This window comes from Mya arenaria, chromosome 7, assembly GCF_026914265.1.
Source record: "Mya arenaria isolate MELC-2E11 chromosome 7, ASM2691426v1".
NCBI classification, from domain to species: domain Eukaryota; kingdom Metazoa; phylum Mollusca; class Bivalvia; order Myida; family Myidae; genus Mya; species Mya arenaria.
In genome coordinates, this window is record NC_069128.1 from 16,543,412 (window position 1) to 16,687,590 (window position 144,179).

A 144,179-nucleotide genomic window follows, 5' to 3' on the forward strand; every position below is an offset into this window, starting at 1 on the left:
AAATGTGTGTACACCAGTGAAAATAACTATATATGAATAAAGCATGATCGGTTATCAATCTCAAACAATGTTTACTAACATAAATCTGATTACCAACACTACCTATCACAAATCAAGTCAGAAACATACTGTTTTCTCTCAATACACGAAACAGGCAAGGTTATCAGATTATCATTATTATGAGATGTAAAAAATGGTCAAATATGGCTTGCTCATTTCTGCTTTTCTGGTTATTTATTCTTTCACCACATGCACCTTCAAATTTAGGAACCTTTAGATAAGTACAGAATCTTGGCATTACACCTAAATCTGTTATACACTTATACAATTTTTGACCTTAATAGATATGCACTATTCTGCATTTGGGCTGATCTTGTATATTTGATCACAGAAATCAAGCTACATTGTATATTAAAAATGTTAAGAATCTTTGACGATACATGAACACTTTTTGCATGGTGAAACAGCCATTTCAATGCATTTAGAAAACAACAACACTGAATTATGTTCAGTTTAACATTCTTTACCCCTTTGCTTAGAGTTCTTCCTCATTTCATCAACAGTTCTGTGTGTACCAGTTCCTAGCTGAAATACTTACCGTAGCACCTTAAATTCATGTATTAACAGTAGTCGTCACAAAAATATTGAATAGTTCAAACAAAATATGCGTAAATATTTGCACTACTTTTGAATATGAGTATTTGCAAACCTTTTAAGGAAAAGAACAGCATATACAGTGTAACATAAAATATTTCAGATGCATTAGAAGGTATTAAACAATTGGATCACATACTTGGTCTGGATTGGTGTCCCTGCCCCACCCTTCTCATCCCCACACCCCTCCATAAAAAGAGCAAGACTCATTTGCAAAAACAAATATAATAGAGAAAAATGTTAGCAGTATAAAGCATAAATTTGCCAGCACCTGTTTAAGCGTCAGGTGAAAAAACAGTCACACTTGCACTTGTTGAAGGTTTAGACATATTGCAATACTGTTGATAAATGAATTTCTCATATTGCTATGTAAATCTTTGAACCACCATACAATCTATATATATATAAATATATGGGAAGTCAAACATACATTTTAATGATTGAATGGGATATTCCAAGATATATATATATATATATATATATATATATATATATATATATTTATATATATAAATATATATATATATATATATATATATATATATATATATATATATATATATATATATATATATATATAGCATTGTTATTCCATCCCAAGCGCGTAAGTAATGCCTTAGTTATACTTTTACCGATTGTCTATAAATCGTGTAATTTACTATACCGTGCACAAGTACTTTCACCTGCAAAATTATTCATTGATCAGACATTGACCTTGTCTCGTCATTCAGAATGGTTTTGAATGAAATTTTGATCGTATTGTGAGCATAAATACACATTCTTTTGAACTGTAGTCCAATATTGCGCTTTAGAAACAATGCCTATTCATATAAGTCCTTCATAAACCGTCTTAAACCTGAACTGTAAATTGATATTTCTTCGACAAAAAGAGCTTACGGTAGAGGTGAGATTGTTTCACGCCGCAATGATTAAACTGAAAATAATGCACCTATTATCATTTGTAAAATCTGGATGCGATCAAAAGTCAGAGTTTACAACTAGGTCATCGCCAGCCATAACCGAATGGCATGCTCAAAAATATGACACTCTCTTATACCATGGTTTATTGTTTATTTTCACATGTAATGATCTGTATAACCTATCGTGTCACACAAACTTATAAAAATGATTTCAAAGAATGGATGTGAATGTTTTTAAACCATACGTGGTTGAATCAACAATGTACATATGTTCGTATGTAAAATGCGGAACATTTACTCATTTTTAACCGATGTGACAGCATGAATGTTTAAGCAATTCCATTTATATTTTAGAGATCAAACGACATTAACTTGAAAAATCTGTATGACCTTATTTCAAATTGAATTCATTTTCCATTCAATTCTGCACAAAAAGCTGCGCAATACGTCGTTTTTACGATCTATTTGCCAGTGCGCATGCGCGTACGGGTTCAATGCTGAACAACAAGCCGTTTTGCATTTTGTGGTTTCTGCTGTAGAGAGGAAGTAGCTTTTATGAGAACAGATCCTGAATCCAGAAAGGTATTGTGAATTTGAGTTACACGATATAATCACATTGGAGTGAAAGTAATAGCAATTTTGTTTTGAGTATTAGAATGTCATTTTTGGGTAGCATATTAACTTGTATCGTATTCATTTAAGTTCCGAAAGTTTGAGATGCCGCGATTGCTAAAATTTACATTGACTTTATATGTGTAAAATGCATTACCCTTGTAAGTTTGAAAGGAAAATGTTAATAAGACATTGTTTTTTTTATAAAATGTAAAAATACAGGTTCAAATAGAGTTGGCACTTTTGATACCGCCCCCCCCCCCCCCATTAGAAAGGTAGGTTGGTCGAAAGTGCTTTCATTAGCCATTTATTATATTTTTATGTTACCAAAAACTAAAGGATTAATGCTTTAAAACTACGGACACTCCAAATAGTATCGCTGAAATTGGTAGAAGCCGGAAAAAAAACTTTAAACAGATTGAATTCAAACAAATAAAAACTAAAATTCAAAGCAATAATAACGTGTAGAGATGCAAAAAAGGTAGCTCCGGAAATGGGAAACAAACATATTTTAACGCCTAATGACAAAACTAACTGCTACAAAAAGTTACCGGTTTGAGGGGTCTAATGATGCAGTGAGTTAGTTAACATCGCCAAGTTGTGCGCAATAGTTGGAATCCCATTGCCATTTATTCTACATTTCAATACAAGTCAATATTATATTTAAATAATGTGTGACTGATCAAATTATACAAACGAAGATATGCTATTAAATATAATAGGCTCACATGTATCCATCCCGTCATCTAATATACCTATTGCCTAGAATGTGTCTAGATCATGGCCAAAATGGCCGATCAATGTAATGATTTAATACAAATCTAATACCAGACAATGATAAAATCTAAATCTAACATAACTCAACAGTTTATCCGCAATAAAATGTGTTTACACCAGAATTAATGCATCAAAAACAAACATTAATTACTAGTATGTTCACTTTCTTATCTACATCCGTCATATATAAACACTTAATGATTAATATTTCAATTAAACTGTTAAGGTTACTATTAGATAAAGATTAGCAATAATCTGTATTGTATTTTTTCAATAATCACACACATGTCATATCTCCATTTACAAAAGTCGTTTTCAACATCCAAACACACACAGAAAAAAGTTTTATTAAGTCACAACAGGGCTTCAAATCATAAATGGATTAATCCAGCCAACACATTACTCACAATAAGTCACACCCGATTAGGTTACTCCAATTTCTTTCAATACGTGTGGGTATACAGGGCGCTTTGGCATTATAAGTCACTGATACAATATTTCGCTATTTATGAAGTGCAACGGAGTTGTCGGCAATGCATTAACTATAATCGTTTATTGAATGTGTTGACAGGAGTCATTGGTTTTACGACATAACGCAATGGCGATATTTTGAACGGAATCGTGACACACTTTATTTGAATGCGGTTATTATTTTCATTGTCGATAAGAATACCTCGCTTAGAAGAAATTATATTAGTTGAAGCTCTATTAATGATCAATGCTTGCGTAATTGCGTGATGGTAATGAAAATGATACATTTATGCAACACGTATCAAGTCAAGATACACATGGTATATACAATAATGAGGCGATAATTCTTGTATTCTTAGGTGTTTTGAATCAGCAGAACCATAAATCGTAAGTGCTTTGCATTGAAAGACAACACTCGCTTTGATTAAACTTAACGCTTGGCGATACTTGACTTTGTAGTTCTGTATTCATAGTCTGCCATCTCTTGTAAAATCTTCTACCCTGTTTTAATTCGTTTTATGCCGCATAATTATTGTATCGTGTGCCTGTGGGTATTTTTAAGCAATGACGCTTTTGACGATCCTGAATAACCGTGTCAAGACAAAGATTGGAGCATCAAAACGGCGGCTACGGAAAGATTCGAATACAACTTATCAAAATCAAAAGCTCGGTAACTACGATGTGTTAAAGCATTACTACGATAATAAGAGACTTTGTGAAATGAAGATTGTTCAAAACAACGAAACCATATTATAAATAATCCTTAAATGACTAAGATGCCACAGGACTACCAAAAATATATAAACATTTTTTCACTCAATAGACGTCAATACGATGAATGAAATAGCCTCGAACGAGTAAGTTCGCTTCTCTCACGACAATCCGGAGATGAGTGTTCCTAGTTAGTTACCGTATATACGAAGATCAGCAGTAACTAAAAATTGAACAAGTTCTGCCAATATATGAACAGTTTGTTTTGTAAAAACCATAAGGCATGCATTGGTAAATATGCGTTAGCCATAGGGCAGTCGATTCAAACGAATACATATTGCGCTTGAGCCGTTTTCACAGCAATAACGCGTCTAGAAAGGGAACATGAGTAGGAGAATATTTGTCATTGAATATGATAGCAACACGGACATACACGTTTGTGGTTTTGTGGGTGAGGCATTTATGAAATCAAAAGGGTTCAAGTGATATTACAAATTTATCAAATCCCTAAACTTGTGTTACAAGTTTTATTGCAAACTTAAGAATATTTAAACGTTATTATTACCGAAGGACCAAAGGAGAACTACCCATTAATTTGAACAGTCATGGCGGCGATTTTGATTCATAAAACACAATCATCGCTTTTTTCAAAATCTCATTTTGCTCTACACAAAAAAGTTTATTGGCTATTCGACCTGTGGGATTCATCTTGATTTCAAAGACTGTGACCTAACCATCAATACCAGCAAGCACAAAAAAACGTACATCAGTGTGGCTAAAATACTTTAAACTTGCAATACATGCATTATATGAACGAGAGTATATACAATCTGTTTAGACTGACGACATCCATCCAACGAAATAGCTATATACTTTTCCAAATAATCTCTGAGAATTTACAAAAAAGCAAATGCGGTAATTGCAAACGGCAAGGTTGATATTATGAAACTGATGGTATATAGTTTGCCTCAAATATCACGAGTGTTTTGGCATGGGTAAAACTCTCTGAAATTTGAAAGAATATAAAGCTTAAAATGCAAAGTCATACTATCAAGCAAGCTCTGCATACCAGTGCTGCCCATACTATGTTTAGGCATTTGCTCTATCTTATTGACACCGAAAACACTCACCAAACACCTTGAACTCTCAAGGATAAACAGCAAACTATTATCGGCACATGAGTAACATATGAAACATAATATGGCTTTTACTGTTCCTGATTTGCTCATATTTTCATTTTTGATGATAAACTTAGTTCTTTGCATTGGATGGAGTTTTTGTTTTCTGTTGTAGCATCTTTAGTTTAAATATCTTTTCCCAAGCTCGGTAAAAGAATCTCTATCGAGTCTGTTTCTGGGGTAGAATTATTTCGAGAGGCCATTGGAAAGAACCCCGGGGGGTGGGGGTCGAACCAACATCCTCTTGGCCGATGAGAGACGGACACCTATATGGCCACTCAAATCCTCTTTTGTGCAGTCTAATGTGCAAACGGTGTTTACATTGACATTTACTTCATCTTTTTTCAGATTTCACCATGGGTGTTGATATACAAACATACAGAGCTCGAATAGGAACGAACAAGTTTGCATTTGGCTCCGATGTGGTAACTTCAAACATATCAGTCAACTTGAGCCTTTTCTTGAAAAGCACAACGGTTTCTTTCTTCTTGGTTGTTATGTGCCTGGTGCTGTGGTCAGGAGCCTTCGAGTTCAGTCTTATAGATGCCGGTGAGTTTATGCATCTATTGTATGTATGCATATTCTTTGTGCTACGCACATTGTTTAAAACTAATTATTCACGTGTTCTGATGGACCAGTAAATAAATCTTAATACTATCAAGCAGTGTTGCTAAGCTTTTGGAGTGGACACCGATAGTAAAATAAAAGTAAACACACAAAAATATGTAAATATTGCCCCGATAAGGAAGTTTGCAGAGGGTTGTTAATTGCACCAGGTGTATTTCATTTAATACGGTTTTTTTAAAATTGTATTTGCATTTTCAACCTGTATATTTAAGTGTAAGGAATACAAAATTAAAATGTTATGAAAGATATAGAAGAGACAGAGCACATATAATATATATGTAACATAACCAACATGCTACAATGTCTTTATAGTTCATGTAGTTAATGAGACGGAGGCAGAACGGAGTTTAAAGTTGCAATTGCCAAGTATAGATGCTGTCCGATATATATCTGCCATTTTGGGTCCTATGTGGAACTGTATGGTATTAAAACAGAGAGTTGCAGGATTGACGGGAGCACTTCTATTTATTGGTTTACTCTTACTCATAGCGGGAATAGAACCAAATCCAGGCCCTAGACCAGGTATACTTATAATTGTTACATTGGCTTGCTAGGTTGGACGATTAGAATTTACATAATTCATTTATTTGTTATGGAATCATTTGGTCAAAGTCAAAGTATCTTTCAGACGTCATCTGCCAGAAAGCGTCACAAGAAACATAACAATTGATTAAAACTTAATTGTCATTGGTACTTAAATAATTGCATTCATTTTATACTTTCCAATGGTTTATAAGGATTTATAAGCCAAAAATAGTTGATATATAATTGAAATATAATTAATTATATGTCAAATGATATCCTTTATAGGCATAAGATAAAAAGGAAAAATGTTTGTCTAGCATAACAACACATAGTTATCCTCTAACTACTTTAAATAATGATATATATTTTGACGCTCTAAAGAAAACAGAAGGCCTCGTTCGGAAAGCGCCGACAAGTAATTTATGATCTAATTGAATTGGTCTAGACAAATAGTAGATATTTAATGAATTTCATTGTCAACTTCATAATCTGTGGATGTTTAAAAACAAGGTATTGTGAACGCCACATTTAAACTAATTCAATGCTGTCTTTGGTTGTTGGTTACTGTTGTTTTTAAAATGGCAGTGAAATTCTAGATTAGCGCTCAACTTCATGTTTTATTGCTTTTTATCGGAACTGTATTGATAGTTTTATGAAGGTAGATTTTGTATATAGTAGGTGTTTTCTAATGTGATTTATCTCGGGCGTGGAGACTGATATTAGTTCATAAAAATCAAAACTGTCCGTAAGCAGACTGTCAAGTTTTCATCTCTGTTGCTTCACCGCGAATATACTGCAAGCTTGGTACTTGTCTTTTTCAGAGACAATGACGTGACAGACACAAAAACCACTTAACCGGTTAATTCAGGTCTTGGAATTTTTATGTCATGTTAAGATGATAGTGTGTCAATATATGTTTTTGATAAAAAAAAGCTTCAATGAATGCGTTTATAAAACATTCCAGAATTTCCTATGGTTATTGGACTTACAGACAAGCTAAAACTGACAGTAAAGTGTGGCAAATTGCATGAAGTTCAAAACGCGTGCTTGTTGGTGGATGATGCATTTCAAACGCACAATCAAGAGGTTTTAAGGGTCCCTTTCCCGGTTTGGGATGATTATAAACCATATACGGCGGTGAGTATAGCCTCTAGAGATACATTGTAAGAAATAAGGGATAACTATTTATTTCAATGTAAAACACAACAATACATATCACCGAGTGACAACAAACAGATTTCAACGACAATTATGCCATGACTTATGACAATGTATATTTGTTTGTTTGTCTGATGCTTGTCAGTCTTAATTTATTTTAGAAAAAAATCGGTGGCTATGACATCATTTTCTGGTGGCATATTGAATGACAGATTAAATAAATGTATTGTATGAAGCGTCAATGGGATATGCATAGCGTATTGTTAAAGCTTAAAAAATATTGCATTTTTTATGTTGACCATTATGGTATGGCGTTTAATTGTCCGTCCGATCATTCGTTCCTTGTCAACGAAATACGACCTTCTTATCTTATGAATGTGATGAAGTGTTGCTGAGCGAATTCAACGTAATCCTTTTTCGATGAGTTTTTACGTAGATAAAAAACTAACATAAAATTCAATGTTATGACTGAAACACCTCTTTGAGCAAATTCACTAATATAGGTACATACCTCTTGCGCAAATGTTAAGAAACGTTCAGAAAAAGGATGATGCGAACTAATTTCCGTTCGTTGTCATTATACGGAGTTGCAACCCTCTAGTCGGTTTGTGTAATATATAATTTTAGCGAAACTTACTCTTTAACCATAATCGCAATGCCCTTTTACTACCCCTTCAGTGGCTTAAAACAGTCAGCTTCAAAGACTTTCGTTCGTCACCGCGTCCTTCTTTTGAGCGTTATTTTAAATAATGATTAAACTGAAAACAATACAAATAGTTAATGTATGAATGCTTTGCATGAGAGATACTCAAACTTATACAACCAAAGTCGGTTTCCGTTATGTGTAAAACCAATCGACAGGCTTTGAAAGATATTGCACTTTATCCATTTGATCGTTGTGCGCGCTGTTAAGATCACGATCATTCAATACTTCAAAAACTTATTATATAAGTAAAATATATTTAAAGCGATGCCTCCTATACCTTTGAAGGAACTTTGACAAATACCGCTTAAAATTTCAAAAGCTATTTCGCAAGGTTTTCAGAAAAGTTTTATACAAAATAAAAATATTCAGTTTGTCGCAGTTCATGGAGTAAACATTTTGAGTTGTAATCTCAAAAACGCGATTCATACTACTTAAAACAGATAAAAATAAATAAGTCTGAAACTCCTTCATTTATTAAGAGATGTTTACCTAATTCTTCGATTTCCTTTTGTCGCTTTTTATAAGAAGTCAAGCCCTTTTGTGTATTTAGTACGCTATTCTAACGCTGACGAGAGCACTACTGTACCATGATGAGTGTTTTCCCAAAGTAAAATATACACATAATAGGAAGATGCGCCCATCATCATTTTATTTTCATGTGTAGCTTTCAATAAAAGTTTTACGCTGCAGTCATATCTGATTGTTTATAAAATGCATGTAAGTAAATGTATAAAAGATGTACAAAATTTATGGCATGTATTGTTTTTCTTGAGTTTTGCATATCGACAAAATGTACTGTTTGTGTTAACAGAAAAATGTCGAAACGTTTGGAAATGATTTGAAGAATGCCGTTGATAAAGGTCTCACGCAGTGCGAAGAAAGCCCTTGTTCCATAGCAGCATTTTCAGCTATCGCAGCAGGTACTATAACTTTGTAACGCTGATTGTATTCATGTTTTAAGCGATTTCTAGGGGACCCGCTTTTACAGATTAAACTCGGGAGATCTGGACAACTGTCATACAAGCCACCTTCAAATTTGTATATATTTATTAAGTATACGAGTATACTTCATGATCAAGTTTTCTCTTTTATGTGTATTTATCACTCAGTTTCTTTCACTCTTATTCACCGTGAATAGAAAAAAGCATATCAATAGAAGAACACGTATATTGCCCAACTGCTAATATAAAAAGATAAAAATGGTTTATAAAAAGTTATTCCTTCTTTTCTCCTGTAGGAGGGATAATAATACTGATCAAAATATTTCTAGAGACAAACACATGACTTCAATTGAGATATATATGTATGAAAAAATATACAAGAATCAGCAAAAATAGTTCATAATTACATATCATAATATAATGATATATATAATGCGCTTCCAGTCGGATAAATTATCTTTATGATGTGTTGACAGTTCTCCGTCCCGAGAGCTCGGATGTTTCGATCCGGACCGGAAACACATGTTTTTTTTTATTTAATGCCTTCCAAACGTGGAAAAGACGTTAAACTTGTACATTTTGAATTTCACGAAAAAAACCTGAGTGATGGCTTCTACTGAAGTCATGACGCGAAGTAATTTCAGTTCAATGTTGACGTCAAATAGTTCCTCTAAAAATCGTGTTTTTAAACATTATTTCTTTTTGTTAATATCAAAGTTCTGTATAATTTAAACTCAATCGCACTCTATCGAAATGTTATTTAATTTTCGTAAACTTTATAGTAAAATACTTTTTTGCGTTGTTGCGCTTGACTCATCTGGCATATGGGGTGCGAGACGGAATGTTCTAAAACGGAAAGTTCAACGGAAATGCTTGTCCGCTGAGCAATAACTTAAAGGATTAAAACATATATATGCTTAAACTGAACCAACGTTGTTCATCGCTATTAATTAATGAACTGGTATTACGCATTTAATTATAAAAAAAAATAATTTCATTTTAGTCGTTAGGAAATAGCTCTTTTATTGGACCATCTTTAAATTGAAGAGTATACTAAACATCGACGCCCGTAATTTTCTTGTGCCGTTGGTTGTCTCGTTAAATGTCTGTTAAACTTCGATCTTTGTGGCGTTAATGTTTGATCCATTGTAATATAACTACCTTAAAAATACTACTAAATATATGTTATGTTCCAAATAGGCATCGGATGTCAAGAATTGTCAGAAGTTTATATTGGATATGGAATCCTGGAATTTCTCAAAGAGACAAAAGGCATATTACAAGAGATTCAAATTGTCGGAGAGGATGAGAAGATTTTATTTGATATACACCATTGTTTGTCATACATGGTGCAATCAAATACACAGCCACCTTGGTTTGACATCTCCATTTTCATGACAACGGATGTTGCAACTGCTGGAGATGCCAACGTTAAATTGACTGGGAGAGCAAGACACAGTTCCGTTAGTGCAGGTTAGATGCTTTTAATTATGTTGGATTGATTCTACTAACGAAAATATAATATATTGGTACCAACAAAAACTAAAATCACCCAAGTAAACAAGAAACAAAGTAGCAATTCCGCAATGCGAAGAAACCAGGTTTTTGATTTTTTAAGAACAATGTCACAATTAAGTTTTGAAAATTAAGATACATATTGATCCCGAACTGATCACAATTTTTTTTGGCAAATTTCAAAGTCCAACTCAAGGTAAGTTTCACACGAGCCTGCTATATGTATTTTTCATTTATCCTAATGTATGGTGGAATATTACTGCCGTACGATAACCAGATAACGTTCGCGAATTATTTCGTGTTTGACACTTAATTGTCGCGATAATTATCTAGATATCTGGTTGATATTCGCAAACAAATTCAACACTTACCTTTAAATGCATTCAAGATCCCTGCACTAAGACGTTATCTAGTTATGGTTTGTGAATTCGTAAACCTAAGGGAAAAGATAAGGAAACACGCGGGCAGCATGCACATTGAATACCGGAAAATGGGTATCGCACACTTTTTGCGAAATATCTTCAATGTTAACAAGCGAGTTGTGTCCATGAACGAACAATAAGAATTACATATATTATTTTTCTTTCACGGCAGAAGTTAAAGCAGTTTTCGAGGAGCTCAGTCTGACTGAAAGACTTCGTCAAAAAATTACGCTGAACGAAGCACTGGCTATAGACATGTCGAAGTCCGAAAATCCGAAATCTAACAGGGAACTATCAGATACGCCATGGGCACTCCTCCACGAACTTCTTCACGGCAATTGGGAAGGCAGAGATAACGTACCTGACACACAGCAGGATGAAACAGATAATTGGCTTGAAGAGAATAACGAACATGACTCACAAGCGGTGACTGAAATGTGTGCCATGGACATATTTATGGCCACATTTCATTCATGTGATGGACTTTTGAAACAAGCACTTTTTAAGAAGATGTATCTGTGCAAACTTGCCATGCCTTTTTTATACCATTCAGTTGAAACAAATGCGCTTCAAGTTGCATTATGGCCTTTACAACAGTTTCCGATTTCAAATGATAATTTGGAGCATTGCGCTTTAAACATGGACACCAAATTGATAACATTTGTTCGCCTTGGTAGGCCAAAATTTTCAAAATCAACGTTTCTCAATCGCTTGATCCAAAATAGAAATGACGCATTCTCAATTTTTTTTAACAGAGAATGCAAGTCAGGTCTGTTAAGACGTGATCTTTTTAAAAGAGTTGTCGAGATATTTTGGGATACATCTGCAAATGAAAACACACTGGTAAAAACATATATGAATGTCAGAGGCGACTTTACTGAAGAATTCAAATCAAAATCAACTATTTGGAAATGTTTAATCCAAGCAACAGACTTATTTGTTGTTATCATTGACCTTAACGAAATGGTAAGCAATTTTGAGAATTATAGCGAACTGCTCATTCAAATACCAAAATGCGTAATATTGTTCTCTGAGCACAATGATATCGGGAAAGAAACTAAAAACAGTATTAAAAACAAAATAAAAAAGTTAGGTTATAATCATAAAGATAAATTTAAAGTAACTTCAACACATGAAAACGGAACAGAAAGGGAAACTGAAAAACTATTGAAAAAAATGTGGACTAACATAGCAGAACATTTGAAAACATGCCATGCTGTGCTGCCGTTAGAAGTGAGAATCAACACTTTTAACAAAAACAATGGTCACGTATTAGACGAGGAAGAAAACCAAGACTTATTTTTTGGAAAGGAATTAGCAAAATGCCTGATGTCTGACATGACTGCGGAAGTTTGTAAGCAAATACATGGACAAACAAATGATAAAAACAGGTTTCAAAATTGTATTAGTGTTTTAACGCCATTGTCGTATTTAGATTCTCCGGAATTGATGCAAACATTGAGATTAAAAAACCATGCAAACGATCGGCATGAAATAGAAAAGCATAAAAACGCAATATATAACAAACGGAAAGAAAACATTTCGAAAATTTCAAACAGCGTCCGACTTTTTGCAAAATATCTGGTGAGTACACGGCATCAAAGCATTCGACAAAAGTACTTCATTGGTTGGCTAAGAATTCTTATTGAACAAGAATTATCTCAACTATTATGCGAAAAGACAAAGGAGAAAACAAACTTATTAGACTTAATTGCTGAAAGGAAGGGAAGTCATACAAGACACGGATCAAATACAGAAACTTCTGAAAGGAAGAGAGATCATTCAAAACACGAATCGGATACGGAAATTGAAAATCTCTGCTCAAACTTAGATACAATTATAAAACTTTCTTCTCTTTCAGTTGAGAATCTTTTTCGCGAAATCAGTCACGTCTATGATTCTATCAGTGAATTAGAAGAAGACCCTAGGAAATATTGTTTGCCAAGTATACAAGATTGTGTGGACACATTTTCAAACTTAATCATAGAGGGCGAAACAGTCGAACTGATGACGGAGTCCTTTTTCATGCCACGTAGATGGTTGCAATATGTTTTTAGATCATTAGACAAAAGGCTGCATGTTCATAACATAAAAATTATTTCCGTCTTAGGGCTACAAAGCTCTGGTAAGTCTACTGTTTTAAATACAATGTTTGGAGTGCAGTTTGCTGTACGATCAGGTCGTTGCACTACAGGAATTCAAGCTAAGTTGCTTCCTGTGAGGCAACGCAACACAGAAAATCAAGCGTCAGATTACGTTATGATTTTAGACTCAGAAGGCCTTAGGGCACCGTTGTTATCAGGTGTTTGGCGGCCTACTCATCTAGATAATGAACTTGCTACATTTGTCATTGGATTAGGAAACTTATCGTTAATCAACGTTATGGGTGAAAAACTTTCAGATATGACAGACATCATGCAAGTTGTTATACACGCTCTTCTTAAAATAAAATCGTCACAAAGTCGCGTCGCTCTAGGCAAAGAATGTTTATTTATTCATCATAACGTAACTGGCAGTTTTGCCGATGTTTACACGAAAGAAGTATACAAGGATTTTGACACAACATTAGATTTAGTTGCCCAAAAGGCTGCCAAATCAGAAGAGATTTCAAATATTTATAATGCTAAAGATGTTCTTAGTTTTGATGCAGGAAAAGATATACACACAGTTCAAAATCTATGGGTTGGTGTTGATTCTTTAATGAGAATTAGCCCTGACTACAGTAAGCAAATTTCGAAAATAAAAGATACAGCTATGGCACGTTTACACTGTTATGGCTTTAAATCCTTGTCAGAGTTGTCTCAGCTTGCGTCCGATCTTTGGGATGGTATAAATTCAGAAAGCTTTGCGTTAACCTTTCGAAGTAGCCTAGCAATTAAAGCCTATTTTCAAACTGAAGACCATTTCAAACTCTTAATCAGAAACATAGGCTTCCAGATTAGAGACGAACATGTAAATCAATGTTTAAAATATATGTCTGAATGTCATGATGAAGAAGAATTAAAAAAGAACAGCCAAGAAGTAGCTTCTTTGATGAACGCATTCATCTCGGAGAAAACAGATAGAATAAAGAAGGAGTTCATGGACGTTTTCAAAGAAGAACGGCAGATGGACAATGTGTATAACTGGAGTTCATTTTATTCACCAAGATTCGAAAACGAATTTAAGGAATTGAAAAGACGTACAGAAAACGAAACACATAGGTATTTTGATGAACAGTTGGTGAAAATGAGAACATGTGCAATAAGTTCATCTGGCAGAGATAAACTAAGAGAAAAATCTGCTGAGATATTTTTATCCTCAAAAAGTTCTAGCGAAAAAAGGTCTGAATTCGATAAGATATGGCGAGAATTTGAGAATGAAATTAAAGCACATACCCATTCTATTCAAGTGGATAATTTGTACAACGATTTCGTTTACCAGTATAAACAAACATGTTTGAAGCATGCATCCGCTACCAATGAGATTCACCAGCAGCGACTAACATGGTCATATGGAGAAACAACTTTTTATGGACGTCTGTCCGGTAAAGTTGGAATAACTACAAACGATTTTAACCTCTCAAAGAAATACGTTTTTACAAGTTTAGTTTTTAAAAAGGATTTTGTTCATGACATAGTTTTTCCTGGGCTAAAAATATTAGACGGAGAAATTGAAAAGCTGATTATTGATTTCAAAAATAAAGGACGGCTACTTTCATCAAGCGATGTAGTTGACTTTTCCGAGAAATTTGAAAAGTGTTATGACAATTATGCAGAAAAGTTAAAGGAAGTTGGAATATATGCTAAACCGAGTTTTTCGTCAATAATGTTCGCCGATGGGTTTAACTTTGCTTTAGAGAAGTTTAAAGAGCATAATGTTCTGTACGATTTAACTAATGGTGTAACATATCAACTTAAGAAATGTGAACTTGAAATGTATGCAATCTTTGAAGAAGAACTTAAGGATAGATCGGACGAAAGCGCAGCGTCCGTTTTATTTTTTCTTGAACTCGGAAATTATCTGAAAGAAGTTATAGAATCAAAATTTCCAACGTCGTTATGCAAACATTTTCAAATCATACTACCAAACTCGAAGCGAAAGCTAATTGCTAGTATTTGTCAATTCATTGCTACAACTGTTGACCTCAATGAAGTTTTTGATTACGCCAGGGATCCGAAACAATTCGCTTTCGAATGGTTCAGACGTGAATGCTCAGGCTTATTTGACAAGACACTAGGAGACGAATTAAATTGTTATTTTACAGATATGGAAAAGGATATTAATAATTCTCTTATTTATTGCCAAAACCAATGCAAGAAAAGGAAGGAACTTCAGACTTACGAGTGGTTAGAACATTTTGAAAAGGAATTCAAGCATGTACCAATCGATCATAGACGATTCCAAGGATTTCTAAACAAAAATTATTTCAAGAGCGCAGAGCATTTTACCACAGCAGTATTGGAGGTAGAACAATTACATAAAATGTTCAACTCCATCGAGGATAATCTGCGAATGAAAATTACAAAAAAAAAATTCATTGAAACTATTGATTTCCGTAACATGTTCGATGATGTTTGGGGTTGTCCTGAATTGTGTCCGTTTTGCCGCGAGCCATGTGTTAAAGGAAAGGACCACACACCTGAATCAAAACATGAATGTCTGCAACACAAACCTCCAAGTTTAAATGGCGTTCATGACAAATACAAGCGAAATTGTTTTGATGTTTGTAATTACGAAGTAGCTTTAGGAACAAGTACTTTTCGTTGTTCTGATATTAATGGGGCATGTGGCTGCACAAAAAGTATATTGCCAGATATCTTTGCGGTTATGTTTTCATTCTTAGGAATTCAGTCCGGTGAGTTCCACTTTTATAAGAAATACACCGAGCTCTTCAAACGTTGGGACATAAAGCCTTCTAACGATACTGAAGAATGCTCAACATTCTGGGCGTGGTTATCTGCTACTTATTACGACAAGATTTGTGGCAAACTCGTTGGCCAATGTGAAAATATTCCAGAACGATGGAAGAGAATATCAAAGGAAAAGGCAATAGCAAGTTTATATGAACCTTTCTTGTAAATCTTGACACAATCAAACGATTACTGTCTTTCTACATGCATAGACCAGTAAGTTAAGAAAGGAAGGAAAATATGACGAGCAAATAATCAAATGATGTAAAAAAGTAACGGAAATATATTAAGTATGGTATCATTTATGAAAGAGAACAATTTAATTATGAAGTGTGGCTGACGTATATATATATATACAGGACTGTTCAATTTAAGTCAATATGCACCTTTAACAAAAAGAAATAATACTAAATGAATTCAAACAAAAAGAGAGATAGTGCTATTTTTCGCCTTATACTGTTTACATTTGAAATAATTACTTTTCACTAACATAAATTGAACTGTTTTGTTATCATTGCAGAGCTTATGTCACTGCAAGGCTATATGTAAATGCACATATCAAACAAATGTTGCGAGGTTTTGTTGTAATTATGACGGCTTTCACTGTAATTATAGATTCTGTCGATATACTATTTTTAAGACTTTATACTGGAAAGCTTCGTATTCGAACCCTATGGTGTGTCATGACTTTTAGTAAACTAGTACTTTCGTTACCATTTTTTGATGTTGTATAGTTCTAATTTATAGATTTTTTAAATTTTGAATGTTTTTATTTTGATGACTTTAAAATCGTTGTTAATAGGTAGTATTATGATTGGGTGACATGTAAATTACATATTGAATATATCATTAAAATGTTCGGTTTCTCCGATAATGATTTTTAACATTTTATGTAATTAGTGTGACCGAGTGTATTTCGCTGAGTGTATGTTGGGCGTTGATGATTTTGTCTATTGTTTTGATTGTAATGTTCGGAATTATTGTGATAAGAATATTGAATTAAATGTATCAAATAATTCTGAACATAATTGGTAACAAATTAAATAAAGGTTAATGCTAAAAATATAGTTTAAATGCATTATTGTGTTTGTGATAAAAATGCATATGATTTAGACAAAAACATATCAATTAAAAATATATTTATATAGGCTAATATTGTTTGTTATCTTTTCATATATATGATGTTTAATTTATCAAGAAGTCAAATAAGTTTAACACGATAATGCATTAAATTTAAAAGACATATTATATATTTGCATCAAACTATAGTGTGGGCATTAACATTAATAAACTTCAGCCGTTTTTTATTTGTGGTAAATGCTCGTTTCAGCCAACCATCTTTTTAAGTTGAAAATTTGACAAACAGTCGAAAAAGAGCTGTTTAATATATGTTTATTTTTAATTGTTTAGTAGTTTTGCATGCAATCGTTAAATATATGCTTGTATTTGAATTAGGTTTTTTCTCTCTTCCTTTTTTAAAAAAACAAACTGTTTTATTGCTAAATAAGGGAATAATTATTGTGGTAAATTAATAATCAAAATTTAATCATATTCGTGTTTTCTTCTGCTTTTTGTTGGAAACATATGTGCCCGATTATTTGACTGAGCACATCGCACGTCTGCACCTCTTTGAATATATATATATATATATATATATATATATATATATATATATATATATATATATATATATATATATATATATATATATATATATATATGCATTAAGGGAAAATGTCCATTTCATTATACATGTATTTGAAAATATGTATGATCGTGGGATTATTCCAAGTTGTTAAGTATGACAAAGCTTGAAAAAATAGATTAATTGCAAAAGTAAACATCATTGTGACTGTCATTATATTGCCAGGAGGACAGAATGCCTTGAGATTTTGGCTGCAGTGCCGACCTCTTTTTATGCATTGCTACATGCTGTGTTATTATTCCGAGAGTTCAAAACTGAGAAAGAATAAAGTCCTTACGATCATAAACTGCGGTTTCAGGTTCTTACTTCGCGTTTCAATACTGAAAATTCAAAGCTGAGGCAGGAATGTACTGTCCACTTCCACAAACTATGGTTTCATATTTAAACTGCGTGTAACAAAAGGATGGCCATTGAACGCATCCATACTCTTTACGTCAAATCTGTGCTATGTGTGAAAACAACAACCCAAAACGACTTTGTTTACACCGAGACTGGTAGACTTGATATTAATTCATATAGTAAAATCAATATGGTGCGGTTTTGGTTTAAAGTATTAAATTCGCAAGCACACAAATATCTGTACATGGTTTATAAAATAATGTTGCAAGATATAGAAACACGTCCACGATCTATAAATTGGGCAATGAGTATTAGAAAGATTCTTACAGATTTAGGTTTTTATCATGTTTGGCTCAACCAGGGTGTAAATGATATCCTGCTATTCATGTCTCTTTTAAAACAACGTGTCAGTGATATTTTTATTCAAAACCTTAAAAGTACGATCCATGACTCTTCAAGAGCAATATTCTACAGTACTTTCGTTCATTTTAATTTCCAACCCTACTTGAATTGCGTTAATGTTTCAAAATATAGAATTGCACTTAGAAATTAAGAATGAGCGCACATAGATTGAATGTAGAAGTGAGTATTATGGAATAGAACTCCTTTAAATGAAAGGCTGCGACCTATATGTAATTTACTTGAAGACGAGTTCCATTTCATTTTTGAATGCCTGATGTATGTTGAGATAAGAAATAATTACATACCTAGATATTATCGTCAACGACCCTCTATGTTAAAAGCTATCGGACTTTTACAATCAGAAAATAAATATATACTACGTAACTTGTCCATCTTTGTGTACAAGGCGTTTGAATTGAGAAATAGAAATGCTCAACTGTTACACTAAGTGTTGTTTCCTAACCTGTCATATTGTAAATTGCACTTTTTTCATGATGTATAGTTTCAAAGAATTGCATATATAAATGTACTTCGTTGATTATAATATGTTATTGTATGTAAATGACATTAGCACCATCACGTAGAGATATCTACATAAGACAACTTATAGGAATATAGCTTAAAAGGTATTTTTTTTATTTCTTTCTTTTTCAGGCTTTCATTCAATTTATAACTGATCGCCATGTACATATGCAGACTATTCAATTTATCAATGATCAAGGGTCATCTTTGACTTATATCATTGTCATTATTATGTGAACTGTTTTGTACGAAATAAACTTTGTTCTGTTCTGTTCTGTTCAATACTGACAATTCAAAACTGAGGAAGGAATGTATTATCCACTTCCACAAACTATGGTTTCAGGTTCTAACTGCGTGTAAAAGTACTGACAATTCAGAGCTGAGGAAGGTATTCAGTGTCCACTATCACAAGCTATGGTTTCAGGTCCTAACTCCGTGTAAAAGTACAGGCAATTCAAAGCTGAGGGGTCCTAACTGCGTGTAAAAGTACTGACAATTCAGAGCTGAGGCAGTAATGCAGTGTCCACTCTCACAAACTATGGTTTCAGGTCCTAACTGCGTGTAAAAGTACTGACAATTCATAGCTGAGGAAGGAATTCAGTGTCCACTATCACAAACAATGGTTTCAGGTCCTAACTCCGTGTAAAAGTACAGACAACTCAAAGCTGAGGGGTCCTAACTGCGTGTAAAAGTACTGACAATTCAGAGCTGAGGCAGTAATGCAGTGTCCACTATCACAAACTATGGTTTCAGGTCCTAACTGCGTGTAAAAGTACTGACAATTCATAGCTGAGGAAGGAATTCAGTGTCCACTATCACAAACTATGGTTACAGGTTCTAACTGCGTGTAACAATATTGACAATTCAGAGCTGAGGAAGGAATTCAGTGTCCACTATCACAAACTATGGTTTCAGGTCCTAACTGCGTGTAAAAGTACTGGCAATTCAGAGCTGAGGCAGGAATGTATTGTCCATTTCCACAAACTATGGTTTCAGGTCCTAACTGCGTGTAACAGTATTGACAATTCAGAGCTGAGGCAGGAATTCAGTGTCCAATATCACAAACTATGGTTTCAGGTTCTAACTGCGTGTAAAAGTACTGAAAATTCAGAGCTGAGGCAAGAATTCAGTGTTCACTACCACAAACTATGGTTTCAGGTCCTAACTGCGTGTAACAATATTGACAATTCAGAGCTGAGACAGGAATTCATTGTCCACTATCACAAACTATGGTTTCAGGTCCTAACTGCGTGTAACAATACTGGCAATTCAGAGCTGAGGCAGGAATGTATTGTCCACTTCCACAAACTATGGTTTCAGGTCCTAACTGCGTGTAACAATATTGACAATTCAGAGCTGAGGCAGGAATTCAGTGTCCACTATCACAAACTATGGTTTCAGGTTCTAACTGCGTGTAAAAGTACTGAAAATTCAGAGCTGAGGCAGGAATTCAGTGTTCACTACCACAAACTATGGTTTCAGGTCCTAACTGCATGCTACAATACTGGCAAATCAGAGCTGAGGCAGGAATTCAGTGTTCACTATCACAAACTATGGTTGCAGGTCCTAACTGCGTGTAACAATACTGGCAATTCAAATCTGAGGCAGGAATGTATTGTCCACTTCCACAAACTATGGTTGCAGGTCCTAACTGCGTGTAACAATACTCGCAATTCAGAGCTGAGGCAGGAATGTATTGTCCACTTCCACAAACTATGGTTTCAGGTCCTAACTGCGTGTAACAATATTGACAATTCAGGGCTGATAAAGGAATTCAGTGTCCACTATCACAAACTATGGTTTCAGGTCCTAACTGCGTGTAACAATATTGACAATTCAGAGCTGAGGAAGGAATTCAGTGTCCACTATCACAAACTATGGTTTCAGGTCCTAACTGCGTGTAACAATATTGACAATTCAGAGCTGAGGAAGGAATTCAGTGTCCACTATCACAAACTATGGTTTCATGTCCTAACTGCGTGTAACAATAGTGACAATTCAAAGCTGAGGCAGGAATTCAGTGTCCACTATCACAAACTATGGTTTCAGGTCCTAATTGCGTGTAACAATATTGACAATTCAGAGCTGAGGCAGGAATTCAGTGTTCACTATCACAAACTATAGTTTCAGGTCCTAACTGCGTGTTACAATACTGGCAAATCAAAGCTGAGGCAGGAATTCAGTGTCCACTACCACAAACTATGGTTTCAGGTCCTTACTGCGTGTTACAATACTGGCAATTCAGAGCTGAGGCAGGAATGTATAGTCCACTTTCACAAACTATGGTTTCAGGTTCTTACTGCGTGTAACAATATTGACAATTCAGAGCTGAGGCAGGAATTCAGTGTCCACTAACACAAACTATTATTTCAGGTCCTTACTACGTGTAAAAGTACTGACAATTCAGAGCTGAGGAAGGAATTCAGTGTTCACTATCATAAACTATGGTTTCAGGTCTTAACTGCGTGTAAAAGTACTGACAATTCGTAGCTGAGGCAGGAATTCACACTATCACAAACTATGGTTTCTTGTTCTAACTGCGTGTAACAATATTGACAATTCAGAGCTGAGGAAGGAATTCAGTGTTCACTATCACAAACTATGGTTTCAGGTTCTAACTGCGTGTCACAATATTGACAATCCAGAGCTGAGGCAGGAATTCAGTGTTCACTATCACAAACTATGGTTTCAGGTCCTAGCTGCGTGTAACAATATTGACAAATCAGTGCTGAGGCAGGAATTCAATGTTCACTATCATAAACTATGGTTTCAGGTCCTAACTGCGTGTAACAATATTGACAATTCAGAGCTGAGGCAGGAATTCAGTGTCCACTATCACAAACTATGATTTCAGGTCCTAACTGCGTGTTACAATATGGACAATTCAATAGCTGAGTTGGTAATTGACAAAAAGGTATGCTCATAGCTTGTGTTAAATTAACATTTCACTCTGCGTTGAATCTTAAAGCCTAAAATATGATAGAACTTTTCTTATATATTTATAGAGTGCGTGCGTGCGTGCGTGTGTGCGTGTGTGTGTGTGTTGAAACAAACATACACGTACACTATCTTACTTAAGTATGTTAACATTATAATACAGTGTATCTAGTTACATAGAAGTTGCCCCGGACTTCATCAATTCAAGAGCATTTACTCTGTTTAGCGACTTGATCTATAAGAATTAATTATATAAGTTGCATAGCAATGACTACAAACGGACAGACTAAAGGACGGACGGACGGACGGACGGTAGGATAAATGAACAACGCCAAATCTTTATTCCTTTTGAGGGCGGTTAGATAATAAGAGCAACCTGAGTAAATTTCGCTAATTTTGGTCGACATGTTCGTTTCACGACTTAAAACCTCGATTAACCCTTCTACGACTCCTATTACATGAAGCATAAGCATGACAAAACATAAACAAATAAATTGGAGACTTAAGCACACAATATTCACATAATGTTCCGTGTTCGTCGCGGATGACCTTGCTGCGCCCTCCGGCAATACATTTTTAACGAATACCCTTTCAAATCGCTTTGTTATTAACGTCGTCTGAAGTTTCCATTCATTGGTGCTTAAATCTCTTGATTATGTATGGATATTTCTCTCGATTTTCAGATCGCAAAATAAAAGCTTGTTCCCTTGTGTGTACATTAGTACATGTGGCGTCATTCAAATCACAGGTTCTATACGACTATCATTTTGCAATTCTGGATGGATCAGAATTCCACCACGGAAGACCAATTCAACCCCACAATTTCGAACAAAATAATATCTGTTTAGGGCTTTAAATGGTTTTATACCCAAATATAAGCATTTAACAACGGAAAAATGATCACCATTAATTCTTCTTCAATAATTAGATCCATAAGCCTTATAATTATAAGGTGAACAAAACTGGTTATTTTCTTCAAATCTCAAACCTTTCATATTTGTGTATGTTAATTGTTTTAGATTCAAAGATAACAAGCATGCTTCTTATTTAATCATGTCAACAATGCCATCTGTGTATGGACCGAATAAAACATTATGATACGCAATTAGCATTTAAAGCCATCTGTCAATGTACTGGAGTACATTAAGGTCACAATGAGTATGTTGACATATACAATGGCTTCAAGATAAACACAAAACAATAGCACCGCTGAGCGAACACAAACGCTCGTCTATTGTTATAGCTGAACAAGGGGCATCACTCGGCCATTATTGTATTCTGAGCTACGAGCCATGCTAAACATGTGTGAATTGTCTCTGGCACCATGTGTACCAAGTTTCATGTAAATATCTTCCGAGTTATTACAGTTAATTGCACATCGACGCCGAATCCCAAGCAGACGACGACCATGCCAATATCGACACCCAGGCGATGACAATACCCCCACTTTCCTTCTTCGAAAAACACGTAATATGAATACATCAATTAACATTTCAAGAACAGGCAATTCCACGAAATATATGTAGTATGCTATATATTGCTCGCGATTACGAAAACTGATAACCATCACGTGATCCTTTACTTTTCTCTAAGATAAAAGAAACATAAGACATTTAAAATGATTGTATATTTCATCATTTTATGACATAACGGTATAAGTGAAATGGTTCTCAGTTTAAAAAAGTAATATGGGCAACTCATATATATAAACGAACCCAACATCTTAACTTTAACAATGGCCTCGTTCAAAGGTACACTATTTACTCACCCTGCGTTGCCTTAAATAAACAAATATTTATGACTTGTCTAGAATTGAGGTTTCTTTGTGTATGAAAGCATTTGGTCAGTGCACGAATATAAGCATGCTGTCCTCCCGACGGCACTATTCGTGCACTACCATGACGTTTCATTCGCCGATAAACCGCAACTCATTCTCTATATAAATGAACATGGCAAACCATTATAAGTCTTACGCCCCTCGCGAGAACCACGACGTCACACCAGAATAAACACGGATAGCATAAACATTGAAACATCGAAATATGGGCATCAGTAAATGTTTAGGGTGCCATCTTAGAACGGTGACTGTAAACAAGTGATCATTTGGGTATAAAACCAGTTTTCCAACTGTTGACCTCACAATTCACAAAATAATACAAACAAAATATCTTGAGTATTGTCTACATTTTAAATCACATAAAAATACATGCAGTGTCAAAAATATGTGATTTGTGTTTTTCATAGTTGTTTCATGTGTTTCATTCGAATGTGTGTAACAGATTAGAAATAATAACATGGATCAATTAATTTCAATTTATACCAGCGAGAAAAGTGACTTGAGTCGTTGGAAAAGAAAACAAACTGCTCCTCGCCTATTCTCGACATAGCTCTTGCCACGTCTGCTTCGTAAACGTCATATGTCGGAGGACGATACAGAAGAACACTAAAGCTGCCGTCCATAGGAATCGTAATGGTTTCTTCGATTATTCTTCTTTGGCATAAAACGAAATGCCAAGCGTAATGTGCGATTTTGCAGCCGATTCCAAACCTCTGTACAACGGTTTCTAACACAACAGCACCGTGACATGGTCCAAAATATAAATACCTGATTATGTCGCCTCTTAGTATGTCATTTATACACGTCACCGCCTGAACACCGACTCTGAGCAAAGAAATTAATATAATGACATCGCCGACATATATATTTACGGTAAAAGGGTATTTCATTGCGTGTCCATTCATTGCTTATTCCCTTCACTGAACCCTTTTGTCAGAAATGCACCAACGACTGTTGCAACCTTTCCTATTTGCAAACTTAATGCCTTTCCTATTACACAAAGCGAGGCAAAATGCTCACAATTATTGGGAAAAAATCGTAGTTATATGGAATTACATCATTCATTATGTGACATAATTCTTTCGCTCTTCTTTCTATTTCTTCTTTTGTAAAAGCATGGTATTTGTAAACAACAAAATTTATTTTCTTCTCTTGAAAGTTTATTCTCATTTTTATTTCTTTTAAAAAAAGGAGAATCCAGAAATTCCTGCAAAAGGTGTGTTTGTAGCTTCAGCTACAGTTATTTCGTTCTTACTATCTTTCTCTGTGACTATTGCGTGATGATTGTATACTATTCCATGAACTATGATGTGGTCTCCTATTTCAATATCGTTTATGGGATTTGCCTTTTATACCCGCCTGCCAAATTGCAGCCAACCCGGTCTTCACCATTCTATACACATCCGTTGAAAAATCAGAGTAAAAAGGAATTCTTGCAAAGAAATACAATGGAGGCAATATAAAGGTTTCGTTTTATTCTCTGTATCATTCTATGATATAAATATATCAATACATAACATGTACATTTAACAATTAACAACGGTTTTATACTGCCAATAAATGATTATGGATAATTTATCAAAATCAAGAGTAAGCACATTCAATAGGACAGGTTGTGCCCAAAACAAATCTTCCAACATTCAACACACAATCACATTAAACTAGATCATTTGTATAAATTTTTCATACAATTATTCTATGCTTGGAGCATATTGTTGGATTTCAAGTTGGAAATATTTTGCATCACTTCCTTCTACTTAGTTATTTTATTTCTTCATTAAGATAGTTTGAATTCATTCTTTATTGTGGTTATTCAGGTTAATTGAAAACGAATAGAAGATGATATTCTGATAAACTCTCCATTTGAAACAGTGAGGATATCAAAATATTGATAAACTCTCCATTTGAAACATTGAGTATATCAAAATATTATTTGACTTATTTGAGCCTGTTATACAGTAAAAAAATCCTTAAAATTATCACACACAATGCTGAGAATAAAAATTAATGACCTCATTTGCAATCAGATGTCATTTGGCAAAAACATGGCCCCATTTTCCATTAAATATCAATTAATCAGTGTTCTAAGAATTGTAAGCAAGTAATAAAAAGTGTTTGTTCCAGTGTATGATTGCACTATATTTCAGTGATTGAACATCAGATTTATTTCATTATAAGTGACTTAGAAAATATTATGAACATATTTGTTTGTGACACGTTTTTCAGCAAAATAAGTCATTTTTCACATTTTTTTTCCAAACCCACATGACGGACAAAATTTGATGACGGGAAAAGCACATTTTACTATTATTCAAAATAATGTGTAGTTAAAAAATATCTGTGTCCGACGCTCACAGTTTAACATTTGTCCACTAGCTTTGGCAGTTTTATTCGTTACTAAATAGATATTTTAAAAGTATGATAATGTAAAACATGAACAAATGAAATTATTATAATCAGCACTTAATGCCAGGATTTTTAAGAAACAAAATCTTCATTAACATATACATTTTAATAGGAAACACATATAACATTATATATCTATGCACATGTACAATTTAATAACAATCAGTTATAGACTGACTACATGTACATCCATGCACATGTACAATTTAATAACAATCAGTTATAGACTGACTACATGTACATCCATGCACATGTACAATACATGGACAATCAGTTATAGACTGACTACATGTACGTGAGAAGTGAATGGTACACAGACATGCTATAAAATGAATGAATATTGCACAATTTCAAAATCTTAAATACATGGTAAGGACTTTATTAAAAGCAGTTTAAATGAGTCTTCCATTCAATCTATAACAATCAAACAATTTGAAATTATATCAACAAGCTATACACCGAAAACAAGAGCATCAATTGCTTTTCAATTGAAAATGGGGGCACAACTCAACAATTGATAAAGCTAGGGTAATGGGCCTTGCTGTGAATATGGATATTGTTGTTGGCAGATGTGTACTAAGTTTCGTTAGAATTTGTTGAATGGTTTTTGAATTATGGCCAAACCTGAAGTTGTTGCCAGACGACCCTGATGACATCTTAATATGACAATGACAAAAACTCCGACTTTTTTTATTCATCCAGAAAATAGACAAGCTAAAAATGACTTAATCATGACTTAAAAAAGATACATTGTATCTCAACACACCACATAGGAGCTATCAACAAACAGTGTTGACATACTCACATAACAACGTTTACAAGAGTAATAGCACATTTTGAAATTTATATGATTATATGATTCAGTGCAAAGCAATCGTGAACAAAGCCATAATTTGTGACAAATTTGAACATTGAAGCATATAACTCTCAGCAGAACGAAGTGTATAATGATGTCAAATCTAAACGGACCACAACATTTACGAAACAATCTGTACAAAATACATATAATAAATTATTTTACAAAAATGCACATCGTTCAAACATTTATTTGTTGGTGTAATTCTATAATATAAATATGACTAATTCATCTTAACGTTATGGTGCCTTTCACATGTAATGATGTAAGATGTTATCAATTTTATAAACATGATTTACATTGTTACAAGGGCTTTATATGATATGCATTTTCATATGATATGCATTGAAAATGCAAATCTACATGTATTTGAATCACAATGTATGAATCACTTTCATTGGTTAATATCAACAGTTCACGGCCATTGGTTAAAGCATTATATTATCATAAAATGCATCTTATTTGAGCACTAGCCCCCCGGTGAATTCTTACTCCAAGGTATAACTTCATGCATAATCCATTGATCCAGCATTTAGTTACAAAAATAACCATTAACTAAGATACCACTAGAAAGAACTTGAAAGAGAGATTTATAATTACATGATATTTCTTCAGTTAATTGTCTTTCAAAACTTAAACAGTGTGCTCTTCCTATAGTGATTGTTAAGTTTACATTTTGTTTCAATTCAAGAGCCAATTTGTTTAGTTTCCACTGTCTTTTACTTGCTCTATAAATACTATCCAATCAAAATTGTCACTAATGGTCGTCATGGTGATGGTCAACAGGCGGGGGCTTATCAGGCATCACAGAATGGGAACCAGATGTCAGGTACCCTGCAACACTGGGCCCACTAGGACCTGAAAATATACACCAAACATACAGCGGTAGCCTAAAATTATATCAACAATGTAAGACAAAAACAGTCCTCAATAAAAAGATCACTATGATTTTACATAGCCTTTGTTACAAGAATGTAAAATAAATATGTGTTAAACAGTTGCAGGTTTGACGACCAATCAGAAACAATTGGACCATGCTATATTTTTTTATAGTAATTCCATGTTATTTTGATAGTATTGCAAATGCACAAATATCTATTAAAAACACCAGAAATTAATAATTTTGAAAACAAATTTAACAGATATAATATATTTATGCATTTACAAAACTAAAGCAAGCACCTTGACTAATGAGTTATTAGTGTAGTTCAACTCCTCGGCCATTCATACCTAGTTATATGTTTGTATATAACTCCATATAAATATGGCATGCAGGTTTAATGTTGCTTGCAGTCTTTCAAGAAGAATTGACAAGGAACTAACAAAGGTACTTGTGTGAAAATGGTTAATTTATAAATGATTAATATTAACATGATGTCACAAGAGTTTTTCAAGATCAATCCATAACTTGCAAATTGAAGAGGTAGGGGCAGTTTGACAAAATAGACAAAAGTTATCCCGAAGTGCCAAAGTTCAAGGAAAAATACGTTTTCTTGGAGTGTTCAGAATAAATCAGATATTTTTTGATTATCATTTGATGTTGTAGGCAAAAAGCAAGGAAAGTTTGAAAGATTATTTTCTTGTTAGTTAAGTAACAACATAAAACTGACACTTAGTTAAGCTAACAACAGCGGCAAAAAGTAGTGCCTTTAATAAAAATATCTGGGTAAAGGTCCACAATTAATAACTGTTTCTCTGTGCAAGTGTAGAGCAAGGAAGTTATGTACTAAAAATATTTTAAAATTTTCAAAAAGAATTTTATTTTTGAAGTTGTTACTTTCTTAAGTTAAAGTTAAGTGAAATGTTTTTGCAAAAACAGTTATTTCATTTAACTACCATATACATGTAGTTGAGAGCAGTTAGAAGCATTCTGAAAGATTTTCATAGAAGAGGGACAAAAAATGACAAAATGACTTTGACACATCACAGCGATATTTAGTTCATCAAGGCACAAACTGACAGAACAGCAGAATATTTTTTTAGAGGAGACAAAGAAATGGCACATAATTTCCGATTGTTCAGAATTTTGTTCAAGTTAACAACGCTGTTTATTAGTTGTTTATTTTCAAATATTTACTTCTATGTACACATTTGCGGTATTTCTAAAAAGGTATGAATCATATGTTTCATTCAGCTGTACATGTTTATAAGCATATCACAAATGTTTTAACTTAAATGAAGTTCTAAACAATCACCAAACAATGTTGGTGAATCACTTTGACATCTAGTTTATTGACAAGATGAACCCAAACTACTAAGCAGAACATCAGTGCTTAACAAGCCAATGTGAGTGAGAAACCATTCTATGCAAGGCGACACAAAATTAGTAAAGCCAAGATAACACATGATCACAAATACCTGGAGTGTATGTTGAACCTACATGTTGTATATAAAACAAAATGAACCTTACAGTCAGGAGAAACAAACAAAGCTGTACCAAATTACAGAAAATCAGCAAGTTCAGCACAAGTGTTGCCTGTACACCAGGTCCTGTAATAGCTTCTCAGATGGTAATAATACAAGTATTAACCTTGTTTATATAAAACAAAAAAGGGCTTTACAGCGAGAGAAAACAACAAATACTACATCTTGCAGACAAGGAACTGTGCATGCTACAGAATTTGTAGAAGTTATGTGAAGATTATTTTTTGTTCACCTCCATTTTTTATCACATCGACCCCTATAATATAATTCAGAGAGGCAACTTCTTCAATTGACAATTTCTGGAGTTATTTCGGAACCGGAATGGTTCAACATGCACAATTTCTTTGCTCTGCTAGTATAGATTACAGTGAAAGCTGAATATGCAAATACAACAATAATATTTAATACAAGACTGAGGTGATTCTAAATATATATGTTTTTCATGAATTCCTGTTTTTGCTTCATTCTTGCAGGCAGCCTATTAATCCGTAATGAAATAACAAAATACACATGTTCTAGCTATAATGTTATCTTGCTACACAATTCAACGGTTTCATACTATAACATAATTATTCTTTGTGAACACCAAATACCAGCCCTGGGTTAAAATTACAAAAAACAATTACACATACACCTTTCGCCATTAAAATAAGAACAGTTGATTAAACTATCACCATTTCGTAGGTTGAAAAAAGGCCAAGAACTTTGCTTGTTGAAGGAACCAGTTAAATTACTTGATGTTGTTCAAAACCAGGCCTATTGGAAAAGCTGGACTGGATTCTTGTGGTTATTGATTACCCTGGTACAGAAATGTATTCTATTAAACATAGATATTACTTTTAGTTAATGTTTGCTAAGCTGATATTTGCACAAAAATAAAGGTCTGTATTAAAAATACACAGAAGTGATTATAGATGCACTTTAAATCTTTTTTCTCAGTTAAATGGCCTTAGATGTAACTGACACACCTTATAGCTTTGTTTAAGTATAATCTCAGTTAAATGGCCAAAGGTGTAACTGACACACTTTTAGCTTTGTTCTCAGTTTAATGACCATAGGTGTAACTGACACACCTTATAGCTTTATTTTCAGTTTAATGACCATAGGTGTAACTGACACACCTTATAGCTTTATTTTCAGTTTAATGACCATAGGTTTAACTGACACACCTTATAGCTTTGTTCTCAGTTTAATGACCATAGGTGTAACTGACACACTTTATAGCTTTGTTCTCAGTTAAATGACTAAAGATGTAACTGACACACTTGATAGCTTTGTTCTCAGTTAAATAACTAAAGATGTAACTGACACACTTTATAGCTTTGATCTCAGTTAAATGACTAAAGATGTAACTGACACACTTTATAGCTTGGTTATCAGTGTAATGACCATTGGTGTAGCATTAGTTATACATTTAATATGGCGAACTTTATCAATCAACATGCAGATCAAACCACAACACACTACAATAATGGCCATCTATATTTGCTGTATATTCAGCAAAATAAAAATGCTACATAATCTAACATTCAACCCTGTCTATAAACTAAAATGACTTCAAAAAGGTTCTGTTTATATAATTAAGAAAATGTTTGCAAAACGCTGTATAATAGGTATAATTTCCTTTGGTAAGGTTACTATCAAAGGCCCAAAATAAAAATACAAAAAACACACACAAAAACTCACAACAGCTATGTCAAATAAGCAAGTTTTACTCAAATAACTAGCCATGATTTACTGAACTAAGCCATTGCAAACAATGTAAATAACAATTTAAACAATTATTTGTAAGTATAAAATCAACGAATAAAAGTTGTGTGATAAGCAAACATTTTATAAACAGAGTTTTAGATCAAAGTGCACACGCCCTTTACCTTCGTGGGGTTTATCTGTGAAGAAGAAGTTAAACACTCTAGGCCTGTCCAATATCATTATCATAACAGATGTTAAACTACCATATTGTAACCAATATATTATCATATCAAGACATTGACCATACTGTCAAATTTGATGACAATAATAAGTATAATGAAAAAAATAATTTGTTCCTTCACCCAGAAGTATACTTATCCAAACGATTATTTTCGTTGTGCATATTGTTAGTCTTTAACTTAATGGGTATATTTGGACTGGTGATAAGTCCAGGCTCTATCCATTGTAATAATTGGAGTATTTTTTTTAAGGCCAATTATACTAGTTTTACAATCTTGAGGATTTAGCGCAAGAGGTAACTATGACTATTGTCATAATAATATGTACCGGTAGTAACCACAATCTTTTGCCCAGTCCTTCATTATTCAGTATTGCCAATCATGTCTTAAATTCCCAAACTTCTTTTTTTGTATGAATTCCAGTCAATTAACAAAGCAGCTTTTTTCGGCCCATTTTTTTCATTAATATGAATGAAACTTATTTACAATACCTAGCTTAGCTACACATACTGCACATTAACACTGAAGATTCAAGTACTTTTTGGACGTCAAATCAACCACAATACGGTATACTTTTTTGCTAACCTAAATATTGACTACATGTATTGTTTTGATGCAAACAGGGGGAAATTAAAACAGAACAAATTTGCAAGCATGTAGCAGATAACATCACTTTTGATTTACTATCTTACGAAAATTCATGTTTCAAATTTAATCTAATGACATTCTAAAGAAGATCAAACAAGATTACTTAGTCACAATTTTATGTTGATCCTTTTTTCCCCAACTTGACAACCAGTTTATTTAATTTAAACAGTGTTCTTTTTTAACACAGAGCACATGCTTTATCCCGCCTCTCAGCGACCAATATGCCAGCGCAACTGACTGTGGAAATCTAATTTGATGCCCAATCTTTTACTCTGCTGCTTATTATGTGTGTTTTGTTTTTGTGTCAAAGTTCGTCAAGTGATATAGTCATAATTAGTGGCACCTGCCAGGTCAAATGAAGGTAAAAACAATATTATCAGACTATTGTGTGTCATAGATATGACTCGGGTGAGATAACAAGTTTTGGGCTCTTATGTATGAATTGAATTGTAATTATAAGTCGAAATCTTGTAAGAATAATTCTTATTTTAAGTGACAGGATTTCATCAGGAAATTGACAGTATATGGGTCTCCAAAGCGGTATTTTTGTCCTACCACCGGTACATTTAAAACTGCCACATACTTGCAAATAATAACCCAATCTACTATATACCAAGAAGGAAGAAAGTACAAAGTTACTGTGTTTTATTTTTAAATATGAATGGTTCTTTTCCATCTCTTACCTGTGAGGTAGCCAGCTATCGGTGTATCACTTATGAACAGATCATGCTTCTGGTCCTTGTATTCCCGCCATGTGTGTGAAGCATTCAGGATGGTATCAATCTGCAGAGTTGAATTTTCAAAATATTCCATACAGTTATATCTTTCAAAACAAATCCAAAATTTTGCCTGCCTGAGAACTACTCCCCTACTGGTAAACACTGATCACTTTACTTCTTCCATTGAACACGACTACCACATGGAAAGCCACAGCTCTTTCCTTTCCTTGATCAATAAAATAAAGGAGCAGAACTAGACCAATATTTTTGACAGAGTTGTTGGACTTCCTACACTGGTTATGAAATTATAGCCAACATTAAAAGATATGCTTTAGGATAAGGACTCTGTCCATCAACAATACATGGACTTTTGTCCTCTTGCAAAAGAAACACTCTACTTTAACTCACTCTACTTTAACCTAACTTTTTATCCTTCAAGTCATCAATGTTTTATTCCGTTCATAGCTAAAGCATTGTAATATGCCCATGACAGTTCGTGCTATTTACCTGTTCTGCATACAGCAAACTCCTCTGCATGGCTTTAATTGCCTTAACAATCTGAGCCTTTGTAGACGCTGGGTTGTCTATAGCCTCCAAACCAGCTTCCAACAGCTTTAGTAGGTATTGCACCATCTCTGTACGTAACGCCTGCAAGTTAAATGAATTTTATATAGAAGACCACAGACTGTGCTCATAGTTTTCAAGTCAATGTGTACCAAGTGCCATGTGAATATCTTGATCAGTTTCCAGGATAATGTCCAGAATTTTTGCAAGCTGACTTCTAAGACCATGACAACACCAAAGTTATGATAATCCCCGGATTTATTCTTCTATCTTCTAAACAGATTATCTAAAAAATTACAATATCAATTGTTTATTGTAAAGTTTATATAGATATACAGTCGAAGATTGAAGAGATATTTAAGTTACCTGGGATACAAGTTCCTCTTCTCCTTTGTCAAACATTTTACTAAGTGCTTCACAAGCTAGGGCTATAGAGTCCCGTCTGGTCTGCATTGCTGTCTTAATGGGACCTATACACTCAACTTGGGCCATTGATCGGATACATATCTGGAAGAAAACGAGGGTTTTCGAGTGAATACCAAACATGTAACTCAGCAGGCCTTACAGCAGCCACTAACAAAAAAGTAGGGAAAAAGTAGGAGGTTTTCTGTCAGAAAAGAAGGAAATATTAGGAATATTTTTTACAAAAATGTTGGAAAAGTAGGAATATTTTTGGTTAAATATGTAATTATTAATAGCTATTAACTTGCCTAGAGATGTTTTAAAGCAAAATCATACCATTCTATACGCCACATTGAATATTTTAGTGAATATTTATGCTTGGTCGGTTTCTGTTGCTGAACTGTGTGGGTGAAAAGATGATGCACGTCAAAGTGGAACATGTTGCCACACCTTTCAACAACAGAAACCAGCCAGTTTGACATCTTTTGTTCATTTTCTATAAAGTGAACTAGCACAAAGATCAAACTTTCATATTTTTGCGGACTTTATTTTCAAAAAAGTAGGAATAGTAGGAGTTTTTTAGAAAAAAGTAGGAAAAAGTAGGAAGCTGTTAAAAAAGTAGGAAAAAGTAGGAAAAAGTAGGAACGCTGGAAAGCCTGTAACTGGGGGCTTCACAAGCCAATGCTTTGAGGCACAACTTATTTATATTGCCATCTTAACGGGACAGATAGACCCAACTTGGACCATTGATCGGATACATACCTTCACCACAAACAAGTTATCATGGTATTAAATGTTGCCATCTTGTGGTCGACACTAAGGATTCTTTCTCTGCCACAACCCCAGGACAACTTCAAGTCTATGACACAACCTCTACTTTTTAGAGATATGAATCTTAAAACAAGAGGACCGCAAACAGATGCCAAAGCTTGTCTGTTTCTCTCAGTTGATCAAGGGGCACAACTCTGCAATTATTTTAGCCAGAGTGATAGAACTAGCTTACTTCATTAACACATATGGCCATTGTAAACATGTGTACCAAATTTAATGTGAGTATCTTGAATATCTTTAAAAACTTACAACCAAAGTTCATATTTTTGCAAGCAACAACTTGCAATCATGACGATACTAACTGGTGTTTCCAATGACAAAACTTCTAACTTTTTCTTCAAAAAACAGACAAGCTTTAAGAGAAAAATTCATAATTGTCTGATATATTTCATGCCTACCTCACTCCCAGCCAGTTGATGGCAGACTTGTATTGCACTTTTCGGGATGGAGGTGTTTTTCTCCTTCATCGCGGAGAACACTTTTGGCACGTAGCCGAGGGACGGGACTTGATCCGTAAGACTAGAATGACTTGAAAACAGACACACAGTCGCTGTGGTAACTGTTTCTAGTTTCTCTGCCTGGAATTTAGAGTAAATGCAGAAATATGTAGGTATACTTGTCTACAATTTTTATTCAAGTGCTACACACAAGAAACTTACAGATCTCCATTCTAGGGGTAGAAACCCTGACTAGACATATCGAGAAGCAGCCAGATAGCTTACCGGTATCAGACTATTCCAGAAATATGTAAATACAACTGAAAGACTGTAAATGAAATGACCAACCAAGTTTTGTGCCATGTCTTATAAAGTATCAAGCTACAATTAAAGAACACCATGTGGGTTACTCACTAGTGTAAAATCAGTTAGGCACAGTAGTTTGGTGGAGAAAACAACTTTATATATACCACCTCCACTTCCAATATAATCAAAATATGACAACTGTGATGATGTGAGTTATAAAGCACTGAACACTAATTCAGCTTTAACATTATCATTCATAATGCACTGAGCACTAATTCAGGTTTAACATTATCATTCAAAACTATTTCAATCAGTACGGCAATATTTGTGAACACAATGTTGTTTAAAAAACAATTTGATATCCAAACCCCAACTTACATCAGGCGAGGCAACAGAGACGAGTTTTGACCACAGCTCCAGTAGTTCTGTCAAGAACTCCTTCGGTTTTCGTAGCACCCAACCAGGATTGGATATAAACAGGCGTAAGAACACCCCACCCACCACCAGTTCCCCTGCGACCTCGTTATACACAACGTTGAACTCTTCCGGCAGGTTCCACTTGAGATCAGGGTTGTCCCTCTGTGCCTTGTAGTGTCTGTCGAATGGCATTTGAGTTATGTTAGGACAGTTTAAAACCTCAACAGGGCTTATGTTTTAAGTTACATGTACATGTTATGCAGACGCAAGTCTTCTTTATCTTTAGATATTTCCATTTTCAAAATAACTATCTTTATAAACCATTTTTAGAAGAGTCATAACAAATTTGTCCTGTTATATCTAACACTTGTTTAAAATGCTGCATTTTTTCAAGAAAATTGAACATTTGTATGAACCTAAAATTGGATTTTATTTTTAATTCCATTTACTGAATTGTATCAAACAGTTGCTAAATATGATTTCACAGCGCATCATTCATTCACTCACTTGTCTTTCATTGTTTTGACTTCATGAGAGACCTTCTCTCGGGATTCATCATTCCAGATCAGCTCCGGATTCTCATGGGTACCTGTTAGACAAGTCAAACACACATAATGTTTACAATCCAACCCCGTTGGCCTGAACTCGCTTGGATCTATTTCCTCGATGAGTCAAATTAGATCTAAAGAATGAAATTAAGCATTCCTGCTTGGCTTGAATTTTCTGAGGATCGAGTTATTTTTACCGGTCCCTTGGAGTTCAAGACAACGGGGTTCGACTGTATATTAAACTAACAGAGAAAATTCAGTCTTGCTTTCTTGAACTTAAAACATTAAACAAAAACTGCCTTGTACAAAAACTGCCTTGTACAATCAATGTAACATGTGCCTTGAGCCTTGTTCAACTGTAGTTGTACTGATACAAACTAAAGACACACCATAGCCATGTATTAACCGGTAAATATTTCATGCTACAGAGTAAACTCGTATCGTATCACAAATGTGGAAATGTTTATAAGTGTCAATTTACCAACACTACTTAATATCAAACTAATATTCTGTTAAGTAAGTAAATATTGGATTAAATTACCTTCAAACATGTGGACACTTGCTTCAGCACTATCTCTCATAGCATCCATAAATATCCCGGGCAGAAATTTCCCAAGAATTATCCGCACTTTTGGGCCGACAAGTTTGTCTGCCAACATTTTGGCAAAAAGTTCTGCAGTTTTCTCCCTTACTTCAGGCCTTGTGGCATTGCAGAATAAGTCCAGTAAGTAGACTAGAGCACCTGAAACAGGAACATAATTTATTTAAAACATGATTCTTAAAAACAAACAATATAACTGTCATACTTGTAAAAACCTCCAGTATAATAAAAGACTGTCATGTAAAGCTATAATGAGGAAATCAAAAAACAACATACTATTAACATAATCAATTTTACTTATTAATAACATTTGAAGTAAGCAACTTATATGGCTTTGAAGTTTGGGGATGTGGAAATAGCAATGTTCTGGAAAGAGTTCACTTATCTTTTAAATAGAAAATTATTAGCTTTCTGTTTAGGGCTATTCCAGTTAAACATATGTCCCACCCCAGGACGGCAAAATAAAGAAATTCTGTAGGGGGTAGGTCTTTTTCTTAATTTGCTACTGTAGGGGGTGGTGATAAGTCCAATTTCGCTTCTATAGGGGGGCGTCATTTTCTTTTTTGCTTCTGACCGTATCTGCTCATTTATATTCACTGCCTGATGGTGAAATACCGTTTTTTTTTATCCATATAACATATTTTACCGAACGTCGTGTACAGAATTGGTTTGGATACAAATTTTCGCGATATTACGAGTCGGTTCCGCGGTACCGGAAATCAGAAGAAGTTGCGTCCCTTGACAACAAGATGGCGGAGGCGCCAGAATTTGTAAAGTCGTGGTCGAAGACCAACCTACAAAATTGGCTAGAAACCAATAGTTGCGCCGCATGTGTGGATACGTTTCGTGGTAAGTATACCAAATTGCAGTGTTCGACACTAACGGGGTCCCGGGATCCCGAGGACACCAGTTTTTCAGGAGGGACACCTGAACTTCGAAGTCCGGTATTCCGTCGGGACACTTAAATTTCTGACTGATAAACGCTAAATATCAATAAATAAGTAGCATTTAATTAATTTATTACCTAAATTCGGGCTCCCTAAATTTCTTGACAGCACATGTCAAAACAATATTATTAATTATCATTATCGGACTCATCAAAGCGAAAGTATAGCTGACTATTTGACTATAGTTACGTCATGAATCTATAAATAAACAGTTCATTTCACAGGCGCATGCAGGTTAACGCTTCCGTTTTGTTGTTTACATTTTAAACAAGGTCAGAGCTGACAGAGATTTATTATCGGTAAAATACTTATGTGGAATTGTTTTGCTTATAAATGTGTCAGAACCGCCCAAAAAGATGCCAACTCTGATGATACCTTTTATATAATATGATGCGACCTTTGAGTATTTACAGTAACATTTACGACACAAAAGAACTGCATCCTACATTCAGCATTCTTTGTTAATTGGCATTCAACTTATCAATATTCTTTGTTAATTTTAAAGACATATATTTTATGCCTTGATAAAAAATAATAGAAATAAAATTTGCAGGGTTTTATTCATTAATTCAATAAATTTATAAAAATTTATGACTTTTTGGCGCGAAAATTAACATGTATACACAATTTTTGGTCGTCTGCTCTTCTAGTATGCACTACGACTGTTGGGCACTCTGATTGATTTATCAACAGCTCTACTAAATATTGATTGGAGTTTTCACAAGCCAGATGTAATATTCCTACAGTTTCTTAATGAAAAGCACCGACATTTGACAAGACCCTGAACCATGATGTATTTTATGCGTATTTTCCAAAAATCTAAAAATAGTAACAACATCAAGTTTTTGTTTACATTGTATCCATCTCTGTTTTTGACTGAAAACAAAAGGGACTTAGACATTCTCCCGCTTTTGAACCCAATCTACCAACTTAGAGACCAAAATATACCTCACTGCCATTCAGTGCTACTAACCTGTCATTACATGCTGCTGAAAACATGTATAATAATTATGGTGGTTTATACTTGCATTACAAATTGAAAAGTAAAAGGATGTTGAATTTAATATTAAAACAGGCTCAACAATGAAAAAATGTAAAAAGTGGAAGGGACTCCTAATTTCAGGAAGGGACACCTGATTTCAAATGTTGGTGTCCCTTCGGGATCCCTTGGAAAAATGGTTAGTGTCGACCCCTGAAATTGACAACAGTTGTCTAGAATTTTATTAGAAATCATAATTTGTACGTATTGCGTAAATGTTATAAATCCGAATGTTTCGTCCCCTTAACATTTCGACCACAAGGTATTTTTAGGTTGTATATAATTACATGGGTGAAAGTTTCAGCCTCATGTGGCTTAATATGCACTTATAGCAACATATGAAGAAACAAGAGAACCGTGGTGTGTAGGTTATAGTCCATATAATGGAAAATAACCAAATTTATTAATGGAAAATAACAAAATTTATTACAAGCAAAGCCCAGTAATAAGTTTTGTTATTTTCCATTACATGAGCTGTAACCGACTTATAGTTCACCCTAGTTTCTAAGCCAATCATCGAACAAGGCCGTATACAGCGTGCCCATTGGCTGCTCGAAGTTCATTTGGCGCGCGCCATGTCTGTTGACCTACTTATAATAATTAACTTATTGGGTGCAGATGTGATCTTATATGAAACCTATTCGAGCAAAGATTTGAAAATCTCTGGGTGATGATTGGCTTAGAAACTAGGGTGAGCTATAAGGTCCTATATAGCTCACCTGATCAAAGAGTTACAAAAGAGTAATTGCAAATAATCTTTGCATATAGACGTATAAAAAAATAAACTTCTCAAGGGGGTCCGAATTTGCTCAGAAAATATTCTAAAGGGGGTTCTTTTCTCATCAAATAAACTTCTGAAGGGGGATGGTCCATTTTGAAAGTGCCTTCCTGGGGTGGGACATATGTTTTACTGGAATAGCCCTTAGGAACACAACAGGTTGATTTTGATATTAATTTGGTTGTATATTTTTCGTATTTAACTTCTAATCAATTTCAAGCCTTACAATTTAACCTTTTATAATTGAAATAGTTTAAGAACCAACCTTTAGCCATGGCTTCTTTCACAATCTTGGTACTGGACATTAGAGCAGCCAGCGTTTCTAGAGTGAGTGCTCGACAGTTTTGTAATAACTGTATGGCTAAGAGAAGATAACCTAGTACTTCTGAAGCTGCGATGTCTTTCACACATTCTTGGTTCGCTGATACACAATTGATTACCTGAAGTTTTAGGCCAAAACTAATTTCAGAAAATATTCTATCAGAGTAAGCTCTTGGCAGTGTTGTAGTAGATATGGCCAAGGGAAATTACCCTTGTACTTGTTACATATACATTCAATAATATGCAGTTGATTATTTAAAAGGGAATTGATATTTGAAGTTCTATTTCAGACACTGTGAGAAACTTTTTTTCCAGAAAAAAGAAGAAAATGTAATATTCCTCAGTCATACAGTCAAGTGTTCAATCCCAGAAGCAATTGTTATACGCAAAATTGTTATAAACATATGACGAAAGGCCCTTCATTTTCAACCCATTTAACTAATTCTATACAATGTGATACTGACCTCGAGAGCGAGCTGCTGCAGTTTGGCACAGTCATCAAGCCTCAGTAGACAGAACATGAGCTTGAAATGTCCGATACACTGGATTTCCACACCTACAAGATATACAGAGCAACCTTATATTGCTATAATAAGAATGAAGACAAGAGCAAACATAAAAGACTCTGTATTCAGCTTTTAAGATCAAAACTGATTTTCAACACGTTGAATGCACAGGCAGCCATCGATGTTTGACTCTTGGATGAACAAGCCCGAATTTTTAAACAAGCTCTCCAATATAAAATTCAGAATTTGAGCAAACCCGGACGACAATTAACCAGTGCAGGGCTTTTGGGCTTGTGTTGATTTCGACCAGTGCATACTATACAATACGAGATATTTGATATAGTATGTATGAACAAAAACTTGTTTATAATTCCATATTCGTTTAATATATTTTGTCTTTTAAAACTCTATTAACAGTCGGACAAATGAATAATTATAGTTTAATATCAATAAGCAAACCTTGGTTATTTTTTATCACATTCCGCAATGCTTCTAGCGCCATTTCCACCTGACCCAGTCGACTGAGCTGGGAGGAGCCCTGTCCATCAGGGGAGTTCTTATTTGACTTCTGCAGCATTAGTAAGGAATGTAGGTACTGAAATCAAGAGAAGAAAGTGTTATACTTGTGTTGCCAGATTTATTATAGAATACTTTTTTAAGCTTAGTTACAAGTATACAGGAAAGCATTTGTCTATTTTGTAAACTAATATCCTTGTGTTGTTGGTGATTCTTGAATATTTTGTATTTTGAATAATCAAAAGGGATTAGTCTATTCTTAACACAATGCTACTCTGACATTTATTTAATAAACAAAGATGCCTATTTACTTTAAAAATCCTGACATTACTTTTAAAAAACCAAATCTTTCCTTCAAAAAGAAGTATGCGATAATGATTTTTAAATGATTACATATTCATGTATGTTACCTCATGCACAAATTTTTCCGACTCTATTTCCTTTCCCTTATCTTAGATACGTAATTTCAACAATATAACAGTCACTGTTTATTTTTGAAAACTAAGTTTCTATAAGTTTTACCTGTGCTTGAGATCCAAGGAAGTCTAAGAGATCAATTGTAAATCCTTTTGGATTCTGAAATCACAAGAAAACATTGCATATACAAAGTTATATGACACACACCAGCCAGGACTTATATGTTACTTTAAAAACCATGCAAACAATTCATTTTTTCCATAAAAGGATTCACTGTTGTGTTGTTGTCAAAGACCTTGGTTGGAGAGCATTTTTTGCTTACAAGTACATGTTTAAAAACTGACACATGGAATCTTAAAGTGAAATACATTGTAGAGGAACTAATAATAACTTATATGACAAGTTATGAAATAAATATTTAATCACATGCTATACATTGTTTCTGGTTTAATTGTATTATCATTTATTTATTTCTGTGTTACACATGTATAATATAACATTGTTCTATTTCTATTGGTAATAAAATACATCACTCCTCATGTTAAAATGAACAATTTATTTGGAAAAAATATTGCAACAAGTCATACATTTATTTTTCATTTCGTTTTCATTATTAAGATTTATTTAAAAAAGTATTTCATTTTCCATCTAAATTATTACAGGAAAAGGTGATATTTCCTCTTGAATTCATAAAACTATTCTTAGACATTGTTTTTTTTCTGTATTTTAACAGGAAATTATATCATGAACGTTTAACCATACTTTATTGACATCTAATCTTATGTGATATCATAATTTAAAAGAAAGCATTGCCTTTAAAGAAAAGTGTTTATGTTGTGATTTTTACCATCATCTCAGTGTTTATTCAACTTATACACTGAATTTAAATGATTGGATGTATAATTGATTTTAATTTATTCAGTGTACTTCATTTTTGCAATGTATGTAGCAGTCATCGAAATTAGTCTTTTGGATGAGCAAGCCCGAATTCATATACTACTGCTTGTCAGTACATTTTTGAACAAGTTCTGCTGTATAAGGCCCAGAATTTGAGCAAGCCCGGAAAGCATTCTACCAGTGCAGGGCTTGCGGGCTTGGGCTTATATCAACCACTGATGTAGTGCTGAGAATGGCATTGCTTTGTGTTATTGGGCTCATAGTCAGCAAAGGTAAAGTATGGGATAAACAGAATCTGACACTAATGTCATAATCTAATACATAATTCTATTCAACTCTCCAAGGAAAAATGTTATTAAGCTCAGAAAAGGCTCACATTCTAACACTTTACCTGAACTTGTTGAATATAAATGTGTATTTAACGACGCCTAATGACATATCCTATCATAATTCTCACACATATATTTAACAGTCCATACCTCCAGAGGAAATGTAGGCTGTTCATTGTAGATCCTCACAAATATTTCACCCACAATCAACTCCTTGGCATGAATATCGAACACAAACATCCCTCCAAAGTCCGGATCAGATTCTCCCTGTAAAAGAGGGACTTTTTATAATACAGATAAATACTATATATCTTTTTCCTTTTTTCTGAATTCGAGCACAAATATTTCACCTATAATCCCATGAATATCTAACACAAACATCCTGCCAAAGTCTGGATCAGACCTAACCTATAAGAGTGAAACTTAACACAAAGGCCATATTATCTTTTTCTGAATTCTAACAAACTATTTGCCAACAATAAATTGCATGAATATCAAACAGGAACATTCTGCCAATATCAAAAACATTTTCTCCCTGTAAAAGAATTTCAAATGATGTCAAATTTTCTTATGCAGAAAAATATCAAATATTTTCCATATTTTTTTCTGAATTTCTCCAACACATATTTTTCAATCTATCTCATTCTCACTTTAATAAGATAAATTTGCTACCTTTGCACTATTTTTTTATTATCCACAATACTAAAAGATGCTGTCACATCAAATAATGTGCATGAGTTACTGTCCGGTACATATAGTCACTCATACCTGACTCCAATTTCTAGCAAAATCTTAAGAGTAACTGTCTTCTTTCATTTAGCCAATTTAATTTCTTAAACCTGATTTCACAAAATAAAACACTGTTTATCATGATTAACTTAAGACTTAAAAATTCTCCAAACTCCTTAAAATGGAAATAATTACTATATGTCACCAATTAACATAAAAAAAATAGTATGCAGAGCCTCATCCTGTTATAAGGGACTTATAATTTTTCGAGAAATTGGGGCTTGCTTCTTTGTATTTCACAGGGAAATGAATAGAACATACTGTTTTCATCATCTGCTGCTGTTGGTCAGTGAGGAATTCAGTCAACTGAGCTCTTGTGGCATTGTCCCATATCAAATACGGATTCTCCGTGTTACTATTTAGAATCTTCAACAACTGAAATGAAAAAAGAAACATGTTTTCAGTTCAATAACAATCTAGTGTTACATGGTCCTATATCAGATAAAGAATCTTGGTGCTAAAGGTTTTCAGATATATTCTATATGTGTTGGTATATTTCCTCCGTTTTCATTGGTCAAGATACCATCATGTGACAAGCCATCAAATGCAATATTGAATGGCAAAACGTGATTTTCTTTTTAAATATCCTGTGTGGCTTACAGGACATGCTGCCAGTCTCAAGACTTTGTCTCTGTGAATATGGTTTCATTAAATGGGATATGCACCTCATTATTAGTCAATAACTGTATTCTGTTACTACGGAAAGTCTCATGGTAAGTTGGTGTAAAGTGTATTGCATGCCTGGGTGGATGTCTCGACGACTTAGTTGGGATTCAAGTTATTGCAGGGGTGTTTTTGAGTTTATATGTGCTATAAGATCATGTATAGTAAAGTAAAGTAAAGTGCTTGTTTATTATAGTGCCACCCCTCTTAGTTAAGGGCCAGCCCGTTGGGCTTATGAGACACCTACATTCGTGAACATCTTTACCCCGATTCCTTATCCCAAATGCCAGGCGCCTGGCAGGAAGGCAATCGGTACCCCTCGATTTAACTAGCTGCTGGGTCGGCAACCGGCCATGTCAGAACAAGCCCCTTGTGAGACTCGAACCTTCAACCTCCCGCTCCGTAGGCGGACGCCTTAACCACAAGGCCATGGAGACGGGTATTATTTGATAACAATGTGTACTCTTTAAATCTAATCTATTTCGTTTCAGAAAGGTATTCAATTCATGCTATACATTCAAACTTGTATTTCGACTTGTACTTCCTTATTTTTTAACTCTTTAGGATAGTGTTTGTATCATACTATACATGTTTAACTGATGTTACAATTGTTGCTTTTGCACATTTGTAATATACATACAGTCAAACCTGGTTGAACGGTCACCTGCTTTAAATGGCCACCTGCCTTAACGGGCCACTCCAAATTCCCCCCGTACGTTTTTACTATATAATGTACGTGCATTAAGCGGCCAACTGTCTAACGCGGCCACGGCCACTAATTTTTGTCCCCATGAAGCCATATAATCACTAATTGGCGGCCACTAATCCCTTGTCACTGACACTTCCGCTTATAAATTTTTCCATTACACAGCTTTAATTGCGCATAGAAGTTTACGGAAAAGAACAACGGCCTCGGGTATCTCCGTCATCCAATGAAAATGAATATTGCATCACACGATTGCCATGCGTGTTTACTCATCGAGAAATCATGTTTATAACACGTCGGCGAATGTTTTGATCAGAATTGACACAATTAATGACACAATTAATACGATAATTAAATAATTAAGAAGTTAATTATTAAATACCGACAAAAACACCGGTTATTATGAATTCACAGTGTGCATTGTCATTCGACGGCGTGAAACAAGTTACGATTTTTATTCACTTCAATATTATTTATATATATAAGTGCACGGATTTATATTTCTACGAACGGATATTTACAATGCATTGTTCTTGATATTTTTTTTAACTTTGATTATGGCTGAAAAAAAGACTAATCGAAAGTGTTTGACTCTAAAAAAACGTGTCGAGTGTATAAAGTTATTAGAAAACGGCCGTAGTGCAAGAATGTTGCCAAGGATTTTAACTGTGGACGGACTCAGATCAATTTTCTACTTAAGCGTAAGCGTGAAATTGTGAAGGAATATGAAAGCAATGGAAATCCAAAGGCAAAAAGACAGAGTGAAATTACGGGAAATGTGTATGCACATGTAGTTGTGTAAATGTATAGACTGATCAGTGGTGTGTTTTGATAATGCTATGCATCAACATTTATTCAATATACGGACTACTTTGAAAAGTGAGCTAAAAATGTGTATGTACATGTAGTTGTGTAAATGTGTAGACTGATATGTGGTGTGTTTTGTTTATGCCTTGTATCAACATTTATCTAATGTATTTTATTTATAAATTTGAAATAAAGTTTTTTTATCTATACACATGTATTTGTATTCAACCTTCTTCAATAATATTGAAACAGATGTTATTGATTGTGGTGTGAGGTGGTGGTTAAGATACATACTCCATCTCTGAATAAAGCTAAAGTGGCGGAAATGTCAAACCTGGATTAAGTGGCCACCTGTCTTAAGCAGCCACTTTGATCATTTCCCAAGGGTGGCCACTTAATACAGGTTTGACTGTATTTGTTGTCTTTGGCCAGTGGACTTTAGCATATAATCTTGATCTTGAACTACTTCAGCTAATATTTATTTATTTCTATGTTAATTGTGACGAAAGTTGGTAGGTTATAGAATCATGCTTGAATCTGTTTACAAGTTAGAAACCAGTATTGGTTTCCATTTTGAGAGGCCTTCAGAACTTCTTTCCACAATTTTACATATTGTATCATAAAGGTCATATGATATTGACATATACATGTACCTCTGACTGAACAGGATTGCTCAATTTCCGTGCCAGGTACGGTGTCAACATCGCCATCAACGATTTCTTCACTGCTGGATTGTCCGGTGGATTATCTTCGCCTTCCTCTGAGCTGGCAAGGTAACCACCCAGTCGCCCACAAGCCCGTATACACAGTCTTGCCAGCTGGTTTGCAATCTCTTGTTTGTTTGAGTCGTCACTTTTTTCAACACCTGATAATAAATCAATCTTTATGAAAGAGGGATAAGTTTGCAGTTTACAATCATAATTAAAACTCCATTCAGATGTTAAAACAAAGTTTTGACAATTGTTGATTTGAGTATTTGACACAGCCTTTAACACTACAGATTTCAGTCTTAACTTCACTTATTTTAGAATGATTTGTGAAATGTTATAACTTTATAATACTAATCAACCACATCATGACCATGAAATGCAATAAGGTTGGGGTTTTTTGCTGTGAGGGATACCAAGAACCTCTTAATAACCCACTCATCTAATTTGGTCACCAAAATGGACTAGTTGATTTTTAAAGCTACAGGGTATCTATCTTCCATAGCAGGAAATAGCATTCTGTGCTAACCAAACAATCTTAAGTCTTTAAAACAATAGAACAAAAAAATGAAACTTTTAAACTTGCGCACAAAAGACCACTGTTGATTTCATCTAATAATAAGCATTTCATAATTCACAATTTCTAACCCCTCAATTTTTCTCTACAAATTCACGATTTCAAACTTCATGACATCAAAAATTATGGAAGAAAAGTCATTAAAGCTTGAAGTACAAATTATGAATCATGAAATATGAAGTCACCACCAGTCTGTTGTACTTCAGAAAAAGCGTTACCTGATTCTTCCAGAGTGAAGTCATAATTGAAGAGGTAGAGCAGCAGATGCCACAGAACGCCACTTTGAAACAGATGTGTCTGTAGCCAGAAATCAATACAGAAGGCGCTCACGCATTCTGCTACCACCGTACACAGCTTGGTCAAGTTCTGGAAAATAAAATAATGTCACATTAGTGTATATAATTACGTAAAATTAAGTGACACTGTACGTCACTTTAAAACAGGTACAGTATGTAGCCAGAAGTTGATAAAGAATGAAATCACAAACTCTACCATATAAAAACATATCTGATATCACTGCTTTCACTGTGTAGAGTAAAACAGCTCCGTCTCTCTGACACTTTTTTCCCCATCTAATTCACTAGGAGCTTAAAATGTCCGGACATAGAAAATACACAACAATCTTAACCAATCAGGTGTTGTCATTCATGTATCCGGTGAGATGAATCTACATGTACATACAGTCAATCTCCATTGACTCAAACTCACTTGTCTCAAATTCCTTGTTGGCTCGAACTGGATGTAAAGGACTGATTGCTAAATCGGAGGGTAAGCCTTCCTGCTTGGCTCAAATTTTCACAAGCTTGCAGTCCATGGGAGTACGAGCCAACAGGGTTTGACTATATCCTTATGACTTATCTAATCATTTGGTAATATGAATAATAACAATGAATCCGGGACCAAACAGAAGACTACTGTCCTAACGGCTGTGTTACCTTAAAATAGAGTATTCTACACAGGTCTTTGATGATAGATTGTTGTTCCTGTATCCTCTCCCGGCAGCCCTTGAACTGTGACGCCACAGAGTAGCACCGTGTAATGTGCATACACACCTGGAAGAATGACAAGTTTTGATGAACATACCTGAAGATGGAGCCACAAGTTATATACATGTATGATGATTTTTAATGATCTAGAAGGCCATTGGACTGTGGCGCAACAAAAAAACAGATAATCTATTTATAGGGAAATGCTGAGTTATGTACAAACACATTTTAAGAAATGGACAAAGGTAGTCAGTCATAAAGTATGATACTGTTGGGATTTCATAAAAGCTTTATCATATTCACATAATTTTATCACAAGGCCATAATACTATCATCAATTTTAATATACAAACATAAAGGAAATAGCTTAAATTTCTAAGGTGTTCATTTACTTCAATGTGGTAATCACTCATAGTGTTTACATATTTACCTCGACTGCTAGGTCTTCAGGTTTGCTCGAGAGGCCAATCACATTGATACATCTGGCAAACGCTTCTTGTAGAACCTAGAATCATAGACATGGAACTTTGTAACTAAGCATATTTCATTTAAACAGGATTATAACATTGATAGCTAGTTTCTGAAGACAGCTGAAGATAAGAGTCTGTTATTTACTCCGAGTTTGCAGGTTAGAAACCAGTACTGGTGTCTTTTTCCAGAGGCCACTCGAAAGTACTACAGTACTCATAGGGTTGAGCCCACAACCTCTTCAGTGAGATCTTATATCTTGAACAATATTTTCTCTCCTCAACTCTTCAGTATTGAGAGCTTTTTAGTTAACCATGTGGATTATAAGTTTAATTCTGTGGCATTTAAAACTATATGTACCAGGGTACTTTGACATTTATATCTATCCAGAATGTATGTTTCATAGACTCGATAAAAAGAAAATCACACCAACCTGAATGTCATTTTCCTTCTTAAATTTTTCAGCAATGCAAGTTACAGATAACTGTGACTGTGGAAAGCCTGAGTTTGCTTACCATGGCAAGTAACAAAGCAGACATACTTAATACATAAACTAACTCCTCAGAATGTGTGATTTTAAAAAGAACTCAACATACCTGAATGCCATTTTCCCTCCTCAACTCTTCAGCATTTAGAGCACTACAATTCACTGTATGGAAGGCCAGTTCACTTGCAGCAGCAAGAAGCGGTGCAGACTTGGAGAATAGTTGATCATCATTGGTTTCCATTCGGATTGTCTTGATAAGCATGGGGTAGCCTGCATACTTGTACGGGCGTAGCTCTAGAACAGGAAAAAAATAAGAATTCAATTTCTTTTCCAATTCTCTTTTTTATTTCTATACACAAGAAGCAAAATTCAATAATTATTAAAGCAAGAGTTTTGTGTTTTGCAGTACAACATGTGGACCAAGTTTTATTTGAATATATTGAACGTGAGTAATGGCATGAATTAAAAGTTAACAACACCAATGACAACACAGACAACGACACCAAGAATATCACAATAACCATACTTTTTACTTTGAAGAAGAGACAAGCTAAAAAGCTACTGAAACCTACCCTCTCCATATCTGCTGAACAGTATACACTGGGCCTTCAGTATGAGAACAATGTTTCTAGGGTCAGGGCCGTCTGTGATTTTGGACTTGCTACACAAGAACTCATACGCTTTGTTCACAGCTTCAAACATTTCCTGAAATTCAGAACATACAATAAATATGCATGTAGCAATGTGCAAAACAACTAAACTTGTTGTTATTCTGCAAATTTACAAATTATTTGATCTTATCAATTAATCCCTAAAATAATTATATTGACTATGGGATTGTCATGATACTGGGAAAGTATATAAGCTTTTGTATGACGTACCAAGAAATTTAATTTCAAAAGAACTTAAAAATTACAGACAGATCTTAAGATGCAAAATCAAATGTCAGGTCTATATCATGCAATGTACACTTAACATTGTTGGAAAATGTGCATGAGAAATCTAAAAAAATACATTATTAGTTGATTGTTCAGAATGCTGTTAAAGTAAATAACATTGTTAACATCAACCTTGTTAATTTTTAAATCTTAACAGCTCTGGAAGTTGTATGGATACATTTGCGATCTGCAGTAACAAGATTTGAGACAACTGTTTTATTCAAGCATAAGAGTACACTATAAAATTAGCTTAATGTTGTTAATCATGTTGTTAACTTTATTAATTTTTAAAGTTCTGAACAAACAGCCCAATATTTCAAGATTATAATATGATTCCAATAAGCTCAACATACCCGTCCATCAGGGTTCTTGTCTGGATGGTATTTCTGGGCCAGCCGGAAATACGCCTTCCTCACCTTACCCTCTTCATGGCTGAAACAATCATGTCAACTACACTATGTTTGCAGTACACGCATTATCAATAAAATTATTAAACACTCATCAAGACCATTCTTAATTATATACATGTACAATGTCACTAATTCTTTTAAAATCATTTGATATAATTGGTTTCATGCCATATCCACTGGATACTATATTCCTTATGATACATTTTCCCCTCTGAAATGGGATTTCCTTATCCACACGGGCAATGGAAATAGTTCATTCACTTAAAACTAAATCTCCACTTCATAATTGACTTACCCTCCTACACCTTTATCCAGCCCCAAAGTCTGATAAGCCTCGTCTAAGGACATGGTGGGTGCTTTCTTTTCAACCTCCTTCTTCCAAGCTTCCAGAATGTCTTTGAGTAATCTGACCTGGAAAAATACTCATCAACATTTATTTTTTTAGAAAATCAAAGCACCCTTAGTGATGTCAAGACCAGGGCTTGGTTTCTCCTCTATATATATATTCGGTGATTTCCTTTCAACTTCCCTTTAACATGCTTCAATGATGTAGTAGTTTGCCTAGTCTTGGAAAAACAATTCTGTATAATGAACACTTAAAATAATGACTAATAAGTATCATCTACTAAAATTAATTTAAGATCACCAGTGATATACTTGGTTTTAAGGTGTTAGTTTATACTTACAGGATCCTTGATTGGCCAGTCAGGGAACTTCCTGGTATCACAGAGATGTTTCAAGTAGTAGATGTTGCAGAAGAGTTCATGTTCTAGCTGCGGGTAGTTTATCACAGGTATGGGACAGTATTGGTACAGGGATCGCGTGTTAGACATAAGACGAGGGGTGAAGTCCACCAGGTGGGATGCTATCTTTTCTATCATCATTCGTCTGAAATGCAGAATACCTAAATATTGATTGCTCTTAAACCATGATTTGCAAAACAATATCATTGTTTGATTGACCAGCATTGGTTAAGGGCTTGATTGTTAGACATGAGTTGGTGAAGTCTGCAAGGTGAGACATATAGTTCGTCTCTTTGTTCTGACAACTTAATTCTCATATATACATATTTCTTTTCCCAAAATTAGAGCACCAGTGCCTCCTCCATTAACCTGAATGCTTGTCTATTTTTCAGTTGAAAAAGCAGCATAAATCATCAATGATTTCAGTCAGAATTATGAATCTTGCTGTACATGCAATTATTTTATCTGTCACCATGTCAACCAAGTTTCATTTAAATATCTTTATCACATTTTTAGTTCTTTGCACATTGCTGCTGACAAAGATGCCAGAAAAACAAACATAGTCAGCCTACAAATCATGGGCTAGACATTATTACCTCATTTCAGCATTCCAGACTGCCTCAGAGTCAAGCTCTAAATCATGGGCTCGACATTAATACCTCATTTCAGCATTCCAGATTGCCTCAGAGTTTAGCTACAAATCATTGGCTAGACATTATTACCTCATTTCAGCATTCCAGACTGGCTCAGAGTCAAGCTCTAAATCATGGGCTCGACATTAATACCTCATTTCAGCATTCCATATTGCCTCAGAGTTTAGCTACAAATCATGGGCTAGCCATTATTACCTCATTTCAACATTCCAGACTGCCTCAGAGTCAAGCTACAAATCATGGGCTAGCCATTATTACCTCGATTCAGCATTCCAGATTGCCTCAGAGTCAAGCTACAAATCATGGGCTAGCCATTATTACCTCGATTCAGCATTCCAGATTGCCTCAGAGTCAAGCTACAAATCATGGGCTAGCCATTATTACCTCATTTCAGCATTCCAGACTGCCTCAGAGTCAAGCTACAAATCATGGGCTAGCCATTATTACCTCGATTCAGCATTCCAGATTGCCCCAGAGTCAAGCTACAAAACATGGACTAATCATTATTACCTCATTTCAGCATTCCAGATTGCCTCAGAGTCAAGCTACAAATCATGGGCTAGACCCTATTACCTCATTTCAGCATTCCAGATTGCCTCAGAGTCAAGCTACAAATCATGGGCTAGACCCTATTACCTCATTTCAGCATTCCAGATTGCCTCAGGAGTATCAAACTCGCCGAGGAAGATTTGAGCAAATTTCTCTGCAGAATAATTCTCCAAGTAGCACACCATAGCCTCGGGGAGAATATGGCCAAGAACACTGCGGATCATCAGGTCAGAACTAGAGTTCTGAAAAACATTGAAAGCATTCGTATCACAAAAACAATTTAAAAACTGTTATACTCCCTGGAATTTGCTATTGATCTATTATTTTGCATTTAACCCTTGATTACTGTCAAATTTTATCTTATTTCCTAAAGTGGTAACACCATAACAGTGGTACATGTACTTTCTACAAATTCAGTGACTAGGTACCACAGTCCTGCCTACAGCCTTTGATCTATAGTAAATACAAGATAATCTCAATGCAAAAGATTAAAAACAGAATTTACAATCTTTGTTCTTTTTTAAGACTTGCAAACAGAAAATGCAAAAATAACTCATTTGATCTAAAAACCTGTTTTTATGCATGTTCTGGTGAATTCAGGCAATCATCAGCATGTCTGACCCAATGTTCTTCATGACCGATAGAAATACAATCAATCAAGTATAAAATTATAATATATTCAGAGTAATGTTTTTACCTCATCTGATCTGAAAGCCTGTTTCACATGGGTGTTCTTGAGGAATCGAGCAATTGGAAGCACGTTCGATCCTGTGTACATCATGATGAAGAAGAACACGCCAGTTAGGTATAGACGAGATATGTTGGGGTTGTCGGCCATTATGTCATTCAGAAGGAAGGCAACTTTTTCCACCAGGATCGGGTCAAAAGTCAACAGCAACTGAATTGGATAGATGGCAATTTGATGATTTCGAAATAATAGATGAAAAGAAAAACAACATGGACTCGCCTCAAGAAACAGAGTTCAACAATTTGAAAATGTGTATTTTTAGAATCAACATCAAAGTGACATGCTATAAAGGAAATGCAGTGGTCAAAGTTAACACAAGCCAGCAAGCCCTGCGCTGGTAAAATTTATTCCGGGCTTGCTCATATTCTGAATTTTTATATAGCAGGGCTAGTTCAAAAATTTGATGCCAAGCAATAGTATAAGAATTCGGCTTGTTCATCCAAAAGTCTAATTTCGATGACTGCAATTGAAAACAAAATTTTCAATTTGGGTAAGGCCTAACAAAATAAATTGTGTGGTTCGGGTCACCCGACCCTATCTGGAAAATACCGCTGACCCTACTGTTTTTTTGGTGGGACTTGCGAAAAAATAAATCGCCATGTTATGCTCAGTGCGGAATTGTACGGTACTGTAAAGGCGTTATGCTCGGCGCGTCGCAAAAAATGAGTTGTGCAAAACGCTTCAGCAAAGAAAATAAGTGGTGCGAATTGCTACACAACAAAAGCATGGCTACCATTTCCGCCGTCATAAATATCGTAGAAACGGCGTTTGGTCGCCATAACACTCCAGAACGTCGGGAGTTTAAGCTCATAACACCCGAGATGAGTTTCAAAGATGTAGAGATAATGTTTCGTGAGATGTATATCCGAGATTGATATGTCAACATCCGACAAGGGGCCATGGACCCGTTTGTATGAAGAAAAGCTATACGACATTCCTGTCATACAGTTCATCGGGAAATTCTTCGACTTTTCATTCTTCAGAGTAACCACTATACAATGGAACAAAATACCTCTGGATAATGGTATAAGTTTTTCCAAGCATAAGATTGAATTCCGTCTTATTTTAATATACCCCACCCAATACTGCGGGACAAGCATGAACCTTTTCACTTGTCATTTATTTATCCAATGATGCAATCATAAAAAAGAGTTTAAATAAAATAGCAGAAGGGGCAAACATTCTACTAGTATAGAAAGGAAATATAAAATTCTGAGAGTTCTGACACATGCTGGTGCCTGACAAAATGTCACTTCATTTTAAACTGTGACTGAAACCTGGGTATGTTGCCATTTGTACAGTTACAGTTTATAAAATATTCTTTATTTTACTTGTTGGAGAATGGCAGAAAAATGTTTTTGAGATGCTGAAGCAGGTCATTATTGTCATTGTCATTATGTTTTGCTTTCAGAAGGTGTGTAACGAATGATAACAAAACTCAGCTAGCTCAGTTGGGAGAGCGCCGTTCTATCAATCTAAGGGTTTGTTTATCCAGGAAAATCAGTGTTACCGAATGTTTAGCCCCAGCAATGTCCTAATATAACTTAAATACTGTTGAAAAAGGACAAAAACAAAGCAAACAAACCTGTACCAAACTAAAAACCTAAAAAAAAACAAAAAAAAAACAAGAAAAGATCCCTACCTATTCTTGGGGGCCATGTTACCCTAACCACACAATTTATTTTTTTAGGCCTAATAAGAAGGTTTAGGCAAACTGAATATATGATGTTAAGGCATACAGAGGGACCAGGGTAACTCTATATGCTCTAAATACACAAGAACTTTCTTTACCAAAACGCCAACAATATCAAGCCCACTAATGAATAGAATACAAGTGATTTGAATATCTCCTTCTGAAAATCTGGTGAACATGATAGGCCCTTAAATAGTTAAGATTGTTATGAAATTCGACAAACAAAATTTTGTTTTACAATACCTGTACTATGTGTGGAAGACAGAGGGGGTCTGAGAGCACCCGTTTGATTCTTGGCAAGGGGCGGACTATAGCACCATCTACATCTCTGAAATAAGGAAGAAACAGTTTTGTAATCAATTCAAATAATGCTTCTTAAATTGTTACTATTCAACTAATGACAAGAGTATCTAGTCACATGATAACCCTGGACAATCCTGCATGTAGACTTAGATTCCGTTAAAATTATATTCTTTGTTAAACTAGAATTCAGCGGAACTGGATGTGTCGCTTGTTTAGACTTCCCATCAGTTAACCAATAGTTATACCAAGTCTAACCAATTGTTATACCAAAAGTCTAACCAATAGTTATACCAAGTCTAACCAATTGTTACACCAATAGTCTAACCAATAGTTATACCAAGTCTAACCAATAGTTATACCAAGTCTAACCAATTGTTATTCCAATAGTCTAACCAATAGTTATACCAAGTCTAACCAATAGTTATACCAAGTCTAACCAATTGTTATTCCAATAGTCTAACCAATAGTTATACCAAGTTGAACCAATAGTTATACCAACAGTCTAACCAATAGTTATACCAAGTCTAACCAATAGTTATACCAAGTCTAACCAATAGTTATACCAATAGTCTAACCAATAGTTATACCAATAGTCTAACAGTTTTAATGTTTAAGGAGTAAATATTTGTAGTATCATACAGGGATATAACTTAACTTTTGCGGATCACTAGCCAGCTGGACTCGTAGCTTTTTAAATTAACGAGCCCAGCATGAAACCCACGAGAACTTCATTTTACTTTTTTTATTTACATCCAATTTAAATCACTGACTCACCCATTGTTTTTAAAAGGGAATGACAGGTTAAAAACAATTCAAATAGACATAGGCAGGGTTGTTAAGGTTCTCAAAATGTTTGCTGCCTAAATTTTTTCAAAAGGCTTTTCTTCACCGTTTGGAATAGCAAGGGGCCTTGTGTGTATCACTAGTTTCATGTTTTAATACTGTCAAGTTTATACAATACACTGTAATGACAAAAATATTTTACAAAACCGGCAAAAGTATTAAAAACGAACCAAACCATGATCAGTATTAGTCGGCCATGGGCGGTAGTTCGTTCATTTAAGGGAGTATTTAAGCACAGGCAATTTATTTTTTCATATTCTTAAAAATGCTGTTGTTATTCGGCCTTGCAAGCTTCGTAACGCCGTCAAGAAATTTCCTCATAAGTCTACATGGGCGCGGCCATATTGGATTTTTCTGATGCATGATTGGCTCTCGCAATTATCCTATTACCCAGCGCCTGGTACTCTTTTGCAAGAGGTTTTTCTCGGTGACAGGGAGCATATTATTCGGACCCCTACAAAAATATCGGACTCGCAAATTCGGCAAATTTCTTTTGAATTTCAGTCGCCCAGATCACAAAAAGGTTGCCATTGGCGAGTGGGCGTGTGCTAAGTTATATCCCTGATCATACCCTCTAATTATAAAAGATAAGCCAGCTGATATTTAATGTTAAATGGCATGTCTGTAGCTCACAATTAAACTTATCTGAATCATTTTGCCATAACACACTGTCACCAAGTTTCACCATAATTGAATATAAATGCCTGAAGTAATTGCCTGCACAAGACATAGGCGTTCTATTTAATGTAAAAAGGCATTGCTCTGAAGTTAATACGGCAATCTTCACTCTATAATCATAGCTGACTGAGACATTATGCCCGAAAACACTGTCACAAGTTTCATCATGACTGGATAATAAATACATAAGTTATTGTCTGTACTATGTTTTGCTGATGTAACACTGCTTCAGTGTACTGTCCTGGTTATTAAACAACAGTAAACCAAAATAAAAAGTTAAATACTATAAAAGGCTTGGAAAAAACAACAAAAACTGCTCCTCACCTACTGGGGTAATATTCACTCATGCGTATAAACATGTTGAGTATCAGACACCCAAGGTCGCTCTCATTCATGACCGCCTGACCCGTGGCCATCAGCTTCCACTTGAGCTGCGGGATCAGTTGTAATGGGCGCCATCCATCCATCCCTTGGGCCCAGCATCGCGTCTTGTTATGCACAACACCCTCGTCCCAGAGTCTATTGATCTGAAGTTTAAAAATGCCAATTCAACACCAAAAATCATATCATTGTTTTATTTTCCTTAATTATTGTTGGTTTTTATTGAGATTTATCACCAATAGTTTATCATATTGCTATAATAAATAGAGACTAGTTGTCTGTTGAGTGTAAGATCACAATATATTTCACTGGATGAGTACCAAAAGCTGTTTTTCACAAATGGCGTAGCCACAAATGATTTACTTTCGGTATCAGGAGGTAATGTAACTAGCGATCTTACACTCAAACAACCCTTTTTCTCTTGAATAAATGCCTAAAAAGAATATAAAATGACAGTAAATTGTAGTTTTTCAGAAAATGTGCACCAATTTGTATAAGAAAAGTACTGTTATTTGCAAAATTGTGTCCTAGCCCTGTGCAGGTTGACGTTTCATTTGGCAACCTTCTCATAAGATGCTTATCCCTCTTTATCCATGTTTCAAAAGTACCACTCTATTTTGCTGTTAATGCATCTCACCTTTTTTCAGCTTATGAAATGAAACTTTATATAACTCACCTCCTCATAGCTGTAAGGCCCTAATCTTTCTTTATCCTTGTTGCCATAGTACCACTCTTTCTCACTCTCCCGCTTCATATCTGCCCCTGCTTCTATCACGTTTGTCTGCAGTGGAACAGTTGCCCGGGTCGTATGCAAATGAGCTAGTGTCAACAGGTCAACAAGGACTTTGACCCCGTTGGCGTCCATTATTTCCTTGACATTTCTCTGAAAATCAAAGATCAAGGTAGTGTTGAAGCCTAGGTGTAGTCAGAGATGTAACAGGTGGGCAAATACTTCAATGTGGGCCATGACTTTTAAACACTTCAAGATATTGATACTGGCCTCTGAAAATATTTCCACTATTATCAATGCATAGCAAATCTCATCACTACAGCTAAATATTTGTTTGTAAAGTTGATTTACAAAAAAAAAAAACGATGACCAATGACATCTTATTGTTGTGATCTACTTTCAGTGTGTTTCTATGTTACAATTTAAGTAATAGTCAGATGACATGAAGTAAAGCCTTAATGACTAAGAATTGGAGGAGTGAGCACAGCAAAAGACCCCTTCTTAATCATTAAGATATTATTCCAGGTCATCTGACTTAGAATACAACCCCACTGGCTGACACATTGTTTATGTATAATATGAAACAGGAACTGTGTATCGGATGAGTGGCAGTGGGCGGACCTTTAAACATCCGCGAAAGTTAAAATTCTTAATGATTAAGCCTAGTACTAAATGATTGCCTATCTTAAATTTCATGGCTCAAAATGTAGGTTGTATTCTTATATTACTTCTAAAACCATCTCTGAATGTCTGGCATCATAACAGAGTCACATCTTGAACACCAACAAGCAGAAATGGAACTTGCTGTATATTTTTTAATCTTATTTATCACATTCGTGTATCATAATTGTATTAAATATATTATTCATGAAAGGAGAGCGTTAACTACATTTGAAGTATCATGGGTCTTTAAAACATCCTACACCCTGATCGACACTATACTCATTTACTCACACCAAACTATGACATAATTTTTCACGATGACGTCAAGTCTTATTTCTACTTATCCGCGTTCATATCTTACTTGGTGTAAAATCAGTTTGTTGAGAAACATCACCAGTCTGTCCCTCTCTAGTTTGTCTGAGCACTGAAATTACAGGTGAAAACTGGTCACAAAGTTGTACAACTCATACAATTTCCTCTAAACTTATTAAATGACCTAAAATTGTAAATCTGGACCCAGTTTCTTGAGTATTCCTCAACTGAGTACATAATTAAAATCCTGTATTAATGGTAACTTTTAGGAAATAAAATTTGGATATATCTTTATTTATTTTTTAACCCAACTGTGTGTTTACTTTCTTAATTAAGTCTTTGGGAATCCACTTTTCAGTTCCAACAACTCAGGTAAAGCATGTATGATAAAAACCTAAGATTAAAACAGTTGAAACCTTAAGGCCGATTGCTTTACTCTTACTATTACAATTGCCTACAATGCATTATCATTAATACTGTGTTATTTTTCGGCTTTTAATGAAGATTTTTCCTAATGACTAAAATGAAAATTCAACAAGAGATGTTTGTCAAACATTATGCCCCCCCTGAGCGCCATGTTGTCAGGATTAAATGGACAATTGAATGAAATATGCATGGACCGAAATGACAGCTGATTTGTTGCTGTTTTAAGATTATGACCATTAAAGTGTGAGGATAAAGTGTGTTATGACCGTCATGACCTTTGACTCTATGAACTCAAAATCCAGAGTCATCAGCTGGTCACCAGAAACCTAAATGTCAAGTTTGAGGGCCATGGGTGCAGGCATTGTCAAGTTATCACAAGACAAGTTTTTTTCGTTCAAGGTCACTGTGACCTTTGACCCCTTAAATCATAAGGGGTCATCTACAAGTCAGATGCAACTCCAAGTCAAGTTTGAAGGCCATGGGTTCAGGCATTGTTGAGTTATCACTCGGACAACCTTTTACCATTCAAGATCACTGTGACCTTGACCTTTGGCTCTATGAATCCTAAAATCAATAAGGGTGATCTACTGGTCAGGCTTAACATCCATGTCAAGTTTAATGATCATAGGTTCAGGCATTGTTGAGATATCAGTGGGGGAAGATTTGTTAACTTTTTTGCGTTAAAGGTTACTGTGACATTGACCTTGGCCTGATGACCCCCAAAGTGGATAGGGGTCATCTACTGGGCAGGCCCAACCTTCATGTCAAGTTTGATGACCATAGGTCCAAGAAGTGTCGAGTTTGCTTTCAAGGTCACTGTGACCTTGACCTTTGACCCCTAAAATCAATAGGGGTCATCTACTGGTCAGGCCCAACCTCCATGTCAAGTTTGAGGGCCGTGGGTGCAGGCATTGTTGAGTTATCACTTGGACAACCTTTTATCATTCAAGGTCACTGTGACCTTGACCTTTGGCCCAATGACCCCTAAAATTAATACGGACAATCTTCTGGCCAGGCTCAACCTCTAAATCAAGTTTGAGGGCCATGGGTGCAGTCATTGTCAAGTTATCACTCGGATAACCTTTTACCATTCCAGGTCACTGTGACCTTGACCTTTGGCCCAATGACCCCTTAAATCAATAGGGACCATCTTCTGGCCAGGCCCAACCTCAAAGTCAAGTTTGAGGGCCATGGGTGCAGGCATTGTCGAGTTATCACTCGGGCAACCTTTTACCATTCCAGGTCACTGTGACCTTGACCTTTGGCCAGATGACCCCCCAAAACAATAGGGGTCATCTACTGGTCAGGCCCAACCTCCATGTCAAGTTTGAGGGCCATGGGTGCAGGCATTGTTGAGTTATCACTCGGACAAGCTTTAAAATTATTTTACCATTAAAGGTCACTGTGACCTTGATCTTTGACCCGATGACCCCCAAAATCAATAGGGGTCATCTACTGGTCAGACCCAACCTTCATGTGAAGTTTGATGACCATACGTCCAGGAATTGTTGAGTTATCACTCGGACAAGCTTTGGTCTACCAACGGACCGACCGACATACGGACATGCCTGTGCAAAGCAATATACCCCTCTTCTTCGAAGGGGGGCATAATAAATTCATTTTTATAATATATTCATTGGTTTGAACAAAAATCGCAATGATTACTTAAAGTCATAAAATGTTTTTGCATTAAATGCCTATCAAACCCTCTTTTAATATATAAGTCAGCCAACACATATATCCAATAGCAGAAATACAGCAAGCCATAATCAAAATTTGTATCAGCTACTTCCATATTTCTGATCCCAATGTGATATGGGATGCAATATATTATAATAACCCCGGATGTATTCTACATTGAATGAATGATTAAATCCGGTACACCACTTACCCTTTCCAGCATCCCCACGATATACTTGGTATCGTTAAATGCCCCGATTTCCTCGTGACATCTGCCATACACTATCGTCATTGCTTGTAGACACATACACTTCATGTTCACTTTGGGAGTCAGGAGAAATCGGTGGTAAAGGTCGTTGAAAAACTCGTACCTAGAAGATAAAAATGACATTGTATCAAATGTGTTGAGCACATTTCCGATAATAAAAACTAAAAAAAATTTTTTCAACAAGTACCATGTTAACATTCATTGACAATGAATACATATTTCAATGTTATACTTTAAGCTGTAGATATTCAGTTTTAAAATTCCATTTGGAAACATTACTTAATTTTTAAATATTAAAATTGAGCAATGTTTCCAAATGGAATTTTTAAAACTGAATATCTACAGCGTAAAGAATAACACTGAAATATGTATTTATTGTCAATCAGTTTCCAGCCAGGATTTTGAAAAGGCAGGGTGGAAGCTATAGAGAGCAGGCTCATAGAGTCATTCAACAGTAAGCTGGGTTAGGTATGGAAGGGGGTAGGTCCCTACTACGAGAGAGATTTGGGGCACCTGCTGTGTTCAAAATGAAACACATACAAGCTTTTCAAATGTTATTTCATGAGGATTTGAATTTCCACTTACGATCTCTTTATAGCGCTGACTTCCTCCGACTCATTTTCATCTTCCTCCAGGAGCAGACGCAAAAAATAATCACCTGAAACCATACTCAACATAATCCTTTTCTCATCTGATTAATATTACAAGGACTACTTAACATACAATGTTAAAATGCAACAATACTTGAAAACTATAGTCCTGACATGTAAAGAAGTGACATGGACTTCACAAGGAGCCCCGACTTTTATTTCTATATTCAAGAGTACATTTATGCTGAATAAAAGTTTATCTGTCGATCAGGAAATCAGATATGAATCTCTCTGGAGTCCCTTTCCTGGACAGAAACAAGTACAGTCAAAACTTGCTATGTAGAAGTCTTTGGGACCTTGGGAAATACTTCAAGATAACCAACATTCCATATAACCGATGTATAAAACATGTCTAACTAAACCCAAGATATTAAAAAAAAATCGGCATAAATCGACATAACCAGAACATCGAGATAACAGAGTTCGACATAGCGAGTTTCGACTGTATTGTGATGGTTCTGATAGGCCTAGAGAAAGTAACCCTGGTTGGACTCGAACCCACTGGGGTGATAGGCTGATACCAATACCACTGGACCATTCTCACTCTCTCATTCTCACAATACCTATTTTGATTTCATCGGACAGGCAGTGATATTGGACTTCAAACTCCTGATGGTTCCAGCCAATCACACAATTTGATCCAAGCTCCTTGTCCACATTGAAAGCCCTCATCTCGTTCTCCAAGGCTTCACGCAGCTCTTCTCGAGTCTGAGAAAAATAACTGAATGAGACACGAGTTACTCGACACAGTGCATTATGAGATGTTGCCATTGCTCAGCAGGGCTCTGCAAGGTCAATGTTAACATCATGCTTAAAGCTGCACTCTCACAGATATATCATTTTTTCAACTTTTTTATATTTTGTCTTGGAAAGAGCAAATTTTTGCATAAATATCTGCAAAACAATGATATAAGATTGCAGACAAAAAATCTGATCATAGATTTTCATATTTCTGTTCAAAGATTTATGTTTTATGGCTTTTACTAACGGTATAAGAAAAATGCATTAAACATCATTTATTTAACTTAAATATAAAAATATGCGATCTAATTATTTTGTCAGCAGTGTTATATAACTGGTTTCCATGGATTTTCGCAAAAATTGGCTCGTTCCAAGACAAAAAATAAAAAAAGTTGTCAAAACGTTCAATCTGTGAGAGTGCAACCAACCAATCAAAACTGCCAATCATCCTGTCATTGCAACTTTACTTTCAGAAGGGCTTTAATAGTGAGCTTTACTGAATTATTTTTCTATTGGAACAGTTCTGAAGTTATTGATGAAGCCAAGCATAAAATAAATTCCTAGTGAGAAAACCTCTATTCAGAGATAAAAAAAAAGCTACCTTGAGAAAGCATCTAAAAATGTAGATAGACAGATAGACAGATATAGACGAACGTAACGGCAGACCGGCTGATTACAAAAGGAATCACCTTTTTTGGCCGGACCCCAATACGGTAAGGAAATCATGTTGCACATTTACCTTGTAGTTCCAAATGAGGTTTGGTTTTGCATGGTCATGACTGAAGTGGTAGTAGAAGAGCGGCCAGTTGGCTTCACTTTTGATCCGCTGTCTTCGCTTTCTCAGGGTAATAGGCATCTGCTCTTTAGTCTGAAAAGTCATCATTTGTAAATAGTCGAGGATAATATCTCACCAAAATAAACATAAATTGTTTTCTTTGAAGTTTTTAATCCAACAAGCTGAACTAATTACCTGTTTATTGGTTACTACACATTGTCCCGAATTCCAGGCTTATGCTAAAATCAAAACAAGGGAACGCCATGGCCATAAGCCAGTAATGCCAGCACAACTGTTTTTCATACATTATCAGGGGTATTTCTTAACCAACATTTCGCTATAGTGGTGTGACTTGCTTCACCTATAAGTGCATCTTGTTAATGTTTTCTTGTTATAAAATGCTGTTATTTGCTTTCTCTAAACTTAATCATGCTTTGCAAAATTCACTGCATTCAGAGTAAACTAGAATACTACAAATCAGACTTGTTGCCTGTTTGTTGACCTTATGACCCTAAATGAAAAATGGGTGATTAACCGACTCCGACAATATACATACAAGTTTAAACACTCTGACTCTGCTGAAATGCGGTCACCACGCAAAGTTATCGCTATGTGTTTGCCATGCTTTGCAGGTGACACAATGAGTGACTAAAAATTGCTATCATTATAAACTTGTAACAAACCTGTTTACTTTCCAATCCTATCCTGGCCCTCCAATGCTGTAAGACTTGGTCCACTTTTTTCTCTAACAACTGTATGTGAACATTCTTCTTATGCCGATTCTGGTGGTCCTGCAGTGACAGAAGTATTGGTCGATTATTGTTCTTCCATTGTGGATTATTGAACGATCATTCCAAACATAAAGAATGAGACAATGGTATTAGAATATAATACAGATCAAGGATGCATTGCTATAAATTATTATTACTCCATGTCTTGCTTGTTTGAAATATTTTTTTACTTTTTATTCTTATAGAATACAACCTAAAGTTTCAGCCAATGAAATTGCACAAAGGCAATCATTAAGTACTAGGCTTAGTCATCAAGAAGTTCAACTTTTGCTGGTGTTTAAAGATCCACCTATTGACAATCATCAGATACACAATCCCTGCATCAGAGTTTAAGTTGACAATGTATCAGCCAATGAGATTGTACTCTTAGTCAGTTAGATGAACTGAAGTAATTTCTTGATGAATAAGAAGGGCTCGTTCGCTGTGCTCACTCTGCTATGCTCACTCTGCTACGCTCACTCCACCCATTCTTATTTAATAAGAATTTATTTCATGTCATCTTTTTTTTTTCATTTAAGATTGACATATTATATTTGTTTGTGTGAACATGGGCAAAATGTTACAATATGGTTCAACTATTGTAAACATTTGCGGCTTTAACATTGTCATTCAGTTTAACATACATTTTTTTCATATGAATTTACCTGAACAAGTAAAGTATTGTCTATAATCTGTCATCAACATACTTAAGCTATTGCAACATCGTCATCTTAATGACAACATACCCGAGTCAGTCAAACTTTGTCTAAGATTTATTAACATAGTGGTTGCCATATCATACCGTAAATGACTGGGTATTAGACGCCCTTTTTTCCCTCAGATTTCGATGCAAAAAAATGCCTGCGTATAATACCCAGTAACAATTTTTTTAACTTTTTTTCTGAGGTCGATTTCAAGCCGAGAGTTTGTTTAGATTTATGTAGAAGGGCTCGTACAATATAAGGTTATTGCATAACTTAACTATTCATTCTCGACAGTTTATCATTGTATGGTTTTAAAGATAACCGTCGCCATTTTCGCGAAAAAAATAAAATTTGTCACTGTCAACAAACATGGTGGCCAAAATGCCAGACGATTTGACATCTTTTCTATGCGTCTTTTAACCAAAAACATAGATTAAAAGTTTTTTCTTGGACTTTTCACAGATTTTTTCCCCTGCGTCTAATACCCCCTATCGTCTTATACCCAGTCATTTACGGTAGTAATGTTAACATACCTGAGCTAGTTTCACATTGTCTCTGATGTGAAGTCTGTCGTCCTCATGTTCAGGAACATCGTCTGCTGAATCGAGGTACAACAGTAATCCACTCGGCTGGAAGCATAACATTGTCATGGATAAAATCATGGTTGTATACTTTATATTTCAGTTCTTGTATTTGTGAAATGAGTTGAGCAAAACAAACATTGAAATGAACTTGGAAAAGTGTGAAAGTATCAGTTTCAGTTGTGAGAATATCTGACAAAAAAAAGGCTTTACACCGGGATCCGGGTTGCCAAGTTAGGCCACTTGGTGGGTCTCACATGAGGCAAGACCCCTTTAAGCTCCTGGGTTTGAAGCATTTTAAGAGCCTAAGATTGCATTTAAACATATTTGTACTACAGGTAGTTGTAGAGTTCAAACCCATGACTTTCAAAACCTTCATGATTTATGATCATATTGTTCTTACCAGTATTCTTCTAAGCAAGCCCATGGCTGTTGGATGTCCGGTGACCCACAGCCCTACAAGGTGTCTACTAAGTTGGCGATTTGTCAGCATTCGGTTGTCCGCTGATTGTGTGAACATGGCAGAATGGAGGTGCTTTGGTAGCGCCCCCTCGGCTAGCGCTAGATCCTGCATCTTGGCAGCGATTTCTGCATCTCCCTCCTGTCAAATGGAAAAACCCATTATGTTGTAGAAGCAGTCAGTAAGGGGAAAGTCTGGACTACTAGCTGAAATTTAAGCCTAACACTCTTTTACAGACAGCATGTTTTCTTTCTGAGAAAAATATTTTATAGAGACTGTATCAATACCTTATACAGTGTGTGTATACCACATTATAAATTACATCATATTTGGTACATCAGAAGGCAACAATTTGCTTAAAATAAAGACTTACAACAAAGATTACTTTTCTTTTTCTACAACATTTTGTAAAGGTTTGTCAAAGTGTTCTGAGAAACTTAACTCTCAATCAAACTCTGGTAAAGGACGAAGGCGAGACTCTGTAAGTGGCTTACACTGTACTATGTTTCATTTAAAGTGGTGAAGAAAGACTGAAGTTATCTTTGTTTAACCCTTTAGCACATAGACAAGTGGCCAGATTACACCTCCCAGTCAGTAGCCAACTTACTGATAAGCAGTCGTTATCTGTATAGGTACATTTTAGGAGATTTGAAATGAGCAAATGAATACAGCAGTATGACCTTAAATTCAATATTACTCCAAATAATTGTGGCCAAATCTTTTTTATGTGAATTTTTTATAGATAATTAAATTATCTAATAAATGGTGTCAATGATGAAATATTAAATTATTTTATTTCATCTGTGAATGCATTTCCAAGATGGAATTGTAACATTTCTTTGAAATGTCATAAATGCATTTAATCAAAGGGTAATAAAATGCTGGGATCGATCTAAATTTTATTCCCCTATCATAAAAAATATCCATCTGGATTAAAAAGCTGACAATTGATGTTCTTGTGTATGATACACAGAAATATGGCAGGAATATCCGGTGCCATCCAGCTGAGAGATCCAGTCCAGGGTGTCTGTTTAACTTTATTACCCCCTCATAAAATTGTTCACAAAATGAAAGCCGATAAATGTTTTTCCGGTATGAATAAATCTAGATCTAAATCATCCAAAACGCTTGCACAAATGTGTTTACCTGACCTATTTTACTGCCTGAACCATGCTGGACATCTATCAGCTTCACACAAAATTTACTAATCATTTTTTCAGCTACTAATTGTTTCTGTTGTTTGTAAACAAAATATCACCTTTTAATAAATATAATCTCTATTGATTTTAATGGTAAACTGAACTGACGTCATATATTTAATGATTTACGCATCAATAAATTTGGGGGATTTTCCATACAGTACTCGGCTCGTGGTCTTATTACGTCACAATGGGATATCACACCTGCGATTGGGAGTATAAATACCATCTCATTTTAGCAGACGATATTTTCAAGGGAAAATCAATACACAAAAGGTTAAACTTTAATTTTATAAACATCCGGGATATTGTTTACAAAAAGAAAGATGCAAAATTGAAATATTGAAATGACCCTATTGAAATTTGCGGGCAACGCATTTACACCCAGTAATGAATATTGTTGGCCAGATGCGTATACATCTGCTAATGAGCTATGTCGGCTTATCTCGTATACATGCGCTAAAGGGTTAGTCTTCATATAAAGCAAAATGTTGCCTTCGGACGTAGCATTTATTGCGCAATTTATCACGTGGTATTCACAGACTGTTATAGCAACTTAAACAATACTTGAAAGGTTCTGAAAAAGTGGAACTTCAGCTGAATTAAATGTTGTTTGATAATGAGTACGATAATGCATTGCTTAAATCTGTTTTAAACCTTTTATATTTACAAATGACTTCAGAATGGTAGAAATTCAATTAAATTAGACATATTATACTTGCCTCAATGATGGCCTTCATGACCAATCCAGCCCCCTTGACGATGGCAGTGGAGGGGTGCTGTAATATAGAAACAGATTTACCTCAATGAATATTCAAGACACTTTCTAGCAAAACAGTAGAATAAATGAACAGTAAGATATTCAACACAAGTAGGAGCAACACTCAAGCAAGATTTCAAGCTTTAAAAGCGAAACTTTTATTTGTTAAGACACAACTTGAGGTCGGATCGATCAATATCTGAAATTCAAATAAAAATAGTACCTGGAAAAGCTTGAACACAATTCTGCCGTTAGCTGCGACCATTTCCAGCAGCGAGTCAAAATGTCCGCCGTCGGTGGTTTCACTGTATGGTGCGCAGAGGGAAAAGGTAAGGAAATCCAACATGGCCGATATAACCAAAGCTCCCGTACTGTGGACCTTGAAATGTTAAGAATGATTTTACACTGGTTAAATTTTTAGACAGGAAAATAAGATTGTATTTTTACATTCAAAGGAAAACTTTGCAAAGTAAAACTACCTTATACATTCATGAATTATAATTCTAAAAATAAAAAAAGTTTTGATACAATAAGATAATTTACTAAAGTGATATAAAAGTAAAAGATAGCTAAGCATGTATGTGCCATAGGATAATTTTACATTTTAAGCATTTACACTATCAAACAGTTTGTTGAAATTTTTTACAATTTGAATACCAAAGTTCACAAATATTTGTCTGTAAAATGTTCAGAATTTATACTATTTATAGGTAGACATATTTTTTCTCCATTACACTTGAAAGGAACTGATGGGGTTAATGTGTATGTGTGTATGTATTTCTTTAGACCTTGCGGTCAAGGATAGCCTGTGAAAGTGCAAGCACTTATTTCCAATGGTGTCCATTGTTTTTGCTGAAGGGACAGAACGCGGAAGAGACAGTGGTGGGATACAAGGAAGTCTGGGTGCGATACCCTAGCTCTTTTTCGACGAGACCCCTTGTTTCTTTTACGTGCTCGGTGTAAAGCACCAATACACGGGGTACAACTTTCCTGGGTTAAACTTAATACAGTTTCAGGTTGTAAAGGACGTATACATGCACCTACCACGTGATCATTAAACATCTCTAGCAGAGTTTTCAGAAATTTCTGCGATGACAGAAGGGATGTTTTGTTGAGTTGCTCCTGTCGCAAATCGTAGTCATCATGCATGGGCTGCATTAACGCACACAGCATGTCCAGGGACGCGTGTTTTACACCTTCGTCATTACGTTTCAGGGCTTTCACAACTTTTAATCCAACCTTTTCACGCATCCTGGAAAATTATATTTGTTCAAGTGACTGATGGCTTAGCTAACTTGAATCTATCTGAACAAGCTTTAGACAAGAGGGCCAAATGGCCCTGAATCGCTCACCTGTCATATATTGCACATTGGTTTGATAAGAAATCTGGATAGTTCAAAGTAGTTAAGGTTTTTGTGGCCAATTTTGACCCCAGGGCCATAATTTGAACAAACTTTGTAGAGGTCCACTAGACGATGAATCATGCCAAATATCTATGCTCTAAGCCACGTAAGTTCAGAGGAGATGATTTTTGAAGTTTTCACTATAAACATATAGAGAAAACCCATGACCCCCCAAGGGGGCGGGGCCAATTTTGACCCCAAGGCCATAATTTGAACAATCTTTGTAGAGGTCCACTAGACGATGAATCATGCCAAATATCTAAGCTCTAGTCCAAGTAAGTTCAGAGGAGAAGATTTTTGAAGTTTAAACTATAAACATATAGAGAATACCTTAACCCCCCGGGGCGGGGCCAATTTTGACCCCAAGGCCATAATTTGAACAATCTTTGTAGATGTCCACTAGACGATGAATCATGCCAAATATCTAAGCTCTAAGCAACGTAAGTTCAGAGGAGATTTTTGATTTTTTTTACTATAAACATATAGAAAAAACCCATGACCCCCCGGGGGCAGGGCCAATTTTGACCCCAGGGCCATAATTTGAACAATCTTTGTAGAGGTCCACTAGACGATGAATCATGCCAAATATCTAAGCTCTAGTCCAAGTAAGTTAAGAGGAGAAGATTTTTGAAGTTTTAACTATAAACATATCAAGTATACCCATGACCCCCCGGGGCGGGGCCAATTTTGACCCCAAGGCCATAATTTGAACAATCTTTGTAGAGGTCCACTAGACGATGAATCATGCCAAATATCTAAGCTCTAGTCCAAGTAAGTTCAAAGGAGAAGATTTTGGAAGTTTTCACTTAAAACATATAGAGAAAACCAATGACCCCCCGGGGGCAGGGCCAATTTTGACCCCAGGGCCATAATTTGAACAATCTTTGTAGAGGTCCACTAGACGATGAATCATGCCAAATATCTAAGCTCTAGTCCAAGTAAGTTAAGAGGAGAAGATTTTTGAAGTTTTAACTATAAACATATCAAGTATACCCATGACCCCCCGGGGCGGGGCCAATTTTGACCCAAAGGCCATAATTTGAACAATCTTTGTAGAGGTCCACTAGACGATGAATCATGCCAAATATCTAAGCTCTAGGCCAAGTTAGTTCAGAGGAGAAGATTTTTGAAGTTTTCACTAAAAACATATAGAGAAAACCCATGACCCCCCGGGGCGGGGCCAATTTTGACCCCAAGGCCATAATTTGAACAATCTTTGTAAAGGTTCACTAGACGATGAATCATGCCAAATATCTAAGCTCTAGTCCAAGTAAGTTCAGAGGAGAAGATTTTTGAAGTTTTAACTATAAACATATAGAGAATACCCATGACCCCCGGGGGCGGAGCCAATTTTGACCCCAGGGCCATAATTTGAACAAACTTTGTAGAGGTCCACTAGACGATGAATCATGCCAAATATCTAAGCTCTAGGCCAAGTAAGTTCAGAGGAGAAGATTTTTTAAGTTTTCACTATAAACATATAGAGAAAACCCATGACCCCCCGGGGCGGGGCCAATTTTGACCCAAGGGCCATAATTTGAACAATCTTGGTAGAGGACCATTTGGTGATCCTACCTACCATATATCAACGGCCTAAGCCTTGTGGTTTGGGAGAAGAAGATTTTTAAAGTTTTTCCTTTTGGTTGCCATGGCAACCAGAGTTCTGCATGGAATTGAATTCTTTGAACAACTTTGATAGAAGACCACCCAAGGAACATCCCTATGAAGTTTTATTAATATTGGCCCAGCGGTTAAGGAGGAGATGTCTTTAAAGTAAATTGTTTACGGACGACGCACAACGCACAACGGACAAAAGGCGATCACAAAAGCTCACCTTGTCACAAAGTGACAGGTGAGCTAAAAAGTCAAATGAGAAAGATAAAAATTTATAATTCAATTAATCATCCTGCTTTGGATGACACAAACAATATTAGCACGCATACAGTAACCATACTTTCTAACTAACATACGCTGGAAGTATTTTAAAACCATCACAAAGCATTTGTACTAATTGTACATTTTTTTTATTTGAGCATATTTATTTAATGCATCAAATACCAATTTGCACGCAACAAGCCCTCTCAGCTTGCTTAATGGTGCTTCTTATCTAGAATTTTAAGTGCACATATTTCTTCACAATTGAGATAGCTAAAGGATTTTGTTCTTGAGAAGTTGTGCAGAAAAACAAAATCAGGCTTTGGATGCAACATGTCTCCATGTCAGAAAATAGCTCATTGAGCTTACGTTTCTTGTCATCCTATACCCGACTTTAAATAAACATTCTTGTATCTTGTATCTTGATTAAAACTGGGCTTATAGAACTCAAACTTTTGCTACATTATTTTTCACACATTGTTTGAAAAGATCTTACTTGGGCAGTCTAGTGAATGCTCCAAATCCCGCCTTGGAAGCTACAAGCCTCCGCAAGGCATGAAACTGGGCTTCCAGGTTCTCACTACTAATGACATTCTGATCCCCTTCTTGTTCAAGCAAGCCTGCAAGAGCACCATTGATCAGTTTCTCCTTGTTCTCGGCAAACAGCCTCTGAAAAATATGGCCAAGATTGAGGATTGAAACATCAATTTTACCTGTCAGAGATGGAATTTTTGAACATGCTCTTCATATAAAATGCACAGTTCATCTCATAATCTGACAGAATGAGATGAATAATTCATATAGTTACACTCAGGCAATTGACCTTGAAACAAACAATCAACTTATATATGAAACAAACTGTATCAACTTAGGTCTGTCGGATGATATGATAGGAGTTTTTCACAGATCCCATTTTAAATAGAACTGAGGACCGACAAGGAAACAGAGACCATCCATTACAGATTGTTTAAATTGTGATTTCCTTGTTTTTAAGCAGGAGCTGAACTATCGAGGTAAAAGTTAATGTGGCAACAGGCATATCCACCAAAAGATCTATAGAAGTACACCTCTAACCAATGAAGTTATTGGTTCCACTAGAAGACACATTTCAATTACATTGAGTAACCAAAATCTTACTCTTCATTACCAGGAAAAAAACTAAGGCATAATCGATGAATGCTAAGAACTTAACCAAAGACAAATAAACATAAACCATTACATCTTGTGTGACTGCATGTAGTAATCCGCTGTATGAGACATTACTGTTAAATCTCATTACTGCCTCGTTAAAAGTCATCTTCTCGGCTGGTGACATGATAAATTTAAGATGCTGACTTTCCACTTCCTCATCGACAGGAACTGTGAAGGGACCTGAAACAGATACATGTACAAACAATGATTTCTGAAATTGCAGTAAATTGAGTGTGTAAACTGAATTAATTAAAAAAGATCGGCAATGATAGGGTAAGGTTGAACATTTTCATTAAGGGAACATACACAGCTTATTTCTGACTGTAGCAAAGAACAACAGCCAACCAAGTCCCCTTTGAGGGCCTTGATAGGGTGCCCAAAGGGGAAGTCGAACCTACAATCACTTAGATGTTCAAGACAGAGTTATATCTTTATAGCATAGACATCTGTTTGATAAACAAATACCTAGCCTGTATCCTCGTGCTGTTTTCTTCCTTCGTATACAGATGTCTCGGTTTCCTGATGCCCGAACTCCATCCAAAACGGATGCTATCAACGCATCTCTGCAATTAAAAAGGAACACATAACATAAATATTCAGGCAATAATTCAACATAGCTTGAAACCTGGCTTACTTTTATTTCATCTGTACACTGATATCTCCGTTTCAAAATGCATTCTATCCTTCAGTGTTCCACAATGATTCCATTTTGTGTAAAGGTCAAGATCAATTTTAAATGGTTATTTAATATGGCCTTAACAACCTGTTATTAAAATAGTGACTGTGGCAATATCAGTAGTGTTAAGGGTTCAAGATTCTCCTTGAGGCGTCCCAGGATCGCTGACCAGCCTGGACGTATTTGAGTTTGGTTTGTGGTCATCGAGTCTGACAAGCAGGTTTCCCAGGGGTACTCCGGTTCCCCCCAAATCACAAGACCACGCTCTCATATAACATTGTGCCAACAAGAGTGATTAACGTTTTGAATTGTTTCACTATCAGTGTGAAACAAGTTAAACTAAAATTAAAATAATAGCCTAAAGAGGGTTTGATGCAAGTGCCGAAACAAGAGGAGTTTACCTGTCCGTGGAGAGGTAAGTTCGTATGGCACCCTTCACATACTCGACACAAAACTGCTGTGGATTCTCTTGATCCCGTATAATGGCAAAGACCTGGAAAAACATCAATTATGAGAAATATTCAGGGCATATTATTTGCTTGGATAAAATGACTGGTGCAAATAGTGCCTTATTCAATATAGTTATTTCCCTTATATTTATACAAGCCTTCAATCAAAACACTCGGATTCTACTCTTAAATTTAAGCTAAATATTCAATACAGCCCTCAGTATCTCACACTTACATATAAATATGATACTTGTCCAGTACAATGAAATAGAGCACCAACTCTCACAAAATACGCCTGTCCTGATTAAAGGACAGGAAGTTTGGTGATAAGTGGTTGTATGTTTAGCCAAATGTAGAGAACGGACACTGTAAAGTCAGTTCAAGATCTCATAACTTCGCAGTGACTGAGGGAAATTGGCTGGTAAGCAAAACTGATCATGAAATTCTTCCTGTATACGTTACATGACTAAATTTGCTGATGATAAGGAAAAGGATTCTAATGTCATTGATCAGACAGAACCGATTTTAGGTAATTTATATAATTAAAGGCCAATTACTCTGGAGTGACTCAAACAAAATGGCGGGTTAAAAAAAACTAGTCAAAAATATTATTCCCAGACACATTGTGGTCAGATTTTGGTGATGAATCGAAAAATACTTTGAAAGATATTGAGCAGAAAAGACTAATTTTAAGTCATTTCTATAATTAAAGGGCAATAGCACTTAAAGGGTGATTACTCATAAGTGACTTCAACATTATGGCTGGATATTGAACGTGTTCAAGATACAATGCAAGTAAACTCTTAAGTGACTTCAACGTTATGGCTGGATATTGAACGTGTTCAAGATACAGTGCAAGTAAACTCTTAATTGACTTCAACGTTATGGCTGGATATTGAACGTGTTCAAGATACAATGCAAGTAAACTCTTAAGTGACTTCAACGTTATGGCTGGTTATTGAACGTGTTCAAGATACAATGCAAGTAAACTCTTAAGTGACTACAGTAATATGGCAGGTTATCAAACCTGTCCAAGGTATTATACTAATTCACCTTCCCATCAAATTTGGTGATAATTGAACAAAGGCTTCTTAAGTTATTGACCAGACAACATTCTGCCCCCCTGTCTGCACCCTGTAGGTAAAGCTAAAAAATGTCCTGTTTTTTAAAACAGCATATAATAATGGATCATTTATGGCCATTTAAATAACACTTATGGATCAGCAAACTTATAAATTTTTATCTTATAATTATATTCAGTGTGAGGAAAATTGTACCGAAACAAACATGCTGATGATAAATCAGAGTTAGGCAAACATTGGTCAGCTTTTGGGTTTAAGTTAATTTCAACCACTTTCTGTTTGCAACTTAAATCAATACTTAAAAGTTAATCCTTAATAGCTGACAAATATTTCATAAAATTTGTACAACAAAACATTGATCTTACATCACAGAGGGGTTTACACGTAGTAACGTTGTATGTTGCCGGGTCACGCTCCACTAGACAAGTCTCCGTCAAGCACAGGGTTCGCCTCACTGCGTCACTATGACGAGGAGACACTTTCTGGACAGTGAACTCTGCGTATGAAGTCAGGGCCTCATCCGTGCTGGAAAGAATAATTACAAATATTTGAACATCAGTATTGGAAAGACAATTTGGAAGATAGACTTGTGTTGAAACTTTGTGGGAATTAAACCTTAAGCTTTTCAAGCAATACAATTAATAATAATAAGCAATAATTAATGACAATGAAAACATTAGTGTTTTGATGGCACGTTTGGTCGAGTATACCCCATCAGAAATAAAAGAAATAGTAGGAAGTATGTTTATTTACCTTAAGATATTCATTAAAATGTAGTCCTTTTTCCCATAATGTTCTTTTCTTTATTTCCGAAATATAACACTTAAGAGGTTCTTTTTCAGATAAAAGAAAGCTTACTCATTTTTTCCAGACATATTACACGAACTAAAGTATATACACTATGTTAGTCTTATTTGCCTACCTGTATTTGCCCAGCCTGTGTGTAACAAACTGATCAAAGGTGATTGGGGCCTTCCTCTGTTTTATCGCAATCCCGACATATTCCGCAGCTGCCGTCATTACCGACTGTATCAAGCCATCTCTGTCCTCCAGGGCAAACAAGTGCTGAATAACATGAATACAGAATAAAGTTGCAAAGGGCGGCATAATTTAATGAGACAAGTAGTCAGCAAAGATTTTTGTTTTTTTATTCAAATTTTAGTTGATTGGTGGAATCTTATTCCTTCTTTTATATTTTAACTTTCTTTGATCCTTAATTGCCACTGTATCCTGTGTAAACACATTTTGTTATTAGAGGCCAAGAGAAAATGCATCAGACAAACTTACAGCCTTGTTGGTTACAGGCAGGCCCCTTTAGTATGATATAGTATCACATCCTAGCATGGTACACATTAAAATGACCATTATATGATTTTAATTTCTGTGAAGCCTGTCTGAACCACCCAATATTGTCAATTTTCTATTAAAGGTTATCATAACCTTGACCTTGACCTACTGACCCTAAAATCAATAGAGGTTATCTACTGACCATGACCATTGTGCCATTGTACCAAGTTTAAAGACTACAACAACTCATTCAAATGTCATCAATAGGAAATAAAAGTGTGATGCAGACGACAAAAACAGATAAGGTAATCCCTATGATTCAGCCATGTTTCATGGCACAGCAACACAACTATATATAGAAAACATACCAGTCTGCTGAATCCACCATGGATGACTGCCACTCCGCCTGGATAATCAGAAACCTGGAAATAAGAATCATTCTTTTTATAACTCTTCAATTCGGCATCACTTATCAAGCCTTTTTCTATAGTACCCACGGGTCTGACTATCGGAACCATTCCCAAAGCAAAATATAAGATATTTTTCGCAATCTTCAGAGAAAATCCCAATCAAAAGAAAACACACACGCTTTTTTATGAAAGTACTGGTTCATTCAACACCCTATTAATACATTTATAAAGATTTGTGGATAAATGTATTCAGGAATCGTTGATTTTCATCACATCGGTATGAAATATTATTCGCAATAGATATTTACACAAGGATTCATGTTTCCGCCATTTCAGGCTATTTGAGAGAGAAAAGAAACTATATTTTCCTCATTCGCAGTAGACTGAAAAGCGCATTCTTTTAGCAATAAAATTTCCCAATTTGGGCATATTTCGCAATGCAATTTTTCCCAAAATCTCTCGAGTCTTTTTCCCCAGAATGGACAGAAAAAAACCTGGTAATACATGTACACATGTTTTACAAAAGCCCTCAAAACAATTTTCACTCACCAAAGTTTACACTTTCATTTTGCAGTCATACGAACACAGCACTATTCTCAGCTGTGTTCTTGTTTCAGGCATACAGTACTTCAAGCCCGATAACATGTATATACATAATGCTGTCATACTTAACAAAATTCCTGGTAAACATTTCTACTCACCAAAGCCAAGCCTTCCATATCTTTGTAGTCGTATGAACACAACACTTTCCCCGAGCCGTCCACCTGGTTCAGGGAACTCTGGGAAACCTCGAGAGTTACGGGCACACGACTGTCCGACCAATGGTGCTTTCGAGCATTGAAACGCTAGATGAAATAAAGAGTAACAGAATGATAGTTATGGGTGCTATGAAAATTGCTCGATGTTATCAGAAAGGAAAAAAGGTTGTGTGAGTCAGATTTCTGTACATTATCTTATTATTCAGTTATTTTTGTAATTCAATAATTGGTATTTAACAAATCAGATGGTGGTCAGGCATTAAAGGTAACAATTATTAAATTGCATCACAATTAAAAACGTACAACATAGGCTCAGTAGAAGCATTCATGCCATATCCCCCGGAGGTGGAATAAAAACCCCGGAATTTCTACACATCCCCCGGAATTTATTACAGGCTTAATTATATATGCCTGTTTACAGTTATAATGCCCTTCCTGTCCTGAAGCTTAATTGGATTATCAACACCTATTGGGTGACACATAATAAATCAGCAGGGCACATTTCATGCATTGTTTTGATTGAAACTGACAGAATTTGCGAAATAAATGTCAATTAGACTGGTCAGATAAAAGGTCGATTTTCATTGGTTTAAATATGATTTTTATCCAATCAGAGAGGATGTATCAAATTCTTCAGAGTTCTTCAAAACATGTGTCATTGTCATCAAAAGGATTAATAATTTAAAGGTGACAGTAAATTATTCGGTAAAGAAAAGGATTAAAATAACTAATAGACAATGCTGTTCTTTGTTATGCCTCACTTAAATGTTTACATACATGACATTGACCTTCATCGCAAATATCGGAAAATAACAGAACTTCAGAAGAGAAACTGAAAGTAGACAATTCAGATGAAATGACTTTGATTTATTTATTACTGTATGGTGGTGATGTTTTTATTATTTTTAGATGAATGCCAAAAGAAGATATGTTTATGAACTTAAACAATAAATTATGCATTTGCTTTTTATCAAAAGCAAACAAATCTGACTATTTGGGAATTGAAATGAAAAATATTGATAATTCATTCCATTCTCTCTATTAGTCTGAAAGTCATCATTTATCATCATAGGCAGCAGATTTTGTATCCAATTTTAGAGGAAGGTAAGCCCATTAAATTTTCTCTGAAACAGATTTTTCTATGAAGTATTCTATTTTGCAAGTGAGTGCTTTTATTATGCAATATGGCTGTGTCTCATAAAAATATAGATGAAGTGCTGGAAAAGGTGCTACATGGCGATGATGAGAATCCCCTGGTATGTGACCCAAATCCCCTTAAACTAGAGATTGCTTTTTTGAAAAAGCGCTTGTCTCCCCTATTGTGTGGTCGTAGCTGAGAAAAAATAAATGATGGACATGAAATTTGTAACTTTGGACTGGAGACAAACCAACAGTGAAGTTTGGTTTATTCGATTATATTAAATAGTGAAGAGAAGAAAGTGTTGTTGATTAATCATGGAAAATGTAAACGAAGTTTGCATTGTATGAAGTTCCTGGGCGCAAGCGTTATTCAATTATTGATCGGAAACCATTTTTCAGCTCACAGTCATCGTGACCATGACCTTTTACCTACTGATCACAACATCAATAGGGATCATCTACATAACCAACTTGCATACCAAGTATTAAGTTCTTGGGTGCAAGTGTTCTTTAGTTACTGAGCGGTAACCATTTCTTCAACTCAAGGTCATGGCAACCTTGACCTTTGACCTACTGATCTCAAAATCAATAGGGGTCATCTACTAGTCATGACCGACTAGCGTACCAAGAATGAAGTTCCTGGGTACAAGCGTTCTTAAGTTATTGAGCAGAAACCATTTTTAAGCTTAAGGTCACCGCCAATGTATCATTTTTTACCTGAAGGTAACCTTGACCTTTGACCTTTTGATCTGAAAATCAATAGGGGTCATCTTCTAGTCATGAACAACTAGCTTACCAAGTATGAAGTTCCTGAAACCAAAGGATCTTTAGTTATTGAGCGGAAACTTTTTCTTCACTTCAAGGTCATGGCAACCTTGACCTTTGACCTAGTGATCTCAAAATCAATATGGGTCATCTTCTAGTCATGACCAACTAGCATACCAAGTATGAAATTCCTGGTTGCAAGCGTTCTCTAGTTATTGAGCGGAAACAGTTTCTTCACCTCAAGGTCACGGTGACCTTGACCATTGACCTACTGATCTCAAAATCAATAGGAGTCATCTACTAGTCATGAACAACTATGAAGTTCCTGGGTACAAGCTTTCTTTAGTTATTGAGCAGAAACCATTTTTAAGCTTAAGGTCACTGCCAACATAACATTTTTTACCTGAAGGTAACCTTGACCTTTGACCTTTTGATCTCAAAATCAATAGGAGTCATCTAATAGTCATGAACAACTAGCATACCAAGTATGAAGTTCCTGAAACCAAAGGATCTTTAGTTATTGAGTGGAAACCGTTTCTTCACCTCAAGGTCACGTTGACCCTGATCTTTGACCTAGTGACCCCAAATTCAATAGGGGTCATCTACTAGTCATGACCAACTAGCATACCAAGTATGAAGTTCCTGGGTCTAAGAGTTCTATAGTTATTGGGCGGAAACGAAGTGTGACGTACTGACTGACTGACTGACAGACTGATGGACTGACTGACGGACAGGGCAAAAACAATATGTCTCCCCATGAATGGGGGAGACATAAAGATATTACACGCAAATGATTTTTACATGGAAGGTCACCACGACCTTGACTATTGACCTTGTTACCCCCAAAACAATTGGGATCATCTAGACATCATGACCAACCTCACTTCAAAGTTTGGTGAACCTAGATCAAAGCATTCTCCTGATATTGCACGGAAATATTTTTTTACATTAGAGGTCACAGCGACGTTGACCTTTGACCTTGTGACCCCCAAAAATATAGGAGTTTTCTAAACCTCATGATCAACCTCCCTACCAAGTTTGGTGAACCTAGGTCAAACCATTCTCAAGATATTGAGCGGAAATGTTTTTTACATTGGGGGTCGCCGCGACCTTGACCTTTGACCTAGTGACCCCAAAAACAATAGGGATCTTCTACACCTCATGACCAACCTCCCTACCAAGTTTGGTGAACCTAGGTCAAACCGTTCTCAAGATTTTGAGCAGAAATGTTTTTTATATTGGGGGTCGCCGCGACCTTGACCTTTGACCTTGTGACCCCAAAAACAATAGGGATCCTCTACACCTCACGACCAACCTCCCTACCAAGTTTGGTGGTCCTAGGTCATGCGGTTTTCCAGTTATCGATCGGAAACGAAGTGTGACGTACGGACGGACTGACGGACTACCGGACTGACGGACAGGGCAAAAACAATATGTCTCCCCCAGAGAGGGGGAGACATAATTCTGGACATAATCCCCTCGGGAGCCTTTCAAAATTATGGCAATTTGTTTTTTTCGTACTTGCGTCTTGAAATACTTTGAAATTTTGCCGAATAAGATCTGCTAAAAAAATCCCCCTGAATACTACCAAATTCCCTCTGAATTTTCAGCCTTTTGAACAAATCCCCCTGAATGGTCTCCAGAAAATATGGCATGTATGGTAGAAGCTCTACAGAGATTATATTACCTGTTTTTCATTGCGATGCAAAAATAATTGTTAACCTATTAACATATGAATAGTTTTTGATAAATCCGTTATGTAAATGTGATTAAGGACAATTACCATTCCTGGCTGATAATCAGTAATCATCAATGAAGCTCGGAGTGGGGATTAAACCTGGGACCCTCTGATGCGAAGTCTGATAACATTAATCACTCTGCCAGCACTACCGATAAGTGGCATTTGGGTCTCGAATAACGATCAATTAGTATACATGCAGTATCTTTAATGACTCATATTTCTATTGAAATGGGTGCTGATTTACCTTTTTGACAAAGGGCTTGTCAGCAAACTGCTCTCGGAACCTCTGAAGCACAGAATAAAAAATGAATGGATTTTTATTTGGTGATAAAAGCCGGTAATTTTGAGCTGTTTTTAAGTCAATTATGAATATTTAAAATGGTCATAGAATGTATTAATTACATAGAAAAAAACATTTTCTTTATTAGGATATCTCTTAGTATTAAAGCAATACAGTTATGATAACAGACCCCAAATTACAATCCTCAATATCTTTCTACAATTAAGTTCAAGTACGAAGGATTCAGAGCCAAACCAGGGACAAGGGTCTTAGACCTCTCTTGAAGAAAACACATTCAAAGCCTTAATATATATCCATTTCAGGTGATTCTTATTGTTTTTTATACAAATGTCGCAAAAAAAACAACAAACAAATGTATGATTGTCTGAAATTGAAAGCTCCCCACCCTGACTTCAGGACAAATCTTGAATTTTATCATCCCTGGACAATACTAAAAAATAATCGTAAATAAATGAATTCAGGTGCTAAATAGTTTCCAACCAGTGCTTCCGTAAGCAGATCCGACCTATGGTCAGTAGAGAATTTCATCTGCTCTGTTTTACGCCCCTTTAACATCGAGATGAGAAACTCATTGTTGGCGGGTGCCCGAACATTGGGGGTGATGCTGACAAACTCTTTGTATGACCACTGAAAATAAAAGAGTTAAACTTTCAAGAGTCAAAACACATTTTGATGGAAAAGTTATTCAAAATGGTATATGATTTAACCACTTCATATAATTTTGGATTTTATACTGTTATTCCTAGGTCATTTTAACAATTCAAAGTGTTTATGAAGCATAGATGGTGGTATTCTATCATCGATGCAGAACAGGTGACACCCAGAGCCTGAGGGTGGTATGCCATGATTAGTGATTATTTTGGAAATATTTATACTGCCTGTGCAAAATTGGGAAAAAAGTCCAGTTTGGAAAAAATACAAAATCACAACAAAATAGCAAATAAAATGGCAAATGTACATGTTTTCACCTTCTTATGCATACGTTTTTACATTATGCTGTGAAAGAGTTAGTCTTGTCAAGATCTTGTTTATTTTTCAAGAAATATATTGCATTTTTATTCATCAACATAATCAGCATTTATCAAATTGGGAAACATTATAGAATTTCGGGAAAAATGGACTTTCGCAAGGAGAAAGAGCCTATAGAAGGCAGTAAATGGCACAAAAAAAATCACTGGCCATGTGTATTTATACCTGGTTCGTGACTTCAAGAGACTGGGGGTGGTATGTTGTGATGCCATGTGTACCCACTGAGAAAATCCTTTTGTATCTGTAGGCAAAAATAAATAAATTTTGTAATCTCTTAACACAAAAACTTGAAAACAATTAATAAATATCAGTATAATGATTGCTTGCCATGTTTATTAAAGGCTGACAGGGTTTTTGGGCAAATAAGACCGGATATTGAAAGAAATTTTTCAAATTTTTACATGTAAGTTTGATAAAATATACACTTTTTGGCATCGACGATGGTTACAAAACTGTTTAAAAACAGGTATGCATTTCTAGTTTTATTGTCAAAATTACACACATTTTCAATAGCTTTGATGTAACGCAATCGTTTATTTACATCATTAATTTAGAGGCAATTTAGTTTTACACTCACTTTCCTTTCCATGAATGTTTGGTGATGAAGTAGCAAGCAAGATCCCTGTTTTCCTTCATGATTCCCGATATGCCTGAAAAGAGATAAACCTGGCTATATTCATCCAGCGAAATATATCTCTTACAATGTAGGAAACGTAAATGGCTCGCTTCTCAGCTTTCAGACTCTGTAGTTTAAATCAAGCATGTCGCTAGTGATATTAAAGCATGAGTAGGTTAATTAATTTGGAATTTAAATGCTTTCGCGGATTAACAACGACAATTTCATTAATAAAATAATGATAATGGATTTCGTAGCAAAAGTGAGATGATTTTTTCCACAAGAAAGAGACAAAGAACCTGACATCACTTTGATGTAATGAAAACAGCGAAGTGAATAAACACAGTCAATAGTCGCCCTCAAGGCTCAAGGATATGTCCCCTAGCTACAATAGGATGTCCCCTGGTAGTTAAGGATGTGGTATGACACACACTGTTTGAATATTACATTTTCTGTTGTTTTTTCTACTGACTTAGCCATTTTGGACCGAAATTTAAAAAAAAAATAAAAAAATCGAAACAACTTTTTAGCCATTTTCTGTAACTGCAACCGGCCCGGCAAAGTCAAAATCAGTCCACTGTCTGACCAGTAAATTGCTGGTTTTAGAAGACCTAGTAGGAGTCATTCAGACTCATGTAACTATAAGTCATACAAAGGGGAAAAAACACGTGATAAATTCAAATCATTTTACTTGCAAGTAGCATTTCATACAGGAAGTTATTTTTATCATTTTTATATTTTACATAAAACGGAAATAATTTCTTTTTAGTTTTCATAATAATGAGGTTAACAGGGCCCTCGCTCTATTTCGGGGGAAGGGGCCCACAGCCTTTTTGAGGGGGAATTTTCGCGTCGTTTTCCCAAAATATGGGAATTTGTATTATAGGGGAATTTGTATTAATAGTTAACTACAAAGGTTTCAAACAAACATTATACATTTAAAACAATCTTTAATCACTGAGTAACATTGCAAACAACTTCACATCAATTCAATCACTTGTACAGTCAACTTAGAATTTAACCATTCTATGACACGGACACTGGTTCGGACGCAATCTCGGAAGATTTCCTTTCTGAATCCTGCTTGCTAGCATCCTCACGGTCGATCTGCGATCCGGATGATGCGAGAGCGTGCTGCCTCAAAAGAACGTCAATCTTCTTACATGAAAACGCCATTTGTTTCGTTAACTTTTTTCGATATGATTTCGAATTGTGCGACATTTTTCACAAACGGAAGTAAACAACGGAATGAATTAGTGCGCATGCGCATTGGCAAGGGAACTAACACCGTTAGATACAACGCTACTTATTATTCGAGTTACTTCCCCTAGCGCACAATGGCGCGTAGTTTAAAAAAAATGACGATCTTTTTGCATTTTTTAAACCAATTTTTTAGGGGGAATTTTCAGCTCTGAAGGGGGAAAAAAAGATACTTTTTCGAGGGGGGACGGCAGCCGAATTTCGGCGGTAATTTTGGACGATCGAGGGCCCTGAGGTATAAGCAGATTTATTGCATAAATGCCTTTTAATAAAGTCCAAAACCGCCTTGAATCTTTTAACATTCATTATAAAGAGTCAACAAAGAAAAAATTAGCATGGTAGTCTGAAACTTCAAAAATTGTTCTGGACTCATACGTTCTAACATTTCTACATTTCTGAGTCTTTATAAAGTAAACTGCTATATTTGTTCAGGAAATTGAAACCTTTGCCATTTTATTCATCATGTGCTGGGTACCAGCCCCTTACACACGGAATAATTGGTACCTGGCAGGTGCTGAATAAAATAGCAAATGCATTGGTCCATTGGATGACAGAATGTGAGGCCTAAAAAATTAGTAATGTTTTCTCTTACAGGCTCAAAAAAATAAAGGGTCGATAGGTAGGAACTTTTCTCTTTATTTTCTTGGAAATCAGTTGGGTGGATGCTATAAGCATAAAACCATAGATTAAATTTGACTTTATAACATCGTTTTATATCTGTTAGCATGATAGTTGATCAGAAACAAGCTTTAGTAAACATTTAGCTTTTTGATGGCAGCATGCAGTACAAATTATCGCTGCTAAATTGCATTCCGACGCCATTCAAACTAGAAAAGAAGTCATCGTGGCTAAGCAACGGTTTAGTATAAATTACGAAAATAAAGAAGTACAACTCGTTTTGTAACTATCTATCAGGTGCGCGTTATCTTGCCACACAAATTACTTAGTGCTGGAGTCTGTCATTCTTGGCAAGGAAAACAACAGATAGGATATGGAAGTGTAAAGTCACCAAAACAAAATTTATCAGACACTGAACTTGAAGCTGCTGTTTATATGGACTACTCAGTTTGTAGAGCCAAAGAATTATCAGGGTTTTATCCCTAGAATGGTCACATACAGTTCTGACACTTTGCGGGATTTTCAGTCAAAAAGAAATCTTATTTACCTTATGAAAGTCCTGCGTCTCATTTAACTTTATTTTTGACATCTAAAAAAGTGGGTGGAGAATATTTTTGCAGTTATCATATGATTATATGGAATGTCACCAGCAAATAATATTGTCAGTCGATGAAATCAAAAGGACATATCGATATGCATTATACCTTCCTGTGGTTATCAGCTAGGTCAAGAAATAAACCTCAAAATGTTCATTTTTCCAGGATATTTTTTTCTGATTTCGTGTTTGCATTCATTTACATCCTGTTTATACTGCGCGTGCGCAGTCCAACTCCCACCTCACATGAGAATCTCGACTGTCGCGTGATTAAGTCTCGAACTTGGCAACATAAGCGTCCTATGAAACGGACACCTGTCAAAATGAAAGGAAAATAGAAACTAAGTAAAACTTTACAATTGAATTAATTCAACAATGGATGAACAAGTGCAAGTAAGCAATTTGCTATCATTTGTGTTCATTCACTGCATATCACATTCGTTATCCGTTCATTTATTTATACATGTCAATGTTTATTATTAATTAAATCAAATTAATTGCACTGATTACTAGTACGACGCCTCAGTACCTCAACTACATGACCATTACTTATATTTTTATTGACAAAGTCGATATAACTTTTATTTGGTCATTAGCATCATAAAATAAAGGTAAACTATACAAATTATGTACAAATTAACAAGAAAGTAGTTTGGAAGAACACAAAATGATTATTAATACAGTAATAATAGAACTATTGTTTTGACATAAAATACTTATTTCTACATTGCATAGGTTCTTTAATATATACGACATTTATAGCTAAGTGATCTTTTTGTTAACATATCTTTATAAATATTAATAAGGCCTTAATATACTGTAATAATATACCCAAAGTACAGTTTTTATTCCAAATGCAGATCTATCACTTAATAAAATGTAAAACTTAACATGTTACATGTACCTCTGTTTTAATTTTGCAAGACAAAAACATTAGAACAAACTTCATACTAAATTAAATAATGTTCCTATTTATAGCACTTATGTTTATACTAGCTACAGTAGTTTTTTTACATGCTGTTTTTGCCATTGAGACTATTGTCATATACATGTTTGCTATGAATATATGATAAATGGTACATGTATGTATAATCACACGAACAATGCTTTTCATTTGGTGCACACATTTCTGGGTTTATTATGATATCGTCGATTCTCAAATGATTTAGTCGTGTGTGCTATAGTTTAAATCAACCAATTTAAATCCATTAGGTATGCAAAGATCGTCCAAAGCTTTTCTAATACTCTTATTGATTCGAAGTCAATTGAAATGATTGAAACGTATAGGTCTTCGTATTCAAATCGTTTATGATTTATTTGATATTGATTTCCTTTTTCGATCAGTTTACAAAATATTTGAATATCCATGTTGCAAAATGATATCAATAAACACTGTATGCATTCTTAAACCGTACGCACAGACTTAAAACCATTTAGGCTTTTCATCTGGTTATAATACTCGTTGATTTGAAATCGGTCTATTTCTTCATTATTTTTCATTATACTTCGGAAACAACTGCTATGACATAGTTAAATTTGAAAAAAAATGAAACCTCGGTGAGCTTTTCCTGCTATTAAAATATTTGAATACAATGTTGTTTCCAGTCTGACGATCTAAACCCTACTAAAAGCTTTAACCTTAAGGTGAATTAAATCAAACACTCTTTTTTATTGGGCTTAAGCCAGACACTTACCATATACCTGGTGTAATGCTATGATACATATGGCCCAAGCATTTAAGCAAATACAAATTAAATTGATTACATAAATACGCACTGCTCTTTTTATAAATCCTGAAAGACTGTGGTTAGCATATACATCAATAACAATCATGATGATAGCACGGATATGCACTTGCCATTACAGCGTTCGTAGTAATTCAATTTGTCTAGTCATTGTAATAAAACTACCGTTTTAATATTCATTTTGAACAGTAGAAGTGTATAATAGTTTGCAGCGGGTATTGGCACTGGAACATATATTACGTTTTTCTTGAGCATCCGTAATGTTATAATTCTTGTTCGATAGTTATCCGCAAACCCTATCAGGTAGCTACTATCTGTCCTGTAGTCAATAGTTGAATATTGTTAGTTGTTGTCTGGTATAACAATTGGCCCGTGTCCTCACTTGCCAAATTGGAAAAGCAAGTTTATTATGTTACTAGTAATACATATTACATGATTTTGTTCCTATTCAGGAAATGAATGGAATCGTCAATGGTGACGACCAAGAACTTGGCGAACGCAACGAAGATGATGTAGCAGAAGAATTACCACCTATCGACGAAGAAGTTGATATATCTGGAAATGTCTACGCAGATGGAAAGAAATTAGTTCTCGATTTAAATGAGCAGTCTTTATTGCGCATGCCCAACGGCGTGTTTCAGATTGAGGCTTTGAACTCATTGCTTCTGGCGGAAAATCAGATATCTGAAATTCCAGATGAAATTTCTGAGCTTGAACATTTGGAAGCACTTGTTCTTTCAGGAAATAAGATAAAATGTTTGAATCCAAATATTTTTCAGTTATTTCAACTGCAAATATTGGATGTATCAAATAACGATATACAGGAAATTCCAGACGATATTTGCAATCTGCAATATCTTACCCAGTTAGTTGCAAATACAAACAGGATAAGCAAGATTCCTTCGAAACTAGGGGATCTAGATTCTCTGAGATGTCTCATGCTCAATGAAAACCGAATTCGCCAAATTCCGGAGGACATTTCCAATCTTCTGAACTTAGAAGTTCTTGGATTAGAAAGAAATGATTTGGATTTTCTGTCTCCGGAAGTATGCAAATTGGAGAATCTCCGAAGACTCGGTCTATCTGGAAATCACATGACCAACTTACCACGTGAGTTGGAAAATCTTGTCTTGCTCCAGCAATTGCTTCTTGATGACAACGAATTTGAATTTATTCCTGTCCAAGTGTTCTGGTTATCGTCATTGACGGAATTGACACTAAGTGGAAACAGACTGGAGTCTATTCAACCTGAAATTCGCAGTTTGAAAAATCTGGCAGTTCTTGGCTTAAATGGTAATTTGCTGGAATATTTACCAAATGAACTCTGTGAATTGGAAAAGCTGGAAGTGCTAGGCCTTGAGAACAATAAACTCAAGGAAATACCAAAGGACGTTTCAAAGTTAGCAAACTTGAAAGAAATTTACTTGGGCAACAATTGCTTAGAACATATTCCCGAAGAATTGTTCTGGTGTTCAAATATTGAAGTGCTGAGTTTGCTTAAGAACCGTATTTCTGGACTTCCAGTGGAGTTGGGGAATTTGAAAATGTTACATTCGTTTGTTCTAACGGACAACAAGTTCAGGATTTTGCCAGCTGCGGTCGGTTCACTTGTAAGTTTACAGCTGTTTTCTGCTGACGGGAACAAGTTAACGAACCTTCCGGGAAATTTCAGTGACCTTTCTACACTGCGACAACTGAATTTGAGCAGAAACAATTTCCATGTGTTCCCGGCCGAGGTTTGTAGTTTGAAGTCTCTCGATGTTCTTGATATTCAAATGAATAAGATTGAAGTTATTCCAAGTGAAGTTGCGGCGCTGGAAAGCCTTGCAATACTGCGAATTAACCAAAACAAGGTGCAATACTTTCCAACTGAGTTATGTGGCCTTGAAAACCTCCAGATGATTGACATATCAAACAATAACATTGAGGATGTTCCGGAAAGTCTTGTTAAGATGACAACTTTGGTAGATATAAATCTGTCCAACAACATGTTCTTGGAATTTCCAAAACCTCTTATTTCAATTCCAAATTTAGAGACACTGACACTTTGCCAACCAGAGGGACACAAGATATTAGTGCTTCCGGACGAGATCGAGTTTTCCAATGTAAAGCATCTGATTTTGTCCAATAACAGCCTCCGTACTTTACCGAACACCATAAGCGGGATGAGAAACCTCGTTTCATTGGTTGTTGATCACAATGAAATCCAATCACTGCCAAACATCATTTGTGAAATGACACAGTATGTATCTCTTCATATATTAATGCATGTCTTTATATATATAAGCACCATCATCAAATGTTTAGTAGTTCAAATAAGGCTGTATAGACCGTGCATATAAAACACACTTCTATAGCCGATATAGATGTATTTATAAGGTAAAGCAATATATGATTAACAAATACTTTTTTCTATCTACCAGGCTTAAAGTGCTACATCTCAACGACAACAAACTGTCGTCACTGCCGGAAAACTTCGACCATCTCCGCATTCTGAAAGATCTGCGACTTTATGGTAACCCTCTTCGAACACCACCGATGGACGTGTGTGTCAGCGGAGTAGTTCAACCGATTGGACTCTTTATCCGACGGGCTTTGGAAAGAGAAGGTGCGATGCCACAGTTGTTGCGAGCACATACAAATACCTATTGCGTTATATTCAATATGATGTGTTTATTCTGACTCTTTGCCTAGTGCATCTTTTTGTATATCTGTTTGAGATGCAAGCGTGATGGGTTTTTTTTATAAATATTTGCATATGATGGTTAGTTACTCAAATGATGAATCATTTCATCTCTTTAAACAGAAAATTATGCCGTGTTTATTTTTCTTTCAGAAATGCTGTTGATGAAAATGTTCGACGTGGTAAAAACATCCCTCAACAAGAACGAATTGCGGTACCTTATGAAGAAATTCCGACTACCAGAGGACAAAGTTCAAGAGATTGAACAGACCTATTTCGGTACACTCTGCTTTTTGTACTTTCGATGCTTTGATTATTCATTATATTTCTTTTTGAACATGCGCGTTCGCCACTCCTATCAATATTTAACATTGTTTTTTACTCACCAGTGTATATGTTATACTTAATATTTTCCAAACCAGGTCCTGTTTTATTTAACTCGTACGTATATGCTGGAATATTGAACTTTCCCGTTGTTTCGCTGTAGGCAAAGACAAGTTGCAGGACCGAGTATTCCACTCCATGCTTTACTGGAAGGAGTACAAAGGCCCCCAAGCTACATTGGACGAGCTCATCCGCGTCTTCCACATCATTGGCTATGATCAACTCTGTGACAAACTGCGAACCATGAAGATTTACAACCAACGCTTGAGGTTATGATTTTAACGGAAATATGAACAGCGGATCCGTCCATTTTATTGAAGCGACTGACCGATGACCATGATTTTTAATATATTATATAACCAGCATTTGAGGTTATAAGTTTTTAAAGGTTATTTGCCGGTTTGCCACTAGTTTCCCTTAACTATTTAAAACATGTAGTGTAAATTGACCAGCAGATTGAAAGCCGAAAGTACTAAGTAGTTACGTAATTCTAGTATAACCTTTTAGCATGCATGGTACAGTAAAATACTGATGTGGGAACTTTTGTAACAAACCTAGTCCATGCATTTGTAAGCATTGGTCATTCAAATGTTGCGAATTAGTGTGATTATCATTGTTCTTCTTATTCATGGTATCACGGTGTTTGACTGTTTTCCGAATTTGTTTTTTGTTATTTAGGCATTTTTTATTATTTGTCATATGTTTTGCCCGCACTTGTGCATGTATTTAGATACTGTTATATATAATATATTTATTATACATATATCATGATATGTTATGTTGTGTGTATAGCTAGATGCTTATTTTGTTAAGATTTGTTTAAGACTATGTTGCAATTTTTGGTGTTGAAAACGTGTGAAGACCAATGTTGTCAACGAAATTACTTAGTGCTTGAGTTAAAGAAGAAACTTTTATTTTTCATGGTATATTATCAGCTTAGACCGCGGATTAGGGATTAGCTTGAATGTTGGAATCCGCGAGGTCAAATGATTATAACTTCAATGTCTCCGCGGCATAAATACACGTCTGTTGTTTAGTGTTTGGTTAGAGATGGATGTTTGATTCTGTTTGTTATGATCACATTATTTCATGGTGTTGCATCACTGCGTGTGCTATTGTCGGTGTTAAGGAAATCTGCTTCGTACATTTTCTCATTGTTATAATAATAAAAAACAACAACTAGTTATTAAGATTTGCTGTCAACTCGACTCAAATCAATTCTATTGTAAATAAAGGCCTCAGACCCAGAATACAGCGTGAAACAATATTAACAATAATAATATAATAGTGCTACATTACTTCTTGACTGTTTTAACTATTTTCAATGAGTCATTATTTGTGAAACAAAGTATGCTACCTGTTTAATAGTACACGCCTCAAAGTTATTCATAGTTATTGAACAGTTTCAATCAATCTAGCAATTTGGCTGAAACTTGACGAAGGGTTTCATTTTGTTTGGTAACCAGCTAGATCTTTTAATGCCCTGCTCAGTCGTGCTACGTTCGTTTAGAAAACCCAGACCATTAAAGACTATGTAAACAAGGAATACAATATGGTATGTTCCATTTTCTTACTGTTAATTTTGTCTTCCTTGTTTGTAAGCTACTAATAATTCTATTATTTTAGCGCCTATGTTATATGTCTGTGTTGTATTGCTCCAGTTATGTGTTTTGATCACTATGCCTCTTAACAGGACACTGGATAAATGTTTTGATGCTGGGATGGTATTCATAAATCTTCTTGGGTCATTTCTTAAAGTAAGTCAATTATTTAATATTTTCGTAGTCAAATTGAAAGAAAAGTACGTTTTGTATATAATTATGTGTATTTTTAATAAAATCATTGAAATAAAGTATTTCAGATATCATTAAGTTATTATATCATATGATAAGAGAGACAGATACCTAGATAAGAAAATGACTTAAGTTATCAAATGAATGAATACGTTTTATGAATACCGTTCTTGGGCTACGCCCCTGTTGTTTCTATAGAGTTAACCACAAACCAAACTTGCATGTGCCTGACCTGGAATCAAATCCAGTACGCCTTGGTAAGAAGCGAGTGCGCAAACCATGACTGCGTTTATTGGACAACCATGTAGTTTTCATTGTGTAATTGTATTTCTTCTTTGTATAAACAATATATTCTATATAGATACCATGAGGGTGATGCTATAAGCTGTCTAACAACATTAATATCATCTAGTATGAACTAAACATACAACGATGGAAACTACGAGGACTAGCCCAGTAACAGTAAGATATTGAACGATATAAGATACGAGGCTTATGCATATAACAGACACTTAACAGTCGAGTGGGACATCGTACCAAACAACACAGACAATAGACCATTTTTATTGATATTTACATGTTTGGAGAGTTGATCATTTTTACATTTAATGGATGTTATATTTTTACACACTATTTAAGCATTCTGTTTATACGTACACATGATTGTATTGCTCAACTGTTTACATTTGCCGGTTGCTAGGTAGACGCGCGACACACAGAAATAGGTTTTACAGTATGTATGCCATAAGAGCGGGTCCAAATATGACGTCATAGAATGGTAGTGCCCGCGGTATAACATATTTGTAAGGTTCTTGCTACTTTTAACATAGCTTTTACGCTTCGGTTTGGTAACAACAATCTTTGATACGATGCCCAAGACTAGAAAATCGAACATGTTTTATAAGACCTATTTCTGAATGAAGCGGCTTAATTTTTTTCAGCATGCTGCACGTGTTGTTATTTCTATATTTTCATCTTGTTATTCTTTACATTTATTAGATTTTCTACTTTAGGAGCTTGTGATCTCTATCAATACAAATTAAAACCTTGAAACTAACCAATTGTGTTTTTTCTCGACGAACATTCATTTGTATTCATTAAAATCCTAGCGACAATATTTGAAGTTCCCATATAAGCAGATGTTTATGTTATCCGCCCCCCCCCCCCCCCGCCAAAAAATAAATAAAATAAAAATAATAATAATAATGACTAAAGCACGGACGGACGTTGCGATTTTAGCATGCCCACCTTCGGGCCTCGAGTAAAGCCAACCTTACCACAAGGACAAAAAATAAATGATTAAATAATGTTGTCTAAGAAAATTTATTCTAGACGTTTAAAGGCTACACAGTGCTCATCTTCATAATTTAACATTTCATATTTTACTCCGACAGAAAATGGAATTTTCCATTACCATGTGATATTTTTCAATGTAATATTACATCATCTTAAAGACACTTTAAAAAAAAAAAGATTATAAGTTGATTTCATTTACGTCATGTACTACAATGAGGAATACTGTTCTTTAAAATATACGTGTCTATTGTGTGTACTCGTAAACATGTTAAATGTTTAACTTTAAACACACGAAAGCATTGTGATAGTATGTATAAATCTTTAAAATAAGGTAAGAACCATAAAAGTACATTGATATATGTCATTTTGTATATATATTTGTATTTCATTTAGCTCATACGAGGTTCTTAGTACATTTTTAACGAATTTGAATATGAGAAAAATACATTTTGCGCCCATCCCACAGCCAAACGGTAAGCAACCAATTTAAATGGGAAAAAATTAGCCATGTTGACGGGGTTAATATAAAATTAAATCTTGGATGGAAATCACAAAAAAACCCACATGATATGAGATGTGTATTCAAACACCAGGAAGCTGAAATAACATATTTAATTGTATACTAGAGGAAAACGCGGCAAATCCTCTAGCAGTGTAATTACACAACCAGTGTGTGTAAGTAGGTATACCCCAGTCGGCATACAATTATAGTGTGGTACATTATATTGTGTAAGTAGGTATACCCCAGTCGGCATACAATTATAGTGTGGTACATTATATTGTGTAAGTAGGTATACCCCAGTCGGCATACAATTATAGTGTGGTACATTATATTGTGTAAGTAGGTATACCCCAGTCATACAATTATAGTGTGGTACATTATATTGTGTAAGTAGGTATACCCCAGTCGGCATACAATTATAGTGTGGTACATTATATTGTGTAAGTAGGTATACCCCAGTCATACAATTATAGTGTGGTACATTATATTGTGTAAGTAGGTATACCCCAGTCATACAATTATAGTGTGGTACATTATATTGTGTAAGTAGGTATACCCCAGTCATACAATTATAGTGTGGTACATTATATTGTGTAAGTAGGTATACCCCAGTCATACAATTATAGTGTGGTACATTGTATTGTGTAAGTAGGTATACCCCAGTCATACAATATAAGTGTGGTACATTATATTGTGTAAGTAGGTATACCCCAGTCATACAATTATAGTGTGGTACATTATATTGTGTAAGTAGGTATACCCCAGTCATACAATTATAGTGTGGTACATTATATTGTGTAAGTAGGTATACCCCAGTCATACAATTATAGTGTGGTACATTATATTGTGTAAGTAGGTATACCCCAGTCATACAATTATAGTGTGGTACATTATATTGTGTAAGTAGGTATACCCCAGTCATACAATTATAGTGTGGTACATTATATTGTGTAAGTAGATATACCCCAGTCATACAATTATAGTGTGGTACATTATATTGTGTAAGTAGGTATACCCCAGTCATACAATTATAGTGTGGTACATTATATTGTGTAAATAGGTATACCCCAGTCATACAATTATAGTGTGGTACATTATATTGTGTAAGTAGGTATACCCCAGTCATACAATTATAGTGTGGTACTTTATATTGTGTAAGTAGGTGTACCCCAGTCGGCATACAATTATAGTGTGGTACATTATATTGTGTAAGTAGGTATACCCCAGTCATACAATTATAGTGTGGTACATTATATTGTGTAAGTAGGTATACCCCAGTCATACAATTATAGTGTGGTACTTTATATTGTGTAAGTAGGTGTACCCCAGTCGGCATACAATTATAGTGTGGTACATTATATTGTGTAAGTAGGTATACCCCAGTCATACAATTATAGTGTGGTACTTTATATTGTGTAAGTAGGTATACCCCAGTCATACAATTATAGTGTGGTACATTATATTGTGTAAGTAGGTATACCCCAGTCATACAATTATAGTGTGGTACTTTATATTGTGTAAGTAGGTATACCCCAGTCATACAATTATAGTGTGGTACATTATATTGTGTAAGTAGGTATACCCCAGTCATACAATTATAGTGTGGTACATTATATTGTGTAAGTAGGTATACACCAGTCATACAATTATAGTGTGGTACTTTATATTGTGTAAGTAGGTGTACCCCAGTCGGCATACAATTATAGTGTGGTACATTATATTGTGTAAGTAGGTATACCCCAGTCATACAATTATAGTGTGGTACTTTATATTGTGTAAGTAGGTATACCCCAGTCATACAATTATAGTGTGGTACATTATATTGTGTAAGTAGGTATACCCCAGTCATACAATTATAGTGTGGTACTTTATATTGTGTAAGTAGGTATACCCCAGTCATACAATTATAGTGTGGTACATTATATTGTGTAAGTAGGTATACCCCAGTCATACAATTATAGTGTGGTACATTATATTGTGTAAGTAGGTATACCCCAGTCATACAATTATAGTGTGGTACATTGTATTGTGTAAGTAGGTATACCCCAGTCATACAATTATAGTGTGGTACATTATATTGTGTAAGTAGGTATACCCCAGTCATACAATTATAGTGTGGTACATTATATTGTGTAAGTAGGTATACCCCAGTCATACAATTATAGTGTGGTACATTATATTGTGTAAGTAGGTATACCCCAGTCATACAATTATAGTGTGGTACTTTATATTGTGTATAACCGAGAGATAACTGCAGTCATAAACACCAAAGACATAAATAACTTCTACTGGTGTTCTAGATGCATATAGCAAATGCAATGAATATTGCACTTAATACATATAATATATTATGGTAATACAATTAGCTTTTCAGGTTTTATGTTACAATTTAACATTTGATATGATGAACTCAAATATTAAGTTAATACCTAAAGACAAATGATGTTAATTACAAATAAGACTAGATCTCATTTGAAATACCATTTTTGAAACAATATTGCAAAATGCACTGTCCTGCCTTCGTAAATAAAATACATAATCATTAAGAATATTATTTATAACAAGATGAACAAGCATATAGCAAATGTAAAGAAATTTGCACTTCACACATGAAAACCAGTCGTGCGCGAATTGTTAGTATGAAATGCGTTGAAAGGAACGATTCAATCGAAATGACCACAGGACAGCTGAGGTGGAGTTTGGTAAATAACAAAATAAGAACAATATTGCAGCTTATATAAAACATATAAACACTACAACTCCACCCCGCAAGGACAGCACAAACTATAAATTCAAGTATCATAACAAGAATGTAACATCATTTCAAGAATAATATTAACTGTTTAATTAAAATGTTTTTGCAAAATATATATTTTTCTTGGGATTCACTCACATCTCGTTAATCTAACTCTTTTAAGGGGCCATTCTCATGAATTCCTGAAATAACTTGGTATTAAGTGTGCTTCATTTTAATATATTATCGGCTTAATATTGAAATACAATTACATAATTAGTTCACCTAAAGTGATGTTCCATCGAAAGGACCTTTGCTCGGACAGTCTTCACGCCATATGACGTTCATAGTCCCATTAGCAAAATATTAGTATCATTGTGCTCTGTTTCGCATTTCAAAATATGACAAAAGTTTAACAGTTAACGGAAAAGTAAACACAGGGATCATTTAAAGAAGAGTGTTCACAAACAGTCCAGCTCAAAGCGATGGTTTTCATTTTATAAGTCAGTCTATATACAAATTTCCTAACATTAATATCTGGTTATAGGTTAAAATATCAAGGAAAACACGCACACTTAAAATCGTTTAAGGTAGAAGTGTTTTTATAAAGAAAACAATATCATCAATCTCACAAACTTGCATTGTAATGGTTTGTTTCAATATAACAATAGGATTCATAACTCTGGGATTATGTTTTCATCTAAAATGGAATAATTTCATTCTTAACAGTAGGACGATTTATCTAATTTAAAGTGAAAATCTATAAAACGCCATTATTTCAAGAATATGATATTAACTGTTTAATTAAAATGTTTTTGTTAATATGCAATAAATATATATTTCCTTGAGGTTCACTCACGACTGGTTAATCTAATTCTTTAAAGGGACCATTTTCATGAATTCCTGAAATAATTTGGTATTAAGTGTGCTTCACTATAACATATTATCAGCTTTAAATTGAAATAGAATTACATAATTAGTTCACCTAAAGAGATGTTCCGTCGACATGACCTCTACTCGGACAGTCTTCGGTAATATCAGTAATATAGTAACATCAGCAAAATATAAGTTTCACTGCGCTTACTTTTGTGTTAGAGAAATTGTTAGAAGGCATTTAGTATGTTTCGCATTTTAAGATATGGCAAAAGTTAAACAGTATACGGTTAACTAAACACAAGGACTATTTACAAAAAACACACACTCTTAAATTAGTTTAAGATATTAGTACTGAATTAGAACAAAACAACAACAACAATATCAGTCCATAAATTTGCAGTGAAATTGTTTGTTTCAACCAACTCACGGTTGGTTATTTTCTTAAGGGATCAACCGCATAATGTCAATTCTGATATTCTGAAGGGGTCAACTCATTATGTCAAGTACGTATTTATTCTTCGGACCAATTTCGGAATTACTTGGTATTTAGTTTGCTTCATAATGATAGGCTATCAGCTTGATATAGGACCAGAATGACATGGTTTATTTCAATGTTTTGGCGTCCACTGCACCAGAAGAGCCTCTTCATGCAGCCAGCCGGAAGTGATGTCCCTTGCCACCTAGAGTGAGGCTACATCGCACCCTCCGTCTCGGCACAGAAGCAAAAGATAAGTTTCATTGTGCTCATTATTGTGCTCATTTATGTTTTAAGAAGTTGATGAAGCCATAAAGTCTGTTCCAATCTAATAAAAAGTAAACAATAAGAAATAAAGCAAATACAAATCTCATTTAAAGAAAGAAACAATAAAAAGCAGTCCATCTCAAAACCATTCACTTTATAAGTAAGTCTGTATATAATGTTCTTACAATGTTCTAACATTCATGACTGTTTATCAGTTCAAACATCAAGAATGACGCTTACTTAAATTAACTTACGGGAGTTGTCATTGATTAAAATAATATATCATTTGTCTCAAAAAATTGTAGTGAAGTTGTTTATCACGGTTTGAATTTGGGAAGGGGCGGGGGTGGGGGGCTGGGGGGTCATCAAAAAGTAAAACTTAATTAATTCTTTTTAAAATACACTGAAATCGGAAAAAGCATTTCTGTTGGTTTTAGAAATCTTACAGTGAAAATGCTAAAAGGTGCCAGCATCTTTCCCAAGATTTCTTTAACCGAACATGGGTAGCAGAAAGGCGTTTTTTCGTTTCGTGTATGTTCAGTTTTATAAAAATGCATATAACAGTAGGAGGTTTCTTTTCTGTGGGATTACGTTTGTATCTAAAAGCGATTAATTTCATACCTAACAGTAGGACGATTTATCTAATTTAAGGTGAAAATCTCTCACTTACGGTTGGTTACCCTAATCCTTTAAGGGGCCATTCTCATGAATTACCGCAATAACTTGGCCTTAAGTGTGCTTCATTATAATATATGATCAGCTTTATATTGAAAAAGAATTACATCAATTAGTTCACCTTAAGTGATGTTCCGTCGACGTGACCTCTACCGGACAGTCTTCGTGCCATCTGACGTTGATAGTAACATGGACAAAATATTAGTTTTATCATGTGCTCACTTATGTGTTAAATGAATTGTTTAAAGGCATTAAGTATGTTTCGCATTTCAAGATATGGCGAAGGTTTAAAATTCAACGGTAAAGCAAATACAAGGATCATTTGAAAAAAGTAATAAACAGTCCAGCTCAAAGCGATTGTTTTCATTTTATAAGAAAGTCTGTGTAAATTTTCTTAACATTCATCTCTGTATTGTACGTTCAACCATCAAGAATACCACACACACACTTAAATTCGCTTAAGGTAGAAGTTTTTAATTAAAAAACAACAATATCATCCATCTCATAAAATTGAAGTGTAATTGTTTATGTTTTAATTCTCGGGGGCGGAGGTTAGGGGGTAGGGGTGGAGGGGGTCATCAAAAAGTATAACTTAATTAATCTTTTTCGAAATACACGAAAGTCGAAAAGAGCATTTCTGTTGGTTTTCGAAATCTTACAGTGAAAATGCTAAAAGGTGCCAGCATCTTTCCCAAGATTTCTTTAACCGAACATGGGTAGCAGAAAAAACTTATTTTCGTTTTCGTGTATGTTCTTTTTTATATAAATGTACCTAACAGTAGGAGGTTTCATTTCTGTGGGATTATGTTATGATCTTAATGGGAATAATTTCATACTTAACAGTTGGACTATTTATCTAATTTAATTGAAAATCCATAAAAGACACTATTTCAAGAATTTGATATTAATTGTTCAATTTAAATGTTTTTATGCCCCCGAAGGTGGGCATATTAAAATCGCACTGTCGGTCCGTCTGTCCGTCCGTCCGTCCGACTCAATAACTCAGAACATTATGGACAGATTTTAAAATAACTTGCCACATGTGATCAGCATACCAAGACGACGTGTCGCGTGCAAGAACCGTGTCCCTACCTCTAAGGTCAAGGTCACACTTAGGTGTTTATTCCCAATGGAATGCTGCATATAAGGACATAGAGTATAGGTTGTCGTGTCCGGGCTGTAACTTTCCCTTGTATGGACAGATTTTAAAATAACTTGCCACATGTATTCGGCATACCAAGACGACGTGTCGCGTGCAAGAACCGTGTCCCTACCTCTAAGGTCAAGGTCACACTTAGGTGTTTATTCACAATGGAATGCTGCATATAACGACATAGAGTATAGGTTGTCGTGTCCGGGCTGTAACTTTCCCTTGTATGGACAGATTTTAAAATAACTTGCCACATGTGTTTGGCATACCAAGACGATGTGTCGCGTGCAAGAACCGTGTCCCTACCTCTAAGGTCAAGGTCACACTTAGGTGTTTATTCACAATGGAATGCTGCATATAAGGACATAGAGTATAGGTTGTCGTGTCCGGGCTGTAACTTTCCCTTGTATGGACAGATTTTAAAATAACTTGCCACATGTGTTCGGCATTCCAAGACGACGTGTCGCGTGCAAGACCCGTGTCCCTACCTCTAAGGTCAAGGTCACACTTAGTGTTTATTCACAATGGCATGCTGAATATAAGGACATAGAGTATAGGTTGTCGTGTCCGGGCTGTAACTTTCCCTTGTATGGACAGATTTTAAAATAACTTGCACATGTGTTCGGCATATCAAGAAGACGTGTCGTGTGCAAAACTTGTGCCCCTACCTCTAAGGTCAAGGTCACATTTAGTGTTTATTCACAATGGAATGCTGCATATAATGACATAGAGTATATATTGTCGTGTCCGGGCTGTATCTTTTCCTTGTATGGACAGATTTTAAAATAACTTGCCACATGTGTTCAACATACCAAGACGATGTGTCGCGTGCAAGAACCGTGTCCCTACCTCTAAGGTCAAGGTCACACTTAGGTGTTTATTCACAATGGAATGCTGCATATAATGACATAGAGTATAGATTGTCGTGTCCGGGCTGTAACTTTCCCTTGTATGGACAGATTTTAAAATAACTTGCCACATGTGTTCGACATACCAAGACGACGTGTCACATGCAAGACCCATGTCCCTACCTCTAAGGTGAAAGATACACTTTGTGTTTATTCACAATGGAATGCTGAATATAAGGACATACGAATGTAGGTTGTCAAGTATGGGTGGTATTTTTATGTACAGAGGCAATTTAAAATAACTTGCCATATGTATTTGTTTGATCTTTAATTTTTCATGTACTGACCTTGTTCATAGGTCAATGTCATATTCGGGGGCATTCGTCACATACTGTGACAGCTCTTGTTTAATAATGTTCGAACAATATAGTTTTCTTGAGAACCTCTTACGGTTGATTTCTTTTAAAGGGCCATTCTCATGAATAGCCGAACTAACTTGGTCTTAAGTTGGCATCAATATAATATGTTACCACCTTTATATTGGAATATAATTACATGAATTAGTTAATCTTAATTAATGTTCAATCATAACATAAGGACATGACCTCAACTCGGACAGTCTTCGCGCCAGGTGATAGTTACATGGGCTAAAGATTAGTTTAATTGTGCTCACTTATGTGTTAAAGAACTTGTTTAAAGGCATTAATTCTGTTTCGCATTTTAACTTATATAAAAAAAATAAAACAGTTGATGGTAAAGTAAATACAAGGACCATTTAAAGAAAAAAAGTTATAACAAACAGTCGAGCTCAAAGCGACTGTTTTCATTTTATAAGTAAGTCTGTATATAATTTTCTTAACATTCATCTCTTCATATATAATTATTCATGTGTTTAACAGTTATTTACTATTGTATATGATATGAGCTTTTTTTAATTAAATATTCATGAACAGTTAGATGTTTCAGTATCCACTTTCCCGAAAGTGTATATCTCTCCCACCGCAAGTGATGCCTGTTTCGCCCGGAAGTGATGTTCCATCAACAAAACATTCTCCCGACCAATCGGTCCTACTAAACACTGCAAAGCCTAGCAAAGCCTAGCAAAGTCAAGCAAAGCCAAGCAAAGTCAAGCAAAGTCAGTTGTATTTTTATTTATTTGTATTTATTTTTATGAGTTTTATATATTTAGTTGGAAAAATGTATAATTTATTGCCAATATTGTGTTAAATTTGTAAAATTACATTACTTCAAGATTGAAAAATCCAGCGAAACCTAGCAAAGCCTATGGAAACCTAGCAAAGTCAAGCAAAGTCTGTTTTATTGTTATTTATTTGTATTTATTTGTGTGAGTTATATATATTTAGTTGGAAAAAAATATAATTTATTGCCAATATTGTGTTAAATTTGTAAAATTACATTACTTCAAGGTTGAAAAATCCAGCGAAACCTAGCAAAGCCTATGGAAACCTAGCAAAGTCAAGCAAAGTCTGTTTTATTGTTATTTATTTGTATTTATTTGTGTGAGTTATATATATTTAGTTGGAAAAAATAGTTTGAAAAAAATATAATTTATTGCCAATATTGTGTTAAATTTGTAAAATTACATTACTTCAAAATTGAAAATCCAGCGAAACCTAGCAAAGCCTAGCACATCCTATGGAAAAATGTTTAATTTAGCTAATTCAGATTTATTCTGAACAAAGTCAATATATTAACACTCAGAAGTAATATTCAAATACAAAAGGATGTCTTTGTTGAATAATTGACCTTATTGGAACGAAAATTGGCATACTTGCATGCTACAATATCAAATTCAAGTTACGTCGAGCAAGGTCTAGCAAAGCCTAGCAAATTCAGATTTATTCTGAACAAAGTCAAAATATTAACACTCAGAAGTAATATTCAAATACAAAAGGATGTCTTTGTTGAATAATTGACCTTATTGGAACGAAAATTGGCATACTTGCATGCTACAATATCAAATTCAAGTTACGTCGAGCAAGGTCTAGCAAAGCCTAGCAAATTCAGATTTATTCTGAACAAAGTCAAAATATTAACACTCAGAAGTAATATTCAAATACAAAAGGATGTCTTTGTTGAATAATTGACCTTATTGGAACGAAAATTGGCATACTTGCATGCTACAATATCAAATTCAAGTTACGTCGAGCAAGGTCTAGCAAAGCCTAGCAAATTCAGATTTATTCTGAACAAAGTCAAAATATTAACACTCAGAAGTAATATTCAAATACAAAAGGATGTCTTTGTTGAATAATTGACCTTATTGGAACGAAAATTGGCATACTTGCAGGCTACAATATCAAATTCAAGTTACGTCGAGCAAGGTCTAGCAAAGCCTAGCAAAGTCAGGGATATTGTAAACAAAGTCAATGAATTAACACTCATAAGTAAGATTTAAATCTAAAAAAAGTTGTCTTTATTGAGTAATTGTTGTTAAGAGAACGAACATTAGGCATACTTGCATGCTACAATATCAAATTCAATCTACGTTGAGCAAGGTCGAGCCGAAGCATAGTCTAGCAAAGCCTAGCAAAGTCAGATATATTCCTAACAAAGTCAATATATATTTTTTTTAGTAATATTTTAATACAAAAGGATGTCTTTGTTGAATAAAAGACTTTATGAGAACGAAAATACTTGCATGATACAATATCTAATTCAAGCAAGGTCAGGCAAATTATAGCAAAGTCAATCAAAGTCAGTTTTATTTTGAACAAAGTCAATGAATTAACACGCATAAGTAATATTTAAATACAAAAAGGATGTCTTTGTACATTAAATGATTTTATGATAAAGAGAATAAGGCATATGTGCATGACGCACCTCCTTCACCACACCCTTTTCTTCGTGCCAGCTGACAACGTAATTATTTTTACTTATTTAAAGATTTCTTTAACCGAAACTATATTAACATAAATTTATTGCACATAATGGTTTTATTTCATTTTACATATATTTGTTTAATGAATAGAGATTTAATATTTTTATAGGTGTTTGTTTATCACCGTATTTATCAATATATTCAACAATTGTTTGTTTTCCTTTGATATTAACATTAACTGTATTTTGAAATGTACATAAAACGGTCCTTTCTTGCAGAAAAAACGCTACCAGAAGTGTCCATTCACCCAACCGGAAGTGGTGCCCCTTGCTGCACTGAGAAACTTCCTTATTGCGCCAGCTGCTGTCGGTAAAATAGCAAAAAAAAAACGTTTTTTACTACTATGCGTCTGAAATTGTTTGAATCCAAACAATCAGTTTTTCACATTTAAGTTATAGATACAGTTTCTCCCTGATAGTTCATGTATAAACAAACAGGGAATTGCTCATAATAATGTTGGTGCAACTCAATGGGTATCAATGTATTTGTTTCACCGGCCAGCGTCTTATATTAAAAACAAACTATTATGAGGTTCTTAAAACTATGGGATGGATAAACCGGGTAATGTTGATATAAATATATGGGACCCTTAATGTTTAATACCATATTTATGAATACTTTTTACATCTGTTTAACTATGATATATACATTATTTGCTGAAGTGAAATAATAGTTCATATATGGGCTCGATATTTTAGTGTCAAAGCTACCGGAAATGGCGTTCGAGTTGATGATTAAAATTTTAATGATGATATAAGCTAGTGGGGATGCTTATGCTAATGTTTTGTTATAATGAGGGATACTTGCGCTTTTTGTATTTACAGTTTTCCTTATGATAGCTGGAATATGATATAACATGAACGATAGGCGTATTATTATTTTTTGCAGAAAGTGCCCGACAGCCGCTTCTCCGACCCCCACCCTTCCCGGCTCCCGAGCGTTTCTGGAGTATTCCATCTCATTGATGTCCCAATGGTTTTATGGCAGGAATGGATCAGTTAGGTGAGCGTTGTGTATAAAACTCTGATAATGAGAATGTACCAGTAATCAAGATTTTGATATGTGATGTTGACGACAATGACGTTGGTGTTGTTGTAGTGGTAGTGGTTGTGTTGTTGTAGTGGTAGTGGTAGTGAAGTGGTTGTGTTGTTGTTTTTGGTTGTTGTTTTGGTTGTTCTTGTAGCTGCTGCTTGGAGGTGAGGATGATGATGAAGGTGATGATGATGATGATGATGATGATAATTGTGTTCATACTTATTTTTATTTATTTTCAGGGAAGAAAAAGGATGCCATCACAGCGTTTTTACCTTTCTTCAAAGAACACAACGATAGAACATACACATGGACAGCTCGATATCTCGCGTATACATGAATCGTGTGAATTGAACTGTATTCTATACATCGTTGTTAGGGAGCTTATGGGTGATGAGGCCCGACATCTAGTGGTACGAGACAAATCCTGTAATTCTGGATGACAAACGGGCAGAGGTTTCTGAGTTTTCCCCAATAAACAGGGTTTTATCTCAGTTGTTCCTCGGCGAGTCGACCACGTCTGAAAGCTCATTTTGCAAATTCATACTGTTTATGCTCATCAGTTTCTCAAATGCTTCTCTTTGAAATTCCAATAAATTTGAAATGGTACGGAAGAGAAATGTATCAGATTTGAAGAAATTCTGTTTGTATTTTACGGATATGTCTTTTAACTAGATGAATATTCATTTGTGTCAAAATGTTGCAGTTGATTTGTTATATTAACTATATTATGTATTTTTATGAATATATATAGCTGCATTTGGGTCAATTGTTCTAAATGATTCTGGCCCCAATTTCTCGAAACTTCATAAGCTTAACAGGCTTAAGTCGATTATTTTAATTAGCCAAAATACATACCAGTAATGGAATTTGATAAATGAAAAATGGTTTCTTCTAATTTGCAGCCAGACTTTTCTGATTTAATTGATAAAAACTCTTAAAGAAGAAAATATAACACATTCTATAGAACAACAAAAATGTGAGTTTAGCTTAATCCTGTTTTAAGGGACTTAAGAAGTTTCGAGAAATTGGGGCCTGTTATGTATTTTTTTTCTTTAAACATAAACTTGCATTTGTGTCAATATATATATGCACATAACTATATTATGTCTTTTTAAAGTATGAACATGCATTTGTGTGAACATGTTTTAGTCGATTTAGTATTGTAACAATGTCTTTGTCTTTCAGCAATATGATTATACATTTGTGCATAATGTTTTGGGTGATTTATTATGATAACTATGTTATGTTTTTCAACAGTATGAAAATGAATTTGTGTCAAAATGTTTTGGATGATTTATTAGGATAATTAAATTGTTTTTTAACAGTATGAATATGAATTTGTATAAAAATGTTTTAGACAACTTATTATTACAACTTTATTTTTGAAATGTTAATTGGATTTAACTTGTTTATGAAATGATCAATAAAAAGATGAAACAAAAAGTGTCTCATTGCTTAAATAATAATGATGAAACAGGCACCTTAAGTGAAAAATTCGACAATACAGATGCATACGTCATCAAAACTATAGGGCGTACACAGAGACTACTACGCGGTACGCAATTTTGAGACGTAATGTAGATTTGTGAACCATGTGATCTTCACAGTGATGGCGAATCAACCAATACTCTTGAGGCTTCTATCTAACACGTCACACATAGACTTAGGCAAGTGCATCAAATGCAAGCGAGGAAAATTACATGTGTGTTTATCACTCTACCACGATATTTTCACATAATCACTTTTTAAATGGACGTTAATAGAACATTTAGTTGACTGTTGAAGTTTCATTCATCGTGACGTCAACTTACGTGGATAAGCTGTGCATATGACCCAATTTAAATTAGATTTGTTTGTAAAACAATGCCAAAAATATTTTAAAAAACGAACAAAACAAAAGCACAACTTCGGCAATAAGTTGAAATAATTTCCGTTAAAGTGTTTTGTTGGTCACTTTGATGATGTCAATCACTACACGAATTTAACTAATAATGTATAATTGGCGCTTAAGGCCACACCAAATTAATAATTTGGTACTTAGAGTTTTGCTTAAATACTTTTGAGCATTTAAGTGAGCGAATGAAAAAGAAAAACAATTTTGTCTGTTTTCATAAAACCTGAAGCAGGTAAAGAGCGAAAGATATGTTTTCTTATACTCAATCTAAAGAAAGTTTGTTTGATATTATTGATCTTTAACCCAATGGAATTCAATCTTGAACTGAATCGCTATTCATAAATGTTCATATACATACTATTTAATCATCCGTATTTAGTAAGACCAATACATGAATAAAACATTTCTAAAATAATTATAACATATTTAAAGTACGATGATCATTCATACTTAAAATAACTCTGCTTTTCGGAAAAGGTTAAACAAAACCCCTGCCTGAATCACCTTAACATTATTTGCATCTGTATTTATACATTTATATAGTAAGATTGATTTTGGATATTTAAAAAACATCATGTTTTACACAGGCAGGATCAACCAATTCAGGAGTCAAAATACATTTTTTTATTTCATGACTTAATTAGGTTTTAAATTTTATTGTAAATGCAGGGGCATCAGGCGCGTAGCAGCCTATACGCCAGCACGCAGCTGAATCCATATGATTCATGACTAAAAAAATCAGCTAAAGTTGCAGTATGCGTACTTGACAACATGATCCTAAATCATGAACTAAAGTAAGCACTCCAGAACGCACTGAATGCACACGATTGCACCATGATTTTAAAAAAATCTGAGGGGGCATGTCCCCAGACTCTACTAGCACAATAATGAATCCACATGATAGAGGGCTAGCTACGCTCCTAAGCATGTGCTTACCGAAATGAAAAAGATAAGGATACAGTATATATTTGCTCAAAATACTATTTAGGTCAGGGAGTTGTTTTATTCATCCCATATTATGCTGTAAAAGTAAACATAAATTAAGGTTATAAACCAAGGTTAGTCTTACCAGTATGGGGACCAGTGTTCAATTCTGTACTGGTCATTTGTGACCAGATATTTGTTCGCTATTGTTGAATTTATTCAAATGCAGAATTCCCCGCGCTGACCAACTTCACCATAAAGTTTCATGTGTGTAGGTTCCATCTTCATCACATGTATAACAAACATAAATTTTAAATGATAAACCTTTAACTTCTTACTAAATAATGCATTTATTGAAACTATTAATTACTGATATCACGATTGTAACCGTGTATTTGATAGCTGAAAAGGCACAAATATGAAATAACTGGTGTCTTAAATTTGCTTAAACATATATGTAAACAAACGTGTTTCATCTCAGAAGGCAATGGACAAGAGAATGGATTTCTGTCAGTTTTCATTTATTATGTCAAAACAGTTGTGTTTTTTTTGCACTACTGAACCTTTGTATAATAACAAGCTTAGTGTTGGCGCATAGTCTCCTTACTAGCCATTGCTGTGAGTATACGGGCAACTTCAGTTTACTTCTGAATTAAACATTGTATATTATTAACAACATATATGATATATATTATGTTAATACGTGAACGTTTTCATCGTGTACTGATTCGATAAAGAATATGGCACACCAATTCAGTTTTTCGAAGGATTTTGGCGACCAAGTTGGAGCGAGCAGGAAAAAACGAATTCCGAAAGAAAGAGTGAGCCGAGTATGTGTATTAAAAGTTAAAAACCACCATTAGATTTGTAAAGGCGTGATCTGCGAAACAGGTTCTGTCATAATTTATATTAAGTATAAAAACATATCATTCTTAATTTCGTGCACTGGATTATAGGCATACAACGTAAATATTAGGTTTTCAAGACCCCTACAGTAATGGGCGTATACATATCTATGTCCGTATCGCTTGTGAGGTATAATAACTGTTTGTTGTCGGGAATGAACAGAGAAGCCAAGATAGAAATAGGTGAAAGTGGTTCAGTTGTACAGTTGTCCGCCTCTCAGCCAAGAGGTCATGGGCTCGAGCCAACCAGGGAAACATTCTAGCTATAAGAAATAAGTATAAACTATACACTAAGATATAAATAAAATGTACGTGTCAATAAATATTGAGACATTTTAAATATTCAATGGTATTCAATATTTCAGTTCCTGTCTAAAAGCAAATGGACCTTACACATTTCCAAAGAAACAAATGAGTTTACATAATATGAATCAATTTTAACGTAATATTTTAAACATTTTATTTACATTAACAAGGAATGTACATGTATGTATTTATAACCCAGACTTGATTACTTCCCCTATCACTATGAACTATTAGAATAAGTACGCAGGGAAACAAACCATTTATAATCAAGCTCTTCATTCCTAACCTAACAAGAGTAACTTCCCTTCCTTATAGGAGTCGAAAGTTCTTTGTGAGTATCCATTTATATTTATTTTCAAATCAAAAATACAACGTATGTTTATAGTTTAATTATGTAAATTTCCGAATACTTTCATACATCAAGTAAATACATAGTCTGATGTCAAGGTTCTATAAGATAAGTACATCATTAAACTTAATAAGTTTATAAATTGTTAACTGTTTTGTAATCGTACCTACTTTCGATTTGCTATATTATTGAAAAGACCTAGTTTGTTTTTTTGGGGGTAAATTTAGATGTCTTTTGTTTTATTTTAGAAATAGAAAAGTGGCGTAATTATGGTATGAAATAGAAAATAGACTCTATACATTACGTAGTAGGAAAATATACGATGAGTTTCTTTACTTTTTAATTGTAGTCCATTTATAAATGTTAATCATAATCGTTATTCAAACATTTTTAACTTAAGAAATTAAATGAGTAATACTGGTGAAAATATGTCGATAAAGCTAGCTCTGTTTGCTAAAACCACAATGCTGAAATACACAAGGGCGTGTTGAGGGGGAGGGTGGCAAAACCGCTCTAAACTTTTATTTTACTGTGGTATTGAAGTGACACGTATGGAATCATTGATGGATATCAACCATTCAATTTAACGTTGAAATTTGGCGTTTTATTGTTCATTTCAGCCAACTGGTGGTGGTGGCGGGGGGGGGGGGGGGGGGCACCGCCACCGTGTGTTGATTGAGTCATCTTTCATAAAATGACTGCGTTTTTTTTGTTCCATATTGATTTTATTAAGCTTTATATATGTTGTATTCTTTCGTAAACATTCTGTCATATAAAGTTCAATACCGTAGCTGTACAATACAAGCTGTTTATATATATATATATAAGTTCATAGTATAGTAATTTTCAATTATGTACCGTTTGTTTACTACTTTACTTAACTCAATTTCGTACAGTCTATCGGACTTATTCAACTACTTTCGATTCCCGCAGTTATCACGTAGTGAGGGTCACTGAATGATTATCGAATATGTGTTTTATACAATTGATGCATGTACGGAGTCCCTGAGGTCTTATTTTACATACACTTTTATTAAAACACCCAATACCTATGTACACTTTAAATCAACGGTGGTTGGTTTATTCTAAAATGAGATTGTTTTGGGACATGTATGTCATATTTATATAGATAATAACATTTATAACAATTAAGGATATTAAATGCCTATAATATATCTACTAATTCTCACTTAGGTATATGTCGAAATCATAAAATAATTTTAAATACATACCTGTGAACCACATATATACTAAATAATTGTATTTTACCATATAAAAAGGGATCCGATGGCAAGCAAGGGAAGATTGTCAGATGGTCAGAAGAGCCAACTGGAACAATGGATTGGACACGGCCACAAGGACTTTGTGTTGCTGTTCAGTTTTTCTAAAGACGGCGGAACAGCAAGTGCTTTCCATAACAAGTGTGACAACAAAGGTCCTAATGTCACTGTGATTTATAACGATCAGAAATCTGTTTATGGAGGATACACTAGTCTTTCCTGGTCAGGCACTGATGGTGCTTTTGATTCAAAAGCATTCCTATTCCAGTTGCAGTTTTCAGGAATCAAAAAAGCAAACACGTTTCCAGTTATAAAGCCACAGAATGCAATTTTGTGTTCTTCTACTTGTGGCGTTGTATTCGGTTCATCGCGCCATGACTTATGGGCATTCAACAATGCAGTTAAAAAAGGGAGCGAATTTAAACTGGATGGCTACATGACACATTTTGGAACAAACTACGATAACCGCGGGCTTACACCTGAAAGTATCAACAATGGATCATGTACTGTGGAAGATCTGGAAGTTTACCAGTTGCAAGGTACATACAAATGTTTTGTTTGTTTATTTTTCCAATTTTATTTGAAACCTGTGTTTTTCCATAATCTATGACTACCACCAAATGCGCATGTTATTTGTATAAATCATGATCAATAATGATTTAATATCATATATACATAAATAGTGGGTCACATACTTAAGCATTGCATTTTGCTTATTTCAAAAACTAAAATAAGATAACATTGCACTTTCTTATAAAGCGGAAATATTCGACTATTGTTCAGCAGCGAACGCCAGCGCCTCAATTCACTCAGGCGAATATGGCATCCGGATAAAATATTTGAGCATTTTTTGTTCGCGCACTATACCTAAGCTTATGTTGAGCCACCTTGCTTAAATTATTTTGTAGAATCTTGTAGGAAATTAAATTTCATTCCGATAACACGTCACGGAAATTGCCAAAAAGCCCCCCCCCCCTCCCAATGATAACAAGTTGAAGCACATATGGAATAAATCTCAAACGAAGCTGGAACGAACGTTTTTTTGTGTTTTTTTAATACTGTTTTTACATGCAGCTCCTTAAAATAATTAAATAAATCTGTTTTCATTCGAATATCATTTATAGAAGAACTATTTTGATTTATGATTTTAACGCAGATTGCATTGGAAACTGTGCTCGTCATGTGATACCCAGGACAATAGAAGAGAAACCTTGGCGAAGAACGAACCAATGGGATCAGAAGGTACTCTAAATGTTTGCTAAAATTACAGTTGTTTTTTTGGATACTGTTTTGTCACTGTAGTTTAAAAAACATTGTTGATAAACAATATTATAAAAGAAATACTATTTTAAAAGGAAACATTTTTATGTTCCAAATACCATAGTGTATTTACTTCTTTTTATCGTGTGTAATATGTAGTTAACAAATGATTGTGAAATATTATAAAACACACACGTATGTACGCATCAGCAACTGTTATTGACTGGTTTACCTTTTTGTACCAGTTATATCAATAGTAGAACATGTACATTTGTTAAATGGGGATAATCGTATCTTCCTTTGTTTATTAAAAGTGTGTACTGTATTGTCGAATGATGTCACTGGGAAGCGTCTTAGCTGAAACATGTGATATAGGCAAAGATGTTGAAGCCGCCGCATCTGTAGAGTCTGTGTGTCATCGCAGAGCAGTACTCGCGTCGGTTTTCCGGATATCCCGGGTAGGAAAAAACGCCCAGCAAGTAGTCCAGTAGAGCTGGTCGTCGAGTACTAGCATGTCAAGAAATCCCGGCTGTCTGTTAAGTGGACACTATGACAATCCAGCAACACCGGCACCGCGCTGTATAGCCGACAAAGTGGTCAATTACACATACGGACGTCCATCTGGACGGTGACGCCACTGTTGAACAGCTCCTGCGTAAGATGTCGGTGGATATGCAATTGCTTTTAAATCCCTCAGTGAGAGGGTCCATACTCTCGACCAACCTTACTTGGAACTTTGGTTTCATAAACAATGCATTGCCACGGATAAAGCATTTCGACACTCGTTAGTAAAATCTACTCTGTACTTCCAAAATGACTGAGTCGTATATAATTTACTACCAGAGTATGATCGCTTAACCAAATGCATCCATCAAAATGAATTGGACATGTTAATAAAGTTTATGTTTAAGGTTTCTTTCAACAATGACAGGATCCTCTCCCAAAGTTCCTCTGGATCGAATCACCCGCATATTATTTATTTCCTGTATGTATTGATGTATCTTGATATTGCCCCTAACCTATGTCACTCGTGGACAAATTAAACAGATTTATATCAGTGGTTTATACGTTTGCATATCAAGGGCAGCAATGTCAGGTGCGTCCATGATCCCTCGTTTCTTTGTTTGGGGTAAAAATCGTCCTCGATTCGATGTGTATAAACACTGTTTTCAATACGTTAAAACGATTTTTTATACGACCTTGTGCACCGAATGAAGAGCTAATGCTTGTTTTAATACGATGACGCTTGATTTAGATGAAAATCATGTCTGTATAAAAATATCTCGTGAAAACAATGAACTTTCTTATTAGGATTACCGACTCACTAAATGAACTTTATTCTTCAGAACTACGAATTTATAACGTTCTCTTTCGTGCAAATGACATCCGATTCTTTTTATTGGTCAATGAAAGTTATTGTTTTTGTTTTCCGAGTGCAGATAGCCAGTTTTGGAGATAAATCGGCACATTTAAGAAAATGCTTACTGGTTTATTCTGTACATTTTAGAACCCAGGTTCATCCCAAATCTGGTAAATCTATGGCATACTAAAATTACGATTAAATGGCGCCGATTGTTTTCCTAATCCATGTATGTGTACTTTAAGACTTATAAGAAGGGTCATTTTGATAAGTACCTCAAAACCATCTGCTAAAAGTTAAATTGTCATTACATTTTAACGGTTATAAAGTAATTTGAGACACGGTAAGGTCTTTAATTGAAAAAGTGTTTACTTAAGTTGTGATGAACTACATTTAAGACATTAAATTGTTGACTGTTTCTTGTTTTCCCCCTTTCTATTTTGATTGAAATAATGGGGTAACTCTCGGTATGTAATACCGGTGTAGCCGACACCGTTGATACAGAAAGGGCCAATGGCACAAGAACCTTGTTTACCTTTTCTATATCAGTTTTATCTGTTTCTATTTCACAGCTATTTCCTTTTTATGCTAGAGCCATTTGTACCCTTAAGCCAGTATCAGGGCTACGCGTAATTGACTTCCGGCTCGCAATTTGTGTGATTGGGCGTGGAATGTCCAGTTACATAAACACCTTGTTGTTAGACCAACCATGCTGAGCATTTTTATCTACCGTATTATATCATGCATAGGACGCACTTTTTTACCCCCAATTCTCGTCTTAAAAATTGCCTGCGTCCTTTCTATGCTATTAGAATTTCATCTGTTTTTTTCCAAGTCCATTTCAGGTCGAAAATATCGGATCGGGGAAGAACGCGGTAATAGTAAGTATCTGTACTGCGTCACCGAAAAGAACAACTGACGTAGGTAAAATCACGCAAGTGAACACACGCAGAAATATATTGAATGTTTACTTTAAAATGATTTATTGAGAAATAAATTGAAAAAAAACACGAGTGTTTACTTTTTTATAAAAGGGACGCTACTCACAAAATCTCGATGTGAGTCAGCACTTTAACTGGATTGAGTTATAACGGTAACGGAAATCGGGAAAGGAGGTAAATATCAATTAATCGTTGTTTATGATTTTAATGTTTCGATATTTTACAAAACATTTTGTATGTAACTGTTTTAAAAAATTGATAAAGGAATGTGCATAACGTTAAGTAGCATTATTGTCACTATCAAATCTTTTCAAATGTGCGAAGGTGTGAAAAACACCCGCTGTCTGTCATTAGAAAAACATCAATAGAACAAACTATTGTGATGGTAATACCTTATGGTTGTTTGTTCGCACTTTACCCGATGTGCCTTCCGCTGGCAAGGCTAATTAACGACACTTAATTATGCCGACATGCTTTAATCCGCACAGCGACAAGCCTTATCAAAACAATCATCAGTTTTGTTGCGATTGCAACGGTTGCAACTGTTGACTGTCATTCAGAAGGCATGTCGAGACTATTGCAACGGTTGCAACGGTTGACTGTCAGTCGGGACTATTACGGCATTTGTATAAGTCTTATAATATGCGTAAATGTTCTCAAAATGTCAAGACATATATCATTGTTGTGTACGCTAAATTACCAAAATACGACGATAATTATCGAAATACACAAGACAGTTATCAAAATATGCCTCATATACAATTTTTTGTTTGTTTTTTACTTCAATATATATGTTATAAATACTTGACCAACCTCAATTTTTCGGCTCCGATTTTGACATTTTTCCGCTGCGTCCTATCTTATATATTAAGGGTTTTTACCCGTTTTCTCAACTATTTTTTTGCCTGCGTCCTATCTATGCTAGCGTCCTATACATGATATAATACGGTAGTACACTTTACTGTTGTTCTTCTTTCTTCCCTCAAGCCATAGGTTGGGGCTCCGCGTTGGAGACATCCTTTTAGCAATATTTTGGCCGATTGGCGGGTAGCTCCGTCAAAACGCTCTACTTAATCGCTGTTCTTATTTTCAGAAATTACTTGAGGATATATCTTGTCTTAAGCCAGTTTCGCGGCTCGGTGTTACAGACTTTCGGGTTGTATTGATCGGTCAGGTGGCTGGGGGAAAGTCCAGCTGCATAAATACCCTGCTGTCCGCGTTTGCTGGAAGAATTTCCCAGAGAGCCTCTACGGGATGTGGCAGAACCGGCATTACAACATCGGTTTAGTATCTTTTGGATTAACCGAATAGATTGTGGATTATCTTTTTGAGTATTTTGAAAAAAACCGCGTCGTAAGTACACTAGCACATAATTCTGTAAGTGAAGATACCATTCCACAAATGTATTTTTAACTAAGAAAAATTTCCACACACAGGGAAATATATACATCATAACTGAAAATCATAAATATTTTTGTCTTTCCTCGCACCTTCTTTCAGTTTACGCCTTATCCACTGAAGTCCAGTTCTGGATCGTCGGCAAACATTCGCCTGTATGATACTCCTGGATTTACAGAAACTACTGGCTTAGACTTGATAGACTTAAACTACATATTGGAAGGTCATATTTCCGACTATTACATGGTATATAGTTACTTCGTCTGCGTTCACACGCGGTTCTGTCATGTCCATGTTTTTGATGGCGGCGGCGTGCAAATAACTTTAACCTGAGTTGTATCTAATTACACATTGTTAACAAAATTCATGTTGACGCTAATAATTCGGAACACGAAGAAATAAAAAAACTTATTGATAATGATGGGGGGGGGGGACTGTAATAGTTATAACTAAGAACAAGTATACATTTTTTAAACTTATTATTCTATAATCTTTGAAGATTACTTAGAACAAAGATTATAGAATAATAGTTTTAAAATATCATAATCCTTGTTAGTTATAACTATGACGCTGTCAACGCCCTCTGGCCTAAGCAGTATTCTATTTATAAGAATTTGGTATATTCAATAATCTCAGAAAGGACGAGAAAATAAATATATCCACTATGATGTGCATGTTCTACGTTATAAACAAAACGCTCAAGCAGGTAATATTGTTGTAACTTATTTGATTAACGATTGAATAAAGTATATTAACACAAGTACATGTTCTTTTAAACAACGTAATTGCGGTATTGTATTTTTGCTATGATACAATGATATATTCTCAAGTTTTTATTATTTACACAGTTCCACTCGTCTGTACACATCACATGGAAGTCAGAGAAGTTTGTTCTGAAACCGACAATGAGCCATCGTATTCATTGTGGGGCGATTGTCATTGATGTTTCGACGGTTGATGCTTTGGCAAAGGAAAACACAGAAAAACTAAAGGCGCTCAAAGCCCTCTTCGATGCGAAAGGTGGGGAGTGATAGGTTCGACCATTATTTTGAAATACTGCATATATTGAATTTGCAGTCATTTATATTGACAGAAGAGTATTATTTTAGTAATTTCAATATAACAAAGCGGCAATGAGATTAACAGGTATTTTAATTTACGGGGTTAGTAGGTGATCCGATATGGGATATACGGGGCAAGCTCTCACACGAATATAGTTTCCTGCGCCCCGTATATCCCATATCAGGTCAACCACTAACACCGTAACGAGTATATCACGTCGACAATCTGTTTCTTTTTTCATCGGAATATTCATTGAAATCGGAAATAGACGCCATTCTTGCACGATATAAATTTGGTGACACAATGTGGAAAAATATGGGGTCACTGCGTGACCAGTCCTGGACCAAGGGCGTTGCGTCATTAATGTTGGAGGCGTGAAATTGAACGATATTTAAATGTCTATATTTGTTCTCTTGTGATGCTATGTGTCCTTCGTTGGGTGCCAGTTAGGCATTTAACCAAATGCCTCTAATTATGGTAACTGTTTTAGGGTTCTTGGCTTGTCACAGTAGTTACCACTGCTTTTATACTAATTAGCAAAGCAAATTGTTAGTCCGACAATGTTCTTATATATTACTTTTATTTTCAAGGTATCCCATGTGTTGTGCTGTTAGCCAAAATCGACAAGGTAGCTCCTGAACTTGAGGAAAACTGGAGTTCGACCTTTAAAAACCTAAAGGTCAAGGAGTGCGTGGACAAAGCAGCGACCGCCATTGGTATCAGTAGAAACAACGTGCACCCAGTGAAGAATTACGAGATAGAAGTAGTGGTCGACGAAGAGTTGAATGTGTTGTCGCTGTTGGCGTTGCGGCAAATAATACACCTCTCGATGGATCACATGGAAAACGTGATATTGCGTGAAGACGGAAATGATGCGTCTGACAGCACGGAAGCGGTGGGCTCAGATACCGCTTAAAAACGTTTTCGTTGCACACGTAATACGTCTAGTGGATTACATGTTGAACTTTCAATACATTTCAACTATTATGCTAATCATGGCTTTAAATATTAATTAAAAGAATAATGATACCAAATATAAATTTGTAATGTCCATTTTTGTCGATCAGGTGTGCTTGGGTACGAAGTGAAAATGGGAGAGTGTGATAATTAGCTCTTTGGAAAGTGGAAACAAACCATTTTAAAGTACTACATATATAAGTCTCGACCACATACATACATTTAAAACAAAGTGCATATTGTACAAACATATATATACCTGGCTATTCTGCTCTATTACAAAGACAACTAATATTGTTTTCATTGTTGTATTGTGATGTGGGTTAGCTTTGCAGGATATATGTTTAATTTTATTACTATTTGCCGATGATATGGTCGTACTTGGTGAAACCCCAGAAGATTTACAAATGTCACTAGATAGATTACATAATTACTGTACTACTTGGGGTTTAGAGGTAAACATTGCTAAGACAAAAATTGTGGTATTTCGCAAAAGGGGTGGTACAAAACGAAATGAGACTTGGATATATGGAAATAAAAACGTGGAGATTGTTAACGATTTTAACTATTTAGGCGTTACGTTGAATTATACTGGTAATTTTAAACTTAATACCCAAACACTGTACGGTAAAGGTTTAAAAGCAATGAACACGTTGTTGTCTAATTTAAAAAGGTATGAATGTAAACCAAGGCTAGCACTGCAGTTATTTGATGCCTTCGTTTCATCTATTATTACATATGGTTGTGAAATATGGGGATTTACAAAATCTGCACAGTTGGAGAGGATACATTTGAAGTTTTGCAAAACTATACTTGGGGTTAGACAAACAACATCCAACGCTGCTATATATGGTGAATTGGGTAGATACCCGTTACATATTAGTAGATATATACGGATTTTAAAATACTGGTTTAAACTTAAGAAAAGCGATAATATAGTTATTCAATCGATCATTGAAGATGCTATGTTAAATATTGATAATGATAAGTCAAACTGGTTTAGTAATGTGAAGAACCTTCTTACACGATATGGATTTTATTATGTATGGTGTGATGATTCACAGATAAACGAAAACCATTTTATTTGTATTTTTAAACAACGTCTTATAGACGAATATTTACAGCAATGGCAACGAAATGTCAACGAAAATGGTATTTTAACTTTGTATAGAGAACTAAAAACCTCATTTGAATTTGAATATTATTTAGAAAATATCGCGTCAAGAAGCCTGAGAATTGCTATTACAAAATTACGTATCTGTTCCCATAATCTAAGAATATATACTGGTAGATATGATAGGCTGGAAAGAAACTTGCGTCATTGTCAATTATGTGATTCTAATGAATTAGAAGATGAGTATCACTTTATGTTTAAGTGTTCATTATATGTTATGTTAAGACAAAATTATATTAAACGTTATTACAGAGTTAGACCTAGTATGTTTAAACTTGTTCATCTGTTAAATACACAAAATAAATCTGAAGCATTTATATTAGGGAAATATATATCGGAAGCATTTAAGATTCGTAATACATTATTAATGAATATATAAACCATATCAATAATTGTTCATCGTAATAAGTAGTTTTTTTGATTTTTTACATTATCATTTAGAATATTTAAATCACGTTTTACCTTTAAGTTATGATATTTAATTCTATTATCGTCTGTATTCAATTATATATTGAAAATGATTGTTCCAACATGTATTCATATACAAAAGTCAGATAAAAACCTTGTACTACCTTTGATGATTGCAATAACACTTTTTTCAGTTCATCCTTTGTATGTCAATAATACTAGTCGCTATCAGCTTAGTTTAGTTGTAATGCTGATATGTTTATATGTAACCATAACACACATACTGTTAAATTTACGTGTTATAGAATATGTTCTGTTCTGTATACTTTTTAGTTTGGTAGATTTGTGATTTACAATTTCAGTTCATCCTTCAAAAAAGTTGATTATAATATTTATTTAATAGTTCACACTACACTGTATAATTGTAATTGTAATATATTTATTATGTATATGAAACACAAAAAACTGTATAGTTTACGTGTAATAAATTCTGTTCTGTTCTGTTCTTCTGTTCTGTGATGTTGTCTGTTTGTGTGTGCTAGGCCTGAATCGTGCGCTTCTATTCGACCACTGGGCTTCTCCTGTAGTTTTCATTGTTGTATTGTGATGTTGTCTGTGTGTGCTAGGCCTGAATCGTGCGCTTCTATTTGACCACTGGGCTTCTCCTGTAGTTTTCATTGAAACTTTATTGTTATAAGAAAACTTAGTTATTGCTATAACATGTAACACGTTCACGAAAAAATTTCCATCGTTGTAAGAAAGGACAATTAAATATTGCTCTTACATGTTAACTTTTCAAAAGCTATGTTCCATTGTCGTATTTAAAGAAACTGACTTTATTGCATCTTATCGTACAGTTGCATGAACAGTGACGTGTTCGTCGATATGCATGTGGTTGATCTGAATATAACTGTTTATGTGTATTATAGATAGAATTTTATTGGCTTGTGCTTTTGAAATGAAGTCCGTTTTTTAAGTGTTTGTTAATATTTGACAATAGTGGGCTTATAAATAGAGGATGCCTCACACATCTTCGACCCCGGTGATTTTGACACATTTCCCTCCTGGGGGTGGTGGAATTTAGCCCCCAAAATTTTGCAGTTTGACTTGATACCCAGGATGTGCGCCCTTTCCCCAATTACCGTCTTATTATTGTAATTTGCAATTATTTCTTCTCAAGGTAATAATGATCAGATATCACAACACTAGCTAATTTTTCCATGTCGGTATTTGGAAGTCTCACCATGATGGCATACCTAGAACATAAATTTAACATTTTATAAAAGGATCAAATGGATGGATATAAATTCAATTAAAAAAAATATCATTTGTTATAATGGTTTAATTTTGTATGCATTATCGTCACAATTAAGAGATATATTTTTAAAGCCTACAGATTAAATATAAATAAAATGCTTTATTAATGTGAGAAGAATTCACGTTTATAACAGCATATATAGAATTCACGTTTACAACAACATTTCTTGAAATATCGATATTTATTGAAAGAACTAAAAGGTGTTTGACAAACAATTCTTGTAATGAAAGAAATGAACATAAATAACTTTTTAAGGCTTGTCTGAGTTCTTCAATATTACTTATTACTAAGAAATACATACAAAACAAAGAATCAACGCACACACAGCGTTGCTTTGTTATACAAAATTCCGTCGAATTGAGCTTTTGGTCAAAGGATTGCATTGTTAAAATAAAGCAAATCTAAAATAGTTCATACATGTAGAAGCAGAAAATAACATAGTTTTTTATAGGCTAAGAAATATTTTCATATATTTTCTCTAATATAGGTTATGTAGGAGTAAACGTCACTTTCTTGTTTGTTTACATCAGTTATGACCCGTGATGACCCATGTGAGAACCCTATTGACGTCACGTGATTCCTCACCCAGTAAATGTCAGTGTTGGGAAACAATTGTGTTAAGTGACACAAAAATGGTTACGTACACACAGGAGGTAGAGCAAAAGAGCACAAATTAGATGAGTTATTAACATATTGTTACGTTATTAACTCGCTCCTTATTGGAGACCTACCCTACCGACTGCACCAATTCATAAACCTTCCGAAAATGTGCATATTTCAGAACGCTTTACTTTTTGAGAACATTCAAGCAATATTTAAGAAACACGGCATGCCAAAGTACACACATTTGACTAATTTGTTACGAAAACGTCCAAAAAAATAATAATAAAGCTGTAGGGCCTGTGTCCCTCCCCCCAGTTGGCCCGCAAGTAAACTTAAAGGTTATTTTTTTTGTCAATATTTCTCAGAAAAAAGTACTTAATTACGCCATAATGCACCAATTCAGACTAAAAATATTTAAAATATTCTAAGGGGAGTACCCCTAAACCCCACTTCCCACATTTTAAACATATTAATGTCATGCCCACTCGAGGGATCATGTCCAAAAAGTTGTGCCCCTAAGTAACGCCCCTCTAACGCAAGTCCCTGCTCCAGCAAACCCACGAAACTTTTGATGGACATCATAATTATATCCACTTAGTTTTGTCTGATGTTATACATTTATCTTAATAAGCATGTATGGTGTAAACGTGTAATTTCAATACATCATTGAAACAAAATATCCATGTGGATGGAAGAACAGCCCTCCAACCCACTTGTGTCCCCCAGTTATGAATTACGGGATCTGCCACTGTGAACCATAAAAATCACGTGGGGGATTTCAAGAACATGAAAAAATAGATATCGTGAGTCTTAGATTAGAAAAACAAACGCGCGATCCCCCCCCCCCCACAAAGGGCTAGGTCCGCTTCACCTACATGTGAAAAAAGCCCTGACTGTTGAGTGCGGGTGGGATATAAAAGGTAGCAGCAAGTAATTATTGTTTATTAGCAATAAATTGACTTCATCATTAAAATACTTTATTAATTACCTATAAAATAATATTCGTTACAGTATAATGTACGAGTTATATGAAGTTGTAATCTTAGTGTATTTTATCCATACAATTCCATCTACCAGGTAAAAAACAGAGATTTTTTTCTTCGTAAATTTTAAATTATCTAATATTACTTGCAATCTTAAACATTGCAAAAAGGCAAGAAAGTGCCCTCTAATGGTAGAATTTAAAATAGTGTTTATAGTAATTTAAAGCTGCACTCTCACAGATTGACAGTTTTGACAACCTTTTTTTTGTCCCAGACTCGGCTGATTTTGGCAACAATGCTTTCTATACAAATAATAAGATTACTCACACTAAAACAGATCTAAATTGTTTGGAAAACTGCCGACATTTTTCATTTTTCTTAAAACGCTACTGTAGTATCACTTTTAGCCTTAAAACATCAATTTGCGAACGTAAAACTGAAAAACTGTATCTGATCTTTTGTCAGCAGTCTTATACCACTGGTATCCAGACTTTTACGCAAAAATTGGCTAATTCCAAAACAAATAATAAAAATAGTTGTCAACACGGTCAATCTATGAGAGTGCAGCTTTAAAAGAAAAATAAGACAATGGGACTTTTCATTCTTGAAGTTTAGTTTAATGCTAATGACTTACATTTTGTTGTGTTTGTGTTTCATGTCATATGTGCGTATTAATTACTATTATATAGACAAAAACATGATGTAATATCATATATTATTTTATTCGACATGAAATAATTTATAACCCATCCTGTTTCCAAATCATAGTCCATAGTGTCATAATATAGATGATTCGTAATGTCCATAATAAGGTTCGCAATGTACATGGCCCAAGTATCCATAATTGGTTTAAATAGAGCCGAGTGAGAGCGGAAATTTCCGAAAGACGTAGGGAGGAGTTAAGACATGGTTAAGGCGGAGTTAAGACATGGTTAAGGCGGAGCTATCTATAAATAAAATTAAATTCATCTCGTAAACATGTTCAACTGCGAATGAAAAGTCAACACCATACAATGTACTTTGTAGAACTACGAACTGAAATCTGTCTTCTACACACCGCAATGTAAAACTCGGCATGTGACTTTCACAGAATGACGTGTGTTTAACATACACAACTTTATAAACACGACTGAATCGTCTGTTGAATAGATGCAACGAAAATAAAACTCCAATCGGTACAATGAAAAATGAAACTCTCCTTTGTAAAATGTAAACATACAATCGATGAGTTGGCGGTTATAAAATGTAAATTGATAAATCACCAATGTTACAAACCTAAAATACACACATACACGTCTGGACTTTTGGCAACGAATAGCCTCCATAGAGGTCTCAGCACAAACGCTGTCGACCTCGATACGAACTGCTCTATCTCAAGGTATCTCTCATATTCTTATATTAAGATTTTTTTCTAATAAAAAACGAAATTAATGTAAACCCCCAGGAGACTATAGCCCTCAACAGCGTTAATAATGTACTCCGCAATGCTCGCATCGTCGAATAACATTGATGCGACTTTGGATACTCCGAGTCTGCATAAACTGTTATTCAGATTTACAAAGAATTGTTTTGTTACGGCACCTGTCACCGGCACCGCTTTCGGTCAAACAAGGCAACAGACATGCATCCACGTGGTTTTACCTTTGTTTTTCTACAAGCTCGTACACGACTAGATCCTTCCAGCATGGATCAGTTGCTCGCCAGGCAGGAAATCAAACGCTCGCTGATGATTTGACCCTTGTATCACTAATATTTTTTGGCGAAAAACTACAGAAACAAGCTCAATAGCAAAACGTTTAAACATAAACGCCAAAGACATAGAACCAAAAAAACAAAAACAAATCACAAACAAGAAACACGTAAGAACTGCACAAAATAGCGTTACAAAAGCAATCTAGCGTTCCATGTGCCTATTATAATACGTGCTTAATATGTATTATTTTTTAATATACGTCACAATAATGAATCAATGCCAAGTCAGTCCAACACGATGGACTTTAACTCAGTCAGAAAAATGAAATGCAGTACTGCATGGAAGCAAAAGTAAAGGCCGTTCATCGATTTATTTATCAATAACAATACGGGACTCCCCCTTTGTATAAATAAATCGCAAACTGTCTTCGAGAAGCTATCTATGCCGATAGTCCTTTACGATGCCGAAAAGTGGTCAACCCTCATAGTAACAGACGTCATGAAAACTTAACGAGTCGTAAGGCTAGCTCAAAAAAGTGCAATAATTTACACCCTAGAATACAAAAGACATGATCCTTAGCATGCCAAATGGGCAACCAATGATTGCATATATTGACGACAAACTTACTTTTGTTGTTGTTTTTTTATAAACTGTGTTGTATGAAGAAAAACAATTCCCAAGAAAATAATTGGATATTGATCTACAGCTTTTCTACATAAGAAACCGGGCCGTGTGCATAACGACGACACGTGCATCCTCTGTGGTACATTGGCACATGACATTCAACTTCGTAGAATAATGGAGGGTAGAGGTTCAACGTTTAAAACTATTGCGGAAAATTGGCATAACGGCCAGTACTGTTAATCAGACCGACGGAATATTTGAAATGCTTTCATTCACTCAGAACGCAGTAGTTTCTGACGGTGAGATCTAAACCAGGGAAATGTGCACATTTATTTATTATGATATTCGGATCTTACAACGTGTGCAGTAATATAATCAATATTAACAATTATAAGTCTTACATTTAAGGCAAACTCTCATCTTAAACTCTTGTTATCATCATTATCAATATGTGTATCGCATCATGTCAATAAACGTATCACATCATATGATACATGTTGATAAAATACTAAAATTGCATCTGATGACATCTACATTATTTGTTATTGATACACAATTAAACATGGTAAAGAATATTCGGTTCCTTTTAAGTTCGCCAATTATCATTTTTATAGATAGTTCTTGTTTTTTTCTTCAGCTGATGTAAACTCTTCGAATGAAAAATCAGTGCGTTTCGGCATGAGTCGGCTGCTTTTGTTTTCGTGCTTTCATGTTGTATATCGGACGCGATATATTACACATTTCCAAAGAAACAAGGTACCTTGCGTAAATTACAATTCAATTTCTATTTCAAACATTTTATTTACATTAACAATGACTGCGCATGTCGTTATCACCAGATACTAAAAACCTTAAAGGCCAAGTATCTTTTAGGGTTAAATAATAAGAGACAAAAAATGAAAGTCCGTATGTAACTATGATAGAGTCTCATAATTCTAATGTTTGATAAAACCCTGAGGTTCACACGATGCTGTATTAAACAGAAATGTATTGGAAATACCATCGGTATCATTTACTCAACTACTCACTCACTATATGTAATTGAGGTAGATAATTGGATGGAGCATAGCGCTTTGTAAAAAGGACAGGGCAGTTGCTTAAAGCTGCAGTCTCACATATTTACCGTTTTTACAACTTTTTTATTTTTTGTCTTGGAAAGAGCAAATAATTGCGTTAATATCTGCAAACCAATGATAAAAGATTGCTGACAAAAGATCAGATCGCAGATTTTCATATTTCCGCTCGAAAATTAATGTTTAAAAATTTATGGTATAAACCGTTACACTAACGGTTTAAGAAAAAATGCATAAAACATCAATTCTTTTACTTAAATACAAAAATCTGAGATCTTATTTTTTGTCAGCAGTCTTAAATAACTGGTTACCATGGATTTTTACAAAAAAAATAGCTCGTTCCAAGATGAAAAAATAAAAACATTGTCAAAACGTTCAATCTGTGAAAGTGCAGCTTCCGGAGTCTTTTTGAGGTTTAAGACTGGAGAAATAACTGGCACATTTTCAAATGAAATTTTACATGAAGAAAAACAAGGTTTCTGTGTCTGAAATAAATGTGATACATGCATTTTGAAATGATAAATTATCAATGCTGTAAAGTGAAAAATCGCCGATATAATCATCTGTCACTACCAATTGTCTTTTTACTTACCGTTGCTTCAGATTAATATAATTTAGCTTTCAATTGAAATATTTTATGAAAATAAATGTGTAAGAATGATGATTTTGTTTAACAAATTATATGAACTAATAATTTCCTTGTAATAGTATGAAAATAAACACTACATAAAGCAATTTAGAATACAACCTTTTTCTCAGCCAATGGAATTGCAGATAGGCATTCATTAAGTACTAGGCTTAATCATAAATAATTTCAGCATTCGCCGGTGTTAAAAAGGTCTGCACACTGCCACTCATCCGATACACACTCCCAGCGTCAGATTTTGCGTTTGGAATGTGTCAGCCAATTAGGTTGTATTTTAAGTCAGTTAGATCACCTGAAATAATATCTTTATTATTAATAAGTTCTCGTTCACTACCCTCACTTCTCCCAAATTTAATAGCTAAGATATTCTTTCATGGCATCTTACTTTAACATAGTATTTCATGTATTGTGGCGGTTCCAAAGTCTAGTGGTTACTGTCAATCCAGGAGTCGCAGGTTATATTCCCCACCGCACCACTAAAATACTAATTGTCTTCCGGGAGGGACGTTAAATGGGGGTCCCGTGTGGCACTGCTTTACACTGGTGCACGTTAATGAAACAGAGTAGCTTTAATTACGCTTACATTCTGTCTTTGTACAATACTCCAAAACCTAAAATGACTAACACTCATATCGGAACACTCGCCAAATGGGTCTTACAGTAGTGCGAGTATAAATAATCACACACACACACGCACGCACGCACGCACGCACGCACGCACACACACACATGTATTAAGAAAGTCACGTGATATTTTAAAAAATGCGCGTCTTTGTGCGTGCTTAAATAAGGTTTTGTTGCATGTTTGTTATCGCGATAAATTAATTTTATTTTATCATCATAGGGTTAAAAAGCTCCAAAAAGGTTAAGATTTCGTTTCGATATATACATACACTTCGATAAGTTTTCATTAATAAAACATACTGGGACTTTAACAAGATAAAACGAGATTAAAGAAATCGCTGGTTTGTGAGTACACATATTTCCCATGAAAATATAAAAGGTAGGTTTGTTTTTATAATGTTCTGTTCGTAAAGGATTATTCTCTCTTCGTAAGTGAAGAGATACTTTGGGAGTTTAAGCAAAAGGTTTATAAACTGTACGTATGCTATCTTAACCATTTTCGATTTGCTTAGCAATATATAAAATATAGGTTGCATCAAAAATGTATTTTCTGTTACGAATCTCAGGACAATTATCTAATAGAATATGTTACGCTTTGATATCGTTATTGTAAAAAAGTACCAAAATGTAAAAAACAAATGTGTCGGAGACCGGATTCGAACCTGTGTCGCAAAAATTGCAGTTCAGCATCGTATCCACTGAGCTACGACGGCTTACTCTAATTAGGTGACACAATTTAGCTATACACCTACCTCGGTAATATCACGTGATAACACCGACTAGCCAATCACGCATAAAAAATAAACTCTACCTGATAGACATACCCAGTAATCTTTTTAATGGAAAAATACGAAAAAACTGCTAAACTTAAATAAATTGTAAACTATGTGGTACTTCAGTTAGTAAGTTTCAATGCATTGTACACATCGATGCAAAGTTTATGTCAGTTTTCGACAATTATCTTTTTGTTTCGCTATTTCATCATACGGAGTACAGCCCCTTTAAGATTCAATTAACTATATTTTTCAAGCTATCACAAGGAACTTTCATCAGAATCTTCAAAGATTCCAGTTATCAGTGAGAACACCAAATACTTCTGAAATATTCTACTGAGACCGGAAACAAGAACGTATTAGATGATGCCTCGAGTGAAACACCCTTCACAAGCATTACTTGATTACTGTGCGAAAAATGCGGCTGTAGGTTAGTGAGTATTCCCATGATGCTGCTGTTTTAATTTCGGAAAACATGGAAGTGCATGTAGTTGAAGGTTGGGTTATAATACCTGTTCTGCTGTTATCATTTTTCAGTCCCTTTCAATTTGTTATACAAGTAATAGCTGAAATTTATGAAGCTTGTTCTGCTGTCATCGTTTCAGGTCTTCTTCTGGGCTTTAGGGGATAACATATTTGGGAATATTCATCAATACAATCCTTAATTTGAGGATACAAAATCATTGGGTCCCCTGCCAAAATTGTAAATTCTCCACGCTTTTTAAGAAATTTACCATTGGGAATGGATCAGAATATCTGACTCGTGGAATGGCTAAAAGAAGGCCTGGATTTATTATTAATATATTAGTAACTAACTATTTTTCAGATATCTGATTGATTCAATATTTCAGTCGTTTCAATGCATAAATCTAATCCATAAAGAGGCAATACTTTGCGGGAGCCAAAGAAGTAAATTCGTGATTAAGTTACAAAAAATACAGTCAATTTGACATCTGTTGGAAAACCTCTTTGATGAGTAAACGTTCTACTTTACACGCAGATGACACCGATGGAACAGAAACCATGGCGAAAAACATGGGATCAGAAGCTATATGCTAGAAGGACACATTTCTGACCACTACATGGCATATTTGAAATATTCGGCTACGAAGCTTTGTTATAAGATAGAAAAGCACATTGCTACTATGTTATGACATAGATACTACCTTTTCTACATCAAATAATACAGCAAAATATAATTCATGTTTATCAAGTATGTTTTGTCGATACCATATGATCTAACCAAAGCCTGTTTTTACTGCGCCTGTCAGATATCCTGTTCTTTAAGTGTTCGTTCCTTGAGTCACGTAATAGCAAATTACATCGACCGTGCCTTACCGTTTCATTGGTCCATAATCAAGCGTTATATCTTGATGTATGGACATACCGCATTCGTCTCTTTATATGCATGCAGTTCCACTTATCTGCTCACATCACATGGAAGTCAGAGAAGTGTGTTCAGAAACCGTCAATGAGCCATCGTATCCATTGTGGGGCCATTGTCATTGATGGTGCGACTGTTACGACTTTGACAAAGGAAACACAGCAAAACTGAAGGCACTTAAAGGTCTCATGGATGAGAAAGGTATGAAATACTGCACGTCACGCATATACTGGTAAACTCGTTTATTTTATTTCAATTTAATGTCTTTACTCATTCCTTAAAGGGGATTTCAAGTTTTTTTAATAATTGATTACAAATAACGTGACACATGGGTCATTTGAAAATGTCTTACTATTCATGAATGAGTCGTGCCAAAAGGGCTAAACCACGGGCAGCCATAGAATAAAAATATATCTGGCCCTTTGTAATCTCTTCTGAATTCGTATGTTATATGTCAAGTGCGAGTCCTTTCTTATAACATATACAAGTGGTTTGCTGCAAGATTATGTCTCCGAACAGAATTCTTGTTATGTGTATGGACATGTGTTTTGAAAAGACATTACTCTTCGATTTAGCTATAATGCTAATAGAATAATATTATTATAGTAATTTCAATTCATGTATGAGTGTTAATATAATTTGTGTTCGTTGTCTTGTGATAATGTGTATCTTTTGTTGAGCGCCGGTTAAGCCTTAAACCTAACGCCGTTGAACCAGGTCATCGTTTTGGGGCATTGGGGATGTCCCAGTAGTTTGCATTGTATAACTTATATGAATAGGAAATCGACTTGATGTTAACAATTTTATTTAAAAGGCATTCCATGTGTGATTCTACTGACTAAAGTTGAAAAGGTAGCCCCTGAACTTGAAGACAATTGGAAAACGGCCTTTCAAAACGCAAAAGTCAAGGAATGCGCTGGCAAAGCAGCAAACATTATCGGTATCAGTAGAAACAACGTGTACCCAGTAACGAACTATGAGATAGAAGTAGAGGTCGACGAAGATTTGAACGTGCTGTCACTGTTGGCGTTGCGGCAAATCATACACCTCTCGATGGATCACATGGAAAACGTGAAGTTGCGAGAAGACGGAAATGATGTTTCTGAGAGCGCGGAAGATGTGGGGTCAGATACCGCTTAAAGGAGGAGTTTTAATGGTGCTCCATGAGTTCTATTGAAGAACATGTTGAGCTTTTAATAAATGATTATTTCGATTAGGTTGCTTAAAATATTCTTTGTTTCTAAATTAATGTTAAAAATACCAGATTCTCTGTGTAGTCTATTTTCTGTTCATCAGTATAGCAAATACTTGTAAGTTGTAGGTATTAAATTAGAACTGATACATTTTAGTGTGATAATAAGCGCTTTTGAAAGTGTGAACAGATCATTTTTATATATACCAAGTGTACTGTTTTCATTGTTTTATTGTGATGTTGTGTGTCGCTCGTTTTGAATATACTAGGCCTGAAACATGCGCCTCTAAGCAGGGTTTTCTTTTTATTAAGTAGTTGACCATTTGGCTTGTCTTTGTAGTTATCACAGTAAAATTAACTGCATTATTGCAATTGCATGCTGAATTTTTAAGAAATATAAACCATTCTTCTTATTACAGAAGTTTTATTATTGCTATAACATGTTGAACTTTCAAGTATATCGACATTGTTGTGCAAACCTAACGATTGCTCTTAAATGTTAAACTATCAAGAACTATGGTCCGTTGTTATATTTAAGGAAATTTAAATAATGCTCTTACATGTTAAACTGTCAAGATCTATGCTTTATTATTGTGATTTAGGAAACCTCAATAATGCTCTTGTATATTTTACGTTTAAGAAGTATGCTCCATTGTTGTACTTAATGAAACCTCAATACTGCTCTAACATGTTAAACTTTTAAGATCAATAATCTAATAATGCTCTTGCATATTTAACGTTTAAGAAGTATAATCCATTGTTTTATTTCAGGAAACTTCAATTTTGCTCTAACATTTCAAACATTCACTTTCTATGATCCATTGTTGTATTTAAGGAAACATCAATATTTCCTTTACATGCGAAACTTTCAAGAACTATGATCCATTGTTGTATATAAGTGTGATTCAATATTGCTCTTACATGTTAACCTTAAAAGAACTATGATCCATTGTTGTATTTGAGGAAAATTCAATTTTGCTCTTACATGTTAAACCTTCAAGAACTATGATCCATTGTTGTATTTAAGGAAACTTTATAATTGCGATTACATGAACCAATGGAAATTACAGGGACAAGCAAATGCTTGTGGTTTCAAAACGAATATGCCACTATAGCTGTATTTAATTTCACTTTAACGTCGATATGCGCGAAGTTGAACGTTGAAGGACCGTATACGATATAGGTATTTGACTTCAGTATGTTTAGTTTTAAGTTGGCTTGTGAGTTAAAATTATATCTAAGATGTGTTTTTTTAATTGTTTCTTTGGAATTATTCAGCTGACACTTCGTTTATTGCAATGTGTCCATCCAAATAACTAGTTACAACATCTTAACTACGAAGAAAGCTAATCATACGAAATACATTCACATGTGTACAGTCATACAGAACGTGCAATTATCATATTGGAACTTGGTTCTTTAAATTATTGCGCATTCTGTTTATTTCCATAAAAAAGTACTGTTAATGACATAATAAAAGGTGTGTCGTTTTCAAAACACAGAAATTGAAAAAGAAAACGTGTCGATGTAAGAGTTACAACTAAATAAACCCAAAATACAATGCTTATGAATTGAAGAATTTACGAAATGAAGTCGACGTTGACGAGGATTGGAATGTGTTGTCGCTGTTGAAGTTGTGAAAATTTAAAGTTAATTTGAGATGGAAATGATGTGTCATTCAAGGTATCCAGATGTTAACAAAGAGAATATTGTTGTAATCCTTTAATATTTCTTTTTTGTTATGGTTAACTTAGTTCCTTTATTTCACAGCATGTATTCAATACTATAAATAATAAAGGCGAAAGTAGTGGACATTGAGTTTATCCTTAGCTTAATCAACTAGCTTTCCTGTTTAATGATATCAAAAAACTTTTCCGAAAATTGATTGGATTACAAGCCCAGTAGTCACAAACGTAACAAAAAGTCTGATGAGAGGCGCAATAACAGATAACTGAAGAGAAACACATCACGTGAAAATACAACAATGAGATATAACAATCACATTAAGGAATCTTTATAGATATATGCTTTTTGTGTATGTACGTCTCAGGATCTTGAGATCAAAGTCAGCGTTATATCAATACTTTTACATTATGGATTGGTCTCAATTTATATTATTAAATAAACAAACAAACAAAATACTCGAATTAATTATATAATGAATAAAGTTTATAAATACATACGCATGCAGAAACATGCATATTATGTTTTGTTCTCAAAGACAATAATGTAAATAGATGTCTAACCTGACTATATGTTGATCAAAATGCCAAACCTGACAATGCGAATTTAATACGACCATGTTGTAAATATTTAAGCCATATTTAATTATTTTACACAAACTATTAACATTACATAACTTCAAATGTCTAAACTTAGTTCCGCTTTCGGATAAAACGCTCGAGAAAAATGCTAGATTACATTTCGATAAATTTACCACTCGTTTGCCATGTTCATGCAATAATAATTTATGTATATGCCAGACTAATAATTGGAACAGCTTTACATATTAATGTAAATATAATACCATTCAGACAAATTACGCAAGCTACTCTCTTAAATGTAGAATGACAACTAAGGAATTACTAAATACAATAGTTTTGCATGTAGATACATGTAGTACTTCCCTCAAACGACATGCCTTTGCTACATAAATGATATTTTGATGTCAATCGAATGTGAGCTGTGATTATTGAATACGATCGAGAGAAACACACCGTACAAAGCAACACAGACCACAAACAGCTTTAATTGATATTAACATGTTTGGAAGTTGACTCTTTATTGATATCTGCTGGTTGTAAGGTAGTACCGCGACGATCAGATGGAAGTTGACTCTTTATTGATATCTGCTGGTTGTAAGGTAGTACCGCGACGATCAGATATAGGTATAATAGTAAGCATGCCGCATGTCAAAGAATAGCAGAGTCCTTGGCAATTCAAAAACCCTTGATTTTTGATAAAGGTTAGCAGTCCAGAAATATACACAATAGAAACATATTAGTTTTAATGAACTTTTTTTATTTTTAACTCATTTGACATTTATAATAAAAGCAATTGAAATACACGTATCAGTTGTGTACAGATAAATAATATTAGCGATGTTTTGGCGCTTTGGCTATTAACTGAAAACCCCTTTTATAAAGGCTTATATTTTTTATCAATTGTTCACAAATCAATACATTCAAATGCGTCAACATGTAAAGACAAATTTTATTTATTTTGTGAAATTTATGAGCGTTAAAATGCAGTTTTGTAAGGTGCGGTAAGGGATGGGTACGCCGAATTCCACTAATAGGGCAAACTGAATTCCCAGTTTATAAAATAACTAGCAAATATAAAAGGCTGTAATATGTCTTTCATTTACAGTGAAATCGTAAATATTGTAAACATTACGAGAACATACAGGTTTTTAATTTTTGGGAGAGGCCTCCAAACACCACGTGTTGAAAGGGTCATGGGTAGAGGCATGTTCCAGGCTCTCCGACCCTTTGACACCCATAGTCAAATCTGGGAAATGCTGCTTATCACGTATATTGAATATTAAAGTGAAATATGATAATATTTGAAAAGCGAAAATACTTTTTTTAACAATGATTAATTATACCAGTTGAAAGCGTTAATAACTCAACACAGCATGTAAATGGTTTTGCACCTATTTTTCCAGCCCCTTTGGTGTAACCATAATGTTGTGTAGCCTTAATTGTTGGTATGGAGACCCACACAATTCTGTTAAACGAAGAAACGAGCCTGAAGTGTATATAAAAGCACTATTAAAGTTTCATTCCGCAGTTTTCACACTTTCTTTTCTCTGTCATCATTTATTAAGTATAACTCAGATTTGATTTATAGCTTATTCAAGGTATTATTATGTTTAGCATACTTATTCTTGCTTAGCACAACATTAAAAAGCATACAACGTAAATATAAAGTTTCTACCATAACGGGCCAACTATTAGTTATATGTTACTGACGGAAAAAAGGGGGTTCTGTTAAATTTATGTACGTCTCGCTATGGGTGTGTTATAAGCTATAACAGGGGGGAGAATCGAGCTTAACCTTAGCATTCATTCCTTAGTGCGTAAGAATTCTTCACGCGTTGGTAGTATGAGTTCATACAATTTCGTGGATTCCAGTAATCTGAGAAACATTACCTACAAGTCTCAGCTCTTATCAAGTTCATTTCTTCTATCAACACTATCCCTGCAGAATGCTCTCCCGGGCGACATTTGATCATCTCACAATTAGTCTGTTTGGTGAAATCAATGATACGGTATTTGACCTCTCCGACCAGTTATCTGCCTTCAGACATATCTCTCTACAACTGCACTATTGGTTGAAAAAAGCCCCAGACCACTCTAATTCTACCATATTTACACGTCCAGAATTACATAGACAAGTGCTTTCAATGACCCTTCCTCCTTTTATTTCATCTTTTTACCTCATTCCTCATTTTCTACCCGTTTACCTGTTTAAAAGAACTACTGCTTTGTACACTTATCTGTCGGAGTCCATACATTTCCCAGTGCTTTCCGCAACAAGGGCATCAACCAGGGCCCTACTGTCACTGTGGTACACAATGAACACAAGTCAGTGTATGGGGGAAATGCTAGCCAGTCGTGGACAGGAGATAAAGGCAATGCATCCGACCAGCAGGCATTTCTGTATCAGCTGCAGTTTTCTGGAGCTATAAAATGTAATAAATATTTCGTAGATAATCATTCTCAGGCATTATATGACAGTGCATGTTTAGGACCGGCTTTCGGGAATGGAGGTCATGACTTGTGGACATTCCAAAATGCGACCAAAACAGGAGACCTTAAGGTTTTGGATGGTGAATTGGAAAGGTTTGGAAAAAATACAATGTTGATAGTACAACGGATGTGAACAATGGCACGATAAGGGTTGAAGAACTGTAGGTTTATAAAGTTATTGGGGAGTAAATATATTTTTTATCATATTTGTTTTAAATTCTTAAAATATAATTAATGATAAAGAATTACTACCCTTTATAGATAAAATATTTAAATTAGTATCGACAGAAAGTTGACTGCCATCCCTTGCTGTATGTAAGTGTTTCATATTTAACCGGTGTTGAATTATGTTATTTCGGATTAACTGGATTTGCAAAAATACCCTTACTTTAGCACCAAAAATGCTGTGTGAATAATATGATCATAATTTTCATGCAGATTGCAATGGGAACCATGCAGTACGGAGACCTATGGAAGCCATGGCGAAAAATAAGCCAATGGAGTCAGAAAGTTAACTTATTGATAATGTTATCGATTGGTAGTTTTGCTCGATGTGCTCAGTGATTGAATGCAAACGTGTTTGTTATCTTTTTTTCAATGCCAATATATTCATAGTTTGAAATTGTTAAACAATATTGTACAAGAAATGTTAAGTAATATTTTTTCTTTAGTTTCATTATTCGCGATAATAATTTAATTTGGCATCTGAGATACTTTCTCTGAATTGTACGATTAATGATGTTTTCATATTTAAGGCGCACGATAGAGTTTAATGCCCAAATATTATTTATTAATTTTAATGCATACTTATTCTTAACTCATTTGACTTAAATGACCTCAACGAAAAGAAATGTAAATGATTTGTGTACTGATAAAAAAATATTAGCCTTTATAAATGATGTGTTTAAATTGTGGTAACACATTTCCCATTAAAAAAACACATCGCTTATATTTTTATCTGTTTACAAATCATATGTTATTTTGTTTAAATCATATATGTCAAATGAGTTAGTCATAATAATGCTTAAAAAATATTTGTTTTGCATCAACCTATAGTGTTCTCCTTTAATAACTTAAGATAACTACGTTTACTACTTTCTCTATTTTGTCCTGAAGACAGAAATGAGATCGCAAGTTTGGTCCGTTTGATATGGAAAGTCTGGATGAATTCTTTTTCTCGATGTTGATGTTTCTTATAAGTATCTATCATGTGTTTCCGGTACGGATAGAAAAATCCGACCCGAGAGCACGCGCGTAAGCCGGTAACGAGGCTTGCCGAGTTACCGGTCACGCAGCGTGCCCGAGGGTCGGATTTTTCGATCCGGACCGGAAAAACATGATTGATATTTTTTCTTGCATACCTTAAATTATGAATTTGTGGAAAAGTAACGTTGAAAACGAACTTTTGTACAATTACACCAAAAAGCGCGTGCGACGTTGTTTACCGACGTCATAGAGCGCAGTAATTTTGAATAACTAAAAATAGCGTTTTTTAACGATTATTTTTGTTCAATTTTAATTAAAAGTCTTGCAAACATACATATTTGATTGCGCTTTATTGGAATGGCATAATATATTTTTCATAAACCATACAATTTAATGAAATAAAAAGTGGCGCGTTGTTGCGCGTGACTCATCTTACATGGGGTATGTAAGATGGGTTTTTCCAGCACTGGTCACATGACCGGAAACACACGTCCGGTATGCAAGAATAAACGTTCTTGTTTTCCTCACTTAAAAGCTGTCCTCATTTTCAGAACTTATTTAAGGATATACCAAGAATCAATATCTGACAGGCTGGGTATAGTCAGGATCGCACTGTTTGCTTCGGTTAGTAGATAAAATAACCAAAAAGGTCGCTATAAGGGCAATATAGCCTATTGTATGTACCTCGTAAATGCACCCCAATAAGCGCTTTGCAAGGACATGTATTTGTTGTTATTGTTTTATTTTTGTACACATCTTGTTTTAATTGTATCATCTGCTACGAATAAGTTATATTCGAGAAAATCTGATCAAACCCTAAAAATAACCACCTTAATATACAAATGCGCAAATCTGTTTTACTCAGTTTCACCCATCAACCTATATTACATGGAAGTCAGAGAGGTTTGTTCAGAAACCAACAATGAACCATCGTATTCATTGTGGAGTGATCGTCATTGATGCTTCGATGGTTGATGCTTTCACAGATGAAAACACGTCTAAACTGAAAGCACTAAAATCCTTGATGGACGAAAAAGGTAAAGGATAATATATTAACATTGTGGTCTGAAATAACGTATGGCGTTCACGTATAGTTTAAATATAATCTAGACAAACTGGTATTACTTACAAAAGAAAATCGGTCCCTTTAATTAAGTTCGAGCTAATGAGGATATCGAGCCGTGAGATATCGAGCAAACGAGTTTTGACTGTGATTGTTTCAATACGATTTTCTATATGGTCAGAGTATCGGTTGTACACGCTCACCATACACCACTAACCTTATGACTTTAGCGATGACGTTCATTTGATTTGTTAATAACATTTGACGTTAATATAAAATATACAGATATACCTCCTTCGATTCACATCAGTTTGGATTGCATTGCACCCGATTCCTTTTTTCAGGGATCCCTTGTGTTGTCCTGCTGACCAAAATCGACAAGGTTGCACCGGAACTGGAGGACAACTGGAAGACGACCTTTAAAGATCCAAAGGTCAAGGAGTGTGTGGACAAAGCCGCGACCGCCATTGGTATCAGTAGAAACAACGTGTACCCAGTAAAGAACTATGAGATAGAAGTAGAGGTCGACGAAGAGTTGAATGTGCTGTCACTGTTGGCGTTGCGGCAAATTATACACCTCTCGATGGACCACATGGAAAACGTGAAGTTGCGTGAAGACGGAAATGCTGTTTCTGAGAGCGTTGTAGCGGTGGGGTCAGATACCGCTTAATTTGAAAGGAGTTTTTATTTAGAAACATGAGATAAAGTTTATACTGCAAGATATTCACGTGTTAAGAACGAATTCGGATTCTTTATTATCATTATTGCTAATACATAGTGATCAAACGATAATCCAGTACAATCGATAAATCGTCGCTGACAATGCAATGTCGGCGACAATCGATAGTGGTTGTCCAAAATCGATGTCGCTTTTGTTACTTCCGGTAACTTTTGTTTTTTTGCAAAGAAATCAGCTCTTTTTAAAAGGTTTGAACAAGTTCTTAATATCTTTAATCTAAAACAGATCATAAATGACCCTACCAGAATCTCAGAGTCCTCCATTTCTGTGTTAGATCACATTTTATGTAGCCATCAAGACAAGATTGTTCAGTCTGGTACTCTTCCGATAGGTCTCAGTGATCATTTGCCTGTATTTTGTATGCGTAAAACACAGAAAGGGACGTATAATATGCATAAGAATGTTGTTATAAGATCTTTGAAACATTACAATGTAGATCATTTTATTCACAAACTTAAACTTTGCGATTGGTCAAACATGTTTATTGCAAAGAATGTAGAAGATTTATGGCTGTCTTTAAAGAAACATTTCTGTCAGTTTTGAACACTGTTGCTCCTGTTAAGGAAGTCAGACTAAAACAAAGAAGTGAACCATGGTTAGATTCAAACATTCTGGAACTCATCAGTCAAAGAGATGCTTTTTATTTCAAATTAAAAAAATACAAACAGAAGGAGATGTTAGATTAAAATCGTTTTTACAGAAACCTTGTTCAGAAAGAAGTTATTAAGGCCAAATCAGAATATATGTCAAACAAGCTGGAAGAAAATAAACATGATCCAAAAAAGCTGTGGTCAGATTTAAAAAATCTTGGATATAGTAGTAAAAGTAAATCTTCTCCAAAAATCGTTTTGAACATTGATGATGAAAATTGTTTTGAACCATGTAAGATTGCAAATCACTTTAATACTTTTTTTACTACTGTAGCCTCAACTTTAGTAAAAAAAACTACCTTTGCCCTTCAATTTGTTTACCTATGAGTCTGACTGTTTTAAACGATTTTATAAAGATAGAAATCCTGACTCTGTTAAATTTAAACTTCACAATATTAGTAAAGAATACATTTACAAGGAACTATGTAAACTAAATTGCTCAAAAAGCACAGGGTTAGATAACATTCCTGCAAGATTTTTAAAAGATGCTGCACCATTTTTAAAGATACCAGTAACATTTCTGATAAATAGCTCTATCACAAGTAACATTGTACCATCTGAACTCAAAAATGCTAAAGTTAAACCATTGTTTAAGAAAAACAACAGATCTGATGTTTCACACTATCGACCTGTAAGCATACTATGTATAGTTTCAACTTTCTTAGAAAGAGTTGTATACAAACAACTAGAATCTTTTCTTGTTAAACATGGATTATTGTACGAACTTCAGAGTGGTTTTTAACTATTCAACTGACTCCTGCCTAATTCATTTGACTGACCATATAAAAGAACAAAATTCCAAAGGTCTATATACAGGAATGATTATGCTGAATCTTCAAAAGGCGTTTGATACCGTAGATCACAAAATTCCATGTCAGAAGTTAAAAGAAATTGGTGTCGATTCAATTGAGTGGTTTCAATCATATTTATCTGGACGTAAACAAGTTGTCAATATAAATAATACAACGTCTGAATTCATGAACATCTCTTATGGCGTTCCTCAAGGAAGCATACTTGGACCGTTGCTGTTTTTATGCTATGTCAATGATATGAGTTTAAGCATAAGTGAAAAATGTGAATTAATATTATATGCAGATGATAGTGCTATCCTTTTCTCACACAAAGATCCGTCTGTTATTAGTAATGTACTCGGCAAGGAACTTGAAAACTGTAGTAAGTGGTTAGTTGACAACAAACTGTCTTTGCATCTTGGAAAAACAGAATGTATTTTATTTGGGTCTAAAAGAAAACTAACAAAAGTTCATAGCTTTAATGTAAACTGCAATGGCTATATCATAAAACCTAAATAATCTGTTAAATATCTTGGAAGTATACTGGACAATGATCTCAGTGCTGCATCTATTGTTAACAATATTGTCAGTAAAGTTAATTCTAGGCTAAAAAATTTATATAGACAAAATCGTTTTTTAGATATGAATCTAAGAAGATTGTTATGTAACTCCTTAATACAATGTCATTTTGACTATGCATCGACATCTTGGTACAGTGGTATATCTAAACAATTCAAGAACAGATTACAGGTCACTCAGAACAAAGTTGTCAGATTTATTTATGGCTATGATTGTAGAACTTCCCTGAAAGTCTCGGCTTTCAGTGATATTGTATGGCTTAATATAGAAAATAGGATAAAGCAACTACGACTAAACCATGTACATAAAATCTTTAATAGCAAATGCCCATCATACTAACATGAACATTTTACTTTAGTCTCATCCACACATTCTTACAACAGTAGACATAGTGCTGGAAATATTAAAGTGCCACAGGCTGACAGTTTTATATTAAATACTTTCTTTTATCAAGCAATCCAGGACTGGAACAGTCTTCCAATAAAGTTAAAAGAATTGAAAAATAAGAATACTTTTAAAAAAGAAGTTAAATCACATCTCATTGTTGGTATGAAATGTGCAGAAATGGAAGATTTCCTATTTTATTAATTGTTATTCATTTAATCTTGCATATCAGTTCAAAGATTTTTGTCATATTATGCTAAAGTGTCATATGGTTTTAACAGTCGGTTGCATTATAACTGTTTAAGTTCGATCTCAAACATTTAATCATTCTTTAACTGGTCAAGAGTACATGCATGCTATTTTTGTATAAGAAAACCTAATTTAAATAGCTTACAACTGAGATCTTGGCAAATAATTATATTTGTCATAAGGACCCCATTGGAAATAAGTTGAATAACTTTAATGGGTTATCCTGTGTTATATATTTGTCACATTGAATTAAATCTTTATTAACGCACGTATGTATCCAAAGCATTCTAATGATGTTGTGCTTTAGTATAGATATCATCACTAATACTTTGTTAATCAGTCTGTGTTATAACTTTATGAGATATTTGGTTTGTTACTATGACACACACACACACACACATATATATGCACGAATAAATCTATCTATCTATCTATCTATCTATCTATGCGATGAGTTGTGATCCGAACATAGCCGAAGATGTTGCGTTCATCGATTGATAAACGCAATTGCCGAAAGGCTGTTCATTTAAGGAATGGAAGTTGAGGTGTAAATATGTTAGTTTTAATTTGTATTCTCTTGTGCTTTATAAGAATGGCTTTGCCTTAATACTCGTTTGTTTCAGTGTTTTAGTTGTCAAACGGCAGTTCATTTATTGTATTACAGATATAAGTTTTTATAATTGTATATAACTTGTTACAAAACAAATTGTATAAAGAAAAACGATCAGAAAAGGACATTAACAATGGTTATAAGTTTGTTCAATCTTTGCGTTATATAATTATAATTTTCAATAACGGACGCATGTAACACTGTGTTTCTAATGTGTACGTGTGCGACCCCTGGCTTTAAAGTGAAGTGTGTTTCCACAAGACCAACGATCAGCCACTAAATTAGAGGCGCACATTTATTTCACTGCAGGTGCACCTCTATATTCAGATCCCTCTATGTTGAGACTAGCACCTCAAATTAGGCAGGTGCAGCTCTAACTTAGATAGGGGATCAATTTAGGGTTAGGTTAATACTCTGATATTGTATTTGCAACATCAAAAGGTTTGATATTTGATGGTATGAATTAAAATGTTTAAATAAACAAACAAGACACTACTTTAACATATCATTTATACAGTAAATACAAGCACGAGCACAAAACAATACCTATAACATGCATTGTTTTAAAAAGATAAATAATGTAAACAACTTGTCAAGATCTTTATTATTTTGAGAAAGCAAGTTTTCATATCTGTTGATAAAATGTAATGCACGAAAACGCTTATTAGGTGTGATATTATAGTGAATGTTTAAGGCGCACATAATGAGTTTAATAAATAAATCAAATAATTTTTTACAACTAACAATTATAAACATAATTTCATTCATTTTGGTAGGGAGATCACTCGAAAGCATTACGTACATTGTCAGTTATGAACAGTGCAACAATGTCAACGCCCACTTTCAACGGTCAAGCTTATCTTATAGCCAACACTCATTTACAACATATATACAAAGTCAAGGCCCACTTGCACCGGTCAAGCTTATCTTATAGCCAACACTCATTTACAACATATATACAAAGTCAAGGCCCACTTGCACCGGTCAAGCTTATCTTATAGCCAACACTCATTTACAACATATATACAAAGTCAACGCCCACTTGCACCGGTCAAGCTTATCTTATAGCCAACACTCATTTACAACATATATACAATGTCAACGACCACTTGCACCGGTCAAGCTTATCTTATAGCTAACACTCATTTACAACATATATACAAAGTCAATGCCCACTTGCACAGGTCAAGCTTATCTTATAGCCAACACTCATTTACAACATATATACAAGGTCAACGCCAACGTGCACCGGTCAAGCTTATCTTATAGCCAACACTCATTTACAACATATATACAAAGTCAACGCCCACTTGCACCGGTCAAGCTTATCTTATAGCCAACACTCATTTACAACATATATACAATGTCAAGGACCACTTGCACCGGTCAAGCTTATCTTATAGCCAACACTCATTTACAACATATATACAAAGTCAACGCCCACTTGCACCGGTCAAGCTTATCTTATAGCCAACACTCATTTACAACATATATACAAAGTCAACGCCCACTTGCACCGGTCAAGCTTATCTTATAGCCAACACTCATTTACAACATATATACAAAGTCAATGCCCACTTGCACAGGTCAAGCTTATCTTATAGCCAACACTCATTTACAACATATATACAAGGTCAACGCCAACGTGCACCGGTCAAGCTTATCTTATAGCCAACACTCATTTACAACATATATTCAATGACAACGCCCACGTGCACCGGTCAAGCTTATCTTATAGCCAACACTCATTTACAACATATATACAAAGTCAATGCCCACTTGCACAGGTCAAGCTTATCTTATAGCCAACACTCATTTACAACATATATACAAAGTCAACGCCCACTTGCACCGGTCAAGCTTATCTTATAGCCAACACTCATTTACAACATATATACAAAGTCAACGCCCACTTGCACCGGTCAAGCTTATCTTATAGCCAACACTCATTTACAACATATATACAAAGTCAACGCCCACTTGCACCGGTCAAGCTTATCTTATAGCCAACACTCATTTACAACATATATACAAAGTCAATGCCCACTTGCACAGGTCAAGCTTATCTTATAGCCAACACTCATTTACAACATATATACAAGGTCAACGCCAACGTGCACCGGTCAAGCTTATCTTATAGCCAACACTCATTTACAACATATATTCAATGACAACGCCCACGTGCACCGGTCAAGCTTATCTTATAGCCAACACTCATTTACAACATATATACAAAGTCAAGGCCCACTTGCACCGGTCAAGCTTATCTTATAGCCAACACTCATTTACAACATATATACAAAGTCAAGGCCCACTTGCACCGGTCAAGCTTATCTTATAGCCAACACTCATTACAACATATATACAAAGTCAAGGCCCACTTGCACCGGTCAAGCTTATCTTATAGCCAACACTCATTTACAACATATATACAAGGTCAACGCCCACTTGCACCGGTCAAGCTTATCGTATAGCCAACACTCATTTACAACATATATTCAATGACAACGCCCACGTGCACCGGTCAAGCTTATCTTATAGCTAACACTCATTTACAACATATATACAAAGTCAACGCCCACGTGCACCGGTCAAGCTTATCTTATAGCTAACACTCATTTACAACATATATTCAATGATTAAAAAACAACAACAAATACATAACTACACGGTAGACTAAATACATACACCTTATATAAAGTATTTAAGCAATTGTCAGAAGAAAAGCTGGTCATGATATAATTTCAGAGACATTTGAATTCATAAACTGACAAACTGGTGCAACTTTCAATGGTTTTTGCCCACATATGAGAAGGCGGGACATAAGACAGGGACTTAGCCAGCTATGGGTTCCAGCAAGCTACTAATTTGTTGATTCCACCCTAATGCTAGCTACTATTCTGTAGATGCCACCCTAATGGTAATTATTAATATGTAGATGCCAGACTAATGCTAGGTACTAATATGTGGATGCCAGACTAATGATAGCTACTCATATGTTGGTGCCATGCTAATGTTAGCTACTTATATGTAGAAGCTAGACTAATTTTAGCAACTCATATGTGGATGCCAAACTAATGTTGCTACTAAAATGTGAATGACATAATAACGTGAGCTACTCATATGTAGATGCCAGACTTATGTCAGCTACTCATATGAGGATGCCAGACTTATGTCAGCTACTCATATATGGATGCCAGACTAATGATAACTACTCATATGTTGGTGCCATGCTAATGTTAGCTACTTATATGTAGATGCTAGACTAATTTTAGCAACTCATATGTGGATGACAGACTAATGTTAGCTACTAAAATGTGAATGACATAATAACGTGAGCTACTCATATGTAGATGCCAGACTTATGTCAGCTACTCATATGTGGATGCCAGACTTATGTCAGCTACTCATATGTGGATGCCAGACTAATGTCAGCTACTCATATGTGAATGCCAGACTTATGTCAGCTACTCCTATGTAGATGCCAGACTTATGTTAGCTACTCCTATGTAGATGCCAGACTAATGTCAGCTACTCCTATGTAGATGCCAGACTTATGTCAGCTACTCATATGTGGATGTCAGACTAATGTCAGCTACTCATATGTGAATGCCAGACTTATGTCAGCTACTAAAATGTGAATAACATAATATCGTGAGCTACTCTTATGTAGATGCCAGACTAATGTTAGCTACTCATATGTGAATGCCAGACTTATGTCAGCTACTAAAATGTGAATAACATAATATCGTGAGCTACTCTTATGTAGATGCCAGACTAATGTTAGCTACTCATATGTGGATGCCAGACTTATGTCAGCTACTAAAATGTGAATAACATAATATCGTGAGCTACTCATATGTGGATGCCAGACTAATGTTAGCTACTCCTATGTAGATGCCAGACTAATGTTAGCTACTCCT

At 34.9% G+C, this 144,179-nt stretch overlaps 6 protein-coding genes across 9 annotated transcripts in view; 4 read left to right on the forward strand and 2 right to left on the reverse strand.

Annotated features, from left to right (window-relative positions):
* The first annotated feature begins 3,998 nt into the window (after nucleotides 1-3,998).
* Nucleotides 3,999-17,708, forward strand: LOC128240957 (interferon-induced very large GTPase 1-like). The gene is made up of 7 exons (XM_052957945.1): nucleotides 3,999-4,104; nucleotides 5,672-5,872; nucleotides 6,263-6,472; nucleotides 7,440-7,612; nucleotides 9,151-9,259; nucleotides 10,481-10,753; nucleotides 11,390-17,708. The coding sequence occupies exons 1-7, from the start codon at nucleotides 3,999-4,001 to the stop codon at nucleotides 16,276-16,278; spliced, it is 5,961 nt and encodes a 1,986-aa protein (XP_052813905.1). The 3' UTR covers nucleotides 16,279-17,708.
* Nucleotides 17,709-25,311: 7,603 nt separating this feature from the next.
* On the reverse strand, nucleotides 25,312-84,975 carry LOC128241761 (dnaJ homolog subfamily C member 13-like). 4 transcript variants are annotated; one of them, XM_052958836.1, is made up of 54 exons: nucleotides 84,845-84,975; nucleotides 82,224-82,296; nucleotides 81,812-81,887; nucleotides 81,098-81,244; nucleotides 80,561-80,602; nucleotides 76,614-76,757; nucleotides 75,871-75,924; nucleotides 75,138-75,280; nucleotides 74,581-74,740; nucleotides 73,086-73,177; nucleotides 72,474-72,571; nucleotides 72,037-72,188; nucleotides 71,314-71,486; nucleotides 68,584-68,791; nucleotides 67,763-67,918; nucleotides 67,502-67,558; nucleotides 65,524-65,721; nucleotides 65,073-65,168; nucleotides 63,749-63,856; nucleotides 63,030-63,158; nucleotides 62,113-62,257; nucleotides 61,485-61,557; nucleotides 60,843-61,002; nucleotides 58,575-58,637; nucleotides 57,497-57,703; nucleotides 56,764-56,966; nucleotides 54,859-54,943; nucleotides 52,872-53,072; nucleotides 52,262-52,416; nucleotides 50,916-51,117; nucleotides 50,525-50,640; nucleotides 50,173-50,251; nucleotides 49,454-49,586; nucleotides 48,991-49,175; nucleotides 48,357-48,431; nucleotides 47,876-47,992; nucleotides 47,159-47,306; nucleotides 46,310-46,521; nucleotides 43,742-43,855; nucleotides 42,842-42,958; nucleotides 41,571-41,624; nucleotides 40,992-41,127; nucleotides 40,491-40,582; nucleotides 39,971-40,145; nucleotides 36,882-37,082; nucleotides 36,300-36,381; nucleotides 35,754-35,970; nucleotides 35,031-35,210; nucleotides 33,766-33,906; nucleotides 33,343-33,483; nucleotides 32,800-32,899; nucleotides 31,412-31,426; nucleotides 29,472-29,489; nucleotides 25,312-27,971 (listed from the first exon to the last, which is right to left on the reverse strand). In XM_052958836.1, exons 2-54 carry the CDS (start codon nucleotides 82,280-82,282, stop codon nucleotides 27,871-27,873), a joined length of 6,735 nt encoding a protein of 2,244 aa, XP_052814796.1. In that variant the 5' UTR covers nucleotides 82,283-82,296; nucleotides 84,845-84,975; the 3' UTR covers nucleotides 25,312-27,870. The 4 variants fall into 4 exon arrangements, with proteins under 4 accessions (XP_052814796.1, XP_052814797.1, XP_052814798.1 ...); XM_052958837.1 differs by lacking the exon at nucleotides 31,412-31,426; XM_052958838.1 differs by lacking the exon at nucleotides 29,472-29,489.
* LOC128241763 (leucine-rich repeat and death domain-containing protein 1-like) lies at nucleotides 84,972-92,397 on the forward strand. Its single transcript, XM_052958840.1, has 5 exons — nucleotides 84,972-85,128; nucleotides 86,933-88,722; nucleotides 88,904-89,088; nucleotides 89,317-89,442; nucleotides 89,651-92,397. Exons 1-5 carry the CDS (start codon nucleotides 85,111-85,113, stop codon nucleotides 89,821-89,823), a joined length of 2,292 nt encoding a protein of 763 aa, XP_052814800.1. The 5' UTR covers nucleotides 84,972-85,110; the 3' UTR covers nucleotides 89,824-92,397.
* A 16,005-nt stretch (nucleotides 92,398-108,402) lies between these two features.
* On the forward strand, nucleotides 108,403-119,294 carry LOC128240820 (interferon-induced protein 44-like). Its single transcript, XM_052957725.1, has 7 exons — nucleotides 108,403-108,460; nucleotides 109,759-110,297; nucleotides 110,915-111,000; nucleotides 114,413-114,601; nucleotides 114,820-114,963; nucleotides 115,566-115,737; nucleotides 116,370-119,294. The coding sequence occupies exons 2-7, from the start codon at nucleotides 109,766-109,768 to the stop codon at nucleotides 116,693-116,695; spliced, it is 1,449 nt and encodes a 482-aa protein (XP_052813685.1). The 5' UTR covers nucleotides 108,403-108,460; nucleotides 109,759-109,765; the 3' UTR covers nucleotides 116,696-119,294.
* Nucleotides 119,295-128,227: 8,933 nt separating this feature from the next.
* Nucleotides 128,228-136,924, forward strand: LOC128240958 (uncharacterized). The gene is made up of 7 exons (XM_052957947.1): nucleotides 128,228-128,240; nucleotides 128,854-129,163; nucleotides 133,758-133,927; nucleotides 134,424-134,487; nucleotides 135,743-135,815; nucleotides 136,057-136,228; nucleotides 136,599-136,924. Exons 1-7 carry the CDS (start codon nucleotides 128,228-128,230, stop codon nucleotides 136,922-136,924), a joined length of 1,128 nt encoding a protein of 375 aa, XP_052813907.1.
* A 3,850-nt stretch (nucleotides 136,925-140,774) lies between these two features.
* Nucleotides 140,775-144,179, reverse strand: part of LOC128241784 (uncharacterized) — an 8,131-nt gene continuing 4,726 nt past the window's right edge. Inside the window, exon 2 of the mRNA XM_052958865.1 lies at nucleotides 140,775-144,179. This exon is cut by the window's right edge and continues 4,457 nt beyond it. The gene's annotated coding sequence lies outside the window, so the exon portion shown is untranslated.

What these genes read in the sequence shown, in the direction of transcription:
- LOC128241761 (XM_052958836.1), bottom strand. Translation starts at nt 82,282, where the DNA reads ATGAAGGAAAACAGGGATCTTGCTTGCTACTTCATCACCAAACATTCA. An exon ending in ACAAACTGATTTTACACCAA is followed by an intron (nt 57,704 to 58,574) that starts GTAAGATATGAA and finishes TTTGATTTTCAG; the next exon opens with AGAAATGTCAAGGAAATAAT. An exon ending in CTTCACTCTGGAAGAATCAG is followed by an intron (nt 46,522 to 47,158) that starts GTAACGCTTTTT and finishes ATTTATTATCAG; the next exon opens with GTGTTGAAAAAAGTGACGAC.
- LOC128240958 (XM_052957947.1), top strand. An exon ending in GTTTTCTGGAGCTATAAAAT is followed by an intron (nt 133,928 to 134,423) that starts GTAATAAATATT and finishes ATTTTCATGCAG; the next exon opens with ATTGCAATGGGAACCATGCA. An exon ending in ATCCTTGATGGACGAAAAAG is followed by an intron (nt 136,229 to 136,598) that starts GTAAAGGATAAT and finishes TCCTTTTTTCAG; the next exon opens with GGATCCCTTGTGTTGTCCTG.
- LOC128240957 (XM_052957945.1), top strand. Translation starts at nt 3,999, where the DNA reads ATGACGCTTTTGACGATCCTGAATAACCGTGTCAAGACAAAGATTGGA. An exon ending in GTTCAGTCTTATAGATGCCG is followed by an intron (nt 5,873 to 6,262) that starts GTGAGTTTATGC and finishes ATGTCTTTATAG; the next exon opens with TTCATGTAGTTAATGAGACG. An exon ending in ACACAGTTCCGTTAGTGCAG is followed by an intron (nt 10,754 to 11,389) that starts GTTAGATGCTTT and finishes CTTTCACGGCAG; the next exon opens with AAGTTAAAGCAGTTTTCGAG.
- LOC128241763 (XM_052958840.1), top strand. An exon ending in ATCATTTGTGAAATGACACA is followed by an intron (nt 88,723 to 88,903) that starts GTATGTATCTCT and finishes TCTATCTACCAG; the next exon opens with GCTTAAAGTGCTACATCTCA. An exon ending in ACGGGCTTTGGAAAGAGAAG is followed by an intron (nt 89,089 to 89,316) that starts GTGCGATGCCAC and finishes TTTTTCTTTCAG; the next exon opens with AAATGCTGTTGATGAAAATG.
- LOC128240820 (XM_052957725.1), top strand. Translation starts at nt 109,766, where the DNA reads ATGGCAAGCAAGGGAAGATTGTCAGATGGTCAGAAGAGCCAACTGGAA. An exon ending in ATATTTCCGACTATTACATG is followed by an intron (nt 114,964 to 115,565) that starts GTATATAGTTAC and finishes TTATTTACACAG; the next exon opens with TTCCACTCGTCTGTACACAT. An exon ending in AGCCCTCTTCGATGCGAAAG is followed by an intron (nt 115,738 to 116,369) that starts GTGGGGAGTGAT and finishes TTTATTTTCAAG; the next exon opens with GTATCCCATGTGTTGTGCTG.